At 40.2% G+C, this 121,896-nt stretch overlaps 2 long non-coding RNA genes across 2 annotated transcripts; both read right to left on the reverse strand.

The window, feature by feature from the left end:
• Window positions 1-55,092: 55,092 nt before the first annotated feature.
• On the reverse strand, window positions 55,093-96,959 carry LOC138848537 (uncharacterized). Its single transcript, XR_011386413.1, has 3 exons — window positions 95,057-96,959; window positions 59,274-59,317; window positions 55,093-56,979 (listed from the first exon to the last, which is right to left on the reverse strand). It is a non-coding gene; the product is annotated as an uncharacterized lncRNA (long non-coding RNA).
• A 4,417-nt stretch (window positions 96,960-101,376) lies between these two features.
• On the reverse strand, window positions 101,377-121,497 carry LOC138848538 (uncharacterized). The gene is made up of 2 exons (XR_011386414.1): window positions 112,473-121,497; window positions 101,377-109,180 (listed from the first exon to the last, which is right to left on the reverse strand). It is a non-coding gene; the product is annotated as an uncharacterized lncRNA (long non-coding RNA).
• Window positions 121,498-121,896: the final 399 nt, after the last annotated feature.

Consider the following 121,896-nt stretch of genomic DNA (forward strand, 5'->3'; position numbering starts at 1 on the left):
TGTAGGTAAAATGGTACCCTGGTACACTGTTGGTGGAAATGTAAACTGGTGCAACCACCATGGAAGACAGAGATCTCAGAGATCTGAATATAGACCTACCATACAATTTATCCATCAGACCATCATGCTCCTGGGAATTTACACAAAACAAAACAGTAGATGAGTTACCTGAACCTCCATGTTTATTACAACACAATTGACAATAGCTAAGACAGAATCAATGCTGATCCCCATCAACTGATGACTGGCTAAAGAAATTTTGTTATATTTACACTATGCAATTCTACTCAGCTGAGAAAAAGATGAAATCCTGTCTTTTATAACGAGATGGTCACAACTGAAAACCATTATCCTGAGTGAAATAAGACAATCCTGAGATGACAGATACCATATGTGTTTCTGGATCTGGGGTAACTAACATAGTATCTGAAATATAATGTAATGGAGTGAAATAGATATCTTGAGATTTAAAAAAGTTATAAAAATTTAAATCAAATTATAATTAATGAGAAAATTAATGAGATAGACATGAATTAATAATGAAACCCCAGAATGGAGATAAAGCTGAGGACAAATGCATTCATGGATGAATTTTAAAAAATACAAAATAATTAATAACAATTTTTTCCAAACATAGAAAATTAAGGAAGGAAACATTTCTAATTTATTATAAGAGGAAAACAATACCCTAATAAGAATTGTAGGCAAAGTTGCTAGAAAAAGAGGGAGCCCAAGCTAGCAATGCAGCTCAATAGGCTAATCCTCGGCCTGCGGCACAGGCACCCCAGGTTCTAGTCCTGGTCGGGGCTCCAGATTCTGTCCTGGTTGCTCCTCTTCCAGTCCAGCTCCCTGCTGTGGCCCAGGAGTGCAGTGGAGGATGGCCCAAGTCCTTGGGCCGTGCACCCACATGGGAGACCAGGAGAAGAACCTGACTCCTGGCTTCAGATTGGCGTGGTGCACCAGCCGCAGTGTGCCGGCTGCAGCAGCCACTGGGCATTGAACCAACGGAAAAGGAAGACCTTTCTCTCTCTCTCTCTCTGTCCACTCTGCCTGTCAAAAAAGAAAAAAAAAACAAAAACAAAAAGAGGGATCCCAAAAATTAATACCTATTATGAATTTTTTTTTAACTTTTATTTTATGCATATAATTTTCCAAAGTACGACTTATGGATTACAATGGCTTCCCCCCCATACCGTCCCTCCCACCCACAACCCTCCCCTTTCCCACTCCCTCTCCCCTTCCATTCACATCATGATTCATTTTCGATTATCTTAATATACAGAAGATCAGCTTAGTATACATTAAGCAAGGATTTCAACAGTTTGCTCCCACACAGAAACATAAAGTGAAAAATAATAGATGATTTTTTTTAAATGATGATGAAATCACAGCAGACCTATTGTCATGTTTAATCCCAGTGAGAGTCAAGTTGGGAATTGATAATTTCTTTTTCTTTTTTTTTTTTTTTTTTACAGAGGATCAGTTTAGTATGCATTAAGTAAGGATTTCAACAGTTTGCACCCCCATTGAAACACAAAGTGAAATATATTGTTTGAGTACTCGTTATAGCATTAAATCTCAATGTACAGCACATTAAGGATAGAGATCCTACATGAGGAGTAAGTGCACAGTGACTCCTGTTGTTGACTTTACCAATTGACACTCCTGTCTATGGCATCAGTAGTCTCCCTATGCTCCAGTCATGAGTTTCCAAGGCTATGGAAGCCCTCTGAGTTCTCCGACTCTTATCTTGTTTAGACAAGGTCATAGTCAAAGTGGAGGTTCTCTCCTCCCTTCAGAGAAAGGTACCTCCTTCTTTGATGACCTGTTCTTTCCACTGGGATCTCACTCGCAGAGATCTTTTGCCAGAGTGTCTTGGCTTTCCATGCCTGAAATACTCTCATGAGCTTTTCAGCCAGCTCCGAATGCCTTTAGGGCTGATTCTGAGGCCAGAGTGCTATTTAGGACATCTGCCATTCTATGAGTCTGCTGAGTATCTCACTTCCCATGTTGGATCACTCTCCCCTTTATTTACTCCATCGGTTAGCGTTAGCAGGTACTAGACTTGTCTATGTGTTCCCTTTGACTCCCAGTCCCTTCACCATGACCAACTGTGAACTGAAACTGATCACCTGGAACAGTGAGATGGCACTGGTACATGCCACCTCGATGGGATTGAATTGGAATCCCCTGGTATGCTTCCAACTCCACCACTTGGGACAAGTCAGCCTGAGCATGTCCCAAATTATACATCTCTTCCCTCTCCCATTCCCACCACCATGTTCAACAGGGATCACATTTCAGTTAATTTTCAACACTTAAGAATAACTGTGCATCAATTACAGATCTAAACCAGTCATATTAAGTAGAACAGATAAAAAAACTACTAAGAGGGATAATGTATTAAGTTGTTCATTAACAGTCAGGGCTATGCTGATCAAACCACCATTTCCCATAGTGTCCACCTCACTCCAACAGGTTTCCCTCTTGGTGTTCAGTCAGTCGTCACTGATCAGGGAGAACATATGGTATTTGCCCCTTTGGGACTGGCTTATTTCACTCAGCATGATGTGTTCCAGATTCCTCCATTTTGTTGCAAATGACTGGATTTTGTTGTTTCTTACTGCGGTATAGTATTCTAAAGAGTACATATCCCATAATTTCTTTATCCAGTCTATCGTTGATGGACATTTAGGTTGGTTCCAGGTCTTAGCTATTGTGAATTGAGCTGCAATAAACATTAGGGTGCAGACCTCTTTTTTATTTGCCAATTTAAATTCCTTTGGGTAAATTCCAAGGAGTGGGATGGCTGGGTCGAACGGTAGGGTTATCTTCAGGTTTCTGAGGAATCTCCAGACTGACTTCCATAGTGGCTTGACCAGTTTGCATTCCCACCAACAGTGGGTTAGTGTCCCTTTTTCCCCACATCCTCGCCAGCATCTGTTGTTGGTAGATTTCTGCATGTGAGCCATTCTAACCGGGGTGAGGTGAAACCTCATTGTGGTTTTGATTTGCATTTCCCTGATTGCTAATGACCTTGAACATTTTTTCATGTGCCTGTTGGCCATTTGGATTTCCTCTTTTGAAAAATGTCTATTGAGGTCCTTGGCCCATCTCTTAAGTGGGTTGTTGGTTTTGTTTTTGTGGAGTTTCTTGATCTCTGTAGATTCTGGTTATTAACCCTTTATCTGTTGCATAGTTTGCAAATATTTTTTCCCATTCTGTCGGTTGTCTCTTCACTCTCCTGACTGTTTCTTTTGCAGTACAGAAACTTCTCAATTTGATGCAATCCCAATAGTTGATTTTGGCTTTGACTGCCTGTGCCTCCCGGGTCTTTTCCAGAAATTCTTTGCCTGTGCCAATATCTTGAAGGGTTTCTCCAATGTTCTCTAGTAACTTGATGGTGTCAGGTCATAGATTTAGGTCTTTAATCCATGTTGAGTGGATTTTTGTGTAAGGTGTAAGGTAGGGGTCTTGCTTCATGATTCTGCACATGGAAATCCAATTTTCCCAGCACCATTTATTGAATAGACTGTCCTTGCTCCAGGAATTAGTTTTAGATACTTGATCAAATATAAGTTGGCTGTAGATGTTTGGGTTGATTTCTGGAGAATTACAGACCAATATCCCTAATGAACATAGATGCAAAAATCCTCAATAAAATTCTCGCCAATAGAATGCAACAACACATCAGAAAGATCATCCACCCAGACCAAGTGGGATTTATCCCTGGTATGCAGGGATGGTTTAATGTGCGCAAGACAATCAATGTGATACACCACATTAACAGACTGCAGAAGAAAAACCATATGATTATCTCAATAGATGCAGAGAAAGCATTTGATAAAATACAACACCCGTTCATGATGAAAACTCTAAGCAAACTGGGTTTGGAAGGAACATTCCTCAATACAATCAAAGCAATCTATGAAAAACCCACAGCCAACATCCTATTGAATGGGGAAAAGTTGGAAGCATTTCCACTGAGATCTGGAACCAGACAGGGATGCCCACTCTCACCACTGCTATTCAATATAGTTCTGGAGGTTCTAGCCAGAGCTATTAGGCAAGAAAAAGAAATTAAAGGGATACAAATTGGGAAGGAAGAACTCAAACTATCCCTCTTTGCAGATGACATGATTCTGTATTTAGGGGACCCAAAGAACTCTACTAAGAGACTATTGGAACTCATAGAAGAGTTTGGCAAAGTAGCAGGGTATAAAATCAATGCACAAAAATCAACAGCCTTTGTATACACAGACAATGCCATGGCTGAGGAAGAACTTCTAAGATCAATCCCATTCACAATAGCTACAAAAACAATCAAATACCTTGGAATAAACTTAACCAAAGACGTTAAAGATCTCTACGATGAAAATTACAAAACCTTAAAGAAAGAAATAGAAGAGGATACCAAGAAATGGAAAAATCTTCCATGCTCATGGATTGGAAGAATCAATATCATCAAAATGTCCATTCTCCCAAAAGCAATTTACAGATTCAATGCAATACCAATCAAGATACCGAAGACCTTCTTCTCAGATCTGGAAAAAATGGTGCTGAAATTTATATGGAGGCACAAGAGACCTCGAATAGCTAAAGCAATCTTGTACAACAAAAACAAAGCCGGAGGCATCACAATACCAGATTTCAGGACATACTACAGGGCAGTTGTAATTAAAACAGCATGGTACTGGTACAGAAACAGATGGATAGACCAATGGAACAGAATTGAAACACCAGAAATCAACGTATTATGACTTTTGATACAAAAAATCTGTACAAAACAATACCAAAATAAATGCAACTGCTTGTTTAAAAGATTTTACAGAAAGGATTTATTCTTAGAAAGCAAGGTTAGTTCAACTTATGAAAATGAATCATTGTCATAATGCCACATTATCAGAATGAAGGGGAAAATATGACCATTTAAACTGATACAGAAAAAAAGTAGTCACAACACCTTTCCATGATAAAGAGACTCAAAAAATAAGTACTAGAAAACTATCTCAACATAATAAATAATGAAAGAAAAAAACAAAGTTACCATTAACTTTCTCAATGAACAGGTACAAGGTAAAATGTACACTTTCACCATTTGTAATCTGCATGGCCCTAGGAGACTTAATGAGACTAATTAGGCAAGAATGAAAACACATTCAAACTGAGAAGGAAGATATCTTTATCTATATATGCATGAGAACATATATTTGTATAGAGAAGCATTCCTGTTTATTAATCTGAATTATAACACAGATAACTTGAAATTCTTCAATAATCATCTAATTACTATATAAGCTGAAAGTTAGAAGTGATTAATATGTGCTTTGGAGTTTGCAGAGTGCTTTGGAGCCTATGTGGATGGTATAGAAAGACCTGGGCATAGTAGTGGTGATATCCTCATGGGCTGTGAAGAGACACCTGGCTGTGTGGACATTGTTCTGCGTGGAGGAGTGTGGTGGCATAGAAGAAATCTGAATCTTCATGGGCAGTCTTCAAAGTTAGGTGTGTGAGACCAATCCCCTGGACTTGCTCTACAAGTAGGGCCATATCTGGGAGATGGTGCTCAAGGATCTGCATGCCTTGAGACCCTCTTAATGGGCTGCAGGGACCCATCAGACACTAAGGATACAATTTATGGAAGGAATGATTAAGATTATAGTCCATGTCACCATCAGGTGGAGTTTCTCTGCTTACCAACATTGGGCTGGTTGGCCCCATGGTGGGAGGAATGGTCAGTCTCTAAGATCTGATATCTGAATTGTTGATTTAGCAATTCTTCCATCATGAAGTTAATTGGACCTAAAGGATCAAACTCAAGAAAAGGAGGTGCATGGGCTGGAATTGTGGTTTAGTATGCTAAGTCCCTGCCTGTGGTGTGGGCATCACATATGGGTTCCGGTTTGAGGCCTGCCTGCCCCATTTCCAATCCAGCTCTCTGCTAATGGCCTGGGAAACCAGTGTAAGATGGCCCAAGTACCACCTGCACCCATGTCGGAGACCTAGAAGAAAGTCCATGCTCCTGAATTTTGACTGGCCCAGCTCTGGCTGTTGCAGGCATTTCAAGAGTGAACAAGTAGATAGAAAACAATTCTCTCTGCCTTCCTAACTCTCTGTAATTTTGACTCCCAAGTAAATATAAATCTTAAAAAAGAAGAGGAGTTGTCCATATAAAGACGTGCACATGAATGGAATGGGGATGATTAAGTGTCTTAGAAAATACGGAATATATCCTTGATAAACCAGATGACACCAAATTCTGTTCTGATATGGGTGTAACTTCCTGCATTGGAGTTTATGCTGACAGAAGCATCAGCAAGGGCTACTCATTGTCTGGGTTTGGAATAAGGAGCTGTGACATTCCATACCAATATAGACATAATTTACAGTAGCTCTCTTCCTTAAGGCCCTACCGAGATAGGATGCTTCCTTTGTTTTTTTTTTTTTTCTTTTGATTTTGGTTAAATCACCAGTTTGTGCTTATAATATATATTCCAGATTGATGATTTAGTGGCGTAGGTATTCTTAAGGAAATAAAAATGAACTACATAATTTCTACAAGGGCTATATTAGTAGCTTAAACTTATAGAAATTGTAGTTTTTGTTCAGAAAAGAAGTTGTATTTTTCAATCAAAATTATGGAGAGAAAAACCGAGCTATATCTTTTGTAGGTTGCTCTGCTATAGAGCTCAGTATTATTGTGACATAGTGGGCTCTGTCTTTGCTCCAATTTTTTTTCTTACTTTCATAAATTTTCCAAGGCGTTTCTTACAACTACTCACTGTATTTATTTTGGATATTTCCATGTACTTCACAATTTTCTTTCTCACTACTGTATTATACATTCCTTAATATATATTTTAATATCTCTGATCATTCTGTCATATAAAGTTTCTTCAACACATGTAAGAATGCAAGTTGTGAATGGACAAGGCCACCTAAAATTGCTTTATACAGAATTTCTCTTGACAAAAATTATTTATAAAAGTACAGGTTGGAGGGGATTCAAAGATGGTTGAATAGGGAAGACACGTGCTGATTCTGAGAAGAGGAAGTACTAGAAAAAAATAGAAAGTAAATTCTCAGGGGAGAGTTGGAGAGAAGTTTGCAGTGGAATTTCTACAGAAAGAAGAGGAATGCTGTGGAGCAGCATGGAGAGTGCAGATACACAGCAGCAAGTGTCACACTACACCTGAATCTCACAATCCTCAAGGAGACAAAGGATTCTAATAACAAGGTGAGGGCACACAGTGGCAGCCTGTACCACTGGTGATATGGCATGAGGGAGAACCTCTCAGATTACACTGAGTTTGAATCCATCTGGAGCCTGAGGGAGAGGGAGGATAAGCACCTCATCCAGTGAAGGAAAAGCACATTTCTTTCTCCTCATCCCCACACAAGGGTGCTCACAACAGGGAGAAGGTACCATCTTGACACCAGCAGAAGCTGCGGTGGCTGTCCTGTGCATGACTTGGGGAGATTCCTAGAAGAAAAATGCTGTGTTCTCCTCTGACTTTGAGTCTGGTTTGAAGGGTTGAGAGGGAGCTGTGCTCCTATTTATGATTTAGAGGAGCCCCCAACCTCTCAACATATCACAGGCTCTGGGGCTCAAATTGTCAAGGCAGATCACCCCTAAGCAGCTGGCTCTGGAAACGACCCTGCTTTCTACATGGATGAGGCAGGCTCATGGGGCAGAGGGTATCCTCTTCACCCCATGACTGTTGGAAATCTGACTGCAAAATATGGCATGGGACCTAACTGGGTTTCTGGGCAATCACTGTGTCTGGCATCAGAAGCTCAGATCTCCCTAACTGCCTGAGATAGGTCACTACAGAGGGTCCCATGCTCACTCTGAGGACTGCACAGATCCTGTTTTGCAGTTCATGCTTCAGCATGGGTGAGGTTTATGCCCATCATGGGCTGATCCTGAGCATTGATCAACATGGAAGAGAGGAGTGAGGGTGTGATTATGGCAACAGGCATGATCCTACCCTCAACCCTACTGACAATACATATTCACCAGGCCCAACATGGGTGTCACCCCAGATTCTTGCCCCACACTTGAGCCCTGACCAGAGCTGACTTGCCTTATCAAGCACCTCTGTATTCAGTGAGGGAGCAATCACTCCACTCAGCCACAGAGGCACAGGTTGAAGATAAAACATACCACTGAAAAGAGTTTAGAAGGATACTAATCACATTTTTCAAATATGAATGTACATCCTCCTCCAAATACTTGCTGTTCATACTTGTATCTAAAGTATCCCAAGTTGATTCCTTTGACTGAGGTCAGGTGCCATACTGAAAAATGCAGAGAGTACCTCACAAAATGGTACTGGGAATGAAGGGAATGAAAGCACAATACAAACAGAAATTAGAGACATCTATACTCACCTAAAATGACATGTAGTCTTCAGAACCAAAACCAAATGTATTAAAATGGCCTTACTATAAGGCACATTATATTTCCTAAAGCACAGAACATTTCCATAATAAAAAATTGATACAACCTTTAATATGCAAAGAAGAGAATGATGTTTTCAAAAATATTGTATTTATTTTCTTAAGTAAAACCTGACCATTTGGTGGCTGTGATAAAAATATTCCTTAAAAATCTGAAAGAGAACAAGAAAAACACTGCCATAATTAAATTACCAGACTGGCATCATTGGATCTTTGCCACTAACAACAAGAATGCTATCGAAAATAACTAAACTTAATTCTGAGGAATTCCGTATTGTAAAATTAAATCTCTGAGCATGTGATACTTTAATATCAATGAAAGGATTTTTATTGAAGATCAAATTTTCAATTCAATCATCTGAAAAAAATGAATGTTTTAAAATTGAAAATATGGTGCTGGCTCTGTGGCACAGCAGTTAAAGCCATGGCCTGTGGTGCTGGCATCCCGTGTGGGTACCAATTTGAACCTCAGCTGTCCTACTTCCTGGCTCACTGATTGTGTGCCTGGGAAACCAGCAGCAGATAGCCCAAGTATTTGGGCCACTGCAGCCATGTGGGAAACCTGGAAGAAGCTCCAGGCTCTTGTTTCAGATTGGCCCAGCTCCAACCACTGTGGCCATTTTGAATGTGAACCTGAAAGTGGAAAACACCTCTCCCTCTCTCCCTCTCTCTTTTTCTATTTCTCTCTCTCTCTCTCCCCTCCATTTTCCCCCTTCACTCTCTCTCTGCCTTTGCATTTCTGTAACTCTGCCTTTCAAAGAAATAAATGTCTTTAAAAATGGAATTGTGTCTTTCAATCTTAAACTATACAGAGGAAAATGAATAAAGCACAATGTAAATAAAAGGAAATAATATGAATCATATAAACCAATGAAACAGAAAACAGAAACATGATATAGAAAAATGAATGATATGAAAATATGCTTTAAAGATGATCAGTAAACTGCATCACAGTACAGCAACACAATGTCAGGAAGTGAAAGAGATAACATCCATATAATGGGTAGATGAATAATATAAGGTAATATGATAACACATTTCTGCAAAAAATGAGAATTTACATGAGATAGATAAACTGAAGGCTGCCCAGGGACAAATGGTTCTCAGGATTAGTTGATTCTTTGTGATGGTAAAAGACTGGCTTGTGAATGCAGCTTTCTAGGCAAACTTCACAATTCATCGCACAGCACCAACTGCCTTCTGTATAAGGTTTTCACATTTTAGTCTGGCATTCCTCTGCTAAATCACTCCAAAGCCAAGTGACAGAAAATCAGAGATACCCAGCTACTACACTCTAGACTTACATGGAACTAAGTCAAAGAAGCTAATCCTAAGCCTCTTTACCCTACTTACCCTTGGCATTCTCATTGATTCTCACTAAAAGCACAATAAAAACTATTTCTTGTAAAATTTTATTGAATTATACACTTTTATATGTCACAATGCAATATTTCAATGCACAAACACAGTGAGAACTGCTCAAAGAAAGCAATCAACCTCTCTACCGCTCCACCACTTTCATTTAGTACCTTAGTCCTCTCCTTCAGTTCCTTATGAAACATACACCAAAATTTATGCATGGAGATATAGAAAATTTGGATAGACCAATAAAAAAAGTTGAGATTGAGTAGTAAAGCCTTGCTACAATACTAAGCTCAGAAATTGGTGGCTTCATTCATGCATTCTATCAAACTTTCAAGGGTAAACTAACATCAATTCTTAAACTATTCAAAACAATGGATAGGGAGAGAACTATTCAAAACTTACTCTATGAGGCTGAACTTACCTTAAAGATAAAACCAGACAAGGATACAATATGAAAGAGAACCAGGAACCATTATCCCTGATGAATGTAGCTGCAAAAACATTTAAGAAAATGCAAGCAAACTGAATTCAATGACACATCCACACTGACCAAATAGAATTTATACCAGGGTTCAGGGCTATTATAGCATACCCAGATCAATAAATGTAATACATACCATCAATAATATAAGGATTAAATCCATACAAGTTCTTCAGTAAATGTCAAAAAAGCATTTGATAAAATACAATATCCTTTTATGATAAAAGTCATAAAAATTGGGTTTAGAAGGAATGTACCTCAACACAATAAAGGAAATATATGTCAAGCCCACAGCAAATATCATATAGAATGGGGAAAAACTGGAACAATTTGGATAAAGATCTGCAACTAGACAAGGCTCTCCACTGTCACCACTTTTATGCAATATAGTTCTGGAAGTTTTATTTAGAGCCATAAGGCAAGAAAAAAAGAAACAAAAAGGATAAAAATTGGAAAGGTGGAAATTAAAGTATCACTATAGTTGATACGATTCTGTATATTGGGAAACAAAAAGACCCCCCCCCCCACCAGACTATTAGAACTTATATGACAATTCAGCAGTTTCAGGATGCAGATGCAAAGTGAACACACAAAAATCCATATCACTCATACATATCAACAATTATCTGGCTGAAGGACTTTTTTTTTTTTTTGCTTTCAAACTTTTATTTAATGAATATAAATTTCTGAGGAGAGTAAGTGGTGGCTGAAGGACTTATAAGAACTCTTCCACTCACAAAAGCTACCAAATATTAAATAATGAAATAAATTTAACAAAAGATGTGAAAGAACTCTACAATGAAAATTGTAAAACATTAATGAAAGAAACAGAAGGTATAACAATGAAAAAATCAATGGTTCAAGTATTGTAGCAATTAATATTATTCCAAATGGCCACATTATTCCCTGAATTTACAGATTCAGTGCAATGCCCATCAAAATTTCAAGGACATTCCTTACAGAAAAAAAAATATTGAAATTTATACAGAAATGTAAATGACAGTAAGTGGCCAAAGCTGTTTAAACAATAAAAATAAAGCTATAGGCATCAAATATCAGATTTCAACACACTGAAGGACAATTATTATTTAAAAAGTATGGCACTGTGTGAAAATAGACATGTAACCTAAAGGGACAGAATATACAAAGCAGAAATAGCTGCACATCTGCAATCAATTAATACCAGACAAATGTGCTAAAAAAATTTCAGGTATTGGGAAAATTGGATCTATGCATGCAGAAGTTTGAAATGAAGCCAGTACATTATAATCTATACAAAAAATTCCTTTAAATGAATCAGGGATCTAACCTTAAGATCCAAAACCATCAAACTACTAGAGGAAAGCATAGCAAAAATGTTGCAACATTGGCCTAAGCAAAGATTTTTTTTTTTGTATAGCATCCCAGAAGCACAGGGAATAAAGAAAAAAAAATAGAGAAATGGGATTATACCAAGCTTAAGATGCTTCTGCACTCCAAAGGGAAAAAAATAACATGAAGAGAAAAATGACAGAATAGAAAAAAAATTAGCAAACTATGCATCTGATAAATGATTCATATCCAGAACATATAAGGAGCTCAAGAAATCAACAAGACAATATGTATAAGAAACAAAGGATATCCACGGTTATTTTTCAAAAGAAATACAAATGACCAACAGACATATGCAAAAATATTTAGTGTCACTAGCCTTCAGGGAAATTCAAATAAAACCACAATTAGATATCAACCTACCCCAGTTAGAATGGCTATAATGCCAAAATCAAAATGTAAAAAATACTGACAATATTGTTGAGAAAAGAATACCTTAATACACTATTGGTGGGAAAATGAATAACTGTTATGGAAAACAGTATAGAGATAAATAAAAACTCAAGGTGGATTTATTTTATGATTCAATTGTCTGATGCAGGGGGATATATCCAAAGAAATAAAATCAACATATAAAAACTGTTTATGGCAGCAAAATGCACAATAGAAATAATATGGAGTCAGATTAGCTGTCCATAAACTGAAGGTTGGACAAGAAAATATTATATAGCCTTTCCTCCTTTCTTTTCACCCTGGTCTCTTGCCAGTAGGGTGCTGGCTGTAGCCCTGTGCCTTCTGGGCACATGGCCTTCGGGCCAACCAGTGCTATGCTTCCTGGCCTGGATGCTCTTCCAAGTGGCTGGTTCCTGGTACTTGGACCTAAAAAGAGTCTGTAAAAACTGTGTAGCTCTGCATGCATTCCTATGGACTTACTTCTTTTTTTTTTTTTTTTTTTTTTTTTTTTTACTCTTTTTGACAGGCAGAGTGGACAGTGAGAGAGAGAGAGAGAGAAAGGTCTTTCTTTGCCATTGGTTCACCCTCCAATGGCCGCCGCGGCCGGCACGCTGAGGCCGGCGCCCCGACCGGGACTAGAACCCGGTGTGCTGGCACTGCAAGGCGGAGGATTAGCCTAGTGAGCCGCGGTGCCGGCCTGGACTTATTTCTAAGGGTATAGTTTAAAACTTGCTATGGGATCGCAAATACCCTCGGACTAGATGGTAATGGTAACATCTTAAATTTTAAAGTGATTATATAGGTGACATTGATTATTAAAAGTGATCATGTCAATAATATTTTGTGTTTAATAATAATAATAAAATTTTAAAAAATGTAAATACTCCAACATGGGAAGGAGTCTGTACAGCAGACTGTACAGAGTGGCAAACGCCTTAAGTAGCACTCAGTGACCTCAAAATCAGCTCTAAAGGCATTCTGGTCTGGCTAAAAAGGCCCACAAGAGCATTTCAGGCATAGAGAGCCAGGTCCCTTGTGCAAAAAGTGTCCCTACTTGGAGAACCTCCCTGGGTGAGATGCCAGTGGAAACGAATGGCCATTAAAGAAGAATGTATGTTTCTCCAAAGGGAGGAGAGAACTTCCACTTTGCTTATGGCTTTTCCTGAATATTGATGGAGTTTGTGGAACTCAAAAGGCTTCCATGGCCTAGGCAGTTCATGTCAAGAGCCTCAGGTGATCACTGACATCACACATGAGAGTGTTAATTGTTAAATTAACAAGAGGCATTGTGTACTAACTTCCCATGCAGGACCTCTGTTCTCAAAGAGCTACAGTATTAACATTAATGGTAAAATTTGATCCCTAAGATTTACTTTATTTGCATGTGTTAAGTTCTAGTTATTTCTAAATGTCAAACTCCATTGCCTCTATTCTTAGGTATTTCTTCAAAGTTTATTAAGTGCCTCAAACGTAAAATCTTGGATACATGTCTCTCTCTGAAATTCCTATCTCGTATGTTTAAACATAGGGTCAGATATTTAAAGGCAGCCAAGGAGATTTCTAGGAATAACAAAATTCTGTGGAATTTGGATTCCAAGCTTTTGTATATAGCTTTATTTATTTATTTATTTTTGACAGGCAGAGTTATACAGTGAAAGAGAGAGACAGAGAGGAAGGTCTTCCTTCCATTGGTTCACCCCCCAAATGGCCGCTGCGGCCAGCGAGCAGGGCCGATCCGAAGCCAGGAGCTAGGTGTCCCCTCCTGGTCTCCCATGCGGATGCAGGGCCCAAGCACCTAGGTCATCCTCCACTGCCTTCCTGGGCCACAGCAGAGAGCTGGACTGGAAGAGGAGCAACTGGGACAGAATCCAGTGCCCCAACTGGGATTAGAACCTGGTGTACCGGTGCCACAGGCAGAGGATTACCCTAATGAGCCATGGCGCCGGCCTCTATATAGCTCTAAGGACACCCTGATGCAGACTCTGTACTGAAAGGTAGCTGCCAAAGTTGTTCCAGAGAACTAAGGAGGTTCTAACTAAAGCTCCTGTATTGAGAATTGCAGATGACAGGATTCTATACAATTTGGATTCCAAGCTTTTGTATATAGCTTTAAAGAGGCCCTGATGCAGACTCTGCACTGAAAAGAGTAGCTACAAAAGTTATTGATTCCAGTATTTGGATTCTAAGCCTTGTGTTTCCTTAAAGCCCCTGACACAGACACACTGCTGGACAGGGGAGCTACAGAAGGTGTTCCAAAGAATCAAGGAGTTTTTGACAAAAACTCCAACATTGGAAATTCCTGAGCAAGCCATTCACAAGAAGACCTCTTCAGATCAGAAACAGCTTAAATTAAAGGGACCATACCAGGTGCTATTGAGCATGACTACCTCTATGAAATTAGGATTAACTTCTACCTCTTAAGTCTTCACAGGTGAATGTGAAAGACATGCCTAATTATTCCTATTAGCCAATCAGAAACCTTAGTACCTCTTCAAAGCAAAAAGGATATGTAAAGTTTTGCCTTTGTCACATCCAGACTGCTGCACCTTAAGGCAAACATGCTTTACCTGCCTTTCTTGATTATATCTGGGAACTGTTATTGAGGATAAACCTACCTAATGAGTTCTATATAATTCTCCATACTCAAGCTAAAAGGATTTATAATCTACATAAGGGTAGCCTATCACTAACCACTATCTGGAAATCTATAAGATATATTGTTTTCATCTTAAGGGGCACCCCACTTATAATTGGATTTGTTCCAATTTTGCTTATAGTAATTAACAAACTTAAATGTTTCAGAACTTGACTTCAGGAAGTAACTGACCATGCAGGGGACACAGATATTGGCAATGATGGAGACTGCTCCAGCTCACAAGACAAATTTGCTAGATAGACAGAGACTTCCAGACCCTGGATAGGCAAGGCTTGCACTACACCCCTCATAAGCAGGAAGCAGTTACAAAAGAGATGATTCTACATCCTTCAACTTCCCTTAGGATTAAGGGATGGAGTCTCTGAGGGGGGAATGAAGTAGACAGACATACAGATTAAAATTGATTAGGTTTGAGGGGCTGGCCCCATGGCTCACTTGGTTAATCCTCCACCTGCGGCACCAGCATCCCATATGGGCACCAGGCTCTAGTCCTGGTTGCTCCTCTTCCAGTCCAGCTCTCTGCTGTGGCTCAGGAAGGCAGTAGAGGATGGCCCAAGTGCTTGGGCCCCTGAACCTGCATGGAGACCAGGAAGAAGCACCTGGCTCCTGGCTTCGGACCGGTGTAGCTCCAATCCTAGCAGCCATTTGGGGGATGAACCAATGGACAGAAAACCTTTCTGTCTCCCTCCCTCACTAACTCTATCTGTCAAATAAATAAATTTTAAAAATTTATTAGGTTTGAGAGCTGGAACATCACGCCTTCACCATGCCCCTTTGTGACCTCATATCCCTACCTTGCCACACCTGAGTGCCCACTGGCCAATCAGGTTAATGAACCACTCCCCTTTGAAAGTGAATCAAAAGCCTGGGACAGGGTATGTCTGGCCCTTTCCTCCTTTCTCTTCACTCTGGCCTCTTGCCAGTAGGGGGCTGGCTGTAGGCCTGTGCCTTCAGGGCATGTGGCTTTGTGCCACCCATCCCATGCTTCCTGACTTGGATGCTCCTCCATATGGATGGTTCCTGGTACCTGGTATGAACCCAGATCTATCTCCCTCCTATAGATAAAGCCCTCACTTTCCTATGCATCGTTCTTACTGAATCAAAGCTTAAAATGTAAAAAGAATAAAATATTTTATATATATATGCATATACATGATGGAATATTACAGGCACAAAACAATGAATTCCTGGCATTTGCATCAAAATGGATGCAACTGGAGATTATTACGCTTCTATACATTAATATAGAAAGAGTATAAAAATTGCATGGATACATTATTTTTATATAGATATAAATAGTTCTTCACAGAATTAAGCCATATTCCCATATGGGAATATACCACATTTTCCCACGTTATGATTATTGCAATAAATCTATTTTGTGATATAATTGATTTGTTTTCAAAAAAGTAAACATCAACTTTATTATTATGAGCTGTAGTCATCCCAGTGTACTGTGGAATATTAAAATTTATTAATTCTATGTTTTGACACTTTATTGAACCTTTCTCTACCCTGACACCATAATGCCAAGGCTTCAGTACTTATTATTCCAATTTCAGATATACTTTTACTAAACTTTCACATAAGATGATAAAATGTTGTATTCAACTTTCTGTTGTGAAATATTGGCTGATTTCGCCTAATATAATAGCCTCCATTTTTTGGGTGATGGTAGAATTTCACTCTTTTTATTCTTTTTATATTCTGTTGCCTCTATGTATTGAATTTTCTTTACCTATTTATGAATCAATTGACACCGACATTGATTCCATACCTCATTACTGTGAATAAGGCCAGGCATGAGAGCACAAGTTCTCTTTGATGTATTAATTTCACTTAATTCAAACACATGACTAGATATGGAATAGCTGAATCATTAGTCAGATCTTTTTTTTTTTTTAATTTTGGGGGGAACATCCACACTGGTCTCCAAAATAGCTGTACTAAAGTTCATTCTCATTAACAATTTATAAGGGCTCCTTTTTCTATACATCCTCATGAGCATTTACTTATGGCCTGAGAATAGTCGCTCCAACTGTTGTTTTAATTTGCATAATTGGTTCCTAAAGGTCTAGAACTCCTAAACAGACCAATAACCAAGAGGGAGTTTAATTCAGTAATAAACAACCTCCTAACAAAGGAAAGCCTAGTACCAGATGGCTTTACTGCTGAACTCTGTCAAATTTTTAAAGAGGAACTAACTCTAATTCTCAAACCATTCAAAACATTTGAAAGGGAAGCAATCCTGCCAAACTACATCTATGAGGCCAGCATCACCTAAATTCCTAAAGCAGAAAAGGATAGAAAAAAGATACTCACAGATGAATATCCCTGATCAACAGATATAAAGACCCAAACAAAATAACAGTTAATTGAATCCAACGACACTTCAGAAAGATCATTCACTGGACAAGTTGAATTTATCTCTGGTTTGCAAGAATGGTTCATCATATAGAAATAAATAAATATGACACACCACACTATTCATATGATTATCTCAATAAATGCTAAGAAATCAGTTGATAAAATACATCATCTAATGATAAAAGTCTTTATTCTTTAACACAGTCAAGGCAAAATATTACAAACCCACATCAAGCCTTATGTGGAGAAGTATGAAGCATTTCCACTAAGATCCAGAACCAGACATGGATGTCCACTCTCAACATTGGTCTTCAACATAGTTTCCAAAGATGTATGCAGAGCCATTAAGTAGGAACAGGAAATTAAAGGGATACCAAATGGAAAGGAGAAAGTAAAATTATCCTTGTTTGCAGATGACATGTTCCTATATATAGTGAAACCAAAGGACTCCACCAAGAGACTATTGCAACTCATAACAGTGTTTGGTAAAGTTGCAAAAAATAAATTCTACACACAAATTCTATACACATTTGTATACACAGAAAATGTCATGACAGAGAATAAATTTGTAAGATCAGTATCATTCTCAATATTTACTAAAAATTTAAATCCCTTGAATAAACTTAACCCAGAATGTGAAAAATCTGTATAATGAAAATTACAAAACATTAAAAAAAAGAAATAGAAGAAAACACACAACAAAATAGAAAACTCTTCCATGTCTGTGTATTGGAAGAATTAATACAATCAAAATACCCATATTACCCAAAGCAATTTACAAATTCAGCATAATCCTTATCAAAATATCAGCCATATTATTCTCATGTCTAGAAAAAATTTATGCTAAAATTAATATAAAACAAAAGAGATCTCTGATAGCTAAAGCACTAGTAAAGAAATAAAACAAAACTGAGGGCATCACAATATTGGATTTCAAGACACACTATACAGGGAAGTTATAATCAAAACAACTTGGTACTGGCACAACAACAGACATGACAACCTACAGAACAGAATAGAAAGTCCAGAAACTAACCCACACATCTACAACCAACTAATCTTTTACAAATGAGCTAAAATCAATCCCTGGTGAGATGAGAGTCTTCAACAAATTATGTTGAAAAATTATATCCACACTTACAGAAGCATGAAACAAGATGCCTACATTTCATCTTATATAACAATCAACACAAAACGGACTAAAGGTCTAAATCTATGTCCTGATATAATCAAATTACATCCCACTCTCTTCAACTTGTCACTTCACAGATGCCTAAAAATTCAACAATGATTTAGATATGACACCAAACACAGGTGACAAAAATGAAAATAAGGAAATAGGACTGTAAAAAATAAACCAAAAAACTACATGCTGAAGGAAATGATAAAAACATAAAGCAAATAATGGGAGAAAATATTGGCAAAAGTATGATTAAAGAAAGAATACATAAGACATATAGAAATCAAAAGCAAATATAATAAAAACTGATAAATGACCTAATTAGTTTGGACAAATGATCTGACCAGTTGTTCCAGTGAAGATATGCAAACAGCCAACAGGTATTTGAAAAGGGACTCAGCATGGATCATCAAGACTAAAATGGTTATCATTTTACATACGTGAAAATGGATATTATCAAAAAGTATGAAGAAAGGTAACAAGTATTGAACCAGGTGTGGAGAAATGGGAACATATAAATTGGTTGTAGGAATGTAAATTGGTACATCCACCATGAAAAACACTATGGAGATGCCTCTAAAAATGGAACAAATGACAAAACAATCTCATTAATCTATGTGCATCCATAAGAAATAAAGTCACTATCTCAAAGGTACACCTGCACATCCATGTTCATGGAAGCATTATTTACAAAAATAAGATATTGAAATAACCACATTGTCTGTCAACAGATCAAAAGATAGAGCATGATACTCACACAATGGAAACACATTCAACCTTAAAAAATAAATCCTGACGTTTTGTCACAATATGGATCCCAAAGTTAGAATGTGGACATTAGGCTGCTTGACATAACAGAGAGAAAAATAAATACTACTCATTTGTGGAATCTAAGAAAGTCAATCATAAGCACAGAATATAATAAGGGTTGTGAGGGGCTAAGGGTGAAAGAAACTGGAAGATGTTAGATGAATGACACATTTGCAGTTAGGAGATAAATTAACATTGAGATGTATAATAGAGCACAGTAATGATATGAATGCAGTATTAGATACAACAGGTTAACATCTGAAATATCTTTTAAAAACTATGTAAGGTGATGGTTAGTTAATTGTCCTAGTCATTTCATAATATAAATGGATAAGGGGACACCAAAAGGTTTTTGATAAAGGGCTTAAAATATAATGTGAATATGCCATAAGCTTTTAAAAGTTCCCCACATGGCAAAACAACAAGTTGCAGGCCTTGAATGTATACAAATTTTGTCTGTCAATTATACTTACATAATCTTTAAAAAATCACCCTCTATCAAAATGAAAAATGAAAAAAAAAAAAACTAACTTAGGAATCCAGGCTTATATGCTTGAGGTGAGAAGATAATCACGAAACATAAATAGATTTTAAAACAGATAAATATGTGACCAGCTAAAATTTGTATTTTGAAAGTTCAGAGACAGATGACAGCCTGTCCATGTAATGAGCAGGGCTAAGATGACATCCAAACATCAATGTACAGTGTCCTCCTGCCCCCCCCACAACCTGTACAAAAACCTGAGTCAAATAAAACTGCTTTGTTTTTAATTTACCTAGTCTAGGACACTGTTATTGTGAGCAGAAAGTGGAGGCAAGATTCTTAGCATGAGCTATGCTGAGGCCCTGCTTCTCACAAAATCAGAAAACAAGGGAATGAAGTCAGTCTTGGAAAAAATAACGGTGCACTCCATGAAGGACAACTCCTCCCTTGCATGAACCCCACACACAGGGTCTGGGTTCTCCCTGGTGTCCATCGCGTGCTCACCGCACAATCTGGGAGGCCGGGGATGCCACCAACACTGGTTCTCAGAAACTGGTCCAGCCGACAACTGGCTGTGAGGAGACAGGACTCCAGGAGTCCCAGCTGCCACCCCAGCCCCGACACCACAGACCAGAGTGGGCCGAGGGAAGGGCCGTGTCAGCAGGGAGATGCGGCCCACAGATTCCCAGAGAGGACCCTGGGGAGGCCCGCCTCAGACCAGCCTTCCCCACAACTTTCCCCAACTCCTCCTTCCCCACGTCTGCATGCCGGGACTCTCACACTCACCATGACAGCTTCCGAGGGGAGCACTGTCCTGACGCTGAGTTACACCAGAATTCAGTAAACACCAGAGGCCCCGCCCTGGACCTCTCTCCGCTGTGACGCTGGAAGACTATTATGGCGTCAAGATCTCGCGTGATTACGTAGCATTCACGCCCCATGCCTGATTGGACAGCGTGGATATCCGTGAGCATGCACGTTATCAAAGTCGCATCAATCAGCATCCTCCACAGTGCTGACAAACAACTTCAGATGTTGCGGGAAGGAAAAATAAGAGGTGAGTCCTGTGTTCCGTTCTGAAATTGTGTCCTGCCACGGGTGTTTTCACCTCCCTGGTCCACCACCTGCTGGCCCACTCCTGCCTCCAGGGTCTTTCCTGCGAGGATCCTACCTGGGCTCACAGCAACCTGCTTCAGATCAGTAATAATTTTAAGGCTGTTTATTAGCTCCTGAGTACTTTTCAGTTGTTTCTTTTTTCATATTGCTTTCAAGAACATTTAGAGACAGATAATTTAATCTGTTGGTTTCCATTTCTCTTGCAGATTTTTTCTAGTCTGCCTATTGTCCTTTAGTATTATTTTTATTTGTTTCATACTGATTCTTAGTAATGACTGGATTTTATGATCTTTCTAGTAATCTCATTTATCAGCTATTTTTTAAGATTTTCATCAATTATCTGTATATAAACATAATCCAAAATATTCACGTTGTATTACATAGGAATTGATCTCTACAACTTATGCTTGATTTTTGCTGCTTACTTCCCTGACCACTCTTGCAGTAGAAAGTTGGAGAGAGAAAGTGCAGGCATTGTCTAAGTTTACTTCCAGGGAAAATACTTTCAATGATCCTGTATTAGCTGTGTAGTTTTTTATAGGTTCCTTTTGCTCTTGATCATATAAGGAGATCACTGACTTTTCTCTTGTTCTCCTAGCAGTTTTATTTTGTACTAGATGCTGAACTTTATCCAATGCTTTTCAACACGTAATCTACATAATTGTGTGATTTCCCTTTACTGTTTGCTTCCTGGATGCCTGGTCTGGAAATTGTAACCACTATTGCATTTTTCATTACTTCTTGCTTGCTATGGATATGTTACGTTTTTATGAAGTGAGTTCATTTATTATATTGATATTTTGCTTAAGATACTTGTAGCTGTGTTTATTGAAGGGGTACTTTAAAAAAAGTAAGTTCTGGTCCATTTGCATCATCTTTAATGTAATGTTGATTTTCCAAAGGAAATTTAAAAAAATTTTTTTTCTCTTCTTATTTCCACTTTGAGTATGTATGGGAAATGCAGATTTGCATCTTCCTCTTTGAAAGTCTGGGGTATTCTTTAAATCTGTATCTGAAATTTAGATTTGTGAGACTGTTTTCATAATTGGTTTGTTGGAATTTTTTAAATCGATTCAACTTACTTGATTTATATGAGTTTTTCTAATTTGTATTTTGTTTTGGAAGCTGATTTTCAAAATACAATGAATTTTGAACTCTGTAGTCATATTTTTACCTCTAAGGTTTTCACAGCTTTCTCCTTATATCTTAGGAAATGCTTATTATCTCTAGAAAATAATGATCTTGTTTAATGTATGAAGACATTTGTTTGTGTTACTGTTCCATTTGTTTCCTTAAATGCTTTTTCTAATGGTTTGCTAACATTGCTAACATTTTTCTTAAAAAAAAATTATATCCTTGTTTTTTTGTGGTACTTTATATGGTATTTCATAGATGTCTGTTGTTATCTTGTTCTCTTGCTTTTATTAAATATTCGTTCAATATTTTTGATTCTTGACAAAGATGATGTAATCTTTGATTTTCAGTGTTTTAACATCATCATTTAAAGCTGTACATTATCTCTAGGCATTGATTTATCTGCATTCTCTTATTTCCTCTTGTGTTTCCAAACCCTGTATATGTATATGCAGGCCCTGTCTGTCTCCCAGTGTTTTGACCCCCATGGTACTGCAGCCATCACAGGCTAAATGTGTCTCAATGTCTGCAACCCATATGTTCTGATTGGTAACAGATTCATTGCACTCCTTTTCTTTACTCTTGTGTGCCTAGTAATCTCAGCATATCAACTACTATTTCCATATCTTGAAAAGAGGTGAGCCCTCAAAACCTATCACATCCTCATGGAGCCATGTCTCTCCTGATTTCATTTAGCGAAGCAACTAAAATTTCCCAGACATCTTAGGTAGGCATTCCGTTTTTACTATTGACAATATCTGAATCATCTGATCTGTTCTGATCATCAGTTTTTATTTTTTTCTTTATGAGGATGTTAGTTAATTGCCAAATTGTATTGATGCTAATGAGATTCATATACCTGATTTTTCTATTTACTGGAGTGTCCCGAATGGCAAAACTCCACCCTCAAAGAGCATATATGAAGATGGTTTTACAAATTATATATGTAAAAACAGTTAATTTTTTCAAGTGCTCTGGAGAAAAAATAAAATAATGGATAGGTCCTAATGCAAGGGGCAAAGATTATTTTAGCTGTAACACTTTGAAAAACTCAACTATGGGCAATTATTTGAGCTTAAAACATAATGACAGGGACCAGCGCTATGACCTAACAGGTACGGCCACTGCCTGCAGTGCCGGCATCCCATATGGGCATCAGTTCAAGTCCCAGCTATTCCACTTCTGATCCAACTCTCTGCTATGGCCTGAAAAATCAATGGAAGATGACCCAAGTCTTTGGGCCCCTTCACCTACATGGGAGACCTGGAAGAAGCTCCTAGTACCTGGCTTTGATCTGTGCAGCAATGGCCATTGTGGCCATCTGGGGAGTGAACCAGCAGATGGAAGACCTCTTTCTCTATTTCTGCCTCTCCTTCTCTCTTTGTGTAACCCTGACTTTCAAATCAATAAATAAATATTTAAAAAAAATAATGATAGAGAGTAACTTTCATTAAGGAAGCTAGGAAGATTGCCTTTAAGTTGAAGCAAAAACATATTTAATGATCTTTATGAGGGAAAGAAAAATATGGAAGTATTTACCTGGAAGATGAAGAAAAAAGTGAATTATGGTGATTATAGTCAATGCAAAGTAATTTATTCTCCAAAATTACTGAGCAAATAGATTGAAAATGTTCTACCTCTGAAAAATGTGCAAGTTTATATGTATGATAATTCACTTTATTAAGCCATTACACAATACATACATATTTCAAAACGATATGTATAATGATACTGCAAAGAAGTTCACATAAGGTGGGATTAAATGATTTATATTAAGAAAAACTTAAAATAGATTTATAGATATGTATAATACAAATTTTCAATGTGTTTTTAAAGATCCATTATATGGATTACAAATTTTCTTGCATAAAAATGAACTTGTCTTTGAATTTCATTCACCTCAAATATTTTGAAATACTCATTGTATGTAATATGTGACTATATACTGTATATGTTTTAGTTTTTATTTATTTTTTCAAGTGAATAAATTAAAAAATGAGAAGTTACTGGTGAATTTCAAGCATAGAGATCATTTTTATGTCTCTGGTGTTTTAAGAGACAACATATCCTGTAGACACTGGACAGTAAAAGGATAAGAGTAATTGGTAAGACCACATTAGGGCCGGTGCCATGGCTCAATAGGCTAATCTTCCACCTGCGGCACTGGCACACTGGGTTCTAGTCCTGGTTGGGGTGCCGGATTCTGTCCCGGTTGCTCCTCTTCCATTCCAGCTCTCTGCTGTGGCCCAGGAGTGCAGTGGAAGACCGCTCTCTGCTGTGGCCTGGGAGTACAGTGGAGGATGGCCCAAGTCCTTGGGCCCTGCACCCACATGGGAGACCAGGAGGAAGCACCTGGCTCCTGGCTTCGGATCTGTGCGGTGCACCAGCTGCAGCATGCTGGCTGCAGCTGCCATTGGGGGTGAACCAACAGAAAAGGAAGATCTTTCTGTCTCTCTCTCTCACTGTCCACTCTGCCTGTTTATTTGTTGATTGATTGTCATTGCAAACATTGTGTGGAACATAATGTGCATATAGTCTTATAGTCTACTCCTTTTGTTCCCCTAGAATAAATTTCTAGAAATGAAATAACTGGATTAAAGGGCATACTCAATCTAATCTTTCATTGCACAAGTCATCCTATCTGGGAGTCACTTCATTGAGTCATAGCAATTTGAGAAAAATTCAAGTAGTAGTTACTGTTATTAATCCTGCCTTCCATCTTTCAATTAGTAACCATAGTTTGGGCATTACTAATATACCCAGATGACAAAATATTTCCTCCTCAGTAGAATGGTAATAAAATAACATGTATGTTCAGATAGTACTATAAAATAAATATTCCCTGAAGCCTAAAGATCTATGGACTGGACAACAAGAAGAGTAATTAACTGGGCAGTTAAATGTTTTATGGGAGTGGAAATTTATATAGTATCAGAGTAACCTCACATCCTTTGTTACAAAGTGGAATAACTACAATGAACAATGTGTCATCACCTCATTATTTAATTTGAGAAGCTTTTTTTTTTATTAAGTTGGTCTATATAAAGAAAGATGAGGCTCTTATTTAAATATAAATTTCAGTTAAACAGCATGATTTTTAGTATAATTATGTTCCACACAGTATTAGGGTATCCTGTATTTTATCTGGCAGTACTGCTCTTGTAGCAATACAATGTGTGATACACATATTTCATATACATATTCTCTTCCTGTCAAACATGTTTAACTTGAACCTAAAATGATTTGTCTCCTGTTTCAAGGATATTTAGAGGGCAGAATAAAATATTAAAAGACAAATTAAGAGCATCTAGATGAAAAAAAGAAAAAAAAAAGGACATTCTTAAGGACAGCTAGACTTTGTTTCCAGCACATCAGTGAAATCTTAATGGAAAGGTAAAAGACTAAATGACAGAAATGGGCAAAGAATGAATTCAGTCAGTTGTCCTCCTTTGTTCCCTGGACATATCTGATACATGGAAAAATAAAGTAATCATTGCTTTTTTTTTTTTTTTGACAGGCATAGTGGACAGTGAGAGAGAGAGAGAGAGAGAGAAAGGTATTCCTTTGCCATTGGTTCACCCTCCAATGGCCGCCATGGCCAGTGCACCACGCTGATCCGAAGGCAGGAGCCAAGTGCTTCTCCTGGTCTCCCATGGGGTGCAGGGCCCAACCAAGCACTTGGGCCATCCTCCACTGCACTCCCAGGCCACAGCAGAGAGCTGGCCTGGAAGAGGGGCAAGCGGGACAGAATCCAGCACCCTGACCGGGACTAGAATCTGGTGTGCCGGCGCCACAGGCGGATTAGCCTATTGAGCCACAGCGCTGGCAGTAATCATTGCTCTTAAAATAGGATAGCAATGCATTGCTGAACAAAAATACATATTATGAGGCCGGCGCCGCGGCTCAATAGGCTAATCCTCCGCCTAGCGGCGCCGGCACACCGGGTTCTAGTCCCGGTCGGGGCGCCGGATTCTGTCCCGGTTGCCCCTCTTCCAGGCCAGCCCTCTGCTGTGGCCAGGGAGTGCAGTGGAGGATGGCCCAGGTGCTTGGGCCCTGCACCCCATGGGAGACCAGGAAAAGCACCTGGCTCCTGGCTCCTGCCATCGGATCAGCGCGGTGCGCCGGCTGCAGCGCGCCGGCCGCGGCGGCCATTGGAGGGTGAACCAATGGCAAAGGAAGACCTTTCTCTCTGTCTCTCTCTCTCACTGTCCACTCTGCCTGTCAAAAAATAAAAAAATAAAAAAAAATACATATTATGAATTCATGAAATCAGGTAACTATTGTACACATAGAATGTTGTCATATTGGACATAAACAAAAATATTTCTTCACAAAGAGATCTGGGATGATATGATGAGTCTAAAGATGCAAAGAGAATATGTATTATGAAAAAGCTTCATGCATATTTGTACAAAAATGAAATTGGCTTTTAACTTCATTTTTGGAAAATTTCATGTTCCTTTCTGTATAGTTACTAATAAACCTTCTTTTAACCCCATGCCGTTTTTTACCACTTCATTCTCTTTATAAAGATAGATTTATTTATTTATTTATTTGAAAAATGGAGTTACAGAGAGAGGGAAAGACAGAAAGGTTCTCCATTAACTGGTTCACTTCTCAAATGGCTGCAATGGACTGAGCTGAGTTGATGCGAATCCAGGAGACTGGATCTCTCATGAGGGTGCAGGGTCCCAAGCACTTAAGCATTCTTCTACTGCTTTCCCATGGCATTGCAGAGAGCTGGATTTGAAGTATAGTAGCTCAGAACTGAACTGGTGCCCATATGGAATGCCAGGACTGCAGGTGGCAGCTTTTCCCAGTACACCAAAGTGCCAGCCCCATCACTTCATTCTTCAAAGTGATACTTATTTACCTTTTCCTAAGCCTGTGCAATATGACTAAAAATATAAAATTTAATATGTGCAGTTGTTAAAATGTTGGACTTTTAAATCAGACATTTCAACAATTGGAAGTTAAAGATGTTAATCCTATACTCTCATTTAAATAATTGGCTTGACAGTGTTTACCAATAAACTCAGAGTATCCTACTTTACTATTTGGATAGCTGTCTATACTTTAGATGCATACGTTGCCATCTGTCTTTTCCTTGTGGAATTTTGTTATACTTCAAAACAAAGCAAACGAAATACCAGCACTGCACAGACATACTATTTGTTGTAAAATAAACAATACATAAACCTTTAGCTGCAGTGGTCTACAGTTTGTTTCTTTCTGTTTTATGCTATAAATATAAAAAGCATCAAAAGTTGGCAAGTATAAAAATGGGGATCAATAAGACTCAATGAAAACCTTTAGCAATAATGCTGATGTCAATTATGTTAACATTTAATTACATGTACTATACCAATTAAGTTATTTCAAATTCTGACACAAGAACATAATTCCTATAATTACCTTAATAAACCCTAAAAATAACTCCTACATAGAAAAGTGCTAATCAAACACAACCTGCCTTTGAGAGAGGAAGACATGATATCCTACAACATATACATTAATTGCTCACAATAAGGGGGAAAGAAAGCCAAGGCAAAACATTCCCAATGAGGAAAACTGTGCTCATTAATATTTCAGACAATAAAAATTACAGCAGTTCTCAGGGAAACAATTATCTCTCATTTTCATAGATTTAATTTTGGCTATTTGTTCAAAGATTTATGTTTCTCTTCCAGCATAAAATTTGCGGTATTTCATAAGCTCCTGTCTCAGTAAATATGAAAATACTTCACAAAGGTAGTTATGCCTTCAAGTTAAGCATTCATCCATAAAAGAGGTTGCCAGCAAACACTGTCTCATGAACAATGTTCAGTGGTTCCTGAATGATTTAAAGTGAATGTGAGTTGTTTCAGTGGAGACAACTGCAATTTTCTGTTAAACTTTCAATTACTGAATTACATGTGTTTCCTTTTTTTTCTTTTTTTTCACCTTGACAGGTTATGGTCATTAGAAAACTGTTTTAGCACATATTAGATTATACCAATACATAATGATAAATACCCATCTATAATTGCAAGGAGCTTACAGACAAAGTATTGACTATATTATACAAAATTGTGACTGAAGTTTCAGTGTAGATTTACTGCTCTGTCTCACAAAGGCAAGAAACATTCCATGGTAGGAATTTACACAAGAATTACCTGTTTTTAAACAAAAATGTTACCCTGTATAGGACATTATACTAGTTCATTTTACATAATGTTAAAGGCTTAGAAATACATTAATTCTCAGTATATAAATATGGCACTGTAACCCATTTAAAATGAAAAAAAATTGACCCATGGCAATATGTATGATTATTTTATAACTTCTTATGTTAAAAAAATTAAAGTAAAGGAAAATGTTACAGAGAAACAAAAAAATACAGAATTACAACAACTATGGCCTGAAATTATGTATGGTAAAGTCTTCATTCAAATTCAGTAACTAAGTCATTTCTGGAATAAACAATGTGGATAATTAGGTTAGGATAGTGTTTCTGTTGGCATTCAGGTCAAAGTCACAAGTTATGTAGAAATAATTTACACATTTTATGAGAAAGGATAACTCTGAAATAGAGTGACTTTAAAAATCACATTCTGATATACAGCGAGCATATTCAATTTGGGCAGAGTTTGATGGAATTTAATCTTCAGTGGAAAAACAACTAAAAACCATGATCCTGGTGATGCTGCTTATTTTTACCAAGGTAAAGAAAGGAAACATGATTTCAATGTACAACACATATTTACAGGTTAAATGAGAAATTATGAACAATTTAAAGACCAGAATATTCCCTACCTACTGAAGCACAAATACATGATTGTCAGTTGATTGAACATTTAATATGTCTCATAGACGTCTCTGGTGCTTCTGGAGTTTTCACTTTTTAAATTTCTTACGGCAGTTGATCAAAGTCTTGTTTTTCCAAATCAGATCTTGTGACAACTCATCCATTAAAATCTACTTCTGCCTTAAATCTTATGTTACTTAATCTCAGATCTTGTGGGGAGCAACTCGGACTAGACTGTTACTGGAATTAAGACTTATTCTATGCATCTGCTCTCCCACAATATGGCGCTGGGAGAGAAGAAAACAGCTTCTGCACAGCTGCCTCCAGTTCAGCCAATAAACTGTAGGACTTGCTCCTGATTGGAGGAGAGCAGCGTACTCGGCGTGTGGGCAGCCGAGTTAGGATTGGCGGAGGAGGACTATAAAGGAGGAGAGAGACGGCACGCACCAGGAACATCTAAGGGGAACATCTACCTGAGGAACACTTGTGCAGCCCCCGAGAGAGCCGGCCGGCGGTGTGCCGCTCCCCTGTGGAAGTGGGGAATGTGGCCAGGGGGAACTGCCCTTCCACGGAGGTGGAAGGGTCAGTAGCCAACCCGGGAAGAACCAGCAGCAAACCCGGGGAGGGCCGAGCAGACGAAAGAACAGCGCAGGGTCCTGTGTCGTTCCTCCACAAAGAGGGGGAGCGACATAATGGTGCCGTGACTCGGATATGAAGCCTAGGCAGGGTTTAGTGTCGTTCCCCCACGAAGACGGGGAGCGACAAGATCTGTGGCTTTAACGTCATGAATTGCCCCTTACTGATGGATCCTTCTTGAGGACTTCAGTAAGCTGTTGTGCTTGCTCTGGATGGATGTATCACCCTAAGAAGACACCTGTGTTAGTGTAGTTGAGGAATGGTGAGGCCACACCTATTAAGATACCCATACACACAACTAACCAAGCACCAAAAAGGAAACCTTTTGAAATGAAATGGACACGATGAGAAAGAGTGACTTGATCGACCCTTGTCCTGACTGTTGATGTACAATGTAATACTTTATCCATTTTAGTATTTTTTGTTCTACTTAATACTACTGGTTGTACTATGTAATTAACACACAATTATTCTTAGGTGTTTAAATTTAACTGAAAAGTGATATGTGTTAAATATAAGAGTGGGAATAAGAGAGAGAGGAGATGTACAATTTAGGACATGCTCAAGCTGACTTGCCCCAAATGGTAGAGTTAGAAATGTGCCAGGGGATTCGAATTCAATCCCATCAAGATGGCATGTACCAATGCCATCTCACTAGTTCCGGTGATCAATTTCTGTTCACAGTTGATCATACTGATAGGCCTAAGAGTCAAAAGGATCACATAAACAAGACTGGTGTCTTCTAATACTAACTGATAGAATCAAAAAGGGAGAGAACCATCCAACATGAGAAGCGAGATACACAGCAGACTCATAGAATGGCAGATGTCCTAAACAGTACTCTGGCCTCAGAATCAGCCATTAAGGCATTTGGATCTGGTTGAAGAGCCCATGAGAATATTTTAGGCATGGAAAGTCAAGACACTCTGGAAAAAAAAAAAAAAACCCTAAATGAAAGATCTCTGTGAGATCCCAGTAGAAAGAACAGACCATCAAAGAAGGAGGTACCTTTCTCTGAAGGGAGAAGTGAACCTCCACTTTGACTATGACCTTGTCTAAATAAGATTGAAGTCGGCGAACTCAAAAGGCTTCCATAGCCTAGGCAACTCATGACAAGAGCCTAGGGTGATTACTGATGCCATAAACAAGAGTGTCAATTTGTTACCTCTCTTCCCCATTGTGTAATCAAGGAGGCTACATAGAAGTACAGCTGTAGGTGCTTATGCAGCAAATGGAACCCAGATGTTGGATCAATTGTCTGGATAGGAGCAACAGTTCTGGCTGTCCTACAATGTGCAGTGTGGTAAGTGAAGCATATATGAGAGAACTTCAAAAAGTTCATGAAAATTGGAGTTGAAAGTATGAGTTTATTTTGGTACATTTTTGGCAAAAAGACCTTTTCATAATATATAGAGAATGCATGATAATGAGAAGCACATGAATTTCAAAATTAGCATTGCACCAACAAAAACTCATGTGTTAGTTCCATTTTATGAATATTTAAAAATACTTTAAGGATTTATTTATTTATTTGAATGATTTAGAGAGAAAGAGAGCAAGACAGAGAGAGAGAGAGAGAGAGAGCACTTCTAGCCACTGGTTCACTCCCCAGATGGGAGTTATACAAAACTATTGATTTCATTATTTTAGGTACTGCTTTAGGGTTTAAGTATAGGGTTTAAATAATAAAAGAATGGCATTCAAATATTATACTGCTTTACATATGAGAATTTTATAATACCATGTTTTTGACTTTTCTCCTCTTCACCTTTATCTTATTTTCTTGTATACCTAACTTTATTTCATAAACCACATGCTACACCATCAAATTTTACATACTAAATTATGCTTTTTACAGAACAGCACGATTTAATTTAAAGAACACATTGTTTGAATGCAATTTCATGATTGCTAGCAAAGTTATGGTATATAAATTTTATATAACTAACATCATAATCCATTTTAATAAGATAATTTAGTTATTTGAAAGGCAGAGTTACAGAGAGGCAGAGGCAGAGGGAGAGACAGGGAGAGACAGGGAGAGACAGGGAGAGAGAGAGAGAGAGAGAGAGAGAGAGAGAGAGAGGTTTCATCTGCTGGTTCACTCACCAGATGGCTTCAATGGCTGGAGCTGTGCCGAACTGAAGCCAGGAGCCAAGAGCTTCTTCTGAGTGACCCATGTGGGTGCAGGGGCACAAAGACTTGGGCAATCGTCTACTGCTTTGCCATGAAATAGCAGAGAGCTGGATCTGAAGTAGAGAAGCTGGGACACAAACCAGCACCCATATGGGATGCCAGCATTGCAAGCAACAGCTTTACCCACTAATCCACAGTGCCAGCCCCACAATAATCCATTTCTTCCACTCACAAATTCCTTTCATGCCCATTTGCAGTTCATCCCATTCCCAACTTCAACACTAGGAAACTACAAATATGCTTTCTGCATTTATAGAATATATTTTTTAAAAAAAGACATGTAGATTCTGTCTAGCTTCTTTCACCTAGCATAATGTTCCTAAAATCCATTTATGTTGTACATTTTGTTTGAGTAATAATTTCACTGAACAGATGCACCATAGTTTATCTATTTGCTCATTGAAAACATTTAGGTTTTTCAGTTTTATTTGAGTATTAATAAAGCTGTTATGTATATTCAGATTCAGATTCTTTGTGTGAATGTTAAGTTTTCATTCCCCTAAGATAAATAGCTGGGAACACAACTTTTAAATTCTACTCATATGGCGATGTGTGTTTATAAAACACAGCCATGATTTTTTTCAAGAGCTGATATTCCAGCTTACATTCCAACCTGTAATTTGAGAGAGGTCTTGTCACTCCAAATCCTTGCTACCACTTTATATCATCAGCATAAATGTTAGTCAGTACAATAGATTGTGGCAGTATCTGATTCTGTCCTTAATTTGTATTTCCACAAAGGCTAATGAACTTGTTTATTTTTCATGTACTTACTTCCAGTATGTATATACCTACCCCTTTGTGAAATGTATGTTCATGTCTTTATCCATTTCTAATTGGACTTCCTATTTTCCTACAAATGAGTTGAGTATGTATATATACTCATATATATATAAGGTGTATATAGTGTGTATATGTATATATAGTATCTATATACACACACATACATACTAGATACATGTACTTTTTGAGACATGTGATTTGCAAATGTTTTCACCCAGTTAGTAGGTAGTATTCCATTTTTTGTAACACTGTAAATGCATACTGAAACATTCAGCTATCATTTATGTACACAATTGTTTCTTACCTCAGTCAGCCATTTTTATATGTACAAATTTTGAATCTCTGTCATTTTGTAGATATATAATTATATATTCCTTGTCAATTGGTCTTTTTGTCATTATGAAATGTTATTTCTTATCCCTAGCAATATGCCATGTCCTGAAATCTATGTTGCTTCTTATCAATATAGTCAGTCTAGCTTACTAAGATTAGTGTTTGCAAGGTATTCTATTTTTTAATTTGTCTGTGTACTAATATTTAATTTAATTTTCATTTATTTTAGAAATTTAACTTCTGTAGCATATAGTTGGAGTGGCTTTTTTTCTTCAGTATGAAAACTGAGTTAATTGGAATGTTTACAGCCTTTATAGTTAACATAATCATCAGTAAGACTTTCAGTGTTTTATTGTACTGTATATTTGTTGTTTTTGTTCTTGCTTACTAAGTTTTCTTTCTTGATTCAGCTAATTGAGTTTATTCACTGAGAATATGTTTTGTCCTAGCTATTTGTTTATGTGCTTTAGCCCTTTATTCTTTTTAAAATATTATTTTCTATGCATTAGTATAACCACATTTATCTTATCTAAGTCTATTTGTTAAGCATTTTTATTTATTTATGGGCATGCAGGGATGGAGATGAGGGTGAGAGCTAGAGTGAGAGCAAGAAAATGAGAAAGAGTGTGTGTGTGAGGGAGAGAGAGGAGAGAGAGAGACATCTCCCATCAGCAGGCTTCTCTCTCAAATACCAAAAATGCTCATGATTGGGCTAATTCCAAAGTGGTAACTTGACTGAAATCCAGATCTCCCACTTTGGTGGCAAGGACCCATCAATTTGAGTCATCAGTTGTTGCTGCCCAACTGTGTACACCAGATGGAAACTGGAATCAGAAATCAAAGTAAGATTCAAACCATTATGTTAAAGGGAGGGAGAGAGAGAGAGAGAGAAGGAAAGGGGAAGGGAGGGGAAGGGAGGGGAGGGGAGGGGAGCAGAGGGGAGCAGAGGGGAGAGGAGGGAAGGGAAAGGAAGGGAAGGGGAGGGGAGGGGAGGGGAGGAGAGGGGAGTGGAGCAGAGGGGAGAGGAGGGAAGGGAAGGGAAGGGAAGGGAAAGGAAGGGAAGGGGAGGGGAGGGGTGGGAAGGGGAGGGGAGGGGAGGGATACAAGGAGACAGACAGTCTATAGGCTAGCTCACTACACAGATGCTGGATGATGACAATACCCAGAGCTGGTCCAGGCCAGAAGATGGCAAATCAATCCAAGCCACCTCTGTGGGTGACAGAAATTCAACTATTTGAGCCATCACCTGCTGCCTCCTAGAGTTTGCACCAGCAGGAAACTGCAATCAGGAGTGGAGCTGGGACTCCAATCCAGGCCTTCCCATAAGGGATGCAGCTGTCTCAAGTGGTGGGAAGACCTTTCTGTATCTCTCTCACTGTCTATAACTCTCTGTCTCTCTTTCTCACTCTGCCTGTAAAAAATTTTAAAAAAGGAAAAAGGCAATATTTTTTATTATTTCATTGCAGTTAATGCTCTTGCAATTTTTCTTGGGTATAGATTGGTGAATTTAGAAATTAAATATATTTAATAATTATAACTTTCTCATTGGTGGTAAATTCTGTCTCTCTTCAGTATAAACAATAAGAAGAGTCAAAATCATTATCAATCCTTTTCTGGTATAATTATTTATTTATGACTACATTTTTTCAGAAGAATATTTATGGCATGTCATTAAATTAACTGAATAACAACTGAATGGAAAATTTTCACAAATCTTTGGAGATGAGAATAAATTTCTGTTGTTTTTCAACATAAATGATAACTTTGTTTTCACATAGCACTCCTGTTTTACACATTTATTAGAAAATATTTGGGTGTTCTTTGCCCTCAGCAGGTTAACCTGCTTCTTGGTATGTTCACATCCCATATTGGATTACCTGGGATCTGCTGCCCATATAGATTTTGGATTGTGCTGCTCAAATAGATTTTGTTGTGCTGTCCATATTGATACTGGATTGCCTTGGATCTGCTGCCCACATAGATTCCTGCTGATGCACCTTAGAGGCAGAGATTATGGTCCAAGTGCTTGGGTCCCTTTCACCCACCAGGAAGATCTTAATGGAGTTCCTCACTTTTGGCTTATATTTGAGCCAGCCTTGGTTATTGTAAGCATTTGGGGAATGAACCAGCAGATGGGGGTAAATCTCTATCTTGCTCTCTCTCTCCTTTTCAAATACAAAATAATAATAATAAAAGACTTTATAAAGATTTTAAAATCCCTAGTTTTAGAATTCATTGTTGAAAATGACCAATATGAGAAGGTAAGTGTTATTTTAATTCCTTTGAAGGTAATGATTATTTGATGTTCTGCTAGTATACACTTAGAATTTTCCCCATTCTTAAATTTGAGTGTGTTTCTAATATATGTCTTCATGTATTCTACTCACTGAATTGACTTAGAATATAGCAAACTCTTCCAAATTACAATATCACTTTATAAGATCTATACATATGTACCATATCACATTTCAATATTTGGGGATAATTACTGCATTAACTCATGATGCTCAGTGTATTTGGATGCAGTCCTCTTTTCTTAACAGATCTAGGCATTTATGCTTCTAACAAATATATATCTTATTAAAAATGGTTAAGCTTCGGCGAACTCAAAAGGCTTCCATAGCCTTGGCAACTCATGACAAGAGCCTAGGGTGATTACTGATGCCATAAACAAGAGTGTCAGTTTGTTAAATCAACAACAGGAGTCACTGCACACAACTCCTCATGTAGGATCTCTGTCCTTAATGTATTGTACTGTGTGAATTAATGCTATAACTAGTACTCAAACAGTATTTTTCACTTTGTGTTTCTGTGTGGGTGCAAACTGTTGAAATCTTTATTTAATATATACTAAATTGATCTTCTGTATGTAAAGATAATTGAAAATGAATCTTAATGTGAATGGAATGGGAGAGGGAGCAGGAGTTGGGAGGGTTGCGTGTGGGAGGGAAGTTATGGGGGGGAAAAGCCACTGTAATCCATAAGCTGTACTTTGGAAATTTATATTTGTTAGATAATAGTTAAAAAAAAAGCTAGTGATGTAACCACAAAAACAATGCTTAAGTTTGTACAAATATTCATCTTAATGCAAGCTATACATGTGTATTCATGTAAAACTAAGAACAGAGACATCATGGGAGCAGGTGCGATCCAAATTATTCAATTGACAAACTTGTCAAAACATAATTAAGCAATAGTATTGTGGCATATTTTTAATATATTTTGGATAGGGTTGGTGCTTCATTTAATTTGCGATTCAGTCTTTTCTGACAAATTGAATTAGTTCAATTTGGCAGTAGATGAAAAAAATTGCTGTGAACAGAATTACCAAAATCATATGAACCATAAAATTAATTTTAGTTTAGCAGAGCTTGATACCAAGATATCAAACATTTAAAATGACATTTCTAATATCTGAAAATATTAATTTACATTTAAAGCATTTATTTATTTATTTTTGACAGGCAGAGTGGACAGTGAGAGAGAGACAGAGAGAAAGGCCTTCTTTTTCCATTGGTTCACCCAGCAGTGGCCACTGCTGCTGGCATGCTGTGGCCAGGGCACCACGCTGATCCAAAGCCAGAAGCCAGGTGCTTCTCCTGGACTCCCATGTGGGTGCAGGGCCCAAGCACTTGGGCCATCCTCCACTGCACTCCCAGGCCACAGCAGAGAGCTGGCCTGGAAGAGGGACAACCGGGACAGAATCTGGTGCTCCGACCAGGACTAGAACCCAGTGTGCCAGCACCATAGGCAGATTAGCATATTGAGCCGCAGCACCGGCCATTAAAGCATTTTATTTTATTTTATTTTTTTATTTTTTTTATTTTTTGACAGGCAGAGTGGACAGTGAGAGAGAGAGAGAGACAGAGAGAAAGGTCTTCCCTTGCCATTGGTTCACCCTCCTATGGCCGCCGCGGCCAGCGCGATGCAGCCGGCGCACTGTGCTGATCCGAAGGCAGGAGCCAGGTGCTTATCCTGGTCTCCCATGCGGGTGCAGGGCCCAAGCACTTGGGCCATCCTCCACTGCACTCCTGGGCCATAGCAGAGAGTGAGCCTGGAAGAGGGGCAACCGGGACAGAAGCCGGTGCCCCGACCGGGACTAGAACCCAGTGTGCTGGTGCTGCAAGGTGGAGGATTAGCCTATTGAGCCATGGCGCTGGCACATTAAAGCATTTTAGATAAATAATAGATTGAATTTATTTGAAAGTCAGAGTAAGAAAGAGAGAGAGAGAGAGAGAGAGAGAGAGGGAGAAAGAGGTCCTCTATCCATTGGTGTACTGCCCAAATGGACTCAGTGGCCTGATGTAGGCCAGGCCAATGCAAAATGCATGGAGCTTCATCCAGGTCTCCCATATGATTGGCAGGGATCCAAGCACATACGTCATATCCCATTGTTTCCACAACCACATTTTCAGGAAGCTGGATCAGAAGTGGAGCTGGTGGCCTCAAACTGGTACTCATGGGATGTCAACATCAGGTGCCTTGGCTTTATCTGCTGAGCCATAGCACTGGCCCCAAACCACAAGTAATGTATTTCAAAATTAAACTCTGGAAATGATTAAGAATCTATTCCTACTGCCTATTCTTTTCTGTCACTCTGCCTTTCAAATAAATAAATAAAATTTATTCATCACAATGAGATGAGCTATCACTTGCAAATTCCAGCTGCTCCACTTTTATTCCAGCTTCCTTTTAAGGTACCTTGAAAAGCAGTGGAAGATGATTCAAGTACTTGGGTGACTGCCACCCTGTGGGTGACTCATATTATCCAGTTCCTGACTCCTGAATTCCACCTAAAAAACACCAGTGTTACAGCCATTTGAGAGTGAACCAATGGTTGGAAGATCAATTCCCCCCCTCATTCCCTCTCCATCTTTGCCATACTACTTTTCAATAAATAAAGTGATTCATGTTAAAAAGAATATGTTATTTGGGATGGCATTGTGGTCCAGCTAGTTAATCTACTACTTGCCATGCAAGCATCCCATACCAGAGTGCCAGTTTGAGTGCTGGTTGCTCCACTCCTGATCAGGTTTCTTGCTAATTCATCTGGGAACACGAAGATGAGCCAAGTATTTGAGCCCATGTCACCTGTGTGTGGGAAACCAAGCTTGAGTTTTTGCCTCCTGGCTTCAGCCAGGCCAAACCCTGGCTATTCCATCCATTTCAATTGTGAATCAATGGATGGAAGATATCTCTTCTCTCTCTCTCTCTCTCTCTCTCATTGTAATTTTAAAATTATGTTAAAATGAATATCAATTTTTGTAAAAATCATGACTCTATTGAAAACCATCCACAATCTAATTATGGGTGCTGGCACTGTGGTGTAGTGGGTAAAGCTGCATCCTGCAATGCCAGCATCCCATATGGGCACCAGTTTGAGTCCTGGCTGCTCTACTTCCAATCCAGCTCTCTGCTATGGCCTGAGAAAACAAATAGAAGATGTCCCGAGTCTTTGGACCCTTGGACCCACTTGGGAGATCTGGAAGAAGATCTTGGCTCCTGGCTTTTGATTGGCAGAGCTCCAGCTGTTGTGGCCAATTGGGGAGTGAACCAATGGATGGAAGGCCTCTTTCTTTCTCTCTGCCTCTCTTTCTCTCTTGGTGTAACTCTGCCTTTCAAATAAATAAATAGATCTTTAAAAATGATCTAATTTTGAATATCTATGACTACTAAATTATTTGTATTTATTCTTTACTTCTAAGTAAACATAATGCACTCTTAATGACTAACATGGGGCCAGACCTGTGGCTTAATAGGTAAAACTGCGGCCTGCAGTGCTAGCATCCCATATGGGCACTGGTTCAAATCCTGGCTGATCCACCTCTGATCCAGTTCTCTGCTATGTCCTGGAAATCAGTAGAATATGGCCCAAATCCTTGGGCCCCTACATACAAGTTGAAACATGGAAGTGGCTCATGGATTCTAGCTTTGAATTTGTGCAGCTCTGGGCATTGTGGCCATCTGGAGAGTGAACCAGCAGATGGAAGACCTTTCTCTCTCTCTCTCTCTCTCTCTTTCTCTCTCTCCTCCCCTCTGTAACTCTACCTTTCAAATAAATAAATATATTTTTTAAAAAGACTAACATATCTGTTGTTGTATATAATATATGCTCCAATAATCCCATAATATATGCATACTACCTATAAGTAAAGCTGCCATAACCAATAAATAAGAAGTTTTAATTGTTCAGCATTATGCACAGCTGTAAATTCCAGTAGCATAGCAGTAGCTTTAATAAAGCTTTAACAGGCCAGTGCTGTGGCTCACTAGGCTAATCCTCTGCCTGTGGCACCAGCACTCTGGGTTCTAGTCCCAGTCAGGATGCCAGATTCTGTCTTTTCCAGTCCAGCTCTCTGCTGTCGCCTGGGAAGGCACTGGAGGATGGCCCATGTGCTTTGGCCCTACACCTGCATGGGAGAACAGGAGGAGGCACCTGGCTCCTGGCTTTGGATCAGCAAAGCACACCGGCAATAGCAGCCATTTGGGGGATGAACCAACAGAAGGAAGACCTTTCTCTCTTACTAACTCTGCCTGTCCAAAAAAAAAAAAAAAAAAAAAAAGAAAAAGAAAAAATGCTTTAACAAAGGAAGATAAAATTTGCAAAATGGTGGGAGAAACATTCATACAGTAAACAAAAATACACTTATTTCTAAAGGTGTAGGTTTTGAATATTTAGAACAGGAAAGCTAAGTATCCCATTGCCAGATTAAGGCATATTGTGGACAGAATTGAGCTCATTTTCCATCCCAATACAACAAAGGATTTGTGGTTATAAGGAAAAAGAAGTTCACACATGCAGAAATTTTAAGAAAAACAAAGTATAAAAGGTGAATTAGTGTCATCTAAAATACATAAGAAATGACAGTATTCCACCAATCTCTGAATATTTTAACTATAATTTTAACTATAACTTTTCCTTTCACTTATATAGCACAGTAGTTATTCCATTTTCCATAAAAGTGAAAAGGAAATATCTAAAAACTAAAGAAATCGATGAAGTAATTTTATAAAATATATTATTTGCACACACAGAGACACAGAAAATAAGTACATTTAAATCTTATAAAGGTCATGATAGTACAGAATCTGGTGTACTGCACACAAGATCCAGGATTTTCTTACAATCCCAATTCAATTTACATATGAAATAATTTTACACAGTAAGAATATTTTACCTGTGTAACACATAGCTTTAGCTTCCTGAACTACTCTAATATTTTTCTTACTTACCCAGAGTCTCAGCAAATATAGGAACATTTCTGTGGAATTGTTTGCTTTCTGAGTTTTCAAAGAGCAAGGAATTAATGAATGTAGACAGTTGTACAGTAAAGACCAAGAATATCCAAGGGAGGTCAGAAAAGTCAACTTAGCAAGTGAAAATATTACTAAAATGCATCCTGGATTCTCTGTCCCTTAATACGTCTTTCATGCTAAAAAAGAGATCAGAGTATTCCTGATGTAGCAATGAAGTAGAACAAATATAAAATTAAAAAAAGAAAACTCAAGTCAGAGTAAGAGATTTTTACCAATGTTCTAGTACAAATGATTAAAAAATATCCAAACTGATGGAATACATAATTACATTTTTTAGAAATCAGAAAAGAGAAAGAATATTTAAAATCTACTGTGATACTTCACAGAAGAAATGGAAAATGATGACCTCAACTAGCATAGTAACAGAATAAAAGCTGGAGGAAATATTACCAACAGAGTTGAGATGAATCAGTACTGAAAAATTTGAAAGAATTTGAGTGTAAGGAACGCACACACAATTAACTGAAATAGTGGAGAGAGAAAAGTCTGAGGAAAGGAAAAACATGATTTGTTAAGATATATTAATGATATAATTACATATAAACTTAAGTAAACAATAAAAAATAGATAGTTAGAATCAAAGTTATAGTTAAGATCAGTGAGAGGGTGACAACATTGTACCTTTATATTCTGACCTTTGAAATTCCCATAAATTTGCCATTCTTATTATTCAAGGTTTCATGACGTTTCAATACAAACTAATGTTTCCAATCTAAGTTTTATATATTATCACATATTTCTGAAATTAGGATGTGCTTAAAAATGATGACATGACATAATAGAAAATGTTTACAATTTTTGTATTTGAGAAATTGTGCATTTTACCATAATGCCATCATAAAGTTAAGATCATCTTGGATAATCCTGAAAACACTAATATTTCATTTCACAACGTATTTTTCAGTTAATGTCACTTCATATATTTCTTTCAAAAATGTATAAGGAGAGTGTGAACTAACACAAGAATATGACAAATAAAATCTTTTCTAGAAAGAATGAAAGCAAGCATTATCATATTACTTTATAACATTATACCTAGGAAAATGCTCAAATTAATGATATTTTAAGAGACATTCATGGTTATTTTCCAAATGTTAGAATGCCATTGGCTTTAATAAATAGGAAATGCATCAAAACATTTCTACATCTTAGGTTAAAAAAAAAATAAAAACTAAAAAGTAATCTATTAAAATGCTTTGGCTGAGTCTGTTGCTGTGGCATAGCAAGTAAAGTCACCACCTGCATTGCTGGCATTCTGTACAGGTGCTGGATCAATTCCTGGCTGCTCCACTTCTTTTTTTTTTTTTTTTTTTTTTTTTTTTTTTTTTTTTTTTTTTTTTTTTTGCCAGGCAGAGTGGACAGTGAGAGAGAGAGACAGAGAGAGAAAGGTCTTCCTTTTGCCGTTGGTTTACCCTCCAATGGCCGCCGCTGCAGCCGGCGCACCGCACTGATCCTGGCAGGAGCCAGGAGCCAGGTGCTTTTCCTGGTCTCCCATGGGGTGCAGGGCCCAAGCACCTGGGCCATCCTCCACTGCACTCCCTGGCCATAGCAGAGAGCTGGCCTGGAAGAGGGGCAACCGGGACAGAATCCGGCGCCCCAACCGGGACTAGAACCCGGTGTGCCGGCGCCGCAAGGTGGAGGATTAGCCTATTGAGCCACGGCGCCGGCTCTGCTCCACTTCTGATCCAGCTCTCTGCTATGGCCTTGGAAAGCTGCAGAAGATGGCTCAAGTCCTTGGGCCCCTGCACCCGCATGGGAGACTCGCAGGAAGCTCCTGGCACCTGGATTCCGATCCACATAGCTCTGACCATTGTGGCCAATTGGGGATTGAACCAGCAGATGGAAGAGCTCTCTCTCTTTCTGCCTCTCCTTCTCTCTCTGTATAATTCTTTCAAATAAATAAATAAATCTTTAAAAAACAGAATAAATAAAATGTCTTGGCTATCTGAAATTATCAAATGGCCAACATGAGATCATTTAAGTTTAGAAGTCTACCAGAAAGTCTTATTTGTTTACAGTTTCCTATTATTAGAGAAATACATTTCAAACTAATAAGTAGAAGGAAAACTCAAATCTTCACAAAGACACACATACACACACACAAACACACACTCAGGCATTTTTTAACTTAAAACAAAATTTGTTATCTAAGAATACTCTGGCAAAAGATCTATGCAAGTGAGATCCCAGTGGAAAGAACAGGTCTTCAAAGAAGGAGGTACCTTTCTCTGAAGGGAGGAGAGAACCTCCACTTTGACTATGACCTTGTCTAAACAAGATAAGTGTCGGAGAACTCAGAGGGCTTCCATAGCCTTGGAAACTCATGACTGGAGCATAGGGAGACTACTGATGCCATAGACAGGAGTGTCAATTGGTAAAGTCAACAACAGGAGTCACTGTGCACTTACTCCTCATGTAGGATCTCTGTCCTTAATGTGCTGTGTATTGAGATTTAATGCTATAACGAGTACTCAAACAATATATTTCACTTTGTGTTTCTATGGGGGTGCAAACTGTTGAAATCTTTACTTAATGTATGCTAAACTGATCCTCTGTAAAAAAAAAAAAAAAAGAAATTATCAACTCCCAACTTGACTCTCACTGGGATTAAACATGACAATAGGTCTGATCTGATTTCATCATCATTTAAAAAAAATCATCTATTATTTTTCACTTTATGTTTCTATGTGGGAGCAAACTGTTGAAATCCTTACTTAATGTATACTAAGCTGATCTTCTGTATATTAAGATAATCAAAAATGAATCTTGATGTGAATGGAAGGGGAGAGGGAGTGGGAAAGTGGAGGGTAGTGGGTGGGAGGGACGGTATGTGGGGGAAGCCATTGTAATCCATAAATCGTACTTTGGAAATTTATATCCATTAAATAAAAGTTAAAAAAAAAGAAATATTAAATCATAAAAAAATGCTTTGAAAGTTTTTTTTTTAGTTGAAAAGTAAACATTGATTCTAAATGTTATTAATGTCCATAAAAAATGCCCCTGAGTAAAGGACATAAATGATAACTAGAAAGAAAGGTAAAAAATAAAAATGATAGAAGGAATGGGAGGAATGGATTAAGGTGAAACCAAAAAAATTAACTAGAAAATGCAATTTTGAAAAGGTGCAAGAGATGGAATCACTGGAAATGACTATCTAAATTTTCTTTGAAAAATCATTTCCCTTATAAAATCAATAAGAATACTCTCAAAAGTTTCAATGTATACCTTTCCAGAAATCTGGAAATTACTTAAAGGCTTGCAATAACTAAGGGAATGGTTACTCAAGAAGAGTGCGAGAATTTTGTTGAAAGTAGTGAGATTTGGGGCAATGGATATTTTCCTATTCAGATCTCCCTCTCCCCTCCTGCTTGGTAGTAAAAATTTGCCTTCACTTATCCAAACATCAAAACTCCTAAATTTCAAAGTCTGAAACTTGCGTGCTCATCACAAGAGGAAAATCCCACACTAGATCTCTTGTGAAGAGTTATGGTCAAAATGCAGGAACATTATAAATATTGTATAAAATTACATTCAGGTTATGAATTTCATGTTTAGACTTGAGCCCCATCTCCATGACTTCTAATTATGAAATCTATAACTATTTCAATATCTAAAAATTGCAAAGTCCAAAATAATTTATTTTCAGATCTTTCACCTGAGGGATATTGAACTTCTATTAAAAACCAGCAAGTTCATATTCACAGTGAAAATGAGCAGCTGTGCAGACACCAGAGGAAACAGGACAGTTGTGCAGCAACGTTAACATAGAGCTTTCATTATTTAACCAGCCTTCCTCTTCCCTGGAAACCCCAGTAGGAGGGCCTGTCAATATTTGACCTAAATCAATCAATTTGTTGAGAATTAGAGGCAGCAATACTTTCAACACTGAGGCTTCCAGAAATTATAACATTTGGAGAAAATATGCAGTGGACAAAAACAAATTTGAAAAGAAAAGCTGAAGAATGTGAAGTTGGTAGGGAGTGTATTTTTGTGCCCACACCAAACTCATATTTTGAATATGATATCTAATATCAAGGGTGAATGAGACATAACAGTGAGTACACAATCCAATAGGCAAAGGCTACTCAATTAATTCACTGGTTCCAAATATGTAAGGGACATTCTGTCTAATTATTAGTTGACCACTAAGCTAACCAAGCAAAAACTTCAGTGGTCATACATAAAAACAGGCTACAGAATTAGTTCTGAAAAGTCATTAGTCATTAACCAAATAGTAATCCCCTCATATACACATACAAACTAGCATGAGAGATAATCTGAATCCTCATTTTTATTATATCAATGTCCAGTTTTGAACAGAAATATTATACAAGAAACAGAGATGGGAGAATATAATGAAAGATGCAAGTATGTCCCCAGCACAGGAAAACATCAGCCAATGGAAACTATCCCTGAGGAATTCAAGGTAGACTTACTAGACAAAGAGTTTAAATCACTTATTTAAACCATTCACAAAGAACAAAAGAAACATTATCTAAAGATAATAAAGTATGAGGTCAATGTCTCCATGCTGCTCAGAATATCAATGAAGATAGAAACTAAAGGGCATTTCAGGTTACCCAATCTATGGAAAAATGAAAAATGAATAAATAAAAATGAACAAAGCCAAGGGGATCTTTGGAAACTAATCAAGTATATCATGATCCACATGCATGTCCCAGAAAGGAAAAGTGACAGAAATAGAATGTTTCAGGAGACAGCATTGTGGCATAGTGGGTAAAGATGCAACCCACAGTGCTGGCATCCCATATGGGTGCCAGTTCGAGTCCTGGTTGCTCCACTTCCTATCTAGCTTTCTGCTATAACCTGGGAAAGCAGTGGAAGATGCCCAAGTCCTTGGGGCCATGCACTCACATGGGAAACCCAGAAAAAGCTCCTGGTTCTTGGCTCAGATCAGCCCAGCTTCAGCCATTGCAGCCATTTGGGGAATAAACCAGCAGAAGAAAGATTCTCTCGCTCTCTCTCTGTCTCTCTCTCTTTGTCTCTCTGCCTTTGACTCTCTGTAACTCTGCCCTTCAAAGAAATAAATAAATCTTTAAGAAATTAATATCATATGTTCTCCCTGATTGGTGACAACTAACTGAGCACCAAAAAGGAAACCTGTTAAAGTGAAATGAACACTATGAGAAATGGTGACTTGTTCAGCCCTTGCCCTGACCATTGATGAACAACTTAATAAGTTATCCCTCTTAGTATTTTTTGTTTCTTTGTTCTACTTAATACTTTTGGTTGAATACTGTAATCAATACACAGTTATTCTTAAGTATTGAAACTTAACTGAAAAGTGATCGCTGTTAAATATAAGAGTGGGAATAAGAGAGGGAAGAGATGTGCAATTTGGGACATGCTCAAGCTGACTTACCTCAAACGGTAGAGTTAGAAACATACCAGGGGATTCCAATTCAATCCCATCAAGGTGGCATGTACCAATGGCATCTCACTAGTCCAAGTCATCAATTTCAGTTCACAATTGATCATAATGATAGGACTAAGAGCCAAAGGGAGCACAAAACAAGACTAGTGTCTGCAAATACTAGCTGATAGAATAAAAAAGGGAGAGAATGATCCAACATGGGAAGCAGGATACACAGGAGACTCATAGAATGGCAGATGTCCTAAACAGCACTCTGGCCTCAGAATCAGCCATTAAGGCATGCGGATCTGGCTGAAAAGCCCATGAGAGCATGTCAGGCATGGAAAGCCAAGACACTCTGGAAAAAAAAAGAAAAAAAAAAGACCTAAATGAAAGATCTCCACAAGTGAGATCCCAGTGGAAAGAACGGGTCATCAAAGAAGGAGGTACCTTTCTCTGAAGGGAGGAGAGAACTTCCACTTTGACCATGGCCTTGTCTAAATATGATCAGAGTCAGTGAAGACAAAAGGCTTCCATAGCCTTGGCAACTCATGACAAGAGCCTAGGGTGATTACTGATGCCATAAACCAGAGTGTCAATTTGTTAAGTCAACAACAGGAGTCACTGTGCACTTACTCCTCATGTAGGATCTCTGTCCTTAATATGCTGTACATTGTGATTTAATGCTATAACTAGTACTCAAACAGTATTTTTCACTTTGTGTTTCTATGTGGGTGCAAACTGTTGAAATCTTTACTTAATATATGCTAAACTGATCTTCTGTATATAAAGAGAATTGAAAATGAATCTTGATGTGAATGGAAGGGGAGAGGGAGCAGGAAAGGGGAGGGTTGTGGGTGGGAGGGAAGTTATTGGGGGGAAGCCATTGTACTCCATAAGCTGTACTTTGGAAATTTATATTCATTAAATAAAAGTTAAAAAAAGAAATTAATGAATAAATTAAGAAATTTATAGATTTAATAAGATTGAGGGAATTTGTCATCAGTAAATCTATCCTACAAGAATTGCTAAAAGTACTTCAAGGTAAAATTAAGGGGTATTTGATGATAGCAAATATTAACACAAAGACATAAAATGTACCACTAATAGCACAATGTAGAAAAACAAACTGTAATAATATATTTTCATTGTAACTCTTTTTTCCACCTTCCTAAAGGATAACGTGTCTGTGTTGAAAAATGAAACATTAACTCCAATTATTTGCAAACTTTTCAAAAATAGATGGGAAACACTCCACTCATTCAGTGAGGCCAGCATTATCCTCATACTAAAATCAAAAAATACACTCAGGAAAACCAAGACAATATTCCCTATTTTTATAGATGAGTAATCCTCAGCAAAAATGTGAACAAACAATTCAGTAACACCTAAAAAGATACTTTATATTTAACCAAATGGAATATCTTTTGAATTAAAGGAAAAGTAAACAAATGAAAATCATTCAATGTAATATCCAAAAAATAGAAAAAGAACAATAAAGGATATAAACATCTCAATAAACAAAAAACAATTTGAAAAAACCCCACACTTCTTCATTATAAGAGCACCCAAAACTAGGAAAAGGATTTTTTTTTTGGACAGGCAGTTAGACAGTGAGAGAGACAGAGAGAAAGGTCTTCATTCCATTGGTTCACCCCCAAAATGGCTGCTATTACTGGCGCGCTTCCTCCTGTGCTTCCTCCTGGTCTCCCATGCGGGTGCAGGGCCCAAGCACTTGGGCCATCCTCCACTGCCTTCTCGGGCCACATCAGAGAGCTGGACTGGAAGAGGAGCAACCAGGACAGAACTGGCGCCCCAACTGAGACTAGAACCCAGAGTACCGGCACCGCAGGTGGAGAATTAGCCTAGTGAGCCATGGTGCCAGCCTAGGAAAAGGATTTTATTAGCCTATTATGCTATAGTAAAAGTGTCTCTACTTTTCAGAGGATTATTATATTGAATTACATTTGTTTATATGTTTGTTACTCCACTACATTGTAAAGTTCTTTAAAAATATTTATTTATTTCTATTTTTTGATCCCTGATATATGGCTTTGGCTAAAATAAAACTAATGGTTAAATGAATATGACCGAACATGCAGTAACATATCAACAAATAAAGATATCCAAAAATTAAAACATAGCATTTTGCCTGTCAGAGTGTATAAATGCATCTGCCATAAATCTTGGTACAATTCTTAGTATATTTCTTTTACTTATGATATTTTATAATAAGGAAGGGAAATAGGCAAGAAATAACTTATGAAGAGTAGTTGCCAAAACTTCTTGTCACTTCACCTAAATCAGTTATAGAAGTAGTGGGAAATGGACCTGGTAAATCTAATCTGAATCATTAAATGTAATTCTTAAAGAGTTAACTTTTACATGAGTGATAAGAACATTTTTCTGCACCTTCACTGTTAGTAATCATCTGTATTATCTTTTCTAAATCAAGCCTGTGTTTAAAGCTCATTTTCAGTAGTGCCATTGTTCATACTCATGGTGATTTTATGATTAATCCATTGCATATGAAATAGCATAATAAACATTAATTTAATATGTATTAAATGTTATTAAAATATTTGAGCATCTTCATCAGTACAGAATTAATCTAAAATGTCATAAGGTACTGAGATTTTCAGTGGAAATCTAAATAAATGGAAGCCTTAATGGGATAAAATAGTTAAACAATAAAATACTATTGTACTCTAATTTACATTATTGATCTGAGAAATATTGAAAAGGAAATTTAATCAAATATAGAAGAATATAATTTATAAAACACAATCTGAGGTCAGGTATATTTACTTTTAAAATATTACATGAAAGAGCAACAAAGAAAAATACTACCATCCCATTTTAGCAACAATTTTAACTCCTAAATATTGGTATTTTCCATCATCCTTAATCATAAACTTCAATCCATGAAAAACTGAGTGATAGCATCAAGTTCTAATTTCTCAAAAACATAAAATATACTCAACAGCCCAAGTAGTTTCTATCAACTATAACTCTAACCATGAGTTTCTCAGCCTACTATGAAAATATTCTGAAAGAAAAAAAAGTTCAATGAAATAAGAATAGTGGAACCATTATCAGATAACATAAAATGTCCTTACAAAGTCTAACACAACGAACACATTTATTAAAAGAAAATTTCTTTCCATCCACTGGTTTCATGTCACATCGCACAGAAATGAGCTGCAAGAAATATGTTCAGGTGAACCAAGAGCAATTTCTTTAAATAATTAACAAGTAGAAAAGTTTGTTCTACTGTTTGGCTTAACTAGACTTTCTGTCAGTTTCTTGAATTTCTTAATAAAATTTGTTTGTATACATAAAATAAAGAACTTCAGCTCCTTCCACCATAGGGGAAGTTTTAAAAGTCTAGCAATTAGGATAATATCTGTGAAGGTAATGTAATATAACTAAGTAATCATATTTCTTTTCATTTTCATTTATTATCCCAGGTGAGGTGTTAATAATGTAACAGTATATAGCATCACAAGTAAAGGTCTTTAGATGTAAAATTATTCTGTGCTAAGTACAGACTACACACTTCTGCAATTTTTCCCCATCACTGTTTATTTATAAAGTATAAACGTCTAAATATGATTTTAATACCAATACATTTAGAACAGTATGTTTAACATTGACAAAAATTTACACTAAATGAAAGGATCATAATGTTGAAATGCATAATTTTTAATTGAGATTAATATTATTTTCCACTATCAAGACAGAATTCAAGGAAGAAAAATTTAAAATTATTCTCTTCATTAAAAAGTAATTGGAAGAATTAAAACCCTCTAATGGCTTATGAGCAGTTAAGATTTTAGAGTAATTCAACAACTTAGCTGTGAAACATTTTCAGAATTAATAAGAAAAGTGAGGGCAGTTAACTACATATTTTGCTTTATGGGGAAAAAGAATACATTTTGACACATACGGGCTCAGATCTGGAGATAAAAAGTTTTTCAATCCTACCATTTGTTCTGATTTATCTTAAGTTTATTAGTAATTTTCTTGGCAATAACTTTAACTTTTTTCATTTTCAAATATAACTCCATCTAACCTATCATGAAGAAATAAAAATTAATAATTTGTGAATATATTCTCCTATGAAAATAAACCAATGTCAAAAATTCAACAAATAAGCATATTTCTCATCATAAATTATCTCCTACAACAATTCCTCAATAATCTTGTAGCCCAAAAGAACGAAATAGTTTATTTTTTATTTAATTTCAATTGAAATTAAGTATTCTAATATTTAGTAACTCATCCATTAGCCTTCCATTTCATTACATGTGTTTATCTGATATGCATAGCATTGTGAGAAAGTGGCCTGCTGCTTCTCCAATGACTGACCTCCCTTTCAGATAGATTAATAACATGATATAAATTCAAATGTTCTTAGAAAAATCTTAAATATAGCAAATTTATGTGATTTGGTGTTATAAGGGCAAGTATCCTAAATGTTAACTAAAATTACAACCTACTATGCTACAAATCACCTCTTACTCAGGAAAGAAAAATCAATTCTAAGATAACATATACATTTACAATTTCATGGATACTGAAATATGATTTAACAGTGATGTCAAAAATAACTTTATATTAACAATATATAACATTAAACAGGGAAGATAGGATGAGGCAAATTGATGTTTGACATTTTCAACTACTTTAAGGATGGATATACTCAAGAGGTTTTCATCTCTTTTACATTGGCAAAAGCACTTTTTGTTGCAGTTAATTTTGAATCCTCAATCACTTTAAAAGATAATCTCTAGGATTAATGTTCATGACCACTTATAATAAGAACTGTATTCATCAAAAGAGACAAAGAAGGACACTATGTAATGGTCAAAGGATCAATACAACAGAAAGAGGTGACTATAGTTAAAGTATATGCACCCAATTACAATGAATAATGTATATGCACCCAATTATGATGAAAAGTTTAAGTCAATTGGTTATAGAAGGAACATTCCTCACCACAATCAAAGCAATCTAAGACAAACCAACAGCCAACCTTTTACTGAATGGAGAATAATTGGAAGCATTCCCATTTAGATCCAGAAATAAAGAGGCCCACACTTATCATTGCTATTTAATATAGACCTGAAAGTTTTAACTAGAGCCATCAGGTAAGTAAAAAGAAATCAAAGGGCTACAAATAGAGAAGGAAAATGTCAAACTCCCCCTATTTGCTGATGGTATGATTCTATATATAGTAAACCCAAAATAGCTTGTGAAGAGATGATTGGAACTCATAAACAAGTTTGGTAAAGTAGCATATAAAATCAACACACAAAATCAAGAGCCTTGGGGCTGGTGCTGTGGCGCAATAGGTTAATCATCTGCCTGTGGTGCTGGCATCCCATATGGGTGCCAGTTCAAGTCCTACTGCTCCTCTTCCAATCCAGCTCTCTGCTGTGGCCTGGGAAAGCAGTAGAAGATGGCCCAAGTCCTTGGGCCCCTGTACCCACGTGGGAGACCTGGAAGAAGCACCTGGCTCCTGGCTTCAAATTGGCTCAGCTCTAGCCATTGAGGTCATTTTGGGAGTGAAACAATGGAAGGAAGACCTTTCTTTCTTTGTCTCTTCCTCTCACTGTCTGTATGTAACTCTATCTCTCAGAATAAATAAAATCTTAAAAAAAAAATCAAGAGCTGGCCGGTGCCACAGCTTAATAGGCTAATCCTCCACCTGTGGCACCAGCACATTGGGTTCTAGTCTCATTCGGGGTGCTGGATTCTGTGTAGGCTGCTCCTCTTCCAGCCCAGCTCTCATCTGTGGCCCGGGAGTGCAGTGGAGGATGGCCCAAGTCATTGGGCCCTGCACTCGCATGGGAGACTAGGAGAAGCACCTGGCTCCTGGCTTTGGATCAGCACGGTGCACTGGCCACGGTGCACTGCTTGCAGCAGCCATTGGGGGGTGAACCAATGGAAAAGGAAGGCCTTTCTCTCTCTCTCTCTCTCTCTCTCTCTCACTGTCCACTCTGCCTGTTAAAAAAAAAATAAAGAGTCTTTGTATGTGGTTGAATGAGAAGGCCATGCCAAGATGGCCACTGGTAAGTGAGTGTCAGTTACTCAGGAATGGCTTTGAAACCCACCTGTCAAACGGAGCCTGCCTGGCAACAGGCTGTGATTTGTTGGGGGCATAGACAGCCCCTTGACCAGATTGGCTGTTCTCAGCTATATAAGCAACTATAGCAACTGAAATAAAGGAGTCCGCAGGCTGCTTGCCTCAAGCCTGCTTTCACCTGACTCCCCAGGGTATGTGTGGTGGCTCCACACCTCTTGCCTCCACCACACTCCTTCTCTCAGAAACAAATCCACTGCAACATCGTTGAGAAATCAACTGCAACATTTGTATACATAGACAATGCCATAAGTTAGAACGAACTTCTAAGTTCAAAGTTCAATCCCTTTCACAGTAGCTACAAAAAAAAAAAAAAAAAAAAAAAAAACACCTTGGAATAAATTTAACCAAGGGTGCCAATGATCTCTGTGATGAAAATTACAAAAAAATTAAAGAAAGAAATAGAAGGCATAAAAAAGTGTAAACATCTTCCATGTTCATGGATGGAAGCATCAACCTTGTCAATATGTTCATACTACTGCAAGCAGTTTATAAATTCAATGTGATTTTCAACCAGACTACCAGTAACATTCTTCTCAGATCTAGAAAAATGATAGTAACATTCATACGGAAACACAAAAAATCCCAAATAACTAAAGTAATATACAACAAAAAACAAAATGGGAGGAATCACAATACCAGACCTCAAAACATACTACAGGGCAGGTATAATCAAAACAGCCTGACAATTGCACAAAAACAGCCATGTAGACCAATGGAGCAGAATACAAACCCCAGAAATAAATCCATACATCTACAATCAACTTATCTTTGACAAAGAAGCAAACATCAACTCCTGAAGCCAAGACAGTCTCTTCAACATATGGTGTTGGGAAAACTGGATTTCCACATGCAGAAGTATGAAACAAAACCTTATGCCTTACACAAAAATCCACTCAAAATGGATCAGAGACCTAAATCAATAAGGTGATACCATCAAATTACTAGAGAACTTTGGGAAAATGCTGCAAGGTATTGGCATAGGGAAAGGTTTCTTAGAAAGGCCCCCAGAAGCACAGGCAATCAAAGCCAAAATTAACATGTGGGTTACGTCAAACTAAGAAGCTTCTGCACTGCAAAAGAAGCACTCGATAAAAAAAAAGACACAACCAACAGAATGGGAGAAAATATTTGCAAACAAAGCAATTGACAAAGGATTAACTTCCTAAATCTATAGAGAGCTCAAGAAACTCAACAATAACAAAATAAATAATCCGATTAAGAAATGGGCAAATGAACTAAAGAATTTTTGAATTTCAAGAGAGAAAATTCAAATGGCTAATAGACAAATGAAAAAATGTTCAGGCTTGCTAGCCATCAGGGAAATGCAAATCAAAACCAAATATGGTTTCACCTCACTCCTGTTAGAATAACTAGCATGTAGAAATCAACAAACAACAAATGCTGGCAAGAATGTGGGGAAAAGTGTCCCTTAATCCATTGTTGGTGGGAATGAAAACTGGTACTGCCACTTTGGAAGACAGTATGGAGATAGCTCAGAAAGATGAATATAGACCTACCATATGACCTATTCACCCTACTCCCGGGAATTTATCTAAAGGAAATTAAATCATATGAAAGAGTTCTCTGTACACTCATGTTCATTTCAGCTAAATTTTAAGTAGCTAAGATATAGAATCAACCCAGATGTCCATCAACTCAAGACTGGATAAAGAATTATGGTATATATACATTATGGAATACTACACAGTGGTAAAAAAATAATAAAATCTTGTCATTTGAAACAAAATGGTTGCAACTGGAAACCATTATACTTAGTGAAATAAGCCAATCACAAAAGGACAAATACCATATAGTCTTTCTAATCTATGTTAAGTAACAGAATACTTAAAATGTTATCCATAGGAGTGAAACTGACACTTTGAGAAATGATAATTTTGAACAGCATGTGCCTTCACTATTGGGGAACAATGCTTTTTTTGTTTTTGTTCTTTACTTCTTTCTTCATACTAAACAGTGAACTTTCTACTTAGTATAGGGACAGTCTTATGAGTATAAAAATTAACTGAAAATTGATTTCTGTAAAAAATAAGAATAGAAGGGCTGGTGCTTGGTGTAGCAAGTAAGCCACCACCTGCAGTGCCATTCCATATGGGTGCTGGTTTGAATCTCAGAAGTTCCACTTCCAATCAAGCTCTCTGCTATGGCCTTGGAGAGCAGTAGAGGATGGCCCAAGTCCTTGGTCCCCTGCACCCATGTGGGAGACCTGGAAGAAGCTCCTGCTCCTTGCTTGTTGCTTCAGATTTATGTAGCTCTAACTTTTGCATCCATCTGGAGGGTGAACAAGCAGATGGAAAGTCTCTCTCTCTCTTTCTCTCTCTCTCTCTCTGCCTTTGCCTCTCTGTAACCCTGCGTTTCAAATAAATAAATAAATCTTTTGAAAATAATAACGGCATTGGGGCTGGCAATGTGGTGTAGTGAGTAAAGCCTCCACCTGCTGTGCCAGCATCCCATATGGGCACTGCTTTGAATCCCAGCTGCTCCACTTCCAATCCAGTTATCTGCTATGGCCTTGTAAAGCAGTATAAGATGGCCTGAGTCATTTGGCCCCTGCACCCACATGGAAAGACCTGGAGGAAGCTCCTAGCTCCGGGTTTCAATCAGCACAGCTGTAACCATTGCAGCCAACTGGGGAGTGAATCAGTGGATGGAAGACCTCTCTTTCTGCCTTTCCTTCTCTGTGTGTGTAACTCTGTCTTTCAAATAAATAAATAAATCTTTTAAAAAAGGGCTCAGCACTGTTCATCAAGACTACAATTCTTATCACCTCACAAATGTAAAAATGGATATTATCAAAAGAAAAAAGGGGCTGGTGCTGTGGCTCACTTGGTTAATCCTCCACCTGTGGTGCTAGCATCCCACATGGGGGTTGGGTTCTAGTCCCACTTGCTTCTCTTCCATTCCAGCTCTCTGTTGTGGCCCGGGAGGGCAGTGGAGGATGGCTCAAGTGCTTGGGCCCCTGCACCCGCATGGGATTCTAAGAAGAAGCACAAAATGGCTCCTAGCTTTGGATCAGCACAGCGCTGGGCGTGGTGACCATTTGGGGAGTGAACCAATGGAAGGAAGACCTTTCTCTCTGTCTCTCTCTCTCGCTGTCTCTACCTCTACCTGTCAAATAAATAAAATAAAAAGAATAAGAAGAAAGCTAACAAGTATTGAACTAGATGTGGAGAAAATGGAACGCATAAATTGTAGGTATGTAAACTGGTATATCCACTATGGAAAACACTATTGAGGTGCTTCTAAAAATGGAACAAATGACAAAGCAATCCCACTAATGGATTTGTATCCAAAAGAAATAAAATCACTATCTTAAAGATACATCTGTACATCCATGTTCATGTAAACATTGTTCACAAGAACAAGATACGGAAATAACTGCATTGTCTGTCAACACATGAAAAGAGAAAAAATGATACACACAAAAAATGGGATGACATTCAACCTTAAAAAAGAAATTGTGACATTTTGTCACAACATGGACCCTAAAGTATGAATGTGGACATTGGGCTTCTTGACATAACACAGAAAAATATAAATGCCACTTATTTGTGGAATCCATGAAACTCAATCATAAGCACAGAATATATTACAGGTTGCCAGGGGCTAAGAGTGAAAGGATGGCGCAGAGCTAACTGTTGCAACCAACTGGGGAGTGAACCCGTGGATGGAAGACCTCTCTCTCTCTCTGCCTCTCCTTCCCTCTATGTATAACTCTGACATTCCAATAAATAAATAAATCTTTAAAAAATAATAATGGGAAAGGAAGAGGGGGGAGGCAGAAAGGTGGGAGTATGGGAGGGAGGTGGGAGGAAGAACATCACATTCCCAAATCTGTATATATTAAATGCATGAAGTTGTATTCCTTAAATAAAAATAAATAAATAAGTAAATAAAACCTAATCATGCACATGTGAGCTGCAGCAGCCTTATTCACCTTAATAAGATGGCACTTTCTTCCTGCTAGTCACCAGTCACCCTTGTGGGGGAGTGGGAGGAAATCAGTGTGCTCTCCTGTCACAGGGTAAGGTGGGAAAACTGCCCCTCACTATCTCACCAGGCCTGACTCAACGTCAATGCTGTCCACATGGTTCTCCCTCAGCAAAATCACCAGTGACACAAGATGTCACAGATAGAGCTCACCTAGCTCCAAGAAGATGTTGTCTTCTCCAGATCCAGCTGCGAGAGTCTCCCCATGGTGTCCCCACCCACTGTTATGTATTTGTACTGTCCATGCTCCACAGAGTCTTCCTACTTTCTGTAGGATTTCCACTGCAAACTTCTCTTAAACTCTGTCCTGGAAATGCAGTTACTTCACCCTCTTTCTGTTATCTTCCTGTGGTCAAAATCAGCACATCTTATCTCTATTCAGCCATCTTGGACCTCCCATTCTGCTGTATTAAGTTCAGAAGTAATCTCAAATGGATTACACCTAAAAATCTTCAATGAATGAGCCATGAATTTGTGTCAGGCACTGAGACTGGTAAATGTTACTTACATCATTGAATTTTCACTAACACTCTATATGTTTCTATTATCCTGATTTTTGAAACAGATGATGAAGATTAGAAAGTGACATGATATTGTCTGGAAGCACTCAAGATGTCGTTAACAGAACTGGAATTCTAATATAGGTATATCTGCTATTGAAGTCCAGATACTTGGACAATAATGTTTTGTTCATATGGTTAATGGGTTTTCATTTTATCTAGGTACACTTTGAAGATTTCCAAAGAGATTATCTACTTGCTACCTACATATTAACTTGCTACATACTTATAATGCTGCGATTAAAATAAATCCAACTTTAGAGTAAATTAAATGAGTCTATATGAGTCAATTCTTAGGTAGGAAGTATTAGCATGGGAAAGAATACAGGTATTCAGAATATAGTTTAAAAGTTTAAATTAATTGATGAATGAATGATTCATGGGGATATGGTTTAGGTTTTGAATTTTATACATAATTTTAAAAGAAATTTTAGCTACATGCTTATCTATAATACAGGTGGTGGTAGAATGCTATTTGTTTAATATTCTTTTTTTGTATAAGAATAAAATACCATTTTAATGAAAACATGGGAGACAGGAAAGTCAAAAAGAACCATTAGGGGCCAGTGCTGTTGAGTGGGTTAAAGCCCCGGCCTGCAGCGCTGGCATCACTTAGGGGCACCAATTCAAGTCCTAGCTGCTCCACTTCTAATCCAACTCCCTGCTAATGTGCCTGGGAAATCAATGGAGGATTCTTGGGGGTTTCCCTATTAGAGGAGATGGATCAGGTAAGGGGAGTAAAGGTGTTATCATTTTCTTAGTGATAGAACACGATAGAACTTAGAACCCTGGTGACCAGGCAGCCACATTTCAAGTGATAGTCACCATTCAGCTAACTTGGTCAGAGACAATTTTAACAATAAGATATTCTCATGCTCAGCAGTACTTACAGTGGTTGTGGGCTGAGGAGGCCATGGGTTCTGATCTGTCTTTAGATATTAGTTTAGGTCACCATCCCTCTCATGCCAGTTTCTATCTTGCAGTAGGATGACACAGCTGACAGGAGGAGCTATGCTAGAAATGAGAATAAGCCAGTTCAGTCACATGAAGACAGAGTCATGTCATGCCACAGCAGAGTGAGCAGAGGGGACTGAAGAAGTGAATTTACAGTTATGATAGTGTGAAAATACAGGGAGTTATAATGGGAAACAAACTATGCTCTTCTTTGTTACATTGTAACTTTTCATTTGTTAAACTTATATACAGATCTGATATTATTAAACATGTAATTTCATTTTGAAAAAAATATTAAAAATTTAATAAAAATTCTTGCTGAAGGTGATGTTCATCCCAAACAAACTGAAGAAATGTCAGTGTATTATATAATGTCTCAATAAAGATAAAGCAAAATATTATGTGCCATTATAGTAATAAACTCAAAATATAATTATGATTTATAAAGTTACTGATTTAATGTTCATATTTCAATTATAATTTTTATGAATATCTTATATTTCTACATATTTTAGTCTATAAAATTATTTTCTAACATACATTTTGAGTTAGTCACTTATCTGAATAGAAGTTAGTTACAACATTATTTCTACCATTATGATTAAGTATTATATTATGAAACATTAGTGCATTTTCTATACTTTGCAAGAACTTTAATAATTATCTAATGAATTATCAAGGCAGGTTGGTCTTTCAAAAACATGTTTTTTTGGCAAGAAAATGCTGTAGTATCTTTTTACCCAGAATGCCAACATCCAAAACTGTCCTAAAAGGTTTAAACTCCATTTCTTCGTGGAGACCTATTAAGCACTTGAGAGAATATTTTAAACAAATCTTAATTCCTCTGCTTCATTTCATCTTTGGTGTTTTTCAAAGAAATTTCCTTTCATTTGTGTTTATTCTCAATAGGCTTGCTGTTTTCTAAATGGTGACAGGAAACATTTTCAAACTGCACTTATCTATTTTGTAAGTCTTCAATATCAAATTTTGTATCAAAATGTCTCTTTTCTACCTCCTACATTTCTTACTGAACAATTTTTTAAAAGTTTCCTTAACTGATTTTTCTTACCTGTATGCCCCATATTACAATTTTTCCCTAAATTGAATGGTATTCTAGATGAAAACTTAACTTATTTTTCTGACTTGTGAAAGAGTTGAAAGGAGGAGCTGCCTAAAACATTCTGTTTCTAGCTCTATAATATTCTAAGGTTTTGAATCAAACTATTTTTCCAGATTGAAATTGCAACATTTGAGAAGCAACATAGTCTTACTAAAATTTATACCCTCTGTTTCCATTTAGAAAACAGTTTATTTAACTATATGTTTTTCTTTGGTGATTCCTATATATAAAAAATAATAAAAATTGAAATAACACAAATATGCACTGATTTCTGTTTCTAAAATCGTAATTGGTAACACATATGGCCAGTGTCTAAAGTCATGAAAACACAGTTTTGCTGCAGCTATTAAATTCCCAAAGAAACTGCCTAGGACAGAGTGACATGTACTTCAGAGGCACAGAGAATTTAGGGAAACTTATTAGGTACAAGGTCTTCAGCCTCCTGAAGTTCCAGATCTGAATTTTTACTTCTGGAAATGTTGCCTGCTGTCACCAGGGCCCACCCATTTTGGAAGCAAGGAAGGCCATCGCTCAGAAGTGAGGACCCAACATAGGCACTGATTATTGGCGGCCACTGGTCTTCCGTGCGCATGTGCAGTGACTGCCCTCTGCAGGCCGAGTTCACTTCCGTTTAACCTCCTTGCTTGGCTACAGTAACTGTGAGTTAATTCTGTGGGCACAGGAAGCCTGTGTGCTGGGACGTTGAGGCCAGGGCTTGCTCCTATCCTGGGCTTGCCTCAGGATTCCCATGCTGGAAAAAGCCACTAGAAGGATCAGCCGTGAAGGAGGTCTTACCTCCCCATTGAAGAGGGTGCGTGTCTCTTGAGCTCCTCCGCTGGGTGAGAGATGGCGAATGGGATAAAATCACAGCCCAGGTACCTCTTCCTGACAAGGATAAGGCTGCCAGCGCGAGTGAGGACGTCTGAGGGCAGCAGCTCCGCTGCTCAGGAACAGTGGCCGAGGCCGCCCTCCTGTGACCAGGAACACTGGGCGCCCAGCTCCCACAGGCCCTCCTCCCCTGAGAGGGGGAAGCACCCTGGCCGCCTTTCAGAGCAGCGGAAGCAAAGCCTAAACCTCAGTCGGTGTCCAAGTTAATCACAATCCCCTGTATAGACTTCACTGACAGGTGATAAGTGATTGAACAAAATTGATTGTTTCCTGTAGTTTAATGTACATGTTTCATTTTATACACTGTATACATTACAGGGAATTCATGTGGAGAGAAATAACTTACGGTTTAGACTAAAGTATCCACAACTCAGGGTCCAGAACTTGTTTCTGAGTAAAGATTCAAGGAAGAACAGACAAAAATTAAAATGAGCAAATAAAATTAAAAAGCTAAAATGTGAAAATAAAATACAAAAAGGGTATGGTAAAATTAAAAATTAGAATGGTTAAAATACTATCTGTTTAAATAGAATATCTGCATTTGAAAATCAATTTGTAATTTAATGTTTTTCCTAGTGATAGTTTCTAGGTAACTCAAAGTGCAATAATGTTATTCAATGGGGATTAAACTAGAAAGAGTGATATTCAGGGACAAAGAAAATTATGCCACTCATACTAACTGAACATATGATTGAATTTAGATTCAGCTTTCTGATTGCCAAAGCAAAAGGAAAAACAAAGTTATTCATAATGTTTGATAGAAAGAAATAAAAGTTTGATATTTTTAAAATTCGTTTTTTATTTGAAAGGCAGAGAAAGAGAGACAGAGATATCTCGTCTACCCATTAATACACTTTCCAAATGCCTGCAACATCCAGTTATGAACTAAGACAAAGCCAGAAGCCAGGAACTCAATCTGAGTCCCCCACAGCAGTGGCAGGGATTCAAGTACTTGGACCACAATCTGTCATTCAGGAAACAGAAAACAGAAGTGGACCCTAGGATTTGAACCCAGGTGCTCTAATATGGGATACAATTATACCAAGTGGTGTCTTAGCCACTAAGCCAAATGCTCACCCTTAAAGATATTTTCAATAAAGACAAGCATCTCTGGGTACTGAAAACTATTTGTAAAATATTTAGTTTCGTTGCAGGACATCCCATGAAATGATTATTATTAAGCAGTATAAATTTGCTAAATTCATTTTAGTCCTCACAACAAAATTCTATGACTTGCATAACATATTATGTGTCTTATAAAGGATGGCCAACTGGCTTCTATCAACAAAGTGATTTTTTTTTTTATTTTTGACAGGCAGAGTGGACAGTGAGAGACAGAGAGAGAAAGGTCTTCCTTTGCCGTTGGTTCACCCTCCAATGGCCGCCGCTGCAGCCGGCGCACCGCGCTGATCCGATGGCAGGAGCCAGGAGCCAGGTGCTTTTCCTGGTCTCCCATGGGGTGCAGGGCCCAAGCACCTGGGTCATCCTCCACTGCACTCCCTGGCCATAGCAGAGAGCTGGCCTGGAAGAGGGGCAACCGGGACAGAATCCGGCGCCCTGACCGGGACTAGAACCCGGTGTGCCGGCGCCGCAAGGTGGAGGATTAGCCTATTGAGCCACGGCACCGGCTAACAAAGTGATATATTGCAAGAGTGTAAGGTAGGGGCTAGTGTGGCACAGTGGATTAAGCCACCACTTGGGATTCCCACATTAGTATTGGAGTGCTGATTCATGTCCTGGCAATCCAACTTCCAATCCATCTTTCTGCCAAAGCATCCTGCGAAGCCGCAGATGATGGACCAGTTGGGCTTTTTCCTACCACATGGGGGTCACAGATGGAGTTCCTAGCTCAATCGTCCTTCTCCTGATTGTGGTTTGTCCAACCTTGAAATGTGTGGTAATTTACGGAGTATATCAGCAGAAAAAAGATGTCTCTATTTCTTTTCTCTGTCTTGCTCTGCTTTTCAAGTAGATGAAAATAAACAGTATTTTTTCAAAAACAAAAATATAAATTTGAAATAGAAAAGGAAAAGTGAAAAATCTTTTGTATTGCAAAGGGATTTAGTTTGAAAGAGTGATTAAGACATTATCATTTGACAAGAAATTGGCTCTATTAACAAGTACTCCTGGCTTTCCTCATAAAAAAGAATTAGTTCTTCTGTACTTTTAAGAATACAGTACAAGAATTTTTTTATTTTATTTTTTAACTTTTATTTAATAAATATAAATTTCCAAAGTACAGCTTATGGATTACAATGGCTTTCCCCCTCCCCCATAACTTCCCTCCCCTTTCCCGCTCCCTCTTCCCTTCCATTCACATCAAGATTCATTTTCGATTCTCTTTATATACAGAAGATCAGTTTAGCATATATTAAGTAAAGATGTTAACAGTTTTGTACTAAAATGACTTTACCTTTTAATTCTATTTTGCATGATCTTTTTAAAATACCCTTGTAAAATAATTTGCCTTTTATCTCTTCCTTCTGAAAGTCACCACTGCAGGTTTAATGGGGATGAAATTAATAGTTGGATGTCAGCAAACATCTTAATGACAACAATCATTACAACAATCACCCAGTGAATCAGACACAGTTTCCTTCTACTTCTGGTTCTTATGAAAATGGAATCAATACATACAGGGTTATCTGAGTCCATGCTCTACTGGCAGCTCACATCTGTTTCATGAGTCTCATGAACCCTAGTGATCACTTTCCTGTGGTCTTCTGCTAGGCCTCAGCTTAATGTACAATTATGATGGTAACTTTATGCCTTTGTCCTCACCAGTGAGGCTGTCAGGGAGATTTCTCAATTTTTAAATACCTCTATTCTTAGCATGAAAGAACAAGTTGATTGTTCAGTAAACACTGTCATTTGTTCAATTGCAATATTTTGAAGACACCACAAAAGCTTTGCATTTTCCAAATCACTCGTGATTATTTTTAATAGACTAATGCTTGATTTGTGTTAGGAATTCCTATATTCAATGACCATATTTTCTCACTAAAGTGGTTTTGGAATCATAAATACCAGAATTTAACTATGTGTACAAGTTTTTCAGATGGTTTAGTTTTGGTCATAGTAATGACTTGTGTCAAAATAAGTTGCTCTATGAAAAATAAGATATATAAACCAGTTAGAAAGAGAAACCCTCAGTATGAGCCCATAGTGTAAACTAACACTCAAAAAACTTCAAAAAGTATGGTCAGTGATCTCTAATCATATAACTCTGGAATGAGAAAGAACCCCTTCTAGCTTCCCATTTTAAAGATGAGATCAGAGAAATAGAAAGTCAGATAGAACTGCAAAGATGGTTAATGGCAAAGATAAGTCCAATCTTATGCCCTCACTTTAACATGAACCATTGCCTTTGCCATAGGACCTTTTTTAAGTTAAATATGTTCATTTATTTGGCAAACACAAGTTTAATGACTTATTGCTGGGTGCCAGGCACTGATATTTGACTGTGAAATAATGCGGATATAGTCCCTACCCTCTAGCGCTACTATTCTAGTGAGTAAGACAAATGAAAAAAAAATTATAGATTAGGTTATGTGTTACAAGAAAACAAAGGGCTGGTGCCGTGGCTCACTAAGTTAATCCTCTGCCTGTGGTGCCAGCATCCCATATGGGTGCCAGGTTCTGGTCCCAGTTGGTCCTCTTCTAGTCCAGCTCTCTGCTGGAGCCCAGGAAGGCAGTGGAGGATGGCCCAAGTGCTTGGGCCCTGCACCTGCATGGGAGACCAGGAGGAAGCACCTGGCTCCTGGCTTTGGATTGGTGCAGCGCCGGCCATAGCGGCCATTTGGGGGGTGAAACAACAGAAGGAAGACCTTTCTCTCTGTCTCTCTCTCTCACTGTCTAACTCTATCTGTAAAATAAATAAGTAATTAAAAAGAAAACAATCAAAAGTTTGAGAGAGATAATAAAAGGCAGTATGCATTTTAGATAGAACAGTTACCCACCTAATGGTAGTTTCTCTCCCTCTTCCTTCTTTACTTTCTTTCTTCCTTTTTTCCTTCCTTCCTTCTCACTTTCCTTCCTTCTATTAGTTGGAAGGCAGAGAGAGAGCGAGCAAATATCTTCCATCTCTTGAATCTCTCCCCCAAATGCCTGATACAACTCAGGCTGGGCCAGGTTGAAGTCAGAAGCAAGAAACTCATTGAGTCTCCCACATAAGTGGTAGAGACATAAGCACTTGAGCTATCACCTGCTGCCTCTCAGGAAGCTAGAATCAGCTATGGGGCTGGTGACTCAAACTCAGGTACTCCAACATGGAAGCCAGGCCTCCCAAGGGGCATTTGAACTTCTGTGCCAAGCGCCTGTCTGCTCAAACATTTCAACAGAAGGGACATTTAAGCTTGGAGATATAAAGGATGAAGAAGAGATGGCCAAGGGGAAGAGTCTGAAGAGGCTTAAGAAGAAGATTGGAGGTATTCAAAGGTGCTTTGAATTGTTGACCATGAAGCTATGTTCAATAGCCTAAGCTGCTTTCTGATAAAGAACCTGATTATGGTGTCAAGGATGAACCATCAGCTAGACCCCCACATATACCTAGTCATCTCCTAATTCAACTCAAGACAATGCCTGTTATATCCATAAGGTCATAGTTCCTCCTGTTATTTAGAATGAGATCCACACTCTCATCTCTCTTCTCCCCCAGCCCACCCATCTTCCACAGAAAGCATAAGGAAAGAGGTTGTTGTTGCTTAGGCTTCCACTATCTGCCCTGTTCAAAGAATCGTGACTCCTTGATTTAATTGAGAACAGATCTGCCTGGAAGAGAGAAAAAATACTAAAATACAGGAAATTATTCAAGTAGTTCATAAGTTGATAGGAAAACAGTTGCCCTCATAAGTTATATTTATAGCACAATGAGCTCAGTTCTCCATATTTTACACACTAAATATTGAAAACAGTAACTGAAAAATGATGCTCAGACAGTGCTGGCACATCAGGTCTGCTGATTTGATGACATGGAAGGTCCCAACAGAATCCATTGGCCTTTTTCAAATCTGCCCTATTAAACTATCTCAGAGATCCTGATACTCATCGTTATTTACATTTTATTACATATTTTAGATATAAATGGAATGATTTCTCGAAGTTTCAGCCCATTCCCATTCAGACTCTCTAGGGTCAGCCTTCACACACTATGCAATAACATTTAGTAGATAACATGAGCATAATCCTACCCTCTCTGACTTAGTAAACAACATGACTTCCCAGATCATCTTGGATTTGACTGCTAATGCTTGCCTGAAGTCTGCAGACTCTCCAGTCAGTTGGCTCATCTGGGATGGTACTAATGAAGCTAGAGCTACAGATTTGGTTCCCCTGGAGACTAATTAGATTAACACAAAAATTTTCTTCCAAATTTCTCTCATAACCCCAGCCATCTATTTTGGAGGTGCACTGACTAGGGGGAAGAAGGGTATTGTCTGTCATTCTTCCTATAAATTCCACAAAATCCATCTTCCTCCTAACAAAGTTTCTTACAAGAGAAGTTTAGGCTCACCAGCTCAGCTTCCTTATTTCAGAGTTACTTTTTTTTAACTTTTATTTAATGAATATAAATTTCCAAAGTACGATTTATGGATTACAATGGCTTCCCCCACATACCGTCCCTCCCACCCACTACCCTCCCCTTTCCCACTCCCTCTCCCCTTCCATTCACATCAAGATTCATTTTTGATTATCTTAATATACAGAAGATCAGCTTAGTATACATTAAGTAAGGATTTCAACAGTTTGCTCCCACACAGAAACATAAAGTGCAAAATAATAGATGTTTTTTTTTAAATGATGATGAAATCAGATCAGACCTATTGTCATGTTTAATCCCAGTGAGAGTCCAGTTGGGAATTGATAATTTCTTTCTTTTTTTTTTTTTTTACAGAAGATCAGTCACCATTATTCTGCTTCCAACACAGCCCCCTGCTTATGTACCTGAAAAGGCAGAGAATGATGGACCAAGTAGCTGGACCCCTGCCAACCATGTTGGAGACTCAGATGGAATCCCAGGCTAATGGCTTTTGCCCATCTCAGCTCTGGTCATTGAGGTCCTTTGGGGAATGAACAAGTGGATAGATTGATCTCTTTGTTGCCTCTCCCTCACTCTGTGATTCTACCTTCCAAAAAATTTTAAAAAGCTTTAAATTTTAAAAAATTTGCTTTTGGTGGAGCCAAGATGGCGGAATAGTGAGGGCATGCACCGATAGTCCAGGAAAATTTAGTTTAATAAAAGGGGAGTTACGGTAGCCTCAGAAAAAAGAACCAGGAAAATATTGCAGAGGAAACTCTTCTGGATCCAGTGGCCGTGAATCAGAGGACCTACTGGGAGAACAAGGTCGCCCACCGTGCGGAAGCCGAGCCACGGGACCAAGCCGCAGGACTGAGCCACGGAAGCCGAGCTGCGGGACCGAGCTGCGCAAGCTGCAGGGTCTGCGCGACAGTGCTCGAAGGGGAGTGCGTGCCACACAGACAACAGCGGGGAGACTTGGGACATCCAGGGCTCCAAGCCCACACATCGGCGCTGGAAGGGGAGTGGACCTGCGTGGAGAGCGTGGGAGCCCACAGTTCGGGACACCAGCGGCAGACTCAACACACCAGCGCTGGAACGCGAGGTGAGCCGAACCTCAATAGCCCAAGACACCGGCAGGCAAGTGGAGAGAGGAGACTAGAGGGAATGACCCCCGGGGGGGGAACTTCACCAGGCTAACTGGAAGAGAGAGAGAGTAAAAAAAAGGTGACAGGTATGGACACGGGTTTCTCTCTCTCCGCTCACCTCTCAAGGGCGAGCAAGACAAAGAGCAGGTGCCATCTTGGACATACGTCATAAGCAGAGCGACCTCAGGTCTGCACCGGCCCTGAGCCTAGCAGAAAAACCTGACTCTGGGCGGGGCGAATTTACAGGAGATTAGGACCTAGTAAATTTGTGCTGCTACTGAACTGAGACTGTGAAAAAGGAGACGGTGGGGGAGAGAACTCACGGAATTCACGTGAGCACTCTCCAGAGACACTACAATTCCGTAACTTTGGCAACCCAGTGGGAGACTGAAGGAGAATTTGAGCCCACTCTGAGGGCCGAACAGATTCCCTGTGTGGTCCTTGGGAAAGAGCTTCCAATCTCTGGCTCCTGTGGGTATATCATTTGCCTGCTAACTACCTCCAACTTCGTTCAGCTGTGCAGAATAACTTCCCTTTTGAATCAAAAAAAAAAGAGAGAGAGAGAGAGAGAGAGAGAGGTTTACCACCCCTAACCTGGGAGTGTCACCTTTGGCACACCAAACAGAGCTCTCAGGCCACACCCATCTCAAGCCCTAAGGCTCCATCAAAAACAGTCCACTTAATCTAGAGTCATAGTATAACAAGAAAAAGCACCACAGTGAAGAAACCAAATATTTCCAATATGCCAAATAACAAACGCAAAAACCGTGGTAATAAAAACAAGGAAGTCACCATGAAGCCCTCAAATGAAAAAGACACCCCAATTCAAGATTATGAGGATGATGACATAGAAGAAATGCAAGAAGCAGATCTCAAAAAATTGATAAGAACATTAAGAAGTTCTCAAAAACAAATTCTGGAACTACACAAATCCTTAATGGACAAGATAGAAAATCTCTCTCGTGAAAATGAAATATTAAGGAGGAATCAAAATGAAACGAAACAACTAGTACAACAGGAAACTGGGATAGTGACTGAAGTGAAAAATTCAATAGATCAAATGAAAAACACAATAGAGAGCCTTACAAACAGAAGGGGTGAAGCAGAAGAGAGAATATCGGACTTAGAAGACAGAGAACAGGAACGGATAGTGTCAAACCAAAGAAAAGAAGAGGAAAGTAGAAATCTAAAACATATTGTCGGGAATCTTCAGGATACTATTAAAAAACCCAACATTCGGGTTCTAGGAGTTCCTGAAGGCATGGAGAGGGAGAAAGGATTAGAAGGCCTTTTTAGTGAGATATTAGCAGAAAATTTCCCAGGTTTGGAGGACAGAGAAATCCTAGTACAGGAAGCTCACAGAACCCCTAATAAACACGACCAAAAGAGATCCTCACCACGACACGTTGTAATTAAACTCTCCACAGTGAAACATAAAGAAAAGATCCTAAAATGTGCAAGAGAGAAACGTCAGATTACTCTCAGAGGATCTCCAATCAGACTCACAGCTGACTTCTCATCAGAAACTCTACAAGCTAGGAGGGAATGGCGAGATATAGCCCAGGTACTAAGAGAGAACAACTGCCAGCCCAGAATAGTATATCCTGCAAAGCTATCATTTGTGAATGAAGGTGAAAAAAAGACTTTTCATAGCAAACAGAAATTGAAAGAATTTGTTGCCACTCGTCCAGCCCTGCAAAAGATCCTTAAAGATGTGTTACACACAGAAACACAGAAACATGGTCATCAATATGAAAGAAGGTAAAGGAAGGAAACCAAGGAAGGAAAGCTCACAGCAAAAGATCACAGGGAATTCAAAGCATATATTAGAACTTATCTTTGGCAAATGGCAGGGCAAAGTTACCACTTATCATTAGTCACATTGAACGTGAATGGCCTGAACTGTCCAGTTAAAAGACACCGATTGGCTGATTGTGTTAAGGAACAAAACCCATCTATTTGCTGCTTACAAGAAACACATCTTTCCAACAAAGATCCATACAGACTGAAAGTGAAAGGCTGGAAAAAGATATACCATGCCAACAGAAATGAAAAAAGAGCGGGCGTAGCCATCTTAATATCAGACACCATAAACTTTACCACAAAAACCGTTAAGAGAGACAAAGAGGGACACTACATAATGATTAAGGGATCAATTCAACAGGAAGATATAACAATTATCAATGTATATGCACCTAACTGCAGGGCACCAGTTTATCTAAAAGATTTGTTAACGGACTTAAAGGGAGACTTAGACCCCAATACAATAGTACTGGGGGACTTCAATACTCCACTCTCAGAAATAGATCAATCGGACAGAAGATCAACAAGGATACAGTAGATTTAAACGACACTATAGCCCAAATGGATCTAACAGATATATACAGAACTTTCAATCATACAGCTAAAGATTTTACATTCTTCTCAGCAGTACATGGAACCTTCTCTAGGACTGACCACATACTAGGCCATAAAGCAAGTCTCAGCAAATTCAAAAGAATTAGAATCATACCATGCAGCTTCTCAGACCATAAAGGAATGAAGTTGGAAATTAGCAACTCAGGAATCCCTAGAGCATACGCAAACACATGGAGATTGAACAACATGCTCCTGAATGAACAATGGGTCATAGAAGAAATCAAAAGAGAAATCAAAAACTTTCTGGAAGTAAATGAGGATAACAGCACAACATACCAAAACTTATGGGACGCAGCAAAAGCAGTGTTAAGAGGGAAGTTTATATCAATAGGTGCCTACATCAAGAAATTGGAAGGGCACCAAATAGATGAGCTTTCAATTCACCTCAAGGATCTAGAAAACCTACAGCAAACCAGACCCAAATCTAGTAGGAGAAGAGAAATAATTAAAATCAGAGAAGAAATCAACAGGATTGAATCAAGAAAAACATTACAAAAAATCAGCCAAACGAGGAGCTGGTTTTTTGAAAAAATAAACAAAATTGACACCCCATTGGCCCAACTAACTAAAAAAAGAAGAGAAAAGACACAAATCAATAAAATCAGAGATGAAAAAGGAAACGTAACAACAGACACCACAGAAATAAAAAGAATCATCAGAAATTACTACAAGGACTTGTATGCCAGCAAACAGGGAAACCTATCAGAAATGGATAGATTCCTGGACACATGCAACCTACCTAAATTGAACCAGGAAGACATCGAAAACCTAAACAGACCCATAACTGAGACAGAAATTGAAACAGTAATAAAGGCCCTCCCAACAAAGAAAAGTCCAGGACCAGATGGATTCACTGCTGAATTCTACCAGACATTTAAAGAAGAACTAACTCCAATTCTTCTCAAACTATTCAGAACAATCGAAGAAGAGGGAATCCTCCCAAATTCTTTCTATGAAGCCAGCATCACCTTAATTCCTAAGCCGGAAAAAGATGCAGCACTGAAAGAGAATTACAGACCAAGATGCCTGATGAACATAGATGCAAAAATCCTCAATAAAATTCTCGCCAATAGAATGCAACAACACATCAGAAAGATCATCCACCCAGACCAAGTGGGATTTATCCCTGGTATGCAGGGATGGTTTAATGTGCGCAAGACAATCAATGTGATACACCACATTAACAGACTGCAGAAGAAAAACCATATGATTATCTCAATAGATGCCGAGAAAGCATTTGATAAAATACAACACCCGTTCATGATGAAAACTCTAAGCAAACTGGGTTTGGAAGGAACATTCCTCAATGCAATCAAAGCAATCTATGAAAAACCCACAGCCAACATCCTATTGAATGGGGAAAAGTTGGAAGCATTTCCACTGAGATCTGGGACCAGACAGGGATGTCCACTCTCACCACTGCTATTCAATATAGTTCTGGAGGTTCTAGCCAGAGCTATTAGGCAAGAAAAAGAAATTAAAGGGATACAAATTGGGAAGGAAGAACTCAAACTATCCCTCTTTGCAGATGACATGATTCTGTATTTAGGGGACCCAAAGAACTCTACCAAGAGATTACTGGAACTCATAGAAGAGTTTGGCAAAGTAGCAGGGTATAAAATCAATGCACAAAAATCAACAGCCTTTGTATACACAGACAATGCCATGGCTGAGGAAGAACTTCTAAGATCAATCCCATTCACCATAGCTACAAAAACAATCAAATACCTTGGAATAAACTTAACCAAGGACGTTAAAGATCTCTATGATGAAAATTACAAAACCTTAAAGAAAGAAATAGAAGAGGATACCAAGAAATGGAAAAATCTCCCATGCTCATGGATTGGAAGAATCAATATCATCAAAATGTCCATTCTCCCAAAAGCAATTTATAAATTCAATGCAATACCAATCAAGATACCGAAGACCTTCTTCTCAGATCTGGAAAAATTGGTGCTGAAATTTATATGGAGGCACGAGAGACCTTGAATAGCTAAAGCAATCTTGTACAACGAAAACAAAGCCGGAGGCATCACAATACCAGATTTCAGGACATACTATAGGACACTTGTAATCAAAACAGCATGGTACTGGTAAGAAACAGATGGATAGACCAATGGAACAGAATTGAAACACCAGAAATCAACCCAAACATCTACAGCCAACTTATATTTGATCAAGGATCTAAAACCAATTCCTGGAGCAAGGACAGTCTATTCAATAAATGGTGCTGGGAAAATTGGATTTCCACATGCAGAAGCATGAAGCAAGACCCCTACCTTACACCTTACACAAAAATCCACTCAACATGGATTAAAGACCTAAATCTACGACCTGACACCATCAAGTTACTAGAGAACATTGGAGAAACCCTTCAAGATATTGGCACAGGCAAAGAGTTTCTGGAAAAGACCCGGGAGGCACAGGCTGTCAAAGCCAAAATTAACTATTGGGATTGCATCAAATTGAGAAGTTTCTGTACTGCAAAAAAAAAAAAAAAAAAAAAAAAACAGTCAGGAGAGTGAAGAGACAACCGACAGAATGGGAAAAAACATTTGCAAACTATGCAACAGATAAAGGGTTAATAACCAGAATCTACAAAGAGATCAAGAAACTCCACAAAAACAAAACCAACAACCCAATTAAGGGATGGGCCAAGGACCTCAATAGACATTTTTCAAAAGAGGAAATCCAAATGGCCAACAGGCACATGAAGAAATGTTCAAGGTCATTAGCAATCAGGGAAATGCAAATCAAAACCACAATGAGGTTTCACCTCACCCCGGTTAGAATGGCTCACATACAGAAATCTACCAACAACAGATGCTGGCGAGGATGTGGGGAAAAAGGGACACTAACCCACTGTTGGTGGGAATGCAAACTGGTCAAGCCACTATGGAAGTCAGTCTGGAGATTCCTCAGAAACCTGAAGATAACCCTACCGTTCGACCCAGCCATCCCACTCCTTGGAATTTACCCAAAGGAATTTAAATTGGCAAACAAAAAAGCGGTCTGCAGCCTAATGTTTATTGCAGCTCAATTCACAATAGCTAAGACCTGGAACCAACCTAAATGCCCATCAAAGGTAGACCAGATAAAGAAATTATGGGATATGTATTCTTTAGAATACTATACCGCAGTAAGAAACAACGAAATCCAGTCATTTGCAACAAAATGGAGGAATCTGGAGCACATCATGCTGAGTGAAATAAGCCAGTCCCAAAGGGACAAATACCATATGTTCTCCCTGATCGGTGACAACTGACTGAACACCAAAAAGGAAGCCTCCTGAAGTGAAATGGACACTATGGGAAACGGTGACTTGATCAGCATAGCCCTGACTGTAAATGAACAACTTAATACATTATCCCTCTTAGTAGTTTTTTTGTCTGTTCTACTTAATATGACTGGTTTAATTCTGTAATTAATAAACAGTTATTCTTCAGTGTTAAAAATTAACTGAAATGTGATCCCTGTTAAACATAAGAGTGGGAATAAGAGAGGGAAGAGATGTATAATTTGGGAAATGCTCAAGCTGACTTGCCCCAAATGGTAGAGTTAGAAACATACCAGGGGATTCCAATTCAATCCCATCAGGGTGGCATGTACCAATGCCATCTCACTATTCCAAGTGATCAATTTCAGTTCACAATTGATCATAATGAAAGGACTAAGAGTCAAAGGGATCACATAAACAAGTCTAGTACCTGCTAACACTAACCGATGGAATAAATAAAGGGGAGAGTGATCCAACATGGGAAGTGAGATACTCAGCAGACTCATAGAATGGAAGATGTCCTAAATAGCACTCTGGCCTGAGAATCAGCCCTAAAGGCATTCGGATCTGGCTGAAAAGCCCATGAGAGTATTTCAGGCATGGAAAGCCAAGACACTCTGGCAAAAGATCTCTGCGAGTGAGATCCCAGTGGAAAGAACAGGTCTTCAAAGAAGGAGGTACCTTTCTCTGAAGGGAGGAGAGAACCTCCACTTTGACTATGACCTTGTCTAAACAAGATAAGTGTCGGAGAACTCAGAGGGCTTCCATAGCCTTGGAAACTCATGACTGGAGCATAGGGAGACTACTGATGCCATAGACAGGAGTGTCAATTGGTAAAGTCAACAACAGGAGTCACTGTGCACTTACTCCTCATGTAGGATCTCTGTCCTTAATGTGCTGTGTATTGAGATTTAATGCTATAACGAGTACTCAAACAATATATTTCACTTTGTGTTTCTATGGGGGTGCAAACTGTTGAAATCTTTACTTAATGTATGCTAAACTGATCCTCTGTAAAAAAAAAAAAAAAAGAAATTATCAACTCCCAACTTGACTCTCAGTGGGATTAAACATGACAATAGGTCTGATCTGATTTCATCATCATTTAAAAAAAATCATCTATTATTTTTCACTTTATGTTTCTGTGTGGGAGCAAACTGTTGAAATCCTTACTTAATGTATACTAAGCTGATCTTCTGTATATTAAGATAATCAAAAATGAATCTTGATGTGAATGGAAGGGGAGAGGGAGTGGGAAAGGGGAGGGTAGTGGGTGGGAGGGACGGTATGTGGGGGAAGCCATTGTAATCCATAAATCGTACTTTGGAAATTTATATTCATTAAATAAAAGTTAAAAAAAATTGTTTTTGATATAATATGTAGAACTAGGAATTTATCCCTTTATTTAAGATTTAGCATGCATTTATTCAATATGGTTCTTTCTATTTCTGTGATATCAGCTATAATATCTCCTTCTCTATATACAATTTTATTTTATTTTTCTATTTCTATTTTTTAATCTATATAAAAGTTTGTGTATTAGGTTTATCTTCTTTAAAAATAACAGTTTTTGGTTTTGTTGATCTTTTATAATATTTTTTTAGTTTCAATTTTTTTCATAGCCACATCTTGCTTATTCTGTTTCAGTTTTTTTTTTTTTAACAAAGAGACAAGCATAGCCATGGGGACATAAAATTTTAAATGAACTAATACTAAAATTGAGCAAGAGGAGGTGACATTCCTTGCCCAGTAAACTTAGGCCAGGGCAAGGTCATGAAGAAAGAAATTGTGACCCCTGCACCATCTGAAGGTGTGGAGAGGAGCTGCAAATCCTGCAACCCCATTTCCCGCTTCCCCTTCTCAGCCCTGCCCTTCACAAGGTGGGAGACCTACCACCACTCAGAGCTTTGGCTTCTCCACTTACCCAGTGGTATCAGCACAGGTAGTTCAAGTGAGGGATCACCTGGTCAGTCATAAATTGTTCTTTAAAAATGTGCTGTTACTCCACAAAGGCTGGGGACCGCCCTGCCACTGTATCCATCCCCTCCCTAAAGCAATATTTACTGAATGAACCAAGATCCTCTTCCCAAAGAGAGCTCCAGCCACTCACAGAGGGACTCATTGACCCCGAGTCGGGTTTTGCCACAGCCTTGTGGGAGAGGCACAGGTGTCTCAGTCCACTTCTCCTGAGAACTCAGTCCGGGCTCTGTTCATGGGAAGCAAGCAATGGGGCTGTTTCAGGCCAGGGAAAGGTTGGCCGGTTCCCAAATCACAAAGTACAGGAACACTCTGCTAACTGCTAAACTAAAAATTTTTATGACATCTTATCTCACTTTTGCGTTGGCTTTTTTTTTTCTAAGTTCAAGAGCTGCATGATTCAGTCACTTCTGGTCTTTACCAATTTTTAATATAAGTACTTATTGTTACAAACTTTCTTCTTAGCATTGCCTTGGTGGTATCCCACAGGATTTGATAGGATGCATTTTGATTGTCATTTATTTCAAGAGCATTTTTTATTTTTTTAATTCATTCAGTGACTCTGGCTATTCAATAGCATGCTGTTTAATTTGTAAATATTCTATTGTTCTTATTGATTTCTAGTTCTATTCCTTTGTGGTCTGAGAAGCTATATGGGATTATTTCATTCTTTTGAATTTTAGTGAGATTTTATTTGAGTTCTAAAATGTGAAATGATAGTAAAATAAAAATTCTCCATGTGTTGATGAGAAAATGTGCTTTCTGCAGCTGTCAGATGAAACTACACCCAGTTACTTCTGTAACTACATCTGTAGCTGATCCATTTGCTTATTATGGTTCAACTCTGATATATCTTTATTGAATTTATGTCTGGTTTATCTATCTACTGATAACAGTGTGGCATTGAAGTTGCCCACTATTACTGTATTGGAGTCCATCTCTCCTTTTAGGTCAAATAATAGTTACTGTATATCTTTTGGTGGTGTTGTGCTAGGTGAATAGATATCAATGATTGCTATACCCTCTTGGGACTTAAACATTTTTATCAGTATGAAATATCCTTCTTAGTCTCTTTCTATAGTTTGTGACAATATAATTTTTTGGTTTTATATGTTATTTTGATTTAATATGCTATTTTATTTAATAGGAATATTGCTACTCTCACTTATTTTTGGTTTCCATTTGCCTGGTGTATCAATTTCCATGCTTTCACTTTTAGTCCATCTGTTTCTTTACTTGTGAAGTTTCTTTCATGTAGTCAGTGTAGAGTTGGGTCTTTTTAATTTTAATCCATTCAGCCAAACAGAATGATTTGAATGGAAAATTTAGCCCATTTACATTCAAGTTTAGTATGTTTTGATAAGATCTACCACCTGCCATTAAGCTGATTGGTTGCTGATGGTATCAGCACTGTTGGTGAATTTGGTAGTGTTATGTGTCTTTATCGTTTACTTCTAATATAGGCCTTCCTTCAGAATTTCTTATAAGCCTGTCTAGTGGTGTAGAATTCTGTTATTATATGCCTATGAAATAGGTTTTTTTTTTTTTTGCCTCCATTTCTAAAGGATATCTTTGCTGGATATAATATTCATGGTTCAGTGTTTTTGGTTTGTTTTTCTTTTCAAATATTGAATATATTGCCCCAATCTCTTCTGGCCTCTACGATTTCTACTGACAAACTTGCTTCTTTTCCTTTATATTAAACATGACAAAGATGACACTGTCTGTTACTGTATCTGGAATTCTCTCCTTTTCCTTTATGCTTCATAGTTTGACTAAAGTGTGTTCTGGATAATTTTTTTTTTTCTTTTGCAGTGGGGTAGACTGCATTGCATCTTTTAGCTGCCTGAATCTAGATGACCATGTAAGTCTTCGGAAGAATTCAAGTAATTTTTCACTTAGTAAATATTGCTTCATTGTGGGCCAGAGCCGCGGATCAATAGGCTAATCCTCCGCCTGCGGTGCTGGCATTCTGGGTGCTAGTCCTGGTCAGGGTGCCAAATTCTGTCCCAGTTGCTCCTCTTCCAGTCCAGCTCTCTGCTGTGGCCTGGGAGTACAATGGAGGATGGCCCAAGTGCTTGGGCCCTGCACCCGCATGGGAGACCAGGAGAAGCATCTGGCTCCTGTCTTTGGATCAGCACAGTGCGCCAGCCGCAACAGCCATTTTGGGGGTGAACCAACAGAAAAGGAAGACCTTTCTCTCTCTGTCTCTCTCTCTCTCTCTCTCTCACTGTCCACTCTGTCAAAAAAAAAATTGCTTCATTGTTTATACTGTATTATTTTTATTTTTTTATTTTTTGACAGGCAGAGTGGACAGTGAGAGAGAGACAGAGAGAAAGGTCTTCCTTTTGCCATTGGTTCACCCTCCAATGCCTGCCGCGGCTGGCGCGCTGCAGCTGGCGCACCACGCTGATCCAAAGGCAGGAGCCAGGTGCTTCTCCTGGTCTCCCATGGGGTGCAGGGCTCAAGCACTTGGGCCATCCCCCACTGCACTCCCTGGCCACAGCAGAGAGCTGGCCTGGAAGAGGGGCAACCGGGAGAGAATCCGGTGCCCTGACCCGGACTAGAACCCGGTGTGCTGGTGCCGCTAGGTGGAGGATTAGCCTATTGAGCCGCGGCGCCAGCCCCATTGCTTATACTATGTATGTTCCAATGAATATGTCTCTTTTAAAATAAGGCACAGGAAAATAATTCCATGCAAATTCTGTATTATTTTAAAGTCCATATTGGTTGAAATTTTATTTTTACTGTAGAATTGGAGATATTTAGAAAATTTCATGATCATTTTGTCCAAGCATAATTCAGTTAGAAGATGTGATATGTGCAATGACACAATTAAAGAGTTACCAGACCCAATGTATTCATCATCATACCTTCACAACTGCAATTTTTACATTATAATGATAACGCTAAAACGACAAAACATAAATCAATTTTCCACACATTTAAGACAAGTCCTAAGATATAAACTATATAAAATCTAAGATTGACGCTGTGGCCTAGGGGTAAAGCCACCGCCTGCAGTGCAGGCATCCCATATGGTCAATGGTTCGAGTCCTGGCTCCTCCACTTCCAATCCAGCTCTCTGCTGTGGCCTGGGAAAGCCACAGATGGCTCAAGCCCTTTTGCCCCTGCACCCACTTGTGAGACTTGGAAGGAGCTCTTTGCTCTAGGCTTCAGATTGGTGCAGCTCAGGCTGTTGTGGACAATTGGGGAGTGAAAGAGCAGATAGAAGATCTCTCTCTCTCTCTCTCTCTCTGCCTCTGCCTCTGCCTCTCTTTCTCTCTCTGTGTAACTGCAACTTTCAAATGAATAAATAAATCTTTTAAAAATCTATATAAAATCTAGTGTCTCTATTCTGTTTCATTATAGGTAAGATATTTGGAATTTCAGCATTTATTCAAAAATTTATACAGAGAGAAAGAGAGGCAGAGAGAGAGAGAGAGAGAGAGAGAGAGGTGTAGAGGTCTTCCATCCATTGGTCCCCTCCCCAAATGGCCACAAAAGTTGGAACTGTGTCAATCTGAAGCCAGGAGCTAGGAGCTAGGAGCCAGGAGCTTCTTCCAGATCTCCCACATAAATGCAGGGGCCCAAGGCCTTGGACCATCTTCTACAGTTTTCCCAGGCCATAGCAGAGAACTGGCTTGGAAGTGGAGCAGCCGGGACTTGAAGTGGCACCCATATCAGATGCCCGCACTGCAGGTGGTGGTTGTACCTGCTAAGCCACAGCACTGGCCCCAGCATTTCAGTGTTTCTTGCATAGTTGTGTTCCTATTCACAAAAGGGTGGTGTTATACTATTCTGAGGACCATAGGAAGGTACTGTTGATAAGACACCTGAATCCTGCGATCCTGATCCATATAGCAGTGTCTGAATACACCCATCAATGATTGCAGGACAATGCAGCCCTGTATGATGTTGCAATGGTATCTGCCCCTGTCCTGGTTAATCATTCAAATGATGTCATGGGACAGGTCAGAGAGCCTATAGCCCAAACCTAAAGTGCTTCCTTGTGGTTGTTGTTGATCATCCTGAGGTGTTTGTGGTGTTCACACTGGTGAACTCCCTAAAATTTCATGCCAGTGCTCTTCTCTGTCAAACAACAGCCTGTCTCCACTCTCATTTATTTTATTAAATTTAGTCAAAACTGGAGAACTCAGAGGAATTATTTTTACAAATTTTTACAAATATCTATTTATTTGAAAATCAGAAAAACTGATCAAGTGGAAAAAAGAAGGATATGGAGAGAGGGAGAGGGACAGAGGGTGGCCTTACCTACTATGCCACAGCACTGACTCCGATAAAGTTTTTCATTTATTGTTAACTGCATCTTAACTTAGCAAATAGTGAATAAAGCCTATAACATGCCAAGCAAAATTTTGATATCTTTGATATGTCTGCTAGGACAAGAGAAATTCCTTAGGAAAGGTGAGTTTCTGAGAGAGTTAGAAATATTAACCAGTTTTCCATTCAGTTGTTTCATAATTATCTGCTGAATGCTCACTATCCAGATAAAATGGTAAGTGTAAAGCATTTGGTGATGAATAATAATGTTGAATAATTGATACTTCTTAATAGCTTCCATCTACACTAAATTTTTTGGTGGCAGTCATAATAATAATTGTCACTGGGTTTTAGTATATTATAAGAGAGTACATGTAAGACACTTCAAGCATCGTTTAAAGAGTCATAAAGATGGATTAGATTTTTTCTGTATTTCTATTGTGTTTTTCATTTTTGTGATTAGTTGGAAGTCGCGTAGAAATAGCTAAATTCTGGGTCAGGAAACCAAGCCATTCTTGTATTACTTGACTTTATTATTCTGGTGGATGTTTCATTTTAGTGTTTATATAAAAGTAAATATTTATTTGAAGGGGTTACAGAGAGAGAGAGAAAAGAGAGAGGGAGAGATAAAGAGAGAGAGAGAGAGAGAGAGAGAGTGATCAAGGCAATGAAAGCTATCTTCCACCCTTTGGTTCACTCCCCAGATGGCCATTGCCAGCCATGGGCCAGGCCAAAGCTGGGAGCCAGGAACTTCTTCCAGCTCTGCCACATGGAGAGCAGGGGCAAAGCACTTGGGCCACCTTCTTCTGATCTTCCCAGGACATTAACCTGGAGCTAGATTGGAAGTTGGTCAGCTGGTTCAAGAACTGGTGCCCATATGGAATGTTGGCATCTCAGGCAGAAGCTTTACCCATGACACCAAAATGCTAGACCTTCATTTCACCATTTTGTATTTTAAATAATTCTAAATCTATAAAACTTCTGGAAATGTGTTTTAAAAATGTCATGATAACGCCACCCTTCTCATGTATATTCTGGTATACATATATATATAAAGTCAAGTAACATAAAATACACTGCTTTGCTATAAATACATCTACCTCTCTATAATAATTTTCTATGTCTGATATGCTTTCAAAAGGCTTTATAATTTATAATTTTAGCTAAATTATTGAAATAGTCTATTATGATTTTCTTTATAAGTATTACAAATGAAAATTCATATGTGTCTCATGACATCTACCACTACATATTACTCTATAAATTCTTCATGTTTCTCTCTCTCTTGAAATTAATTTGGTGAAGAAATCATTGCCAGAAAGACCTAAAATTAAAGCCCAGTAAATAACAAAAGACACTTTATCTACATTTTATAGATTTATCTATCTACATAGAATGATTTAAGGTGAGACTGAAAAATTTGTGGCACTTAGAGCAGAACTGAAGTGATATTTTGAGGTTACACTGAGGTATTATACAATTAAATAGGAACTAATTGCTTCAAATTCACATTTAGGGAATTCAATACCGTTGTGCCCTTAGAAAAAAATTATGAGATTATATTTTATATTTGCTTTTTAATTCACCACGACATAAAATAAGTTTCAAAAATAATATCACAGGGGCCAGCGCTGTGGCTCACTTTGTTAATCCTTCGCTTGTGGCACTGGCACCCCATATGGGTGCCGGTTCTAGTCCCAGCTGCTCCTCTTCCAGTCCAGCTCTCTGCTGTGTCCTGGGAAGGCAATGGAGGATGGCCCAAGTATTTGGGCCCCTGCACCTATATGGGAGACCGGGAGGAAGCACCTGGCTCCTGGCTTTGGATCGGCACAGTTCCAGCTGTAGCGGCCATTTGGGGGGCTGAACCAATGGAAGAAAGACCTTTCTCTCTGGCTCTCTCACTGTGTATTACTCTACCTGTCAAATAAAAAAAATAATATCACAGAAAGTGCTTACTTAAACTACTTTCAAGTTTTAAATTTTTGCTCAAAATGTTTTCAAATTTTGAAACTTTTAAAAATGTATTAAATAGTATTAATATTTTCAGATTTAAATACCTTTTTCTAATACAGTATTATGATTTTTCAAACATTTGTGACTTTATATAAATTTAATATACAGTTTAATGAATTCTATTACTCTTTGTTTCATATGTAAGTCTCTCTCTTTTTTTTTTTTTTTGACAGGCAGAGTGGACAGTGAGAAAGAGAGACAGAGAGGAAGGTCTTCCTTTGCTATTGGTTCACCCTCCAATGCCCGCTGCGGCCAGTGTGCTGCGGCCAGCGCACCGTGCTGATCCAAAGGCAGGAGCCAGGTGCTCATCCTGGTCTCCCATGGGGTGCAGGGCCCAAGGACTTGAGCCATCTTCCACTGCACTCCCGGGCCACAGCAGAGAGGGGCAACTGGGACAGAATCCGGTGCCCCGAACGGGACTAGAACCCGGTGTGCCGGTGATGCAAGGTGGAGGATTAGCCTATTGAGCCATGGAGCTGGCCTCATGTGTAAGTCTTTATTTAAATATGTCCCAGGTAGTTGAGTTCTTCCCCTTACATGGGACACCTGGACCCTTGGCTTGGCCTGGCCCAGACGTGGCTGTTTTGGTCATTTAGAGAGTGAACCAATGGCTACAAATGCTCTGTCTTCCTATCTCTCTCAGTTTCTACCTTTCTGTTGCTCTTTTGAATAAATAAAAATTAATAAATCTTAAAAATTGTGAGGACAATTCCTGAGCAAGCATCCATAAGTAACAAAACTAGCTTTTAACTACTTAGAAGAAATCATAAAATTTACTTTGTTATAAATTTCTATTCCTTAAGGGTACTTGCTTCAGGGATAACATAGCCACTCAGATACAAGAAGTGTAGAGACATAAATCACAAATCTATTAGGTTGTAGTTACATAAAACAAATGCAATGCCCACAGGACTGGTTGTGGGAGGTAAAGATAAGGGGATATCAAGAGGATCTGAAATGTTTCAAATGAAGTGTCTCATGCAAACCAGTCCCAAGTCTAGCACTTAAAAATATGTAACATTTCGGCCGGCGCCATAGCTCACTAGGCTAATCCTCCGCTTTGCGGCGCCGGCACACCGGATTCTAGTCCCGGTCAGGGCGCCGGATTCTGTCCCAGTTGCCCCTCTTCCAGGCCAGCTCTCTGCTGTGGCCAAGGTGTGCAGAGGAGGATGGCCCAAGTGCTTGGGCCCTGCACCCCATGGGAGACCAGGAGAAGCACCTGGCTCCTGCCATCGGATCAGCGCAGTGCGCCAGCCGCAGCACGCTGGCCACAGCAGCCATTGGAGGGTGAACCAACAGCAAAATGAAGACCTTCTTCTCTGTCTCTCTCTCTCACTGTCCACTCTGCCTGTCAAAAAAAAAAAAAAAAAAGAAAAAGAAAAAAAAGTAACATTTCAGTAGGCTCTCAGCAAACTTCACCAAAAATGTAATTCAATTTCAAACAGCCAAATAAATATAATTTTGACAGGAATACTCATTACTACATTGAAATTCTTATTTACTTGTTCCTTTCATAAAATTATAAACAAGGGCAGTCATTGTGGTGCCACACCTAGGACTCAGAAATCCCATATAAGAGTGCCAGTCTGAGTACTGATTACTCTGCTTCTGATACAGCTCTCTGCTAATGTATCTGGGGAGCAGTAGATTTGGAAACACTTTAGAATTCCAAAGTGACAGTGGTTCAAGTCTCCAAAATCTTGTAGACATCACTCATGGCTGACTTCTAGGTACTGAAGCAAACTTTTTTATTTTTTAAGTTGAGATAAAATAGACCCATCACTTCATGTTAAAAAAAACTGCTTAATAAAAACTAATCTTTTTTTTGCTACTTATTTCACAAAAATATTTTTTTTTTCATTTTTTTAACTTTTATTTAATAAATATAAATTTCCAAAGTAGACTTTTGGAGTATAGAGGCTCCCCCTCCAAATCACCCTCCCACCTGCAACCAACCCCTCTCCCACTCCCTCTTCCATCCCATTCTTCATCAAGATTCATTTTCAATTATCTTTATATACAGAAACTCAATTTAATATATACTAAGTAAAGATTTCAACAGTTTGCACACAATAAATAATTTTTAAATTTTCTTATAAAAAGAGAATCAAGCAATCATCTTCTGATTCCAGTCAGAAAATTAAGCCATTTCTTTCAAATTCATTACTAGTAAAGAATGTTTTGAAATTAAGGAAAACATATTTTTACAGGACATGAAGTTTTTACATAGCATGATACAATTTCTCATTTTATTATTTCTCAAATTTAAAAGAAATTCTCACACATGGGTACTTTTTTTCAGATATCAAGTACCACCAGCAAGATTCTTCAGTAGACTTTTTTTGTCAGAGAGGAAACTACACCATCACTTATACATTTTCCTCTACTCATCTTTTTAAGCATAAAAATGGCTGAGAATCAGCAGTTATGATTAGTTTTTGTAAAATAATAATTTGAATTTTTATTCTTTTTGCTCAGCATTTTATATAATCGAGTTTATTTCAAATAAAAATAAGTGAACTTCACCAACAAAAATGAATAAAACTTACTCAACTGGCAATTAGTTGCATATTCCCAAGTTAGTTTTAACCTGAAAGTTATAAGCTGCTGTCTGTATTTTTATGTTTTATTTGCAATGGCTGGAATAGAGAATATTCTATTTGCATAAGAAAAGAATTTTCGATGTGAGACACAGAGTCGTGATAAACAAGGTAATGAGGTGCAATGAGGTAGTGCTCCATCAGAATGAATGGACATCTCTTCAGATGAATCTGAGTGGGAGTGCCCAGTCATTCAGAGTTGGCTAAGCAAGATAAGAAACTTTAATAAAGAGAATACACTTGACAGTCCAGGTAGGCATCTCAGCAAAGAGCTAATATCACTTTGCAGATTAGGGCTTCTGTGGGTATGAGGTTCAATTTATCTTGCCTTTTCTCCCATGCCCTTTTCTTTGACAAAATGTTTCTTGAGTGTGAAATAGTAGACTATTGAGGCTGGCACCAGCATCCCATATAGGCACTGGGTTCTAGTCCTGGTTGCTCCCCTTCCAGTCCAGCTCTCTGCTATGGCCCGGGAGGGCAGTGGAGGATGGCCCAAGTGCTTGGGTGCCTGCACCGTAATGAGAAACCAGGAAGAAGCACCTGGTTCCTGGCTTCAGATCGGCATAGCTCTGGCCAAGGCGGCCATTTGGGGAGTGAACCAATGGAAGGAAGACCTTTCTCTCTGTTTCTTTCTCTCTCTCACTGTCTATAACTACCTGTCAAATAATAATAATAAAAAAAAAAACTTCAAAAAATTTTAACTAAAAGAAACAGTAGAATTTCCTCCCAAGGTTTACTCAATGTTATCAGGGCAGCCTGTTAATGCCAATCAAAGAAGATTCTCCTGGGTTTTTCTCATAAGTAAGAATGGAACCACTTATGAAGTTATGGGCAGTACTTTGTATAGAATATGAGGCTGCTTCTGAGGCCTGCCTCTGAGAATGCTACATTCAGTAGAATGCAGATACATCCCCAGCTGTTAATTGGCATCAGTAGATAGGTCATAGGAAGCCTGGATTTCTGTGGAGCCTGATAGGCCTGGAAAAGGGAAAGAAGGATGGGTACACAGGAGAAATTGGGAAAAGATCCAAGATGATGGCACAAGTGAGAGTGTTGTGAGGTCCCTTCCCAGCCATGCTGCTGTGGATCAATGTGATGTGGATACTGCCTGAGTTGCAATGTAACATGAACTCTGCTCCCTGACTGGTGTGAGGGACCCACAAACAGATGGTTGGAGAGGGTTCTGTGTTTGTGTCTCCCCCAGCTGTACAAGGCCAGGCTGATGGCTGGACTTGTCAGAGGAACAAAGTCCTGGACACCAGGTGCCCAATACCCCATGAACCTTAACTGAGCTGAGGTAATTTGTTTTTAGCAATAGTAATAAAGACTTTTCAAGACATAAGGGGAAGGGCGAAAATATACACATATCAATGATGCTTCATGTTTTTGGTTGGTGTTTTCTTAAAATAATTATGGACTTGGATTCAGTAATTTCTAACTTTTAAAGTGGGTGGACACCAATGGGTCTTGAGTCATTAGTGAACTTGAATGTAAATTGTGGGCATGAGGGGTCAGTGCCCATATGGAAGGAGATGGAAGGGGATGATCAGGAGGCACATGGGTTGCAAGCAGGCTGTGACTCTGCAGGGACTCTGTTGGCTATCCTGACCCATTTCAAAGGTGGAGAAATTAGGTCTGATCATGTTGTTGGCTTGTCTAATCAGGCCTCAGGACTTTCTGGCTCTACTTGATCCTTGTCTTCATGGGAGCTGGGGCACCCAGCAGACAACCATGCATTCCTGACTAGGAACCCTGAGAAGAAGGATGCTGAAGGCCACTTCCAGATTATTTACCACTGTCCAGTTTAGGATTACAACAGACACTTTCTGCTCCCAGGAGGCATGATAGGAGCTGTCAGGTTGACATTCAATGGCACGGGGGATGCCTGCACATGGTGTACTGGGCTCTCACATTTAGCATTGAAGTTCAAAACTTTAAGTGACATTCCATTGCTCTTGCAGAGAATTTCCAATCCTTCACAAAGTCCAGAAACTCTGCACCTCCTGGTCACCCTGGCTTGTCACTAGATCTTTCTCAGGGGCCTCTAAACACTGCACCTAACCCTGCCTGGTTCACACCCAACCCCCAGACCACTGTAGGGCCATCTATGCTCAGGCTACCCCTCTTGGACTTTCCAGTCCAGAGTTGTCCCCTGCAGGTTTCTACCGTTCCTCGCCTTCAGGTGGCTGCACTGCTCATCTTGTATAAATTCAGTGAACACCAGACTTCAGTGTTGGAGGGAGGCACTAGGAGATTAGAAATGCCACCTGAGTGATTTGTTCACATTGCCCTGGCCATCTTTTCTGCTTGGAAGAAGAGTAGAATATGCTTTGTAAATGTTAACCATCTTTTCTCTCTGTGATTAAAAAGCTTCCCTACTGATGGATCCTGCCGGTGGCTTGGTACCTGAAAAAAATAGTATCCAGATGTGAGAGGTTCTTTCTAAATGTGAGAAATAAAACAATGAGAACTTGTTTCACATTAAGTCAAAATTCAGATCCTTCAAAAATGTTTTTCTTCATTGCAAAACATTATTTTCTGGTAATGGATTTGGGAGAATTGGCTTAATTTTTGCATGGCTGAAATTGGAAAATGATTGAGTGTATTTTTAATGAGAAAACAAAATTTATTAAATAAGGAGAAAAATAACATTAATTTTAGTATGTATGTTCCTTTCATATGAAGTGTTGTTTTGTTTTACTTCGATTTGAACAAATAAAAGAATGTTGCCCAGATGATGGTCATGCTTTAGTATAAAGAAATCAGCCATGAATGATGTCTTCAAGATTTTGGAGACTTGAACTGCTGTCACTTTGGAATTCTAAAGTGTTCCTAAATCCACTGTTTCCCAGATACATTAGCAGAGAGCTGTCTCAGAAGCAAAACAGACAGAACTCAAACTGGCATTGCTATATGGGATGTCTGAGTCCCAAGTGCTGCATCACAATATTTGACCCTGCTTATTACTTTATAAAAGACACATGTAATTAGGAATGTCACAGTAATAGTGTATATTCCAGCAAAAATACAACTTTATTTATTGTTTGGAATTACATTAAATCTTTGGTAGGTTTTTCTTGGTATTGGCTTGTATGACACACCTGATTTTGAAATATTTCAGCTGGCACTGTGGCTCACTAGGCTAATCCTCTGCCTTGTGGCGCCGGCACACTGGGTTCTAGTCCTGGTCGGGGCGTCGGATTCTGTCCCAGTTGCTCCTCTTCCACGCCAGCTCTCTGCTATGGCCCAGGAGTGCAGTGGAGGATGACCCAAGTCCTTGGGCCCTGCACCCCATGGGAGACCAGGATAAGTACCTGGCTCCTGCCATCGGATCAGCATGGTGCGCCGGCTGCAGTGCGCTGGCCACAGCAGCCATTGGAGGGTGAACCAACAGCAAAACGAAGACCTTTCTCTCTGTCTCTCTCTCTCTCTGTCCACTCTGCCTGTCAAAAAAAAAAGAAATATTTCAGATCCTCTTTGGTTCCCCTTTTCTTTTCATCTTGAACCATTGTATCAGTGAGCATTATAGGCACTGCATTGTTAACTTAATTGCACAATGGTAAAATAGTGACAAGAAGGTGTGCTCTACACTAGGCAAAGTTAGAAGGAAAAAAAAGTAGAGAAAGTACTCTCAGGAGAAAGTTGCAGAGAAAACTGTAGTGGGAAGTCCTGCAAAAGCAATAGAAATGGCCTGGAACTGAGTGGAAGGCTCAGCAACAGGCATGAACATAAAAAAGGACCCAGAGTCCACTCTGGTGAGCAAAGTACAGTCAAACTGCATGGGCCTGCACAATTGTTAATACAGATGGAGGGAAAGCTAGTGGACTGCACTGTCTTTGAGTCCAACTGGGAAACTTCATGGGAGCAAGGCAACTGCTCACCTTGAGGGGAGGAATAAAAAAGTGATGCATCTCTCTCTTCCCTTCTCTCCACTTCATAGCAGTGCCCTGTGGCTAGCTGTGGGAAGGCTGATGCCATTTGGGATATAAGCAGGTAGCAGCTGCTCCAGCTCTTCTGTGCATACCCAGCAACTAGCAAGAATTGTCAGCAGGGGCAACCACTGTAAATTGGTGGTCACTGTCTCCACCTTGTCATCAGGTAAACACCAGTTCTTCCATGCCCAAACTGCAATAGGCTTGGAGGAGAATCTATTGCAAACAAAGGGAAATGCTGCCAGTGGGGATGTTTGTACACACCCAGCACAACTGTGAAAGGAGTGGGGCTGTGGCCAGCAGGTATTGTACATACACATCACCCAAGGATTTTGCCAGAGGGAAACATTCACATTCTCCACTTTCAGTCTGGCTGAGAGGCTCCATCTGCCAGGGTAGAATACATGGGCAGTGGCTCCATGAACTCCCCAGTCACTGTGTAGACAGAACAGGCTAGCAGGGCAGAGTGCACCCTCTTACAGCCCTTGACCATGGGAGCACTGGGTGCTGAGACTGTGAAAACACTGTGACTGCCTGGAAGGAGGCAAGGTTTAGCCTGGGTCTGGGCAAGCTCTGGATGCAGAGTCACACTCTCAGAACTCTTTGGTTGCCAGGGCAGATCCCTGTAGCAGGAATCATGCTCACAGAGAGGACTATGCAGGTCATTTGTGTGGTTCATACAGAAGTGCAGATGAGTGTTGAAGACACTGGGGACAAACACCTGGGCATTACTCAGCTTGGAGGAAAAGAGGTGAGAGGCTGATCACACCAACAAATGTGACCATCCTCCCTCCACTTCTGTTAATAAGAGGAGAGTTACCAAACCCAACTTGATTGTTACTCTGGATACTCACCCTACTCTAGAGCACTGAACAGAGGTCCCTGGAAACATCCGTCATACACCTCTTGGTAGTCACTGAAAGTACAGACAATGCACATAGGCATAGCTCAAAGATACAACTCATCAGAGGAAACAAAAAAGAGCAATTACCTCCACAAGAGCCTAAAAATAAATGTAGAAAATTAGGAAATGAGAATAAGGAAGACATCATGGCCCTTCAGAGGAACACAACAATTTTTCAATATAGAATGTGAAGGTCAAGAAATGGATGAAATGATGAAAACAGAATTCAAAAAATTAGTCACAGGATTACTCAAAAGTAGTCAGAAGCAAATCCACAAGCTAAAGAATACCATATGTGACATGAATGAAAATTTTTCACATGAAATTGAGATTTTAAAGAGAAATCAAAATGAAATATTAGAAATGAAGAATTCAATAGATTAAATAAAATGCAGTAGAAAGCCTTAACAACAGATTTGGAGAGCAAAAAGAAAGACTATCCAAGCTAGAAGACAAATCTTTGGAAATAATTCAGTCATACCAGAACAAATGAAATTAAAAAGCATAAAAACACTGTTTGAGATGTATGGATACTATCAAATAATCCATATATATGAATTAGGAGGTCCTGAAGGTGTGGAAAGAGAGAATGGAGGTGCCTGCTTTGTGGCATAGCAGATAAAGCTGTCACCTGCAGGGCCAGCATCACATATGGTTACTGGTTCGAGTCCCATTTGCTCCATTTCTGATCCAGCTTCCTGCTAAAGCCTGGGAAAGCAGTAGAAGATGGCCAAAGTCCTTGGGCCCCTGCACTGGTATGGGAGTCCCGGAAGAATCTCTTGGCTCCTGGCTTCAGATCAGATCACTTCAGCTCCAACAATTGCAGCCAGTTAGGGAGTGAACCAGCAGATGGAAGATCTCTCTCTCCCTCTCTCTCTCCCTTTCCTCTCCCCCTCTCTCTCCCTCTCTCTCTCCCTCTCCCTCTCCTTCTTCTCTCTCTGTGTAACTCTGACTTTCAAATAAATCTTTTTTAAAAAGAATGACTCTCATACAGAAATCATAAAACAACAAATGCCTGTGAGGATGTGGGGGAAATGGTACACTAATCCACTCTTGGAGGGAATGTAAACTGGTGCAGCCACTGTGGAAGACAGTGTGGAGATACCTCAAAAGCTGTATATAGACCTAGCATATGAACCAGCCATCCCACTTTTGAGAATTTACCCAAAGTAAATGAATCAGTGTATTAAAGAGTTATCTGTACCTTCATGTTCATTGCAGCTCAATGTATAATAGCTAAGATATGGAATCAACCCAGATGTCCATCAACCGAATACTGGATTAAGAAATTATGCTATATATATATATATATACACACACACACACACACACACACACACACACAGTATGGAATATCATGCATTGCTAAAAAATGAAAACCTGTAATTTGAAACAAAATGGTTGCAACTTGAAACCATTATACTTAGTGAAATAAGCCAGTCCAAAAAGACAAATACCATATAGTCTCTCTGAACTGTGCTAACTAGTATAGTACCTAAAAGGTAATCTATGGGAGTGAAATTGGCACTTTATCATGCAATGATTTTGAACAGTCCTAACTTGACTATTGAGGAACATTGCTTTTTGTTTCTTTTCTGCTTCTTATGTTTTTTTCTTCACACTATTGTTGATCCTTCTACTTAGTCTAGTTAATCTTATGAGTATAAAGTTAATTGAAAAGAGGTCTCTGTAAAAAAAAAAAATGGGAGTGGTAGAGGGAGGAGGAAGAAGGATGGGAATATAGGTGGGAGGGAGGTAGGGTTATAATTATCATTAAGTTCCTAAATTTGTACATATTAATGGCATGAAATTTACACCTTAAATAATATTAAAATAGGGCTATTGACATAATTTAATAAGAATAACAACAACAAAGCATGAAAAAATAGTTATTAATTTTTCTTTGAAAGGTGGAGCAGCAGAGAAGGAGTGACCAAATGATACAGGGGAAGAGGGCCCAAGTGCTGGGGCCCTGTCTCCTAAATGTTTCCTCTTTTCTGGCTTTGGCCTGGCTCAGCCTTAGCCATTGCGGTTGTTTGGAGTGTGAACCAGGGGATGGAAGGCATTCACATTCATTGTCTTTCTCTTCTCTCTCTCCCTCCCTCTCTCTGTAACTCTGAACCCTTCAAATAAAAGTAAGTAAATAAGTCTTTAAAAACATTCTTTCAGTAAATCCCGTATCCATGTTATATCAGTGCACACCTCACTTGATGTGTGCATTATTGAAGAGGGGGCACTGCAGTGAGAAGATGCCCCTGTGTTCATGTATAAGGAGGCTTATTTTTGTCAAAATGTTAGTACTTTATGTTTATTGCCTTGACCAAAACCACAAGGTTTTCAAATTTTAGAGTTACAAATGCTCTTCTACTGTTGTGATGATGTTTGTAATTTATTTTTAAAAAGTCTTGTCTTTCTAGATATGACAAGGTATTGATTTCCACAAATTAATCATTTATTCAAAATTGGAAAGAAATGAATGAAAGAACAGATAATCCAGAAACACTCAAATATAGGTAAGCATTTAGAATTTAACTTCCCAGCGGCCGGCACTGTGGCATAATGGGTAAGACTGTTGCCTGCAGTGCTGGCATCCCATGTGGGTGCCGGTTCAGATCCTGGCTGCTCTACTTCCCATCCAGCTCTCTGCTATGGACTGGGAAAGCAGAAGATGGCCCAGATCCTTGGGCCCCTGCACCCTTGTGGGAGACCCAATAGAAGTGTCTGGCTCCTGAGTTCAGATTGGTGCGGCTTGGCTGTTGTGGCCAATTGGGGGGTGAACCAGAGATGAAAGATCTCTGTCTCTCTCTCTCTGCCTCTCCTTCTCTGTAAAACTCTGACCTTCAAATAAATAGATAAATCTTTAATGTGGGGAGCAACTCGGACTAGACTAAGTTACTGGAATTAAGACTTATTCTATGCATCTGCTCTCCCACAATACGGCGCTGGGAGAGGAGGAAACAGCTTCTACACAGCTGCCTCCAGTTCAACCAATAAACAGCAGGACCTGCTCCTGATTGCAGGAGAGCAGCGTACTCGGCATGTGGGTAGCAGAGTTGGGATTGGTGGAAGAGGACTATAAAGGAGGAGAGAGACAACATGCACCAGGAACATCTATCCGAATAACACCTGTGCAGCCCCCGAGAGAGCCGGCCGGCGGTGTGCCGCTCCCCTGCGGAAGTGGGGAAAGTGGCAGGGGGCCCGCCCTTCCACGGAGGTGGAGGGACGGTAGCCAACCCGGGAAGAACCAGCAACAAACCCGGAGGGGGGGGTGAGCAGACAAAAGAACAGCGCAGGGTCCTGTGTCGTTCCTCCATGAAGACGGGGAGCAACACTTTAAAAAATTCATTTTCCAATTAGTTCCATATAGTTTCCAATAGTTCCATATTGTTGCCCTGTTAACTTAGAGAAATTAGCTTTAGGTTTTATGACCCTATAACTTTTATGATTCTGTGACTATTTTTAAATTTGCATTATTTGAAAGAAGTTAAACATCTTTTCATTTGATTATTGTTTATATCCCTTTCTTTAACAGGCAGAGTGGACAGTGAGAGAGAGAGACAGAGAGAAAGGTATTCCTTTGCTGTTGGTTCACCCTCCAATGGCCGCTGTGGCTGGGGTGCTGCGGCCGGCGCACCACGCTGATCTGATGGCAGGAGCCAGGTACTTATCCTGGTCTCCCATGGGGTGCAGGGCCCAAGGACTACTGCACTCCCTGGCCACAGTAGAGAGCTGGCCTGGAAGAGGGGCAACCGGGACAGAATCTGGCACCCCGCCCAGGACTAGAACCCAGTGTGCTGGTGCTGCTAGGCAGAGGATTAGCCTATTGAGCCGTGGCACCGGCCTATATCCCTTTCTTACAGGACTGTAGCTTTTTAACATTTTATGTGTTGCTCTCTTTAATTATTAACATCATTAAACCTTTGACAGTAGTATAAATTACAATATTACCTCAAAAACATAATGAAATATTGAGTTAAAAATAAAGAAAAAACAAAAGTAAACTTGTGATGGAATAAAAAATCTTAATTTTAAATATACAAAACCCTGAAGTCTGAAAGGAAAACCAAGTCATAAATGACATTTTTACATCAACAAAGACCTCTAAAGAAAGTATTCTGAAGTTTCATTTCTCAAAATGAAATTGAATCCCCTAAAGTTGCAGTTGCAGCAGATTAAGCTGCTGACTGAGATGCTGACATTCCCTGTGAGCTCTGGTTCAAATCCTGGCTGCTCCACTTTTGATCCAGCTGTCTGCTAATCCATCTAGGAAAGGAGCAGAAGATGGTCCAAGTGCTTGGGCCTCTGCCATCCATGTGGGAGACCAAATGCAGTACTTGGATTGTGGGTTTGGCTCAGGCCATTGGGGTCAATAGAAGAATGGAAGATCCGTGTGTGTGTGTGTGTGTGTGTGTGTGTGTGTGTCTGTGTGTGTGTGTCTGCATTGCCTGCTCCAATGTCTTCCCATTCCTGACTGATGTTCTTACAGTTATCCCAGGAAACACCCCATCACAAGACTCTGCCCCACTCTGGCTGAAGAGCCCCTTTGCATGAGTCAATCAGCTCACGGCTGTGGGTCATGACTGCTGTGTGGGCACTGAGCACATACTTGACTGAGGGTAGAGGGGTCTGCCTGTGAACTCTCTCTGAGACTGGAGGGAGTGGTGGTCTTTCTCCTCCACTCCCACCCCACAAGAGAGGAGCTGGGATACGGCTTCCTTCCTGGGCAAAGTCAGCTTTGGGAACCTGTGGGCTCTTCCTCAGGAAGAGCAAGTATGAATGGCCTTTCAGTGCATGGGGCAACACCACGGTGGCCAGCCTACCTTGTCCCCCTGTGACCATGCTTGCCTGGCTATCAGGAACCTAGTAGGGATGCAGCTGGGGCAACTTGTGCAGACTCCACCACCAGCAGTGACCCAGTGTCCTGTGAAGGACCTCTGTGTAGGTAGGCATAGGAGGGTGCTGGCTCACCAATCATGGCATTGCAATCATGCATGTCACCTCTCTGAGCCTCAGTCTCCTCTTCTGGCTCACAAAGGACAACCCTTGCCCTAGGAATTGATGGGACAGCAGGAGGTGGGAACTCAGTGAGGACAGCGTGGAGAGTGGCACCTGAAGCCTCAACCCATGACTCCCATGGAAAGCCATTCATCTTCCCTTTGTCATGCCTTCCAGTAAATCCAGGAATGCTAAACTGCTTCCTATAGGCCCAGAGGACCCTTGCTCCAGTTTGGACTGTGACCGAGGACCCGCCTTGTACCTATCCATGGGACCAACAGCATCAAGATGGACAGCTAGCCCTGTACCTTATTGTAGGCTGCCAGAAAGATACCAGGCCCAGCGAGCTGCCTGTGCAGGTAAGCAGGATTCCCTGGGTGGGTGAAATGCCAGACTCCAGAGGGCTGCTGCACAGTATCAGAGCTACAAGTGAGTCCCTCTGTGTTCAGTTCAGCACAGCTGGGGACACCAGTATCCCTACCCACCAGCTGAACGTCAAGTTGTCCACTCCTTTGAGCTCACTGAAGGGTTCCTATGGGGAGCCACTGGAGGTGTGGGGTGGGACAGCCACCAGAAGCCAGGATCCTTGAGTGAGTTCCTAGTAGCCAAGATCTGGGCCCAGAAGAAGCCTAGTAAGAAGCCTGGGCTGAGGATGAGGGTGTCACCAGTCCCTTAATTCCTGAGGATGGGCTCTTTCCCACCAGCAGTGCACCTCAGCCCTGGATTTTCTGAGTGAATCAGGGAAAAAGGGAGGATGCAGGGGTGGTGTAGACAGCAGATGGAAAGAAGAAATTTCCAGCTGTGATTGAAGCCAAAGGAGGCCCAGATGGGCAAGAAGGGGCCCTTGAGGGTTTCCAGGCCAGACTGTCGAGCCAGTGGGCACTAAAATGGCCTGTTGCTGCAAGCAGGAGCCCAGGGACCCCCAAGGGACTCCATACTCTGGGGCTGTGAGTGGTAGGGAACCCTCGTTTGGCCAAGGGTACCACTGGGAGGCAGAGCTGAGTAGAGGTGCCATGACTGAGCACTCGACTGTTATGACTAACATTAAGAGTCATGACTTTGTCTAAACAGGTCAGTCAGCTGAGCTCCAGGGCTGGGGCTCTTTGCAGTGGTGGGAAGGGACTTGACTGGGAAGTGTGAGCAGGCCCTGGAAATGGGTTAGTGAGGGTTAGGACAAGGAGGGCTTGTGCAGGAATGGAGATGGGAGCATTGTGTGTAAGCAGCAGGACTTGGAAAGGCCTGTGCCATTTGGACAGAATATTGAGGAAGCTGGGCCAGCAAGACAGAGTTGGGGAGGCAAAGGAGGACTCGATCATAGAGCCTGATTCCAGTCTGGGATGATGGACGGGGTCTCCTGGGCTTCCCGGCTCAGTGGACTGGGCAGACCTGTCTCCCCACGGAAAGATGGCACCCTCGGACCAGTGGATTGGGCCTCCATCTGCAGTCCAGAGAGGAGTATCAGTGAGAATGCAGCAGGATCAAACTTGGGAGGGGGTTTGTGCAGCTTAGTGGAACCACCTCCTTTACATTTCCTTCCAGCTGGTGGTGGTAAGATCTAGGTGCCTCAGGTCATCCTATGTCGCCCCCTGGTGGTATTGCTCCAGTGGATCTTGCTCTCTGCTCTTGTACTGATTCGAGTGCGCGATGACCCTCAGGCACCAGACATGGAAACATGCAGGAGAAACCTGGGGATGGGAGTTGGTTGCCTGGCCCACAGGCTGACCAGGACTCTTCTGGTCTTCCCTAGGTTCCAAGCTCACCAACCCAGAATAGTGCCCTCCAGGCAACTGGACATGCTCAGCACCTATCCTTCCCATGCCATCCCCATGGGCTTAGTGCTCCACATGCCATTGCTCTCCCTCCTACCCAGAGCCTTCTCCATCCTAGTGTGGGGGCTGTGCATGTCCAGGCCAGGATCCTGGTGCCAATCACAGTGCTGCTGATCTCTGACAGGCATACTGGGTGTCTGATCTCACTGGTGATCATGGGCAGCGTGGCCGTTGTGGAGGTGTACTTAGTAGAGCAGAACCAGGGGTCTTCAAGATTGGAGAGTGCTGCCCCTGCTGGTGGGTGACTTGGGCTTCCCTCTGGTGCTGCACTACATGACTGCATGGGTGGGCGCTGAGGTGTACACTGCCAAGCACCTACACCATGATTCTCTGGGTCCTGTACCTATTCATATTGGAAGTGATGATCTGCTTCATCTGCTGTAACTACAAGATAGCACAGAGCAGGGCAGTAAAGTTCACTCATAGGTATGCAATGATGCTGCTGCTGCCGGTGTGCATCCTCAGCCTCGTTCTGCTGCTTGCAGTGTAAGGTACCAGTTTAAAGGATCCTTGGGAGGGAAACTGACTGCTAAACCACGCTCTTCTTAGAGCACCAGGGAAACAGCGTGTCCCTTTATAATGAATTGACATAGCTGAAATGGGAAAATACTGGGGACTATAATAGAAAACAAACTAAAACTAATTATGCTCATTATTATTTTGTAATCATTCATCAAGTTTATATTGTGAAATATAACCAGTATCAACTCTAAATTCTTACATATTCTTTGGTGTTTCTGGATTTCCTATCATGTTCCATTCATTTGTCTTTTCAACTGTCAGTAATGACTATTTTGTGAAAATTAGCAGCCCACTTTCATATCTTTAATAGCACGTTTTTAAGGCATTCCCAACAAGTATTGTCACAAGAGTAAATGAAAGCATGGTAACTCAAACTTTTAAAGCCCTGCCATCATTATTTTGCTTTGTAAAATGAATAAACACATAAAGAGCTCACATTGTGAGAATAGATAATTGCTTATTGACACAGAACCACCTTCGCTGTCCATGCTCCCATATAAGGCCTCTCATTAAAGAATGCGTATACATAAATGTTCACTGATATGAAACAGATACTGGATTTTACCAAAAGAATTATTGGCTCAGAAGTTCATATATGATGGAAATTATTTATCTCGGGATGCATTTTTCTGTAGTGTGTACAGTATATGCAGTAGAATGAGTACATTAAAATAAGCCACTCCACAGATGTAATTGTGTTAGTTAAATCACTTACCCTTGTCAGGAAGGTGTTCTATAAGGGGATCACAGGTAGCTCGGAAACCAGCTGAGGTTTTGGTTTAGTTTCAGCTGCTCAGAGAGGCAGCCTAGGCGCTGTTTCTCCATCTCAGGTGCTGAGAAGCCTGCGGGGTTGGGAGCCCAGGGTTCCGGGTTACAGGAGGGGCTGGCCACAGTTGGTGCTGAGCTCACACTTCTCCCCATCCACCAAGGTTTGTAAGGGGTTCTGGTCTCTATAGTTCCCGCCACTTCTGAGCATCAGGAGCGGCTGCTCTCAAGCATCTTCACCCTCGTTGGCAGCTTTGTGCAGCTTCCCAAGAGCCTTTGGTGGGAAGCAGTACCGAGAACCTGATTTAATCTCATTCACCATTCTCAACAGCCGACAGAGGACATCAACATCCATAGACACTCCCTCTTCTTACATGGGAAGGTAAGACTTTCACGTCCTAGACTACTGCCGATCTTCCCAGACAGAGAAATCTAAGGTTAGCCCTGCAGATGAGCCACCAGTTTCGCCTCCATGTCCCAACAGAAAAGCTCAGCGCTTCCTGAATCTTGGCTCACAATGATTGTTGCCAAGCAACGCCGGTAAACGCATGCCCAATCGCAGCCTTTAGGAGGCCAGACGCTGCGCATGCGCATGGAATCCCAGTCGCCAAGAATGATCAGCGCTGATTTGCAGGGCCCTCAGCCTCTGTTGCATTGTTTCGTTTTCAAATGTGGGAGGTTTCTGGCTGACTATTGGGAACTGTTTTGTGAAAGAAAGATTCCTATCTGGAACTTTAAAACGCTGACGGTTTTAAACTCACCAAAAATCTCTGTAAATTGCCTTAGTCCTCACTTCCACAGTCTTCTGGATTCTAGCCATTTTCCAAGGGAATTTATAAAAACATAGTGTTTTCATAATTTTTAGTAACTGTTGCCCTGTGTATCACTGATGGCAAACTTAGGAGGAGAAATCAGGACATGTTGTCCAGGAGACAAGAAAATGTGTTTTTGCAGGCCAGCTACTCCTCTCATTTGGCCCAGCTGGTCTTAACATTTTCTGTATTTTTTTGTAATTTTCTCCAAGTGAAACTTTATTGATCCATTGTTTATTGTTTTGAAGTATGATATAATATGTATGAATCTCTTAAAATGATGTTTCATTTCCCTAAACAGTTCATATTTTTGCACTAGGGCTTGAATGAAAAATGATCAAATCCACTAGTGGGAAGGGGATGGAATTTTATGTGGAAGTTAAGTACATTTTGTTTGGATTGGTTTTTGCCATTTCGTCCTCTCTTGAGCCAGTGGCATCTTTCTGGAAATTCATAAATATTTTCTCTGCATGATGTCAGAGAAGTGTGAGCTGGGTGAGGAGGACAGATCTGGGAGTGGGGGGCCTGAAACTGATTTATATTAATTTGGTCCACAGCCAACAACCTTTAAAGGGAAAGGAACTTGCTGAGACTGAAAGCTGCAGAAATATCCACGTTAACCCAAGAGGAATGCCCCATGGTTGTTCCCATGTTGATCAGTGACCAGGCACCTCAGACATTCACAAGTTCATGCACCCCAGCAGCCAGCCCAGACATCTTCCTCCAGGGCATGAGCACACTGTGTCCTAGCTAGCAGTGTGACATACTGTGTACTCGTTTCCCCTCTGGCACTGATGAGGTGGGACCAGGAAGGATACCAGCAGCCATTAACATCTTCTACTTCCCTGCAGTAAGGCCCATTGGTGACTGGACCTTGCTCCTCCAAATTTCTGCCACTTATGCTAAGTTAAAGTGTGTTGGTGAAGAGTTGACCTTGGACTCTTGGTAGTGCTGGCTTCCTAGACAGTGACATGCTGAGAGCTTACAAATGAGGTGTGTGGTTTTTTTTTTTTTTTTTTTTTTTTTTTTTTTTTTTTTTTTTTTTTTTTTTACAGGCAGAGTGGACAGTGAGAGAGAGAGACAGAGAGAAAGGTCTTCCTTTGCCGTTGGTTCACCCTCCAATGGCCGCCACTGCTGGCGTGCTGCGGCCGGTGTACCGCGCTGATCCGAAGACAGGAGCCAGGTACTTATCCTGGTCTCCCATGGGGTGCAGGGCCCAAGGACTTGGGCCATCCTTCACTGCACTCCCTGGCCACAACAGAGAGCTGGCCTGGAAGAGGGGCAACTGGGACTAGAACCCGGTGTGCCGGCGCCGCAAGGTGTGTGTTCTTGGCCAGGTCTGGGTTGTTGTTGCTCATGTACTCCTCACTCTTCCAATACATCCACAAGGAACACATGTCTTGAGTCCAGCATGACCACTGCCTAACAGAGGGTTATCAACAATCAGGAGTTTCCTCAGCATCAGTTGGCCTAGTCCATGGGCACAAGAATAACCCATAGCCTAGGAGTTATGTTTACAAGCTGAATGTCTAGAAGCACAGTTCTGGTTAGCTGAGGTCCTTGGGCAACTTGCTTCATCCATCTAAGTTTTCTCATCTTTAAAATGGGCATAATAACAGCACCTGCTTATTAGGGTTTTGTGGATTTACTGTAAAATGCATAGCTCTGATTTATTTATTTCAATGGCAAAGTTACCCGAGAGAAAGAGGGAGAGACACAGAGAGAATTCTTCCATCCACTGTTTCACTCCCCAAGCAGTTGCAATGTCCAGGGCTGGGCCAGACCAAAGCCAGGAGCCAGGAGCTTCTTCTATGTCTCCTATGTTGGTGCAAGGGCCCAACTATTTGGGGTGTCTTCTGCTGCTTTGTCAAGCACATTAACAGGGGCCTGGATGGGAATTGGGGCAACTGAGACTCAAACTAGTGCTCATATGGGATTCTGGTTTTGCAAGTAGTGGCCTCATGTGGTTGTCTAACCCAGCTCTGTGTATACTTTTCCTCTGCACCCTGTTAAACAAATGAAGCAGCAGGTGTGCACCTGATATTTGAGTACAGACCCTGCCACTTTATTCCTGTCTGTGTGACTTTGGGAACATCATTGATTTTCCAGGTCCTCAGGTTTTTCATTGGCAAATCAGGGCCAATGAGGATGAGCCTGGGAACACAAGTGTTAGAAGCCCAAGATGTGCTGTCTACAGACTAAACCTTCAAGAAATGAAAGCTGCATTCTGTCCAATGGTCAGTCCAGCATTGGTGACATATTCTGGATGGAGGAGGCAAAAGGTGAGAGGACTCTACAGTCAGATGCAGAGTCAGGGAGCCCTTCAGATAGAGATGAAGATTTGTACACAAGGCTTAAGCTGGCATGGCACGGGTGATATGGGATGGGGAGCAAGATGTGGGAAGCCAATATGGTCATTTAGGGCCAAGTTTAGGCTTGGAGGCTGAATACCCAGTAACTGCACTTAGGAGGATCCTCCTAACCCCTAGCTCTGCTCCTCCCTGGCCCTTCAGTTTCGGTTCGGTCACAGTGTCTCCTACTCTATGACGTCTTGTATTTCTTATTGATGTCTGGGACCAGGAGTGGGGAACAGAGCATTGTGGGAGTGTTTGTGAGTTCATAGTTCCAAGAAGCTCAATTTTTGCCCATTTTCCCCTCACACTCAGGTGGGAAGCCACTCTTTGTGGGGACTCTCAGAGGTAGGTAAAGATAGGGGACATGCAGGGCTGAAATGCAGTAACATGAATGAATGGGTAAGCCATGCAACCTGGAATGAGGCTACTCCCATTCATGGAGAGAAGCATGTGTCTTTCTGTTTCTGGCTTATTTAACTTAACATGATGTCCTCCAGTTCTATTCATTTGCTGCAAATAAGATTTCATTCTTTTTAGGGTGGAATGGAGCTTTTTGGGGGAAGTGCTTAGGTTTTACATGTAAAAATAATATAATCTGAAAAACATGGATATCTTGAGCTTCTATTTTCCATTTTTGATGACTTTTATTTCTTTCTCTTCTCTAAGTGCTCTTGCTAACAGTTCCAATAATATATTGAATAAGAGAGGTGAAATAGACCAGCTTTGTTCTATAAAGTATATTTTCTTCTATAGCTTATTTATTGAAAGTTTTTATCATGGAGGTTTTTGATTCTTAACTAATGCTTTTTTTTTTTTTTGACAGGCAGAGTGGACAGTGAGAGAGAGAGAGAAAGGTTTTCATTTTGCCATTGGTTCACCCTCCAATGGCTGCCACAGCCGGCGCGCTGCAGCCGGCGCACCACACTGATCTGATGGCAGGAGCCAGGTACTTCTCCTGGTCTCCCATGGGGTGCAGGGCCCAAGGACTTGGGCCATCCTCCACTGCACTCCCGGGCAACAGCAGAGAGCTGGCCTGGAAGAGGGGCAACTGGGACAGAATCTGGTGCCCCGACCGGGACTAGAACCTGGTGTGCCAGCGCCGCAAGGCGGAGGATTAGCCTAGTGAGCCGTGGCGCCGGCCTTAACTAATGCTTTTTATATATCTATTGATATATGTTGCAGCTGATTTCTCAACAATGTTGCACTGGATTCATTTCTGAGAGGAGGAGCGTGGTTGGGGCAAGAGGCGCAGAGTCACCATACAGACCCCAGGAGTCAGGTGAAAGCAGGCCTGAGGCAAGCAGCCCACAGAGTTAGTTACAACAGCTTGTATAGCCAAGACCAGCCAATCCAGTCAAGGGGTGGTCTATTCCCCAACCAATCACAGCCTGTTGCCAGGCAGTTTCCAAAGCCATCCAATCACAGCCTGTTGCCAGTCAGGCTCTTGTAGCCAGGCAGTTTCTGAAAGCATCCAATCATGGCCTGCCATCAGTCAGGCTCTGTTGTCAGGTGGTTTCCTCTGTTGTCATGTGGTTTCCAAAGCCATCCAATCACGGCTGGTTGCCAGGCAGTTTCTGTTGTCAGTGGCCATCTTGGCATGACCTTTTCAACTCAGCGGCCATCTTTTTTTTTTTTTTTTTTTTTTTTTTTTTTTTTTTTTGACAGGCAGAGTGGAGAGTGAGAGAGAGACAGAGAGAAAGGTCTTCCTTCTGCCTTTGGTTCACCCCCCAATGGCAGCTGTGGCTGGCGCATCATGCTGATCCAAAGCCAGGAGCCAGGTGCTTCTCCTGGTCTCCCATGTGGGTGCAGGGCCCAAGGACTTTGGCCATCCTCCACTGCCTTCCTGGGCCATAGCAGAGAGCTAGACTGGAAGAGGGGCAACCGGGACAGAATCTGGCGCCCTGACCGGGACTAGAACCCGGTGTGCTGGCACTGCAAGGTGGAGGATTAGCCTATTGAGCCACGGCTCTGGCCTAGCATCCATCTTGATATGACCTTTAAACCTCATTCCACCACATATATAATCATATGGCTTTTTTGTTCTTCATTCATTCGTTTTGGTGTCATCTATTACCTTTGTTGACTTGTGAATGTTGAGATATCCTTGCATCCCTGGAATGAATCTCACCTGTACATGATGTATTGTCTTGATGTAGTATTGGTTTTGGCTTGCTAATATTTTTGAGAATTTTTGCATCTATGGTCATCAGGGATATCAGTCTGTAGTTTTCTTTTTGTGTTGTATCCTTCTTTTGTTTTGGTTTCATAGTAATACTGGTGTTATAAAAACAGTTTGACAGAGTTCTATTTATTTCAATATTTTGGAATTGTTAGAACATATTTGAGTAATTTCCTCTTTTTTAAAATGATTCATTTGCAAGTGAGAGAGAGAGAGAAAATCTTCATTCCACCAGTTCACTCTCCAGATGACCACAGTGCCTGGGGATAGGCTACGCTGAAACCAGGAGCCAGGAGTTTCATCTGGGTCTCCCAGGTCGGGGGTAGAAGTCCAAGTACTTGGGCCATCTTCCCCTGCTTTTCTCAGGTCATTACCAAGGAGATGGATTGGAAGTGGAACACGAACCAACACCATAAGGGATGCTGGCATCACAGACAGTGGTTTTACCCACTGCAATGCAACACTGCTCCCAGATTTATTTCCTCTTTTTTTTCCTCTTTTTGTAGAATTCAGCTGTAAAACCATCAGGTCCTGGACTTTGCTTTGTTAGGAAAAAATGTTGTTATTGCTTAGATTTAGGTATCATTGCTTATTACAGGTCTGTGTAAATTTTCTGTATCTTCTTGAATTAATGTTATTAGGTTGCTTGTATCCAGTCATATATCCACTTCCTAAGCTTTTCCAACTAGTTAGCATATAGCTTCTTATGATCCATTGCACTTTATCAGTTGCAATGTCTCTTTTTTCATGCCAAATTTTGTTCATTTCAGTTTTTTCATTGTTTCTCTGACATGTTTGCCTCTTTTAATCAACTTTTTGAAAATCAGCTTTTCTTTTTGTTGATCTTTTGTATTGTTTTCTTAGTTTAAATTTAATGAATTCCTTCTCTGATCCCTATTGTTTCTACTGTCCTAATAATTTTGGATCGTGTTTTTTATTGCTCTTGTAAGTCTTTAAGATGCATCATTTGACTATTTATTTGAAATATTTCTATTTTTAATGTATACACTTAATGCTATAAACTTTCCTCTTAACAATATTTCCATATACCATATGTATTTTTGATATGTTGAATTTTCATTTTCAATTGTTTCAAAATATTTCTTTAAAATTCCTTTAATGAGCAACTTGTCATTCAAGAGCATGTTGCTCAATTTTGGTATGCTTGTAAATTTTCCATTGTTCTTGTTGATTTCTAGTTTTGTTTCTCTGTGGTTTTAGAAGATATAAAGCAGTTTTAAAACATTATTGAGATTTAGTTTCCTGCCCAATATATGGGCAATCCTAGAAAATCTTCCATGTATTTATCAGAAGAATATGGGTTGCATAATTGTTGGGTGAAATTTTCTGTAAATATTTGTTAGGTCAATTCGTTAAATAGTGTGGTTGAAATCTGGTGTATATTTCTTGGTTTTCTTTCTTTAAGATTTTTTTAAAATTTATTTATTTGAGAGGTAGAGTTACAGACAGTGAGAGTGAGAGGCAGAGACAGAGAAAGGTCTTTCTTCCATTAGCTCACTCCCAAAATGGCCCCAATGGCCAGAAATGCGCTGATCCAAAACCATGAGCCAGGTGCTTCTTCCCGGTCTCCCATGCACAAGCAGGGGCCCAACAACTTGGGCCATCTTCTACTGCTTTCCCAGGCCATAGCAGAGAGCTGGATTGGAAGAGGAGCAGCTGTGACTAGAACCAGCACCCATATCGGATGCCAGTACTGCAGGCAGAGTATTAACCTACTGTGGCGCCATGGTGCCAGCCCCCATTCTGTCTGAATGATCTCTCTACCTATGATAGTCAGATGTTGAAGTCCCCTACTATGGTTGCATTGGAGTCTATCTTTCTGTTTATGTCTAATAATATGTGTGGTATAATTTGGGTTGTCTTTTGTTGGGTACCTATATATTTATGATTGTTATATCTTCTTGCATTTCTTGCTACATTGTTCCTTCTCACAATATATATTTCCCCTGTCTTTTATACAAGTTTTGATTCAAAATCTATTTTAATACAGCTTGTTTTTGGCTTCCATTTGCTTGGAATATCTTTTTCCAGCCATTCACTTTCAGTTTATGTGTATTTTTAATCTGTGAAGTAAATATATCATAGGCAGCATATAGTTGTGTCTTTTAAAAAATCAATCCAGTCAACCTGTATCTTTCACTACAGAACTTATTTTACTTACATTCAAGATTAATATTGATAGATAAGAACTTAGTGCTATCATTTTCTTGATTGATTACTGATTCTATCAACTCTGTTAGTGAAGTTTGTACCACTATGTGCTTTCAATATGGTTACTTCTAATGTAGGACTCCGTTCAGAATTACACTATAACCTGTAAGGTTAGGATGGTTAGGAATTCTCTCAGATTTTGCTTGTCTGGAAATACTTTATTTCACTCTCACTTTGAAAAGATAGTTTTTCTGTAAAAACCATTCTTGGTTGGAAGGTTTTTCTTTCAAGACCTTAAATACATTGCCCTGCATGTCAATCTTTAGCCCCCTGAGGTTGTGACTTATGGAAGATCTGCAGAGCTTGGGTGGCTTCGGGGTCTTCCTGATTTTATCATTGGGCAAACACACCAGGAGGAGGAGTTGCTAAGGCCTGGCCAGCTGGAGATGCCTATTCTTCCACCTCTGACCACATGCAGACAAAACACAAGTGGAAATAAGGAGCCTCTCAGGGTTTCAGATGTTTCCCTTCTTTGTTCCTCATTGCACTATTCTGAGAACAACCCCTGGAAACATCTGTTTTCCTGTGCCTGGACCTTTATTATTTGAGATGATTCTTCTGACTGTACAGACCGAAGAGACATTGTCCTCAGAGGACCACTGATAAAGATCAACCAAATTGGGAGGGGGCACAATAATCAGTTCTCAACATGTGTTTGGCAGTAATGAGTATCCTTGTGTAAAAGTGTTATTGTGGTTTCATATGTTAGGGAAACTCAAATACAGGTACTGCAGGCTTTCTCAGGGTCTGCAGAGAAGCTGTGTCAGTCCAGTAAGACTCTTGTGTGCAGGGTTTCCTGAGGATATTGGGGACCAATGGACACCATATCCATGAAGCATCCTTCTCTGGCTCCCAGGTCTGGTGCTCTGGAGTCATGGTCAGAGTAAGAATTTTTGGAGCCAGGATGGCCTGTGCAGGTGTTTCCCAAGCTTCTTATTCTGTCACTGGGAAAAGCTAGTCCTTATGTGAGGAAGGAATTTCTTGATGGAGCCTGCAAGTCATCCTGGGTCCAGAGACCCTGGCTGCCATTTTCCCTCCTATGTGGGATTCATGATACACCCACATCTTTCTTGGCAATAGTATGTTCCAAATTCCTTGATCTGTGCAGTGACTGCATTTTCTTTCCACTGGGCTCTTCTGCAAGGAGTTTGGGAGAGTGCTTGGAAGATGGGCTGCTTAGAGTCCCCATCTAGGTCTAGGTGTCTGATGTGGCCTCTGGCTTCAGGCAGAGTCTACTTGGACCCTCAGTAGAAAGTGATGATGTTTGTACATTCCCTGTGGAACACTTTGTAGGCCTGTGAGGCAGGAGTCATGCTTATCTGATAGTGACAACAGTGATGGTAGCTCTATGAGCCCAAAGACAAGACCCATCTCTGGCCTCTAAGCCTCCCTTCATGGACTGAGAACTATGACATGGAAGAAACCAATGATGTGAGTTCCATCAGCCTGAGAGCAAGGTGTCCCTGCCATGAGTGACCATGCTTGGCTGAGATGCAGCTCAGGGCTAGTAAGGAGAGGCCAGTGTGGGGGGAAGTTGCTAGAGTTTTTCTGAGTGACCCTATACAGACCACTTGGACATGCATGAGATTTCACTGCTAGATACTTCTGAAAAGCCCTAGTATCATGTGTTTTCTGTGTAGCTGTGGTGGGGAAGGTATAGGACCTTAGTTTGAGTTCCTAGGAGGCCAAGTCTGAGACTTAGGTCCAGGGAGACCCAGTGAGCCCTGGTCCCAGGAATCAGAAGAAAAGGAGCAGAAGATAAGGAAGTCCCTCTAAGGAAGGAAGAAAGGCTGAGGCTGCTTTCTTTGGCCCTGAAGCTTGATCCACTGCCACCTCTAGGACAGGAATGGATTTGCTTACTGGAAGGATGGAAGCATGGACTGTTCACCTACTAGGCCCCTCCCCCAGTGAGATGAGCTGGTCCTGGAGGCATGGATTCTGCACTTCTGGCTGTGGGAACTTGGCCAGAGCAGTTTCCCATGCACCTGGAGATAGGCATGAGGCTATCAGTGTAGATGAGGGTGAGGTCACCGAGCTCTTGGTACTTCTCACCAAGAAGTCACATTGTCAGAGGTAGGCCTTGGGATACCAAAAGGGCAGCAAGGGTTCTGCCACAAGCTGTCCATTTGCCTGTGTCAAGGGCATGTTGAAACCCTTGGGAAGAGATCAAATCTTCAACCCCATCATGTGGCTCCCACTCAGGTCCTCTACAGTGGGCTCTTTATTATATAATATGGTCATGGTCATGGTCATGGTCATGGTCATGATAGCGTGGGACCATGGAACATGCAGATGAGATACGACCAGTTTTGCAAAACATGAGCAGATATAGCCTAGATCACTATAACCCATCTTCCTGGGTAGGAAGCTTGCTGTGGCCTTAGAACATTCCTAAGAGGGGAGTGAATAATGATTTAATCATTGCCTTAGACGCATGATGTCTTTCTGGGTTACTGAAATATTAAGTAAGAAAATCTTGCTGGATTTTCTTCCATAGAAATTCAATTAGCAACATGATTTTTTAAAATGTGTTCATGAAAATGTTCATTCAAACCTTGAAAATGAGCCCTGCCAAAACTTCCAAAATGGTTCCTAAAATTCAAGGGTTTTCATACTTGAAGAACACCTCTGGACACACACATATGCACTCCTATGATGCTCAGAATATGAATTTGTGAAATGCTCCCTAGCTCCAGGAAACAGTGGTGCAGAGGACAGTGTCTGAGAAATATGATGAATTCCTTGTGTTTCTCTGTGGCCAGCAGAGTACTATAATCCACAGTCCTTAAAAAGTTGGCACTTGTTATCAGTCTGTTACAGGTGCTACTTCCCAGCTGAGGGAGCCTGGGACCCTGTTTATTGATGTTTGATTTCAGATAATTCAAGAGGAATGCCTGTCCCTTTCTGTCATCCAGGAGTTTCTATAAGAGTTCTGGGGTCAAGTGTCTCTCTATGTTCTGTGGAAAGGGTAGGGGGCATGACCACCTGCTAAGGGTTAAGATTGGGGCAGTAATTTGGGGAACCCTGCTATTTGGGCACTAAGTTGGGGCTAAGCAAGGTTCTGGGCAGGTGTAGTTATCAGAAGCCAAGGTTCTGGCAGGAAGGGACAGGCAGTGGTGGACAGCAAGAAAAGGTGCATAGTCCAGAGTCCAGTTGGTGAAAGTCCTGGTGCCAGATCCATGGGCAGGACTCCAGGTTTTCTCTCAGCACCTCATCCACCCTATGTTGCTCTTGTGGCTGTGGCCAAATAGGGGCCAACAAGCATGTGCAGCATAGTTTCCAACAGAACAAATATGAGGAAGAGTATTGATTCCAAAAACCTGAATGGTGATTAAAATAAAGAAAAGGTTCAGAAAAAAAGAACAAGTCCTGTCTCAGTTCAGCTCTTTGAGGACAGTAGGGTTAGAGATAAATGAGGATCTAGTCAGCAGTGAAAACGGTCCATGCCTGGGGCCTCTAATCACCCACACCTCCACAAGGGAGGGTTTGAACCTGGTGACCCACTACTTCTATGTCATAGTTGATTGCAGGAGAAATGCCATGATTCAGGGGAACCAAACAGATCAATCCTGAGAATTTGGGATCAGATACATGGGTCAATTGACTGATGGCACTGACACTGAGGTATCCATGTTTGAACATTTGAGGTCGGGGAGGAAAGATCTTAAGGAGGGGGAAAACTAAAGAATCAGAGGACCAGAGATGCAGAGGTGGGAACTACACAGTCCTGAGTGTCATGGGGGATGGAGAATGTCAAGGACTCGTCCCACCACCTTTGGTCCCTTGGACTATACCTGCACTTCCTGGCCAAAGTTCTTCAGTTCCTCAATATAATCCCTATAACTCTGACTAAATTCACATTTGTGAGCTTTATTGAATGAGCATCAATTATTGCCAATCCAGCGATTCTTGGAGAACCCTTGCTTTCATGTTCATGGCAGGATGGAGCCTGTAGAAGGAAGTCTGGGTACAAGGGGCTCTTGGGGTGAGTAGCAGCGGACATATAGAGACATTTTGAGTTTGAAACAAGTAAGAGGATAAGAGGAACTTGTGCCTTGTGCTTTCTAAGGGAGTTAGTGAGCTCCAAAGTCTAGGGTCCATCTCTGTCTCAATGTAAGGGAAATTTTCCATGTAATTTACTGCCACAGTATGGTGGCATTGGGCAAAGGAAGTAGCTTGCTTCTAAAAAGAAGGTAGACCACTCAAGGTGTTTCATAGCATGTGGGTATAGAGTAATGGTGTGCACTGCATAAACAAAAACTTTCTTCCCCTAAGGGAGGACTCTATCCCAGGGCAGGAACATCCCCAAGCCATGACCAGGAAGACTACCATGGCCATGAAGGACATCTTCATCTGCAGGTAGTGATGAGACAGGGACAGCATAAGCTATGATGGTGAACATGAGCTGCTTTCAGAATCATATGGATCCCTCCAGCCCACGGAGAAGGCAAGTGAGGCCTCTGAACCAGATGGAGCCAATGGGGCTGAACAGGACAAGGAGGAGACAGAAAAATCTCTGGGGAGAGGAAAGGAATTTTGGGAATAAGTAGAGATAACAAAAGATATTTTAAAAAGATTTATTTATTTGAAAAGCAGAGTAAAAAGAGGGCACATTCAGGGAGAGAGGGAGATCATCCATTTGTTGGTTCACACCTCAAAATAGCCTAGGCTGGGCCAGGTCAAAGCCAGGAGGCAAGAGCTCCATCTGGGTGGTCTCCCACATGAGTGGTAGGAACCAAAGTACTTGGTTCATTATCCATTGCCTTCCAGAGCATATTAGCATAAAGGTGGATGGGAAGTGTTGATGCCAGAACTGGAATCTGCCCTGCCAAGTGATAGCTTAACCTATAGCCCTACAATCCCCACACCTTAAAAGTATTTTACAGGTACTGAAATTGTGGCATAGTGTCTTAAGCCATTGCCTGTTTAACTGGCACTCCATATGGATGCTGGTTCAAGCCCTGGCTGCTCCACTTCCAATCCAGATTTCTGGTGATGCTCCTGGTAATTGGGGAATTGCACCAAGCGGGAGACCTGGAAGTAGCCCCTTGCTCCTGGCTTCAGCCTGGCCCAGCCCTGGCCATTGTGGCCATTTGGTGAGTGAACCAGTGGATAGAAGAATTCTCCCACTCTCTCTGTGTGTCTCTGTAACTCTTCATGTAAATAAAATAAATCTTTAAAAATAGAGTGTCCTACAGAAGTTTTGCAGAGACAAGCAGAATAATCTTTCACCTCTCTGTGAAAATTCTAGTATAATTTCTGGACTGTGCTTTTGGAATTTTACTTCTCTAGGGAAAAGTGTCTTTGGGGAAGTAGGGACCATTGGATTGGGAATGTAGGGACCATTGGAGTGGGAGATGTTTCAAAATGAGGGTGGGAGAGGCCCTAAGAGGTACATAGACTGTACTGCTTACACATCATGTTCATTTCCTTTCTTTGGTCCTGGGACCACCTCTCTGACCAGGGGCCCTGTGCCCTCCAAGGGCTGCCTTGACAAACTCAGGATACACTCCTTCTTCCCAGACATCTAAGGGAGAACTGAAACCACAGGAGTGTCCCTGAACTGCTCCCTGAAAACCTGACCCAGAACCACCCCTCGGGATCAGTGTCCAGATGACCCATACCTGCTAACTGGAAATAAAGAAGGCCAGTAGGTTCCTTGAGCCTCGGTTTAGCTGATTCATGACACGGTCAGGCCTTTGGACTTAGATGGTAGGGCCTCATAGGATATCAGATTCTCAGGCCTTGTTCCCACTCCTGTTCCTTAGACCTAGCAGCTATTATGCATGAGATTAAATTAGAGGCAGTGAGAGGATAGATTCAATGTGAAGTCATTAGGAAAGAGGCTATTATTTTGGTTCTTTCTGGAAATCCTTTCCAAGAACTTTGTCCTCTTCTTGTTAGCAAACAAAAAACTCATAATGCTCAATAATGGAGCAATGGATCACAAACAAGGGTGCTAATACTTAAATGAATTTACATGTGAGAATTTAATGGGTAGAAAATGAAATAATTCCCATTTGAATAAAATTTACCTTCATTGATAGATCCTATGAAACAAGGATTCTGTCAGAAAATTAGGGTTGGATAGTTACTTTCCCTGCATCATAGGGACTTTTAAATCTGGTTGAACAGGAATGCTGATCAGGAGCTTAAAATGAAAATATCCCCTATCTACCTACCTCCAAGTCTCTGGGACCAGGGAACCAAAAATTACATGACCCTGATTATTTGTTCCATGAAAGAATGTGTGGAAAAGTGAGTGGGAGGAGACCAGTATCCAGAGGCAGCCACTGCAGAGGTCCACATGGCAAGGATCCAAGGCTCCCCACCGGTAGTCGGCACCTACCTGCCATCCATGAGGGTGTTCCACCTGGAGGTGGCTCCTCCAGCCTCAGTCTGGCATTCAGAAGACATCAGCCACAGCTGACACTGACTGCAGTCTCACCACAGAGACCATCACATGGCAGTCCCCAGCCAAGATGCTCCCATGGAGACTGTGAGGGGATAAAATATGTTATTACTGGTCAAGTTTTAGGGTGTTGTGTTACACAGCACTAGACTGGGATGGCTGTTGAGTAGGCAACTTCTACATCATCTGCCGATGTTCCCCACTTCAACATATTTGCTTTTCTTGTGGGATGCCCTCCTCTTGTGCATGCCCTGTAGAGAGTGATGCACCTCTAGGGAAAGATGGCCTGAGTGATATGTGTCACTCAAAGATGTTGGTCCCAGAGTCCCCAGAATCTATCCTGCTTACCTCCTTTGTGCCCCCCTCACTCTATGAGAAACCAGCTGAACTGTTGTGATCTGCTCTGTGACAAAGCCTTAGTGGTCCATTGCAGACTGAGGCCTTTTGTCAGCAGCTAGCTATGCACTGAAGCTTGTGGTCCCTAACTGTATAAGGAATCTGGCCAATAACCATGTGGCTGAGCCTGACAGTAGAATGGATTATCCCTCAGTGCAATCTTGAATTGATCATAGCTCCAAAAGGTACCTGGCTTCCAGGCTTAAGAAAAATCCTGAACCAGAGCTCACATTGGATTCCTGCTTGGAACAACAGTATCCTACCTGAAACCCCCACAAACTACATGGAACCCCAACATCATGCCTGAATGAAGCAGGTGGGACCCATAGTCCTCCTCTGTCTAGGTTATGAGGGTCTGTTTCCCACAAAATGTTTATTTCATCATATGAAGGAATGATTTAATCCTTGTCTATCATTCAGCCCAATTTTCTGCTGCAGTAAAACATTTCAGCAACTGCCAATTCCCATATAGATAAAATAGAGGAAAAAGAGGGAAGGTCCACAGTCTCATTCAGTGTCTTGGAAATCAAGCATACTGGAACTGTTTCTTAAAGAGAGAATGCTCCATATTCTGCTAAGAGGTTTTTCTTGACTTGTTAACATTTTTGTCACCCCACCAACAGGCCTGATTATAAATGATTCATTTTCCAGTTTAGTGGTTTTACTTAATCTTTCCTTTGCTTCCTTCCCCACAACTGTGTGTTTGATGGAGAGAGAGAGAGAGAGAGAGAGAGAGAGAGAGAGAGAGAGAGAAAGGGAGAAAGAGAGAGAGAAAGGGAGAAAGAGACAGAGACAGAGACAGAGAGGAATTTGCTCCTGGTTGAAGCTCCAAAATTTTCTCAATAAACCAAAAGGAGACTTCATTCTGTTCCAGCAATGGGGCACCTTCCTGGACCAAATTATATATGATTTGATTCCCAAATATTTGCATTAGCAATTAATAAAGAGGAACAGCAGTGGCCAAGGGTTTGTCTTTTGGGGGAGACTCCTAACTGTGGGGTTTGCCAACCCTAGTGGGTGCCTGTGCTTTATCAAGACTTCCCCCCTACCTCCATTCCAGTGTCCACCCCTGTCCTGCAGCCCAGCTGATGCTACATAGAACACACATGCATCAGTGTGATGGAGTCCATTACTCAGACAGCAAACCAAAGGGACACAATCCTAATGGCCTGTCGCTCCCCCTCTTCGTGGAGGAACGACACAGGACCCTGCGCTGTTCTTTTGTCTGCTCGGCCCTCCCCGGGTTTGCTGCTGGTTCTTCCCGGGTTGGCTACCGTCCCTTCCACCTCCGTGGAAGGGCGGTTCCCCCTGCCACTTTTCCCCACTTCTGCGGGGGAGCGGCACACCGCCGGCCGGCTCTCTCGGGGGCTGCACAGGTGTTATTCGGATAGATGTTCCTGGTGCATGTTGTCTCTCTCCTCCTTTATAGTCCTCTTCCACCAATCCCAACTCTGCTACCCACACACCGAGTGCGCTGCTCTCCTCCAATCAGGAGCAGGTCCTGCTGTTTATTGGTTGAACTGGAGGCAGCTGTGTAGAAGCTGCTTCTCCCTTCTCAGCGCCATATTGTGGGAGAGCAGATGCATAGAATAAGTCTTAATTCCAGTAACTTAGTCTAGTCCGAGTTGCTCCCAGTTGCTCCCCACAATGGCCCTTGGCTAATCTCTTAGGATGTGGTAGCTCTTTTAAATAATTCACTTCTGGTTCAATTTAAATTATTTTTAAAGTCAGAATAAGCAGCTTGAACTGGTTAGCCTGGTGTTCCTCTAAGCCTATGCCACCTCTCAGTGTGGGAGTGAATCTGTTTCAACCAACAGTAACCAAAGGAGAGGATAGGAGATGAGTCTCCTGCATTTTCAGTTTCCCTCTCCCGTGAAAATTCAGTCCTGCAGGTGAGCTATGGTGAGCACAGTTGAGGCCCAAGTGTCTTGGCTGTCATGCCTGATATACAGCATCTATTTTATGGGTAGTGACTCAAAGGAAGATATCTCCAGTCTCTTGGCCACACTCAGTAAGAATGTAGCCTTTCTCAGTTGGAACTGGACAGGTTGATAAATGAATGACCTGAGATACAGCAAGACTTGTATGGGAGGTGGGGGAAAAGCAGCCAGAGTGAAGCTTCTATGAGATGAACCTGAGCTTGGGAGGAGGTAAAGTTGTAGCCTACATGCCTCAGACTCTCGCTGTCCACCCTTTTGTAGGTTTTTTTGAAAGCATGTTTCTTCATGTGTTTTATGCTTTTAGAACAGTTTGTGGAGACTTTAACTGTCTAATTTTTAAGTTGTTTTTATTGCCAGATTTTCTGTTTCACTGGAACGTGATCCAGGGGCTGCTAGTGATGTCATCCCAGAGGTAGAGATTGCATTTGTTCATTCAGTGGTGCAGCTGTCTGTACATCATGACCTGACCTCCTAGGTGGTAAGTTTCAAGCCATGCAGTACAGTGCCATTGCATGTATTATTTTATGAACCCAGAATAGGAACATTTTGGTTTTCAAATGAGCTCGTTCTATCTAAGCTCTATATCTATCCATCCATCCATCCATCCATCTATGCTATATCTATCCATCCTTCTTCCTATGTACCTACCTATCTATCCTCTATCTTTCATTGTTCAGAAATGCAGGTTTCTTGTTTAGCTTGCTTTTGGTTTTATGGTTTGGAGAAAGACCTGACTTGTGCAATTCCTGCCTTTTGGAATTTAAGAAAAGTTACATATTTGTATACAAAGGTGCAATAAGTGTTTGAAATCTTTCACTAATATCTTGAGAAAAAGGCATTCTCTGTTTTGGGGGCACAGGATCCAGTTGCACCTGTTAATTTCTTCTCTTTCGTTGTTTCTATCCTTTAGGTCTATGAGAGACAATTCCCAACCGGAAGTGCTAGGAACAGGAAGTGCTAGAAGAGAAACCACAGAACTGATTTGGAGGCAACATTGTTAAGCAATTGTATCTGGTTTGTGGTGATTTCCCTAGAACTTACCCATGCAGACCAGAATATGCTTCCTAAAGTATTTTTTCTTCAGAGGGACCTTGGCTGTTTTCCAGTTCTTCTTGCTGTTCAAGTAAGGAAAATTATTTGCCCAAGATCACATGGATTGGACTATGATAAGGTACAGAAAAATTAAGACACCCCATTATTGCAAAATAATCTGGGCTTGACCAAAGTTACTCCATTTTTTGGACCAAGCCCCATGTTGTGGGCTTTGGTTTAGGTTCCAGAAAGTGCTTTTGTCTGGGTCTGTTCCAGGAAATATTTTTCTCACCTCAGACTTGGATCTCTATTAACTGCTGCCTTCTGCTTCTGTAAACATGCTTGCTGCTTTCTTAAGATAATGACTAAAGAAATTGTATAAAACAGTTTAAAATATTCAGACATTGAGCGACTGTTACTTCTCACACTGTAAAATGCTTACAGCTGGATTGGATAAGAAAATGGAGGATAAGATTTGGAGCAACATGATTGGCTAGCAGGACCTGTGCTTAGGCCCTGGAAATAAGCCAAACAGAATATGAGTTGAAAATTTAAAAACCCTTGCCCTCCTCACTGTAGCATGGCAGTCTCCAAGGTTCCAATGGGATCTATCATTGCCAGACATGGCTTTTAATACAGATTCTTCTTTTTTATCTTTGTGTGAGCATGATCTCTCTCACTTTCCATTACAACAGCACCCAATGAATCAAGGAAGAGCATGAAGTCCCGGTTGTGGCCCTGCTTTAGGTGTGTTAGAATTTGTGTTTGTCTCCCATGCTGTCTCTGTGACAGTGCCTTTGAAATAAGGTGGACATACATTCATTTGTAGAGACATTATTGTTTGCAAGGCACCTCCCAGGTCTCACCTAATTTGACCTTCCCAGTTGATTGCCATTAAGGGGATCCTGTGGATGAAGCAGCCAAGGCTCTGAAATGGGTGGTTCTGTCATCCCTGGACTTTTGCCTCCTGAGTCCATGTGTCTCTTCAAAGGGCTTAGGGGTTCAGGCCCTCATTTGCCCAGTGCCAGTGTTCCCATTCTCATTTCCTGAGTTTCTCTTTTGGGGCACACTTGTACCACCCTGCAAGGCTTTTCCTTCCTATATTGGAACAGTGTTCCAGATAGTTGTCTGGGTGTTGTGATTGAAACTGAGAAGCCTAGAAAGTCAAGTCATGATTTTATATGTCACTCTGCTCTGCACCTTCCATAGCATGTTATAAACAACTGGGTGTTCACATGAAGCTGTTCTTTGCTTTTCCTTTGGGAAATCTTGGTCGTCACCACCATCAGTGTCCTTCCTGTGTGTGAGCCTATAAGCTCCCTTCTCCCTGGAAATGCTACTTGGCCAGACTCTCAGGGTCTCCTCTGGGTGAAGTGACCCCACTGAAATGGTTTCCAGACCTGTCAGAGACTCAAAGAAGCAGGAATAGAGAGAAAGAGAGATAAAGAGAGAGAGAGAGAGATCTTCCATCTGTTGGATCACTCTCTCAAATGCCTGACATAGTTGGTGCTGGGCTAGGCTTAAGGGGCCAGGAACACCACACAGGTTTCTCATTTGGTTGGCAGGGACCCAATCACTTGAGAAATCACTGTTGCCTTCTAGGATATGCATTAGCAGGAAGCTGGGTTCAGAAGCATAGCTGGGACTTGAACTCAAGCACTATGACATGGGTATAGATATCCTCAATGACATTTTAACTGATGTGCCAAATGTCCAGTCACTTTTGTTTTCAATGTTTCTTCCAATGATTATTACTTGATGTCTTTTAAATTTTGCACCCTGGGCCTGTGCCTTGATGGAAACCCAATGCTCCCAGACCATGCAGCTCTAGAACCCATTGCAGATGGTGCTTGGTTGCTGGGGTAAGCCACTAGAGTTTAGAGGTTCCAAAAGAATGGTTTAGGGAACCAATGAGGCTTGTGGTGTATGCTGGGGACAAGCTGGCTACATGACAGGGAAATCAACAATGAGATGTCCCTGTCTGAATGTTAATTTCCCTGTGTCCTGCCACTATCTATTTTGAGAAGTTCTTGGCCATTGATAAAACATAGTTTAGAGATGCAAAAGGCTTCAGTAGCCTAGGCATCTCATGTCAAGAGCCTTGGGTGATCACTGATGGTATACATAAGAGTGTTAATTGTTGGGATCAGTGCTGTGGTGTAGTGGGTATAGCCACTGCCTGCAGTAACAGCATCCCATATGGGTGCTGGGTTAGGTCCCAGCTACTCCATTTCCAATCCAGCTCTCTACTATGGCCTGGGAATGCAAAGGAAGATGGCCAAAGTTCTTGAGCCCTTGCACCAGTGTGGGAGACCCAGAAGAAGCGCCTGGCTCCTGGATTTGGATCAGTGCAACTCCAGCTATTGTGGCCAATTAGGGAGTGAACCAGCAGATGGAAGACCTCTTTATCTCTCTGCCTCTCCTTCTCTCTGTGTAACTGACTTTAAAATAAATAAAATAAATGTAAAAATAAAATTTAAAAAGTATTAATTGTTAAAATTAACAACAGGATTAACTGTGTACTAATTTCCCATGCAGGACTTCTATCTTCAAAGAGTTACAATATTAGAGTTAATGGTAAAACTTGTTCTCAAAGATTTACTTTCTTTAATGTGTTAAGTAAAGATTATTCTTATATCTCTTAAGTTTTAGTTATGTGTAAATGCTTCTAAGAGATGTGCTATCTTCCTTACGTGTTTCCTTAAAGTTAATTTTGTTGCTCAACCATGGACTTTTGAATCCATGTCTCCCTATAATACTCCTATCTTGTATGTTTTAAAGTCAAGCGGAGAATACAGGATGGTTCAAGAGCTCAGGGCAGTCAACAAAGCAGTTACTTCAATTCATTTTCTTGTGCCAAATCCTAATAGAATACTGACACAAATACCTGAAAGGATCTCATGGTATACAGCTTTAAACCTAAAGGATGCTTTTTTCTGCATCCTGTTAAGTTCAGAATCTGTTTTTATTTGCCTTTGAATGGACTGACCTAGTTTCCAGTATAATTCAGCAATATGCATGGACTGTCCTCCTCCAAGGTTTCTGGGACAGCCTGCACTTGTCTGGTAATGTGCTTGCAAAAGAACTCAGAGAATTATAGCTAAAAATAGAGCAATCTTACAATATGTAGATGATAGTCTCATCTACAGTCCCTCCAATGAGGACCGAAATGAAAATACCATCCAGTTTTTAAATTTCCTACCTAAGCAAGTAAATACATTTTCCCCAACAAAAGCTCAAGTTTCTAAACAAGAGGAAAATTGAAGGGCTGGTGCTGTGGTGTAGCAGATAAAGCTGCCATCTCCAGTGCCAAATAATGATTTATTCATCAATTCAACAGGAAGATGTAACTATTATAAACTTATATCAACACTATAGACCAAATGGATCTGACAGATATCTACAGAGCTTTCATCCTACAGTTGCAGAATACATATTCATCTCAGCAGTGCGTGGAACTTTCTCTAGGACTGACCACATACTAGGCCATAAAGCAAGTCTCAGCAAATTCAAAATAATCAAAATCATACCATACATCTTCTCAAAACACAATGGAATGAAGCTGAAAAGCAGCAACTCAGGAATCCCCAGAGCATATGCAAACACATGGAGACTGAACAACATGCTCCTGAATGAACAGTGGGCCATAGAATAAAATAAAAAGAGAAATCAAAAACTTTCTGGAAGTAAATGAGGATAACACCACAACATATCAAAACTTATGGGATAAAGCAAAAGCAGGGTTAAGAGGAAAGTTTGTAGCAATAAGTGCCTACATCAAGAAATTATAAAGGCGCCAAATAAATTAGCTCAATGCATCTCAATGATCTAGAAAAACTACAGCACAGAGGAAATCAAACAGAAAACTAGTAGGAAAAGAGAAATAATTAAAATTAAACTAGAAATAAACAAATTGAATCCAAAATCCATTACAAAGGATCAGCAAAAAGAAGAGTTTTTTTTTTAAATTTTTTTGACAGGCAGAGTGGACAGTGAGAGAGAGAGAGACAGAGAGAAAGGTCTTCCTTTTTTTGCTGTTGGTTCACCCTCCAATGGCTGCCGTGGCCAGCGCGCTGTGGCTGGCGCACCACGCTGATCCGATGGCAGGAGCCAGGTACTTATCCTGGTCTCCCATGGGGTGCAGGGCCCGAGGACTTGGGCCATCCTCCACTGCACTCCCTGGCCACAGCAGAGAGCTGGCCTGAAAGAGGGGTAACTGGGACAGAATCCGGCGCCCCAACCAGGACTAGAAACCAGTGTGCCGGCACCGCAAGGTGGAGGATTAGCATATTGAGCCACGACCGGCCATGAAGAGCTATTTTTTTGAAAATATAAATAAAATTGACACACCATTCGTCCAACTAACCAAAAAAAGGAGAAGACCAAAGTCAATAAATTTAGCGATGAAAAAGAGAATGCAACAACAGACACTACAGAAATAAAAAGAATCATCAGAAATAACTACAAAGAGTTGTATACTAACAAACTGGGAAATCTATCAGAAATGGATAGATTCCTGGACACATACATCCTATAAATTGAACTATGAAAACAGAAAAATCTAAACAGACTCATAACCGAGTCAGAAATTGAATCAGTAATAAAGGACCTCCCAATAAAGAAAAGTCCAGGACTGGATGGATTTGCTGCTGAATTCTACCAGAAATTAAAGAACTAACTTCAGTTCTTAACAAACTATTCAAAACAATTGAAAGAGAAGGAATCCATCGAAATCCTTTCTAAAAAGCAGCATCTCCTTAATTCCTAAACCTGAAAAAGCTGCAGCAAAGGATTACAGAACAATTTCTATGATGAACATAGAAGCAAAAATCCTCAATAAAATTCTGGTCAATAGAATGCAACAACACATCAGAAAGATTATCCACTGTCGCTCCCCCTCTTCATGGAGGAACGACACAAAACCCTGCCTAGGCTTCATATCCGAGTCACGGCACCATTATGTCGCTCCCCATCTTCGTGGAGGAACGACACAGGACCCTGCGCTGTTCTTTTGTCTGCTCGGCCCTCTCCGGGTTTGCTGCTGGTTCTTCCCGGGTTGGCTACCGACCCTTCCACCTCCGTGGAAGGGCGGTTCCCCCTGCCACATTCCCCACTTCCGCGGGGGAGCGGCACACCGCCGGCCGGCTCTCTCGGGGGCTGCACAGGTGTTCCCTCAGATAGATGTTCCCCTTAGATGTTCCTGGTGCATGTTGTCTCTCTCCTCCTTTATAGTCCTCTTCCACCAATCCCAACTCTGCTACCCACACGCTGAGTACGCTGCTCTCCTCCAATCAGGAGCAGGTCCTACAGTTTATTGGTTGAACTGGAGGCAGCTGTGTAGAAGCTGTCTCCTTCTCTCCCAGAGCCATATTGTGGGAGAGCAGATGCATAGAATGTCTTAATTCCAGTAACTTAGTCTAGTCCGAGTTGCTCCCCACAATCCACCTAGACCAAGTGGGATTGATCCCTCGTATTCAGGGATTGTTAAATATTTCAAATCAATCTACATTAACAAACTGCAGAAGAATAACCATTATGATTATCTCAATAGATGCAGAGAAAGCATTTGATGAAATAAAACACTCTTTTGTGATGAAAACTCTAATCAAATTGGTGTAGAAGGAACATACCTCAACACAATCAAGCATCATATTGAGTGGGGAAGAGCTGGAAGCATTTCCAGTGAGATCTGGTATCAGACAAGAATCCCCACTCTCACCATTGCTATTCAATATAGTACTGGAAGTTGTAGCCAGATCCATTAGACAAGAAAAAGAAATTAAAGGGATACAAATTGGGAAGAAAGAAGTAAAGCTATCCTCTTTGTGGATGATATGATTATTTAGGGGATCCAAAGTACTCCACTAAGAGACTATCGGAACTCATAGAAGAGCTTGGCAAAGTAGCAGGATATAAAATCAATGAACAAAAATCAGCAACCTTTGTATACACAGACAATGCCATGGAAGAAAAAGAACTTCTAAGATCAATTGCATTCATAATAGCAACAAAAAATATCAAATACCCTGCAATAAACTTAATCAAGGATGTCAAAGATCTCTATGATGAGAATTACAAAACTTTAAAGAAAGAAATAGAAGAGGATACCAAGAAATGGAAAAATCTTCCATGCTCATGGATTGGAGGAATCAATATCATTAAAATGTCCATTCTCCCAAAAGCCATTTATAGGTTGAATGCATTACCAATCAAGATACCAAAGACATTCTTCTCAGATAGTGAAATGGTGCTGAAATTAATATGAAGGCACAGGAGACCTCAAATTGCTAAAGAAATCTTGTACAACAAAAACAAAATGGAGTCATCACAATACCAGATTTCAGGACATACTATAGGACACTTGTAATCAAAACAGCATGGTACTGGTACAGAAACAGATGGATAGACCAATGGAACAGAATAGAAACACCAGAAATCAATCCAAACATCTACAGCCAACTTATATTTGATCAAGGATCAAATATAAAACCAATTGCTGGAGCAAGGACATTCTATTCAATAAATGGTGCTGGGAAAACTGGATTTCCACATGCAGAAGTATGAAGCAAGACCCCTACCTTGCACCTTACAGAAAAATCCACTCAACATGGATTAAAGATCTACATCTACAACCCGATACCATCAAATCATTAGAGAACATTGGAGAAACCCTGCAAGATATAGGCACAGGCAAAGTCTTGTGAAAGACCCGGGAGGCACAGGCAGTCAAAGCCAAAATTAACAATTGGGATTTGCATCAAATTGAGAAGTTTATGTACTGTAAAAGAAACAGTAAGGAAAGTGAAGAGGAAACCAAAATAATGGAAGAAAATATTTGCAAATTATGCAACTGATAAAGAATTAATAACTAGAATCTACAAAGAGATCAAGGAACTCCACAACAACAAAACAAACAACCCACTTAAGAGATGGGCCAAGGACCTCAATAGACATTTTTCACAAGAGGAAATCCAAATGGCCAACAGGCACATGAAAAAATGTTCAAGATCACTAGCCATAAAGGAAATGCAAATTAAAACCACAATGAGTTTTCACTTCACACCAGTTAGAATGGCTTACATACACAAATCAACTAACATTAGATGCTGGTGAGGATGTGAGGAAAAAGACACACTAATCCACTGTTGGTGGGAATGCAAACTGGTAAAGCCACTATGAATGACAGTTTGGAGATTCCTCAGAAACCTGAATATAGCCCTACCACATGACCCAGCCATCCCAATCCTTGGAATTTATCCAAGGGAAATTAAATTGGCAAATAAAAGAGCTGTCTGCATCTCAATGTTTATTGCAGCTCAATTCACAATAGCTAAGACATGGAATCAACCTAAATGCCCATCAACAGAAGACTGGATAAAGAAATTATGGGATAAGCACTCTATCAACTACTACACAGCAGTAAAAAAAAAAAAAAAAAAAAAGATGAAATCTGGTCATTTGCAACAAAATGGAGGAATCTGGAAAACATGCTGAGTGAAATAAGCCAGTCCCAAAGGGACAAATATCATACGTTCTCCCGGATCTGTGACAAGTAACTGAGCACCTAAAGGAAACCTGTAGAAGTAAAACTGACACTATGAAAAACAATGACTTGATCAGTCCTGTGATGACTGTATTTTCTTTTTCTACTTAATCCCATTGGTTTAACTCTTTAATTGACAATGGTTATTCTTAGGTGTTTAAAGTTAACTGAAAATTGATCCCTGTTAACAATAAGAGCGGGAGTAAGAGAGGGAAGTGATGTACAGTTTGGCACATGCTCACTTATCCCTAACAGTATAGCTAGAAACATCCCATTAAGTTGGCATGTACCAATGCCATCTTTCTAGTTAAAGTGATCAGCTTAAGTTCATAATTGACCATAAAGATAGGATTAAGTATCAAAGGGATCACATAAATAAGACCAGTGTCTGCTAATAATAATTGATAGAATTAAAAAGGAGAGAACTGCCCAACATGGGAAGCGGGATAAACAGCAGACTCATAGAATGGCAAATGCCCTAAACCACACTCTGGCCTTAGAAGCAGCCCTTAAGGCATTCGGATCTGGCTATAAATCCCATGAGAGTATCTCAGGCATGGAAAGCCAAGATACTGTGGCAAAAAATGACCTAAATGAAATATCCCAGTGAGTGAGATCCCAGCAGAAAGAATGGGCCATCACAGAAGGAAGTACCTTTCTCCAAAGGGAGGAGAGGACTTCCACTTTAATTATGGCCTTTTCTAAATAAGATCGGAGTTTGTGAACTCAAGAGGCTTCCGTAGCCTTGGCAGCTCATGACAAGAGCCTCGGGTGATTACTGATATCATAAATAAGAGTGTCAATTTTTAAGTGAACAACTGGAGTCACTGTGCACTTACTCCCCATGTAGTATCTGTTCTTAATGTGTTGTACTATGCATATTAATGGTAAAACTAGTATTCAAAGAGTACTCTATACTTTGTGTGTGTGGGTGCAATCTGTTGATATCTTAGTATATACCAAGTTGATCTTCTGTATATAAAGATAACTATAAATGAATAAATGGGATGAGAGAGGAAGTAGGAGATGGGATGGTTTGCGGGTGGAAGGGTGGTTGTGGGGTGGAACTGCAATAATGCAAAAGTTCTATTTTCAAAATTTATATTTATTAAATGAAAATTTTCTTAAAAAAAGAAAACCCTCCCCATTATAGGAGTTCATGAAAAAGTGTAGTTAAAATGTTTTCAATGTACTTTGAAACAGAGGCATTCTAAGAAAAGGGATACTTCAAGGCTCCCCACCAAAAAATACATTTTAAATACTAATATACCTTGATAATTCATTAGAATTATCTGAAAGAACATAAATGGTGTCAAATTTTTAAAATATAAAGTAGTTGGGACTGGCACTGTGGCTTACATGGCAAAACCTCTGCCTGTGGCACCGGCATCCCATATGGGTGCTGAGTTCTAGTCCCGGTTGCTCTTCTTCCAGGCCAGCTCTCTGCTGTGGCCTGGGAGGGCAATGGAGAATGGCCCAAGTGCTTGGGCCCCTGCACCCGCATGGGAGACCAGGAAGAAGCACCTGGCTCCTGGCTTCGGATCAGTGCAGCGCTGCCTGTAGTGGCCATTTGGGGAGTGAACCAATGGAAGGAAGACCTTTCTCTCTGTCTCTCTTTCTCACTGTCTGTAACTCTACCTGTCTAATAAATAAAAAAAAAATTAAAATATAAAGTAGTTAATCATGGGGCCAGCGCTGTGGTGTAGTGGGTAAAGCCACCACCTGTGGTTCCGGCATCCCTAATGGGCACTGGTTGGAATCCTAGCTGCTCCACTTCTGATCCAGCTCTCTGCTATGGCCTGGGAAAGCAGTGGAGGATGGCCCGTGTCTTTGGGCCCCTACACCCACATTGGAGACCTGGAGGAGTCTCCTGGCTCCTGGCTTAGGATT

Source organism: Oryctolagus cuniculus, chromosome 2 (assembly GCF_964237555.1).
Source record: "Oryctolagus cuniculus chromosome 2, mOryCun1.1, whole genome shotgun sequence".
NCBI lineage: Eukaryota > Metazoa > Chordata > Mammalia > Lagomorpha > Leporidae > Oryctolagus > Oryctolagus cuniculus.